Source organism: Lepidochelys kempii, chromosome 2, assembly GCF_965140285.1.
Source record: "Lepidochelys kempii isolate rLepKem1 chromosome 2, rLepKem1.hap1, whole genome shotgun sequence".
NCBI classification, from domain to species: Eukaryota; Metazoa; Chordata; order Testudines; family Cheloniidae; genus Lepidochelys; species Lepidochelys kempii.
In genome coordinates, this window is record NC_136381.1 from 177,632,869 (window position 1) to 177,777,047 (window position 144,179).

Here is a 144,179-nt window from a genome sequence, read left to right on the forward strand (position 1 = left end):
AGGTGCAAAGGATCGAAGGGGGGTTGGGACAGCACTACCTCATATAGCCAGGGGAGGGGCCACAGCCACCCCTCTACAGGTACTGCTAGGCAAAATCTCCATGTCTGGCACACTGGGTGTGCACACATTTAAGTGGAATACACATCTGCATCACATCTTGAAGAACCACACTTGCAGTAATTAACCATTTCATCCAGGTCTCCCAACTGCCAGAACCTTGCTCTAACCATTAGACATTAGACCTCTTCTTTATGGATTGAAAACAGAAAATTATTGCTATAAAAAGTAACAAAAAGTATCCTTTTTCACAGATGGAGGATTCTGGTTATTTGTTAACAAATCTATTTACGTAAATGTGCCGAAGTAATAGTGAGATAGAATTTAAGATAAGCATTCCAGAACATCATAGATGGCGGGTATAATAGGCCAGTGGAGACTAAGCCTCCACAGCGCAGCCACTGCAGACCCAATGCTGGACACCTGGGCCTCTTCCTGTCCCTGCTCCACCCCTTTCCCAAGGTCCCCACCACCGCCTGGCTGAATCCCTCCCCTCCTCCACTCCACCCCGACTCTCCGGAGGTCCCCGCTGATTGCCGCATCTCTCCTCTCCTCCCCTCCCCCACAAGGCCCTCTCTGCCCACCACTTACCTCGTTCCTGTGGGCAGGGCTCACAGGAGAGGGAGGAAGAGAGGAGGGACGTGGTGCGTAGCAGAAGAGGGCCACGCAGGGACAAGGCCTGGGGCGGAGGACTGTGGGCAGAAGAGGTGGGACAGGAAGCTAGCCGCCCCCAGGGGAAGCTTCACCCACTGCCTATGCAGAAGATATTATTTAGGAATGGCATGGGCAGCATGGTGTTTTATGCACTGTATTGCCTTTGTATCAGTAATGATCTGTATAGGGAGTGATCTGTAATTATGCAATTACAACTGTCAAACTCATGTGAACACACAAGGTTTGAATAAACACGATACAATCATTCTCTACACAACAAAAACAGAACACCACTGCATTAAAATAGGTCTGCAGGGTTGAGGTGACATATATACTCCATAGGAAATGGTCCTGGAAATGACACTGCTTTTTCTCCCTGCAAATTGCAATCCAATATCCTAGTCATTTCACATAAGGATTAGTGATAAGTGAACGTCAAAAGGCTTGGAATTCAAGTTTAATCTAGAAAAAACATCCCAAAGATTTGTATACTTATCAGGAGTTAATTTGCACATCCTGATTCCGCAACATTCAGCAAAAATCTCACAGGTATCAGTTCTTTTAGGAGGTTTCTGGCGATTCTGCTTCTAGCTGTGATTGGATATACCTGTCTACATTTTCAAAAGTGACTAGTAATTTTGAGTGCCGAATATGAGACACCTTGGAGGATTTGCAGAGGGTAAAATACTCAGAACTTTCTGAAAATTAGCCCCCTCCAGGATGTTTTGAATTGGGCACCTGAACACTGAACCCCCAGAAATCACAAGTGCCTTTAGAAAATGTAGGCCACTTTCTCATAGTATTTTGGAACTTTAAGGTTTTTGTCTTAGACTAAAAGTGGAATTTAAAAAAAAATACACATACAACACAGCATCTTAAAAAAAAGATTTGGTTCAAGTAATGAATAATGGTTCAGTTGGGGTAGGAAATTTCTTATTTTCTCCAAACTTGGTCACTCATCCCTAATAAAGATGGATTTGGAAGGGCAACAGGAGATAATTTCAAATGTTTAAAAAAAGTTAATATTTTTCATGTTGTGAAACACCAAGTGATGTGCAAACCTAAAAAACAATTAATTTTAAATGGCATTTATTCTGCAAGACAACGAGATAGGAAAGAATAAGATATCTATCTCACAGCTACTAGTAAAAGAGGGAAAGTTCTGAAAAATCCTCATCTATCACAACGAACTGAGGAGCATATTGTAAACTCCTTGCTCACACTGGTGACAAGTTTCTCACCCAGGTTGTCTCATTCAGTCCAATAGGATTAGTCAGATGAGTAACTGCTCACCAGTATAAGTGAGGTATTCACAGACTGGCAATTAATTTTTTTAGGATCAGACCTCCAGTGGGTGTAAAATAGGCATAACTCCATTGACTTCATGGGAACACCAGTTTATAGCAGCTGAGGATCTGGACCAAAGCTGTTCCCCGTATTGTAGGGAGGGTTCATTAGCCATTGCTAGGTGCCAATACAAAAAGTGAATGAATTTTGATTGAATTTTGACACCAGAATAATGTATTTCAATATTACTTTGAGAAAGAAGGCTGGATTTTTCCCCCCACTTGTTACTGAGAAACCACTACAGATACAGTTTTAGGGAAGGAATATTAATCAGGGCGTAGTCAACTGATGTCATGATTATCATGAGAGATGGGGTCTGGTAAAATAGTTAATTGGAGCTCATTGTGGAACTGAGGCAGGATCTGGAGTCTCACTGCAATCATTTCAAGTCCATTTGTGCATATGCACGTGAAACTTCTGATGACTGAGTTTCTTTGGGACGCGTCCCTTTCATCAGTATAAGACACTGTGCAGAAATCAATTAAAGCGCATTGTGTAGGTCACCAGAGATAAAATTCTGGCATATAAACCCCTCTAGGCTCTCTTAAAAAATCTGGGACCAGTACTCCATTTGCCTATTAGGTTCATGTCAGGCTTTCCTTCCGACGTAAACATCCTCTGTGGTGTGCTTACTAAGCCAATAAAAAAAAAATCCAGCTTTCTTGCATGATCATTGGGAGCATTGAGCATGGGGCTGTTGGAAAGGAGGGGGGAAAAAACTGAGGGTATGAAGAGAGTGTGAGGGAGGTGTGGCCAAACAAGAACAACATCAAATTTACCAGATGGTGGCAGAAGCAGAGTGACGAGGGAGGAGAATAGGAAAAAATATTCCCCAAAGCGGCTCTCCTGAAGATCTCATATTGTTGCTAAGAAGAGAACTGCAAAGTTCCAGGAGATGTTTACTCCAGTACTCATGCTGTTCCTGCCAGCAGAACTGTGTGTGTGTTTGTGCACACATACGGTGCACATCTTTTGGTATAGCTGCAGGTGTTATGCAAATAACGATAACCATGTAAGAGATTTTAAAGAAACACTGTTACATCTGCAATACCGTCTTCCCTTCCAAAGAAATGTTAAAATGAGAAAGCAAAAAACATTATCTTACTGACAAGAACACTAAAGATGCTTCTAAAACCAGCAATTTATTTATACTGTATTTTGGTTGTACACAGCAGCTGGGTTGCAGGACTGTCATGTGGCAGTGACTGCTAACTTCAGAATTTTACAATTTTTCTAAAAAAACAAAAATTCAAACTTTTTAATTTAAAATCCAAGGAGAAAGACTTTTTTTTTTATTGGCCCCTGTACAACTTAGCTGCTGCTCACTGTTCTTAAAATCACTGGCTCCATTGTCAGTGATAATAAGGCCGGGGGAGAGACCCCAGGAGGTAAACCACACATTTATTTGGTCTTTAAGCTTTATTAGTCTGTTGGCTGCTATGTGATCTTTGTGAAACTCAGAGATGCAAAGTGTGGTTTGTTTATGAAAGCTACTGCCAGTGGCTGAGATTAGGCTTTTCCCAATGGCACCCCAGGGAATTGGGACACTTCATGTAGTCAAGTGTCTGTCCACTTGTCCTGCAATTCTCTGACTATTTTTATGCTCAGCCTCAAGGCTTGTTTTCTTAATCTGGATTCAATGTAGCACAGCTGTGGTACTGAGCGGGTTGCCAGATATGTTTAAGGCAGCATGTTGAACCCCAGTGCAGAATGGCCACAAGTTGGTCGAACCTCGTTGTACACAGAAGAGTATGCCAGGTAACCACAAGACAAACTTTTGGCTATTGCAGGGATAATCCTCTGAGGAAAAGATGCTTGTTGTGGGACTATCCTGTCCGCTCTATGGTCTTAAGTTAATTACTTACTTGGTTTAGTCAGTGAGACTGCAGAACTTTGAACGGAGTCCTGTTGACATAGTAATGCATCTATAACCTTTCCCTCCTTCCCAGTGTTGCTATCTCGGCCAGACTGCAATGAATGCACTGCTTGTAGCTAAACAGCACAAGAGTGATCAGATGGATTTCAGAGCTGCCAGCATTCACGCTTGGCTTGCAAACATGGACACAGCCTATAGGATGTTGCCTATATCTCGGGGAGAAAAAATTACACATATCAGATACTCCTGGCTGTGCCATAGATATTATGTGTAACCTTGGACAAGTCATTTAATTCCTGAGTGATTGTGGACAAGTCACTCAATTTCTCTGTGCCCCAGTTTCCTCCTCAGTAAAATAGGGATGTTATTACTTACCAACTTCACTGGGATATCGTGAGGCTTAATCCAGTAATGCTGGTAAGATCTGAGATCCTCAAATAGTAGGCCTTAGAGAGAAGGAAAGTCCTGCAGTTAAAGTCACAGAAGTCACCTCTTGCTTTTAGTCACTAATAGCTTTCTGAAACTGTTACCCCTTTTCTACATTTTGTAGGCCTCATCTCTGCCTGAAGGAGATTTTTTTTTAAAGTTTGATCCAGTACAGATAATACATTGTGAAGTACAAGGAAAGTGAGAGGAAAAATTCCACGTGAGAAAATTCTTGCAATGTCTTGTGACAGCCCTAGCTCCAGGAACGCTATAGAAAGAGAGTAGAAATTTGGCATGGAGTGGACACAGCCTTATACAAAAAGTACTGTGGTCAGTGACATTTCATTTTGATTTCACCTAATTATGCAGTGCAATTGGTATGATTTTAAGCCCTTTTCAGCAATATTTTGAGTCCAGGTAATCTGTGATTCATGCACAGGTAACTTAGCAGCACTGTGAAAAATGCAGTCAAGAGACAGGGTAAAGGAGGCAGGAGTTAGGAATTATTTTATGTACCAATATGGTGCCTTGAGAGCATCTCTTTTTCACTAGTCAGCGTCTCAATTCCAACTCCACGCTGCAGAAACGTACCCGCCCCCTGAGAAGAACAACTGTTGAGATGTCAGGTGTGTTTGTTTGGGGCCATCCCTAATTAAAACTGATTTCTTCTAACCTTTGTAAAAATGCAGGAAAGAATGAAACAACAAAAATGGCCAAATAATTGTATATAAAAGTGCTCTCACACGCATGTAATCTGAAAATAGAACAGTCCAACAGATACAGCAAAAATGTGTAAGGTCAGTTTTGAATAAAAAACAAAATTGCGAAGTTGAGACTGCTCAGCGACTGGTATGGTTTCATGATTGCTTCAACATCCGACAGTATTTTATAGTCAATGTATTGTAACGAAAAGTTCAAATATCTATATAGTGCACTTTTAACAAAGGCTAGGCCTGCCAAATTTTGGATAATGATCCACATTCCAAACAATCCATAGTTTAGAAGCTCTGAGACTGAGCCTTTTTTACTTCTTGAGAAAGACAAGAGCCAATCAGAAAACTACAGTAGTTCAAAATCCTGATCTGGATACTGAAAATGCTACAAAGTTATTTGGTACTCACATGTAGTAACTTTTCGGTATGAGAACATACTTATGGATATTACATTAAGGCAAAACAGAAAGCTCTCAATTCCACAGACGTTAATAATCATACAAAATAATAGACTGTCGTGTGTATACTAGTCACATGATACAGTATTTTCCATTGGGACCTCCATCACAGGAAGAACAAGTGCAAATGAAATATTGTAAGAAGGAACACATGGAAACTGAAGAACAATAATTTCTAAAGCCAGAAAGATGAAAGCCAATGATATTAACCAACATTGCTAGTTAGTTATTCCCCTTTTCCCCACATAAAATACTAATTGGTAAACCAATGAAATGTCAATATGGGAAAAACTTATTTGAATCCCATCACCTAAAAGGATATAAGGCTGGATTCAGAAGGAAGCCTAAGATAGCTTAAGTAAGCCTAAAGATTGTTCCAGCTCTTCCACATGTTGAACTTCACCAACCTACATTCCCTTGGAAATTTACTGAGATGTATCTTAAACCCTCCCACACACAATCTCTGAATGTGGCCCATAGTCCCTACATATTGTGATACAGGAGGGCCAGGGAGCAGTGGTACAGTGTTAGAGGGGAAATATATAAGCCCTTGGCTAATTAAGGCGTGGTTTCCTGTAGACTAGGGAGGGTTGCTACAGACTAATTGGAGCACCTGTTGTCAATTAAGGCCCTGTCAGGAACCTAATAAACCCACCTGCTTCAGGCAGTCAGAGGAGGAGGAGAGAGAGGACTGGAACTTGGAGGTGTATTTTGAAAAACCAGAGAACCGAAGTTGGGGAGACCCTGCCCCAGCAGGGGAGGGAGACTCCCTTCCCCAGCGTCTAAGGACCAAAGGTACCCCATCCAAGGGGGAAGAGGGTAAGAACCCACAGGGGTTGAGAGGGGTTGGGGCTCAGAGTGAGGAGCAAACCCAGACCCCTCCCCTGCTTTCCTCCTCTACCACCTTCCTGGGCCACTAGAGGGGCCCTCAATGCCCCAAGAGCAGGGATAAGGGGTGGCATCATAGCCCCTCACCAAGAAAAGCGCAGGACCCACCATACTAATATCAGCCATCTTGTCACACATGGTGTTAGCAGTGGGATTTCTGCACGGTGAACATAATCCAGGGTGGGTCATGACCACCCTGCCCCAAAATGGAGGACATGGTCAAAGCACTGGTGCAAGCCACTGCTGCCCAGCAGGAGGCTACCCAGGTCCAGGCAGCTGCCCAACAGGAGGCCACGTGGCTGCAGCAAGAGACCAATCACCTGCTGATGACCCAGGCCACCCAAGATTGGGCCATGCTGCAGGAACTAGTGAACCAGGCGAAGGCCCTTACAGAGATGAGAAGCGGGTATGGCGGGACGCGGACCATATGGGCCAGCTACTGTTTACAGAAAATGACCTAGGAGGATGATGTGGAAGTGTACCTCCTGGCCTTTGAGAGAACAGCCCTGTGGGAGGCCTGGTCAGGCATCCTCACCCCATTTTTGTGCGGGGGGGGCAGAAGGCCTACTATGATATGACTGCAGAGGAGGTGGCAGATTACCCCCGACTGAAGGCGGAGATCCTGGCCAAGGCAGGGTAATGACGGCCTTGCGAGCCCAGAGGTTCCATGAACGGCAGTCGTATTGCGAACCCAGGAAGTGGGCAGGCACAAGCCCACCCACTTCTAAAGGCCCCTTCCCCCAGCCTAGCGGGAGGGACCACTGGGCCCATGAATAGCAGCATTGCGAGGACAAGACACTGCGGTCACAAATGTTTGACCTAATCCACCTAGCCCAGAAGTGGTTACGCCCAGAGGCTCTCAGCTCAGAGAAAATGATAGAGCTCCTGGTGCTGGACTGCTATACGAGGGGACTACCCTCAGGCCTCTAAGCTTGGGTAGGCCAGAATGACCCCTCCACCTATGATGAACTGGCTGCCAGTTGTCTCTCTACAAGGGTAAATTTCTGTTTGAAATCCCGGGAGGTGAAACACAGCGTTCCAGGAAACCAGCCCTGACCCTGAGACCCTGGATAATCGAGAACTCTGGGAAAGCCATAGCTGGAAGAACAGGCACCAAGGAGAGGCCTGAGGCCCAAAAGGACCTGGAGGTCTGGGGGAGCAGGTCAGAGGACCCAAGACAGAGGGCAACCGCTGGGATAAGATATCGCTGTTATGAGTGTGAGAAGTTGGAGCATATGACAGCCCAGTGCCCCAACAGGGAGGAGCCCATGGGACCAATGTGGCCTAATCAGCCTGGTGGAGGGCGCGACAGCCCCACATGAGTATACCAGGCCAGTGAAGATGAACGGCATCCAGACCATAGCTTTGGTGGAGTCTGGGAGTGCTGTCACATTGGTCTCAGGGAAGTTAGTGGGACAAGACCAGCTGAGCCGGGCCAAGAGCACCAGAGTGACATGTGTTGATGGCACAGTAAATGTTTACCCCACAATTCCAATATGGATAGAGATCCAGGGAAACACTATCAAGATGACTGCAGGGGTGGTCTCCAAGCTCCCCTACCCGGTCTTAATTGGCAGGGACTTTTCTGGGTTCAAGAGCTTACTCCACCCAACCCCCCATCAAGTTAGGGGAGGGAAGTAAACCCAGAGCAGAGTTCGAGGCGCCCATGGATAGCCCTACCACAATTTTTGCTGGGTTTTCTCCAGAGTTATTTTCACCCCCTGGGAAGTCCCGGAAATCTAGATGGGAAAGGAGGGCAGATAAAAAATTAGGAACCAGGATTTTGGTGGAAAACCAGAGAGCTGCCTTGGTTGGGAGGAGGCCCTGTCAGGGAAACTGCAAGGTAATACGGACCAGCAAAGACTCAGAGATGGCTCCCAGCACAGGCAGAAGCACCCCAAGAGAAGGAGGGGAGCCCAATCCAATGGAATCAGGTCAGATTGGTCCCACACGTGAGTGTTTTGGGCAGGACCAAGCCGATGACTCACTATATGCAAACGTGAGGGAGGAGGTAGTAGAGGTAAATGGCATGCCAGTAGAAGGGAAAACCAAAGGCTCAGGGTCATACTATGGAATCAAATAGGAACTTTTGTACCGGGTAATGCCAATATGAGGGGAAGTAGTAGAACAGCTCTTGGTGCCCCGGAAGCACACAAGGGCCATATTAGAGTTAGCTCACAGTCATCTGTTTGGGGGACATTTAGGAGCAGACAAGACCCTGGATAGAGTCCTAAGGAGGTTCTACTGGCTGGGGGTACAGGCAGAAGTCCAGCGCTATTGCACCTCCTGCCCAGAGTTCCAGCTGCATAGCCCCCGACCTCAGTTAAGGGTCCCATTGGTACCCTTGCATATAACTGAAGTTCCTTTTGAAAGGGTAACAATGGATCTAGTGGGCCCATTAGAAAGAATGGCCCAGGGACACTGAAGCATATTCGTCATCCTGGACTACACTACCCAGTACCCCAAAGTCATTCCTTTAAGAAACCCCATGTCCAAGCTGATCGCAAAAGAACTGGTGCAGTTTTTTGCTAGGGTAGGCATCCCTAAGGATCCCTAAGGTCTATCATCCCCAACAGATGGTCTAGTTGAGCGATTTAACCGCACTCTCAAGAGCATGACCCGAAAGGTGGTGGCCCAAGATGGAAAAGACTGGTATACCCTCCTACCATACCTGATGTTTGCAATATGAGAAGTTCCCCAAGCAGCTACTGGATTCTCCCCCTTTGAGCTACTGTATGGATGCCACCCACATGGCATATTAGACATCGAGGAGGAATGGGAGGAACAACCCAACCTGGGGACAAATGTCATTGCACACATGGCCGAGATGAAAGAACGAATAGCCCAAGTGACCCCCATAGTACCAGAGCATTTGGAGAAAGCACAAGAGGCCCAACGAACCTACTATAATTGTTGGGCAAAAACAAGGAAATTTCAACCAGGAGAACGGGTGCTGGTGGTGGTACCAACAACAGACAGCAAGCTCCTGGCCAGTTGGCATGGACCCTATGAGATTGTAGAAGCTGTTGGGGAGGTGAATTATAAGGTGAAGCAGCCAGACCCCCGAAGGCCAGAGCAGATATACTACATCAACTTACTGAAACCCTGGCTCGATCAGGAGATGTGCCTGACTGTCCTGCCAGCTCCATCCCAGCCAGATGGCCCACAAGGGCCGGTAAAGATATCCCCCAAATTAGCCGCAGAACAGTGACCAGAGGTTGTTGAAATGATCCAGTGGAACCAAGACGTGTTCTCCACACAACCAGGCCGTACAATGCTGATCCAACACCACATAATCACCAGTCCCGGAGCAAGGGTGACAATAAAACCATATCACCTACCAGAGGCAAAAAGAGAAGAAATTAGGCAAGAAGTGAGGAAGATGCTGGAACTTGGGGTGATTAAGGAATCACACAGCCAGTGATCCAGCCCTATTGTCTTGGTCCCCAAGCCTGATGGCAGCCTAAGGTTTTGTAATGACTTCTGGAAGTTAAACAAGGTATCCCCATTCGATGCCTACCCTATACCACGTATTGATGAGCTGGTGGATCAGTTAGGCAAGGCCTGATACTTGACCACCTTGGACTTGACAAAAGGCTACTGGCAGATCCCCCTGGCTGAGGATGCCAAGGAAAAAACCACTTTCTCTATACCTGATGGCCTCTTCCAATATACCGTCCTCCCTTTTGGGCTCCATGGGGCCCCCACGACATTCCAATGATTGATGGACAGATTACTTTGACCCCATGCAAAATATGCTGCCGCCTATTTAGATGATGTGGTAATCCATAGCCCGGACTGGGAATCGCACCTGGGGAAAGTGGAAACAGTACTAGATGCTCTTAGACAGGCTGGCCTCACCGCTAACCCATCCAAATGTGCAAAAGGGTTAGCCGAAGCCAGATATCTTGGGTATGTAGTCAGAAGGGGACTGGTGAAGCCCCAGTGGAACAAAGTGAAGGCAATACAGGAATGGCCCCACCTGATCCGCAAGAAGCAAGTCAGAGCATTCTTAGGGATAGTAGGGTACTATCGCCAGTTCATCCCTCACTTCACCACAATGGCAGTACCTCTGACAGACCTGATAAGAGCTCGGGGCCCAGAGATAGTTAAGCGGAGCGAGGCGGCAGAAAAAGCTTTCACAGACCTAAGGATGGCCCTCTGCAGCCATCCAGTGCTCATAGCCCCAGATTTCAAAAAGGACTTGATCCTACAAACAGATGCCTTGGAGGTAGGACTTGGAGCTGTGCTTTCACAGATGGTGGGGATGAGGAGCACCCGATCCTTTACCTTAGCCGAAAGCTCCTGCCCAGGGAGCAATGGTACACCATAGTGGAAAAGGAATGCCTAGCAGTTAAATGGGCCATGGAGATTCTATGGTAGTACCTGCTTGGGCAGCAGTTACACCCTTGTGACAGACCATGCCTACTTCAATGGATGTACACTAACAAGGAGAGGAATGCATGAGTGATTAGATGCTTCCTATCCCAACAACCTTTCCACTTCTGGATACAGCATAGAGCTGGAAGCCAACACGGCAACGCAGACAGCCTGTTACGACAACACTGTCTCTCGTTGCAAGTAGCCCAACCCTATGGTGTTGGGCGGTGGGGGGATATGTAATACAGGAGGGCCAGGAGGTACAGTGTTAGAGGGGAAATATATAAGCCCTAGGCTAATTAAGGCATGGTTTCCTGTAGACTAGGGAGGGTTGCTACAGGTTAATTGGAGCACCTGTTGTCAATTAAGGCCCTGTCAGGAACCGAATAAAACCCCCTGCTTCAGGCAGTCAGAGGAGGAGGAGGAAGAAGGAGAGAGGACTGGAACTTGGAGGTGTGTTTTGAAAAACCAGAGAACCAAAGTTGTGGAGACTCTGCCCCAGCAGGGGAGGGAGACTCCCTTCCTTAGCGTCTAAGGACCGAAGGTACCCCACCCAAGGAGGAAGAGGGTAAGAACCCACAGAGGTTGAGAGGGGTTGGGGCTCAGAGTGAGGAGCAAACCCAGACTCCTCCCCTGCTTCCCTCCTCTACTACCTTCCCGGGCCACTAGCGGGGCCCTCGGTGCCCCAAGAGCAGGGGCAAGGGATGGCATCTTAGCCCCCCGTCAAGAAAAGCGCAGGACCCAACATACTAACATCGACCATCTTGTCACAATATGTGAGGGACCAAATTCTTACCTGGCATCTTTAAATGCATACTTCCATACAGAGGACCAATACATTCCAGAAAGGAGCACATCTCCTGAACTTCAGAGATGTGATCCTACTCAGACGAGGACAACACAATGAATACTCATACTTTTATGTTATCTGCAACTCAGGAGTGCAGGGACAAAAAGAGACATGGAAAATGAGTGTGAAAAAACCCATTGGGAAGCTCCTGCTCACACTTTTACAGCAATGGACTTAGTGCTAATGTCATGACATTAAGATCTACTCACTGCCGTTGGAGCAGCCTGGAGAGGGACAAAAGGAAAAGACAGAATCTCATCTCTCTCTTATGACAGACATAACACAAGCAATAAAAATTAACAGATGATTTTGAGCCTTTTGTTTACATTAGTATTTATGATTCTTTTGGTGATATTTTTCCACCTAATACCATGCATTAACCTTTAGTTCCTCATTGCTCTCTAATGTTCATCAACCTTCATTTAACAAACCAGAGAGATCTAAGTTTCAGCTGTATTTTTTTTTTTTAGGATGGGTTTGCCCTCTTTTTTTTGGATCATTTCTCTTTGAACTGGTTTTAAGTGTGGTTATAATCTGAAAATATCATTCTGTAAAAATGCCAGTGTCGGTTTTCATGTTTATTGTCTCAATGATTTCCAGATCAAATTTGCTCAGTTTACAAGCAAAATTTTGTTGTTGTTGTTGTTTTAATATTTACCAGGGCTATATACTCAGCCTGGGTACTGAAAGCCAAACTGGCTCATATCTCATCCTCATCTCCAATAAAAAGATTCTGCAACTGGAATTTAGTTAACAATTCTGTTTATGATGTGTGAGACAGTATAGAATCCAGCTTGCTTTTCCATAACTGCATTGGCTGTCTAGCGCTAAAAGGAGAAAAAAATGAAAATCTTGTTTTTGTGAGTAAGATACACATATAAAATTGGTCATACACACAGAGAACAGAGATGTTGACTAAGAACATGCCATTTTCACACAGTCACTTTTCTGACCATAACCACACTTTAAACTCTGGGAATGGTTTTATTTTTCTCTCCTGTGGCACACCAGATGTGATACATGTTAATTTTTTTTTAACAGGACCCAACTTAAGGCCACATGACAAAAACCTGACACCATAATCCTTAAATTTATATGCCTGATATTTTGAAAGTCCTGTGTCAGAGTCAAAATCCTAGTAAATCAAACTCCTCACACTAAAAATCTCCGTTCATCTGAGGTTAAATGGGACAAAATGTCTCCATGAAGTACTCTTATGAACAACAGAAGGTTCTAAGATGTAATTGTGAAAAGTCTCTTAGGTCTCCAGCTGTAGTTGCCCACCACAACATACTAGAGATGGCTGATATAGTGATTTGCTTCTATGAACTCTCAGCTGCCTCATTGTTGGGTCTGCATGTGTCACACATTTCACTTCAGTCTTTGGTTCAAAGACTGGTGGCTACCTCCCTTTGAAGGTGCTGTGCAATATGGGATGTCATAGAAGGAGGCAGTGAATTATGTGATACTTCAAAGGGGAGGATACCACCTGCCTATAGCAAAGAATCCAAGAAAGTGGGAGGAAGAAACCAGTAAGCGGGACAAACTGCAGAAGACCTCTGTGTCTGTTACATTAAAAGACAAAGACTCCTTTAAAGACTCCATTTCTTTTTTACCTAGCCAGGAGATGACAGGCAGGCATCACAAGCATCCTTGGTCAATTGCATATGACAGCTCTTATTTTTCAAAGGTAATAATCCAGGAATCAAATTTTATAATACACCTTTGAGGCATGAAATGGAAGTCAAACCATCCAGATTTTGCAATTGTTACTTGGCACGTTGCATATGTGTAATTAAAAATCTTGTAATGGAAATCGCTGCCATAATTTGCAAGCTTTCTTTAATCCAGCTATAGTATATGCAGCACTTGCAGGCACCTGTTCTATTCTCATAATACAACACGTCTGAAGATGATGGGAACTTAGAAAGGAATGCCAGCTTGAAAACTTGGCTGGTGCTTGGCTCTTTTGTTTACGTATCTAGACATCCCCTGACCAAGAAATATCCCATGGACCAATGAGTTTTCTTTTGGAACAGAGTCCTGGCCAAGTGGCACTAAAGTATTTTATCACAAAAATAAATTTAAACAAAAACAATTTAATTATATACATGGCCTTTAGCTACTGAGTATACTGTATATACTGAGTTGCAACAACAGCAATATAATGAAGTAGCATGAGATTTATTAATGAATTAAGAAACCTGCTTTTTGCCAAAGCAAGTGTAAAACTTCCTTAAATATTTTGAAACTGCAGACTTGAAATGATCGATTATTAACAGACAGCTGCAAAGTGTTCTTGTGAAACTCATCCTAAAGGTGTTATGTTTGGACTGAGCTAATTGCTGTTTGTCGGGTTCCAACTGTGAGGACCCAAAATGTTACTTTCTAGTTTTCATGTTCCCAATCACATTCCCTTGGCCCAATTTTTCTTCTCCCTATTACTCAGGCAGCTTCCCTAGAAGAGGAAAGCAGACACTCTCCCTCAAAAGTAATTGTGTTCTTCAACTTTCCAAAGTGGGAGAAATCCACAGAGCAATGTCTCTCTGAACAGGAGAAACCGTTCGTTCCCTGTGCATTGAAAACAGAGACTCTTTAACCCATTCCAGAGGAGAAAGTATATTGCCATGAATCCTGGATTTGCTGTACTGACCATAAAGCATTTGAATAGCTTGTCATTTCATTGGAGGAAAAAAATTACCAGTTGCCTATAGAAAGGAACAAACACATATATGTTCATGTTTTTCATAGTGTTTGTTGATCTTCAACACGTAGTGAAATACTCAGTGAGGGCTAATTCAGAACTAGCTAAAGTCAATGGGAGCCCTTCAATTGACTTCAGTGGGCATTGACTCAGATGCCTAATTACCCTAGTTTTTGGGGTTTTTTTTTACTTTTTGGATAAGGGCAACAACACATATGTTGTACTTTGTAGAGCACCTTTCACTGTAGAATTTCAGATGCTTTACAACTAACTACTGGAGCTGAGTTAACAATTGATTTTGAGGTTTGGTGGCCAAACCAAAAAAATCCCCTCCTCTCCCCACCCATTCTGTTTGTTTTGAACTAAAACCAATTTGTTTTCAGTTTTTATTTCTGGAATGAAAAACCAAAAAAAAAAAAAACTCCATTGGATTCGATTACAATTGACATTTTTCAAATGGAATGTTGATTCAAAATGACATTTAAAAACAAAATAGTTTGTTCAGAAATAAAATGCCAACTTTCAAAAAAAAAAGTTTCCTCATTTTTTATTTGGCCAAACCTATGTGCTGAATTCTACCCCAATTCACTAAAAGTTTTGCTTGCCCTCAAACTGCATTTTTCAGTGAATTTACTATTTGCCACACACACACACACACACACAATCGGCAGATCTATTAACTGCTAATTCTGTTAATCCCCAGGAATGTGTCAAATGTTATTTTTAACTTCATTTTTCAGGTTGGTAAACTGATGCACATGGTAAAGTGATTTGACAATGTTTAAACAACGAAAGGCAGGACCAGAATCGGAACTCTCATGTTAGGCCCCTGTTCAAGAAAAAAAAAAAATCACTTATCTCTGACTGCAGCCCCTTTACTTCTGCAGTGATGCCAGCCTCACTACCTTATTTGGTCCCATCTCCAACTCTTATTTCAGTAGGGTTTTTTCCATGCTGCCTCAGGGATGGAACAATTTCTCAACCTTAGTGTGTTAGGACTGATTTGAATTAGAATATGGTAGGGCCTAAAATTCACTTCTTCAATAAGACTTACAAACAGCTAACCAAGTCATTCAATGACAAGTCAACCTTGTTCACCTCAACATTTTATAGGAGTGGGTAAATGGAAAACTAAGCATACTGTAAAGTTTACACCTTCTTTGAATCTCCTGTTTTTTAGGGGATATCTATCTTTTTTACCACACCATACACATCGCTAGCACTTAAGCAAAACTGGTAACAAACTTGATATTAATAGCTTCAGAGGTTACATACAATCTTTAACCTCCCATTTCAGGAAAGGTAACTTTGAAAGTGGTATTGGTTCAGCTTCTATTTTATACGTATTATCTGGATTTAATTCCTATCATTCTGAGTTAAAATGTGGGTAAAGCATGAAAACAATACTGTTTTCTATGGTTGTCAGTCCCCTCATGGTAATGGTTATGGGTAAAACCATAGAATCATAGAACCGCAGGGTTAGAAGGGACCACAAGGATCGTCTAAGCTAACCCCCTGCCAAGATGCAGGATTTGTTATGTCTAAATCCTCCAAGACAAATGGCTACCTAACTTCTTTTTGAAAACCTCCAGGGAAGGAGCTTCCTTGACTTCCCTAGGCAGTTTGTTCCATTGTTCTACTGTTCTTACAGTGAGGAAGTTTTTCCTGAGATTTAATCTAAATCTGCCATGATGCAGTTTGAACCCATTGATTTGTCCTGCCCTCTGTGGCAGGAGAGAACAACTTTTCTCCATCTTTTTTATGGAAACCTTTCAAGTATTTGAAGATCGCTATTATGTCCTCCATTAATCTCCTCTTTTCCAAACTAATCATATCCAGTACCTTTAGCCTTTGCTCATATGGCTTGCATTCCATCTTCCATGGTCTCTTCACTCAGATTTGGACCTTGCCACTGTCACCCAGAAGTTTGCCCTGCCAGCTATATTGCTTCAGATTTTGGTTATCCTTGAAGGAGCGTCTCAAGGTTTGAGCAGGCTGAGAAAGCAGCAGCTCACCTCCTGAGTGAGTTGGGTGGCTATGAGCACCCCTTATTTTTCTGATCTACTTTTTGACAGTTACGCTTTTGCTTCTATACTCAAGGTTTTGGTTGCAATTTCTGAAACCCTGAATTGTCTGGGATCCTGTTACACGAGAGATTACCTTTCTCCTCATATCTCACTTTGCCAGCTCAGATCTGCTGGGTTGCTCTTGCTGATATTCCCTTGAGTTTCCTCATCTTGGACTCGAACCACAGTATTCTCAGATGAGGACTTGTGCCCTAGTTGCCTGTGAAACTGGCTATATCTGGCTATGCACCAAAGCTCAAATTTGATTAGCACCAGAGCACAAGACAAGGTGTTTATACAGGCCTTTAGGTAAGCAGCATGGAAGTCCAACAGTTAAATAATTAAAATTGATAGCCTCTAATAGAGACTGTTTTATGTTTGTTTTAATTGTTGTAACTGTGCCCAGACCTTACTGCAATGTATACCACATGAAAATAAACTTCTGACTCTCCATTCATCCGCTCAAACTAGGAGACAACGCTCCCACCGCATTTTAAGTGAAGGGTATGATGTGTAGCAGAATGGCTGGCAATTGTTACTCCCTATTGTAGAACATATTGTTTAAATTATGTAAATACTCCCAGCAGGTGTGGCAATGTGAGCCTAATAATGACGGGATAAATAAAACTTTAAAAAATATATACCAAGAAGTCAACTACTACGAATGTTAGAGTTTCCCTAACTGAAAAATGGTTGGGGGAGGAGGGGCTTTCTTTAACCACCAGACTGTCAAAGTTTGAGGGCACTAATGGAAATTGTGTATTAAGTTATCATTGCATGTTTCTTCGACGGTAATTGGTATACCCTGAAGCGAGGTCTGCAATCCTTGCATTCTTCAATTATGATGCTTTACATCTCTTTGTTTGAACTAGGGGCATGTGAATTCATCATGCTTGTTTTTGAAAATGCTCAGACATTGCTTGCTGAAATAAAATATTATTAGTTTCTTGTCCTGATCAGGAGAATGTATAAAAAATAGGATCATGGAGACAGGCCCGAGAGAGAGAAAGGCAAACAGAATGGCAAATGAAGAAGAGTGGGTAGCATGTAAAAGAAATACAGAGAGACTGTAAAATCAGAGCAGAGAAGGAAAGAGGGAACAATTATTTTGTGATATTAAAAGCAAGGAGTCTCTGCTGTTCTCGTTTAAACGAAACATAATGGAACTAATTATTCGTTTCACAATTTATTCATGTAATTACTCTGACAGTAGTGCATGCTGCCCATGTATGTTCTTTTCACAGCCATTATTATGGGCCCTTCTGGCCTTAACTGTGTGAAGCCTCATACTAACACAAGTTTAAAAGAAATTGCTGTACCTGACTGATGTTCATTTCGGGCAAATCTATACTCTCCATCGTATTTACAAAGAACAGGACCTGTGAGCATGTGGCTTTATCCTAAGGGCCACCTCCCTCTCACTCTAACATGGGAGGAGTTGAGCGAATTGTCAGTGGTTTCTCGTGTTTCTTCTTCATGCATCACAGTTAGCATACTGTGACCAAAAAGTTGGGGGCACAGGGTGGTTTGCTTGAGAGATTTGCACACTATGAAAGCTATAGTAGCAGAAGCACTACTCCACTTTGGTGAAAGGGAGAGGTCTGGCTTAGAAGTAGGAGCAAATATCAAGAGGATATAGACAGATGTGAGAGGGCAGCCTTAACATCAGTCCATGGTGCCATCATCATTAGGAACCCCCCCAGGGCAATAATGCTGTTTGCAGGATAGCCCATAGCAGTGCTGTGAACAATTAATGGCAAATATCCCAACAGTAATTTGACTGCGACAGAAAAGTAGTGTGGTTGGGTTCACCTTACCATGGCCATGTTCTAGTACATAAACAGAAGACACCACATAGGTCAAGTCGTGACACCCACAAAACAACAGTAAGGGGCAAGAAGACAACTAGCAAGAAGAGCCTGTATGGTGGATCTTCAGGTCAGGTGGTGCTGAAGCAGCATGGAGGGACCGGATTGATAGATCCAGGGCTGGCTCCAGGCACCAGCTTTCCAAGCAGGTGCTTGGGGCGGCATTCAGAATGGGACAGCAGTCCGTGTCCTGTGGCGGCAGCTCTGCCGCTCTTCCAGGCGTGGCGGCAATTCGGGGTGGCAAAATTGGTAGAGCCGCCCCTGGATAGATTACAAGAATTCAGCTTTAAAGTGAATGTGAAGCAATAGCACAAGGTACGACGATGTAACGGAAGCGTCTCTTGCGATCATGTTATCTGTGATCATCTTCTCCATGCATTTGGAAATTCAGTAGTTAAACAGATTCTAACAACACTGGAAGTGGCCTATATGCTGTCATTTTTATGTGATCCAGCCATAAGGGAAACTGTGACCATAAACTCGTTTCACATATGAATCAGCAAAGATTTAAAAAAAAAACAACTGATGCTTCTAACTAAAAGTTTGAAAGAAAAAGTGAAAAATTGTCCTATTTTCTAGATTGAATACTGACTAAAAAGGTATATTTTATTAAACCTCTGGATTTAGAAGTCCAAGATTTCATCTACTGGGGTTTTTCTTTGTGTTTGTGTGTGTGTTTCATATACAGTATACTGTGTTTTGTTCATTGTTGCAGATTTTACCCATGTGTAATTAGAAAAAAATTCAATACACAGACTATGTACAAAACTCCACAGTCCATGCTCCCTTTCCTCTCCCTATCTCCCCCATCATTTCATCCAACAATTAGTTTTAACTTACAAAGGGCCATTATATGGTTAAGTTTTCATATGAATCAACACAGATGAATGCAATAGAGTACATTGACATAACCATGTAAAAAAGACTGTATGGACCAACATTTGAAATGAAAAAGCAATATTTTCTTGTCCTGGGTAAAGACTAAAATTTGTAACGGACATAAAAGGTGATTTTTTTTTAAAGACTTATTTTCTTTGCCCTGGTCCCAGTTATTACTGCTGTATTTGAGACTCCACAGACACTGCATTTCTTCTACTGGCTGGACATTTCTGAAATAGTACCACTATCAGGTAGATCAGATTGTTGGCAAAAGCTTTGGCACCACAGAGACTCAACAAATAAATTTCATCACACTGACCCTGTACTAAACAGCAACTTTATGTGGATAACCTCATGGGAATGGAAGTTGAGAAAGAGCTATTTCAAGGCCTCCAATAACTTAATCTCTGGCCAGTTCACAATGCAAAGCCATTTCTGCTTCCTTTGCTCTCAGTGCTAGAGTGTTTCTGGAATACTGTAATCCTGAGACGGTGGGGAGGGTGACATGGGGGGGGGTAGGGTTTGAGAGAGGAGGAGGAGATCCCACTCTAATTATGCGCTGCTTTAAAAAAAAAAAAGGCAGGAGCCAACGTTTTTTTCATCTTGGAAATTCTCACAGCCTCAGTTACGTGAGTGCAAAAAGTAACTTTTATTTGAAGAACCAACACTCACTTCTTTGTTAAGAAAACGTAAGGCACCACCCAGCAGACTTGAAGGCTCCTATATTATCAGCTAACTATTTCCTGGGTATATGTTCACCCTTTCCATGCAGCTTGCCTACTTTTTTAATCAAGGAAGAATATAAAATGTGGGGCAAACAAATTCTGTAAAGCAGTTGAAGTATCTGTGATTTGCTACAGTTACTTTTTTTAAGTAATGGAAATTTCAGAAGTGTCCAGCTTTGCAGAAGCAAAACTGGAAAGAGTCCAAGGGGAGCCCTAGTACAACACTATATGTTCTTTCCAAGGTAAAGGGATTCTGCTTAGCATTGCTTGCCATCATTTCAGAATGAGCCAGAAGAGACAGGGACAGTGTGTGTGGTTGAAAGAAACTGCCAGAGTGGGAAAGGGTTTGTATTAGTGAGAGTGTTAATGAATCACTAATGAACTATTTATGCATGGAATATTTAACCAGTTTCTCAAGATTTATTATAACTTCAAATCTATTTTTCCATTACTGGATTTTTTTCACCAGAAATGTCACAGCATACTACTGCACTAGTCTACTACACTGCAGTTTAGAACAGTGTTTTCAACTGTGCTGAACTATTACTGTAGAAAACTGTAGCCATTTGTTTAAGGCTGTCTCTGAATTCCCCATATATAACTCTCAATATGTATGTGTCGTGGAATTCAGGCAATCCAATTTCCAGTCCGCTCCAGAGAAGTAGTTCATGTTGCTATCTCTGATCCCAAAGGGCTTGTTTTCTTGGTCCCAAAAGCGCAGGCACCAGTTTCTTCAAAGCCTACTATGCAATAGAGATGGGATCAAATCAACCCCCAGAACTGAGCCATCCCTGAACTTCTGTGAAATTCAAATCTGGATCAGATTATTGTGGGGGAAGCCAGGGGCCTCCCTGCCAGAAGAGCTTGGTCTGAATGCTCCAGTCTGCTCAACATTTTAGATCCAAATCTGACTTTGGGGGTTGGTTTCGTCTCTGTCCCTAAAACACACAGGGACAGACTGTGCCTGACCTTAGCATGGGGGTGCAAAGTGTTTTTCCCGTCCCTTACTTGTACTCCCTGTGCAATGGCTCGGCCTGAGAGCAGACAGAAACTGCTCTTTATGGAGTCCTGGGAGATGCTAGTCGTTTCAAACAGTGCTGGGAGTTTGGGGCAGGAGGAGATAAGCAGGGCCAGGATTCTGACCACAGAGCTGGTTGACCATACAAGATGAAGCAGGCCGCATGGTCCAAAAGGCTGGTGCAACATGCCTGTTACCTGTGCATCAAGGAGTTATAATGCCTCCTAGAGCATTACCCCCCGCCCCACCCCAGCAAACATGGGTCAATGCCTAAAGAACACAATCTGTCCCATTCTGTATAATGCAACAACTTCAGACACGCTCATATGCATGTGCCTTATTATTCCTAGGCAGGCTAAGAATAAACAGACCATAAATTATCAATGAAACACTGAAATATTCTTCTTTGTTGTCTTCAATTTTCCTTCTGTATGCAGAGAACTCAGGCCTCATCCAGCAACAAGAAGTTTTGCAAAGCTATTGTGGTCTCACAGTTACAGAGCAACATTAATACTAATATAATAAACAGGAGGTGCTTTAGGTTTTTTTCAGTTATGCTGGTTGAGAGTTGTTTTTTTTTAATAAAGGAAAAAGAAAAATGAAGACATCCCCCTTCTCGCCTGCTTCTTTGACCATAAATCTTCAGCACAAACATTTTATTCCTTTTTAAATACAATGCATCTTTTCATGAGGCAGCTCTTGGAAGCTAGCCTTACTGCATGTTACTGTATATATCAAGGTAGAGTAGTTTACAGTGTATGCTAGTTTCAGTGGGATTGGGAGGGGAGATGAAGTAGTCTTATGAGAGGAAGCTTTATTAACTCGAGGTTTAGTCTATGGATTTCACAGATTTTACTGGCTTCAGCTAGCCATGGCAATTCTATTTCATCGTGCCTGAGTTTTAAACACGACTTTGCATTTCATTTCACCTTGTCCTTGAGAAAGACAGGTGTCCATGGATAGTGTATCCGGACACTAAACCAGATACCCAGTCCAAATTCAGGAACGACAAAAGGCTACTGTGATGGAATAAATGCTTCCTTCTCGGGCCAAAATTTACAGTTTCACCTTCTTTGTCTTCCAGTTCATTGCCCTGGTAAGGTGTCTAGCAGCCGACAAACAGAGCCTAAAATTTAAGACGTCTGCAAAGGTCAAGTTAGCTTTACTTGCACGTTTAGTGAAAGGAGAGCCTAGGCATCTTGCCTTGGTTGAGTAAAGTAACACAGCAAAACAAAAGAGAAAGTTTAAGAATTTATCTTCTGGAAGTCTTTTGCATCCTTAACAATGCCTTTGTATTTCAGGGCTTTTCAGCTGGCCTTGTCACACTGGAAAGATCTCTGCACAGTCAAGAAAATCCTCCACACAGTTTGATCTCATAAGACCCTGAGATATGATAAGGTTGCAAATCCAAAGCTTTAAAGAAACAGTGACAATGAAAGGGCAAAAACCAAAACAAGTAAAAGGGCAGGGAGTGGGGTTACAAAAGGAACAACAGGATAAGTTTACAATGTATCGCTTTTTTAATATGAGGATAAACATTCCTTTGCCAGCTTGATTTTCAAGTTTACCTCTTTAGCACTAATACTTTCCCCCACTTCACCAAAGAAACCAAATTCAATTTTCTTTCTGCCTTTGGCTTCCCATGCTTGTGACTTTCCCCCCCAAATTGTTTACTCATTTACTCTATTTTTCAGTAAAATGTCAGCAAACAATTGTCATTTGCTATCTGTAAAAGATAAGTATAGGTGGAAAGGGGAATAGAGAAATCTAACACCTCCCTGCAAATACTACTGTACTATCTGCAACAGAAATTTATCTGTGGGTAACCTGACCTTCTAAATACACCCAACAGTATTCTGAAGAGTGAATGCCAGACCCAACACTTGGGTAGGGTAGCAATGGGTCCCTCTTTTAAAAGACACAGGTAGTCTGGAGAGTCTGACCCGACTTTCTAATGTCATCCAAAGGGACTCTATCCATTGATTTCAATGGGAGCTGGATCACATGCTAGGGAAGTTGTAATGCGTCCTGCTTTTGAATGTCAGGTATGGTTTACTCCTTTCTAACCATGCACTTTTGCATTTTTCAGCTGGCACATCACGCATGCAGTAAAATGGTCAGTTTGGAGGAACTGAATCACACTAGGTCATTCCAAATTTGAAAAAACAATAAAGTATCAACAAAACTGTAGTTAGAAACCCGTAGTTTTGAGATTAATGTGGTATTTAACACCACAAACAAACAGGAAAATAAAGAACAAATCCCACTTATTCAAAATCTGGGGAAAAGAGCCAAAAATACTGGAAAGTCATCAGTGTCATGTGCAAAATACCTAATTGCTGTAATTTTACAATGTGTGCTCACATTGTATGTGACTGTTCTGGCAGATCACCTGATATTGGCTTTTTTCACTTAATGATCAGACATTTTTATGAAAAATTGGGGGAGGGAGTCTTTACAACTAGAGCTGGGCAAAATTTTCTGGAGGAAACATTTTTTCACTGAAAAATGCATCTTCAGATTGATCAAAAAAATCCAAAAACCTCAAAACATTTCAACATTTTCAAAATGAACTGATTCAATTTTTTTTGTTTCAAAATAACTTTTCACTTTGATTTTTGCTTAAAATTTATTTTTTCCAAAAAACTAAAAACCCTAAAAAAATGAAACATTTTGTTTCAGGCAAGAACAAAACATTGATTAGATCCAAAATGAAATGCTGGTCTTTTATGTTTCATCAAAAATTTTAAAAATTTGCATTTGTTTATTTGTTTTGGGTCGACCCAAAACTATTTTTTTCCAAGTGTTTGGTTCAGCCACCAAACTGAAAAACGAGTCATTCATACAGCTCTATTTACAATCCGAGTGCAGAGTCTCCCCACTTTTACTCATGAAGAAAGTCCCAGTGGCACGTTAATTGAATCTTATAAAACCATAGAAATATAGGGTTGGAAGGGACCTTCAGAGGCACTGAGGCAGGACCACATATACCTAGACCATTCCTGGCAGGTATTTGTCTAAGCTGTTCTTTAAGAACTCTAGTAGTGGCGATTCCACAACCTCCCTTCGTAACCTATTCCCTCATGAGGAAGGGTTTCAGGTGGACCCTAACAAAATTCGGTATTATCCAAAAATAACGGATATCTACCCAGGACCACATCTTGCTCACCTTATTCACATGAATAGTCTCTCTGAAGTCAACTATTTGTCTGAGTAAAGCAAGCATGATTTATCCCATGCGAGCTTATTTTTCACTAACATAAACCATTTAAATTTTTAATTAATTCATATAAACAACACCCTCAAACATAAAATACTGTGAAACAGAATTTTACCACGTTTCTCTGTACTTGTAAGCAGTATGCTCGAAAGAACACTCACACATTGCCACACTATCTTCGCTGTCATTCTGTCAACCTCTCACAACTTAACCTTTACTTACATAAGATGACCACCAAGGAACCCCACAACACTACTGTGAGTATTCTTCCTTTGATTGGTTTCAGAGTAACAGCCGTGTTAGTCTGTATTCGCAAAAAGAAAAGGAGTACTTGTGGCACCTTAGAGACTAACCAATTTATTTGAGCATGAGCTTTCGTGAGCTTTTGGGAGGGGGGTGGGGGGGGGGTGAGAGAACCTGGATTTGTGCAGGAAATGGCCCAACTTGATTGTCATGCACATTGTGTGGAGAGTTGTCACTTTGGATGGGCTATCACCAGCAGGAGAGTGAATTTGTGTGGGGGGGTGGAGGGCGAGAAAACCTGGATTTGTGCTGGAAATGGCCCAACTTGATGATCACTTTAGATAAGCTATTACCAGCAGGACAGTGGGGTGGGAGGAGGTATTGTTTCATATTCTCTGTGTGTATATAAAGTCTGCTGCAGTTTCCACGGTATGCATCCGATGAAGTGAGCTGTAGCTCATGAAAGCTCATGCTCAAATAAATTGGTTAGTCTCTAAGGTGCCACAAGTACTCCTTTTCTTCTTCCTTTGATTGTGTCCTAACATATCTTTTGCATGAGATGTACATTTAGGGTCTTAACCTAAACAGTTGTAGATCTTTTTGCAAAAACAATGATGGTGGCCTAATGTCTTGGTTAAATTCCAATTTTGACATTTACATGCTTCCCATGTAAATTCTACACCCTCAGTTGAGTGCAGAACTTTCGTTTTTGTCTGAAATGGTTGGGTGGTGTTGCTATGTATTGTTTAATGGATGCTGTGTTCCACCTCAGATGTGAGTGAATTCAGCGGTTTTGAATGATTACTGTACAATATGTACATTTTGTAAGGTACTGTAGCAACTTTTGGGATGAAAGCTGCTGTACGAATTTAAGTTATTGTTCCAGGGGTTAAATAGAGTGAAGGCATACTAATTTAGACACACAGATTTGAAAAGATTTCCAGTTAATCTTAGGCAATATATAATTTTTAACTTAAGACATGAACGGCCATCATATTAAAGTTGGCATTGCCAACCCAAATGTTCAAAAAATCATGAATCACAACATCCAAATTAATTTCTAAAGACAATGTTTTGCAATATTGAATCGCTCCACCAATTACTCCAGGAACCTTACACTATATACATTTATATGTCTATTTTTTCACCACTACATAGGGTCAGATTGACCTTACTTTAAAGATAATTCCAGACAATACCATGCAGTACATAGGAATGAGCCATACATGTGACAGGAAATTCTGAAAGGTCCCATCTGAAAGGAACTTCCTCTGCAGAGGTTCTCCCCCCTCAGAGAAAACAGAGTTCAACCCACAGATTCTTCAGCTATTCTCCGGACAGTGGCCTGGTAACTCTTCAGTTCCTCGGGGGACCATCTCACCTCCAATGGGGCCAAGCTGCCATGGACTTCCCCCCGATTGTTACAGCAGATACCTCCCTCTGGGGTGGAGGATTCTACATCAAGGAGAGGGAAAATACTAACATTAATACTGTGTTACTGTCTTTGTTGGTTTTAATTTAAGTGGGGAATGACAATGGGATTAATGAAGGGTTGGGGGTGAGAGAAACAATACACAGAAAATGCCTACCCCTCAGATTCTCCTTTTCCACCCCATCTTATTCCCTCTCCACATATGGATCCCCAACACCGAGGAGTAGCTAGTGTAGGGAAAGGGATGGGAATGATGCTGCAAGGTTGCTGCATTCTCTCCCCTTTAACGTTCCCAGAGGGCATCTGCCAAATTTTTAATCCTCTTTTGTCTGAAGAGTAGAAGAGATCATATGGAGCTAAATTGGTGTTCCCGTTTTTTAATATTTTTATTTATGTTCTGTAACTAAAAAATAGCTTGTGGAAATCCCAGTTATGTGTTTCTTTCTTGACAGTTAAAGAAAAAATGTATTCAGAGAATCAGCAAATCCTCTATCAACAAACACTCTACCCAAGCTGCACAAGTCAAAAGAAAAGTAATATGGAACCATGCTTACACAGGGTGACCAGATGCCCTGGATTACTCAAGGCAGTGCTGGAATTAGGCCCACCGTCTGTCCCTATTTAGAAGGAAATATAGAGCCTGCTCCCATTTCCCTCAGGGTGAATGAGAAGTTTTCTATTGATTTCAACGGGAGATTCAGGGTACTCAGCGTTTTTGAAAATCAGGCCTCTTTATTAGGTGCTTTAATATATGGACTTTGAAGCCTAACTTTGGCACCCATTTTTCAAAAAAATCTTGGGCCTGTCTTTGTATGAAAATGTTAAGTTCTGTCCTCTAAGACCTATAATATCTGCAGTGCTACTGTGAACATTCTCTCTCACACACATACACACACACAGACCCGCTGCAGAAATCCTTAAGTGCAGAATTCCTGAAAGTCTACCACTATCAGATAAGCAGCCACATTAGTCTGTATTCGCAAAAAGAAAAGGAGTACTTGTGGCACCTTAGAGACTAACCAATTTATTTGAGCACAAGTTTTCGTGAGCTCGATCCCAGGGACAGAGGGGTCTTGAATAACAACAAGTAGCTACCACATTGCAATCAGGGAGAGATGATGGTTCTATACTGAAAGCCAGAAAGCCGGCCTAGCAAAGCAGCAGCAGTAATTTAGGACTTTGAAATACCAGATGATTTAGGGCTACAGTCAGGTCTAAAAGTACTACCATTATTGCAAGGGACATAAGCAGCTCTTAGTGCCTCCTGCTTCCTTTCAAGCTCTTTTATTCGTCATCTGTGTAACTAGCACTGGACCCAAAAATATAATGGGTTAAATACTTATACTGTTTCCCAACTCCAACATTATTTTAGGAAGTATTCTTTTAAAAAAAGATTATTGCTGTTCATTTGCAAGTTAAAAAACACACAGTATGCTAGGATATTTGTTAATCTGGAACTCTGGCAATATTTCATATTATTGCCAAAATATAAAAATCTGATGTATGTATTTCAATGCTGTGATGAGGGTTCTGATGTAAAATCCATTGCAAACAATAGAAGTAAGTCCTTATTGGTAACAGTGTAAATATTTTATTGCAAGGGCTTGATAAGAGTGATCTCATATAGCAATAGATCCAGCACAGGTTTGAGAGAACAGCGTCAACAACCTAGCAGTAACGTTGTATTGCTATAGAAAGTTGTCACTGAGATATGACAATAATCATTTGTGGATGGAAGTGATGCTGTAATATATCTGTGGTATTTAGTGATTCACTGTATGAGCATTTTCCCAATTCTATTTTAGAAAAATGTGGAGATGGCTCAAAGAATGCCAGATCTCCATTATACCTAACCCCTATTTTTTTTCTTCTGTCCCCCCAGTTCTCTCCTTCTCCCCCTCCCTATTCATGAATGGTTTCTCCTATTTTATTACTGTTACCCCCACCCTAAAAGGTTATGCTTATGGGGTACTGTCTGGTTTTGCAGTTTTGACCAGTTGTGAAATTGCATAATTCCATAATTCTGCTGGAGATCCTGTAAAGCATGAGGTGTCTAGAAACAGATACAAGCTGTAAGTCATTTACCTTTTGTACTTTTAATTGTCTATTTATTTAAGAAAATCAATAAAAATTAAAGGGTAAAAGTCTGTCAATGATGCAATAAGCCACAGTGAAAAAAATGTCATATGAAAAAAATACTATTGTACCTCCATATCGCCCAGCCCTGTGATTTTGCCACATCTTACAAGCTCAAATCTGCTGGCTATTGCAAAGCAAATGTCCTCTAACTATCCATTAATCCACACAGGGTGACACACCATAATACTCCAATGTACCACCTGAAGATGGTGTTATCTCTGCAAATAGAATCTACAGAGTTACCCACCCCTTGCTTATGATGCCATCTAGTATTGCAAAAAGTAAAGACTTATTTGGTGGTACTTCTAGGAATGTCACAACAAATGCTGTTAGACTATGTTTTTTACATAGGTCTTTCCCATAGTTGCAAGACTGATGGGCATGGGGTTGTATTTGTCCTTGGAAGGAGTTAATTTTTTATATCAGTAACACAATACAGTATGATCTTCCTGTGACGTTGCAGCCCATAATGCTTCATGGGAATTTGCTTATGAATGTATATATGACATAACTGGAATATGTTTTATGCTACACATGCCATGTAACATACTTCTGTAAAGGTTATGATCTACTGAATACATTCCTCCTATTTGGAATCATGTATCATTTTTGTATTCAAAGTTATGAATGTTGGTCATGTATTTGTTTAATTTTAAATAGCCTCAGTGAAGCAGTTGGCCAGCTTCCTGAGAAAAGACCATCCTCAATAACTGCCCAATCAAGAAAACCTTAAGCCAACAATGAACTTGGAGATGCCAATCCACATCTGAGCTTTCCCAGGAATGTGGCTTGGCTGGTAAGGAACTCAGTCATGCATGGACATGTGACTTGCCCAGGTGACTCCAAAACTCCATCTTGTAGCTGGGATTCTACACGGTGGGAGGGAGGAGTGTCCACCAACAAGAGAAAGTCTATTTAAATCCCTCGGAGACCCCTCCATTTCGTCTTCAGCTGGCTCAAGAGATAGCCTCTCCACCCCAAAGAATACCTGAAAGAAACTGTGTCATAACCATAAGGGTAGCCTAAAATTCCTCCTTACCTATAAGGGGTTAAGAAGCTCAAATAACCTGGTTGGCACCTGACCAAAGGAACCAATGGGGACAAAAGATACTTTCAAATCTGGGGGCGGGGGAGAGGGTTTGTTTTGGGTTCTTTGTTTCTGTGGCCGTTCTCTCCTGGGACTGAGAGGGTCCAGACAGAAATCCATCTTCTCCCACCCATCCTAATCCAAGTCTCCGATATAGCAACCAGTATAGGTATGCCAGGCAAGGCGGATTAGTTCATCTTTTGTTTTGCTGGTGAATTTCCCCTGTGCTAAGAGGGAGGTTCATTCCTGTTTTCTGTAACTTTAAGGTTTTGCCCAGAGGGGAATCCTCTGTGTTTTGAATCTGAATACCCTGTAAAGTATTTTCCATCCTGATTTTACAGAGATGATTTTTACCTTTCTTTTTTCTTTTTCTTTTTTTTTTAATAAAAATCTTTCTTTTAAGAACCTGACTGATTTTTCCATTGTTCCAATTCCCAGGGGGTTGGGTCTTTAATCATTTTGTAACCAATTGGTTAGGATATTATTCTCAAGCCTCCCAAGGAAAGGGGGTGTAAGGGCTTGGGGGGACTGCTGGGGGAAGAGGAACTCCAAGTGGTCCTTTTCCCTGGTTCTTTGTTAAATCACTTGATGGTGGCAGCATACCTCAGTTCAAGGACAAATAGAGATTTGTGTCTTGGGGAAGTTTTTAACCTAAACTGGTAGAAATAAGCTTGGGGGTCTTTCATGCAGGTCTCCACATCTGTACCCTAAAGTTCAGAGCGGGGAGGGAACCCTGACAAACTGGAACAAAGAATAGTAACCACAGTGATTGCTGGACCCAGGCTAGAAGGTGACTAGTCTGTAAAAGGAAGTTTACTGGAACACCTCTGAGGGTGAGGTTTTTATCTGTATTCAGTTTTATTACTCTATTAGGCATAGACTTGCATGTTCTATTTTATTTTGGTTGGTAATTCACTTTGTTCTGTCTGTTATTACTTGGAACCACTTAAATCCTACTCTTTGTATTTAATAAAATCACTTTTTACTTATTAATTATCCCAGAGTATGTATTAATACCTGGGATGGGGGGGCAAACAGCTGTGCATATCTCTCTATCAGTGGTATAGAAGGGCGAACAATTTATGAGTTTACCCTGCATAAGCTTTATACAGGGTAAAACAGATTTATTTGGTTTGGACCACATTGTGAGTTGTGCATCTGAGTGTTAGAGACAGGAACACTTCTTAAGCTGTTTTCAGTTAAGCCTGCAGCTTTTGGGGGACATGGTTCAGACCTGGGTCTGTGTTTGCAGTGGGCAAGCATGTCTGGCTCAAAGAAGGCAAGTTTCTGGAGTCCCAAGCTAGCAGGGAAAACGGGTTAGAAATAGTCTCAGCACATCAGTTGGCAGTTCCCAAGGGGTTTTCTGTGATCCAACCCGTCACACTTCCATCTCTGAAATCAAGGAGGCTACTTGCAAAGAGTGAAGACTACTTGAATAAGTCAAGGTTGCAAGGTCAAGCCTTTAACTTGTACTCAATGGAACTATTCCAGAACACACTTACTTGTGTGAATATTCCTTACTCCTATGAGTTGTCATAGTATTCAGTGAGATTATTTTCATCAGTAAGAACAACTCATGTGAGCACGGGCTTCAGAATTAGGTCTAATATCTGCATTTCAATTCTGCATATATTCAGAGGCTTGAAATGAAAGCATTTTATAAATAAGTGAATAAATAATACATTAAATAAACATAGCAGTATCAAAAGTGGATAGTTAGTGGTGAAACTAGTCAAATATCTACTCCCGCTTTTGGCAGCCTGATACTTCCCGGCATATCTACCTGTGTTACAAGAGGTATCCTGAATTTCTTGCCAATTTGCTCTAACCATCTCCACTTGTAAAAAGAATTTAAATAGTCCTGGTTGCCCCCTGCCGCTGCTGAAAATATTACATCAGAAAATGTCTACTCTGACTTTTTGTTTACACGGTTCTGCAGACTGAAACATTGGAGAATTCAGTGCAGGGAACAATCCTGTGTTGGCAGAAAAATTGACAAGATGACCTAATAGGTCTTTTCCATCTCTAATTTCCATGATTCTACAATTCCTAGAGGGGAAAATAACTTGTCAGCAAAGTTATTATAGAAGAAAATATAACAGTAAAAATAGCTACAGAAAATAGCCTACCATTTCCTCGCTCTAACATATGAATGCAGTTATTCATGTGACAGTTCCTTGTTCCTAACAAGTGAGAAAAGCATGATCCAAGATTCAATACAGTGGTCAACTGGAAAACCCTCTTGAACTGTCAAAGGCTCAGAAATCCTGAATGGCAGTGGAAAATGAGCAAGGAAGTTAATAAGTAACTCAGAATATATGAAAAATGTAAGTGGAGTCTCTCTATTCATTTATTGAACTTATACAGTAGAGTTTGGGAACCTGTCTAAAAACTGTTAATTTTTTAGAAATATGAATTTAAGAAAAAAGAAATATAAAACCCCCTGTTGCTTTTTCTAGCCAAAACCTTGTTAGAATGATATATCATCAAGTGTTGTCACCAATTCTTGCCTAAGCATAGGTTAGGGACTTCTAGCTGTCAGCACTGGTATCTCAATCACTTCCTCAGGCACCAAATTCACAGGATAGAAAAAAAATATGAATGGTAGGAAGATCCTTCAAAAAATGGCCCAATTCAGGCAAGCATTTAAGCATATGAAGGGCCCCACTGAAGTGTGCTTTAACTACCTTCCAGAATCAGTATCTAAGTTAAATGAGTGAATTTGAAACTTGCATCCCACGAGAATCTCTCACCAAAAGACTGAGAGTTACACTCATCATTTGATCCTGTTCCTTAATTAATCTGGCAACCTACTGTGCGCTTTGTTTGCAAAAATGAAAACAGGGGAGAATCTGTTGATAATTAGTAAATGATCTCACCTAAACTTTAGTTATATTAATAGAGCATTGACAATTCCACAAATTCCTCATCAGATTAATTCCTGTGTAACACTAACAATCAGCACTGTTCTTCTGATCTGACTGGCTCAAGATACTACTTTAACACGTTCCATTCTTGGACAGCCACAGCCCACTTGGCTGAAAAAAGGCCATGTGACCTACAGCAGTTTTGGAACTTGACCCCGTGACCAAAATTAAAGAAGCCTTTAGCCAACCAAACTAAGATCCAGATCTCTCCTGAGGTCTGACCTAAGCAGCTGAGGCCCACACTGAACAACAACAACAACAAAATCCTTGGAATTTAATTTACTGGGGAAATTACAACAATCCTTTGGATTGAAAAGGTGCCTTCAGTAAAATGCATTTTTAGACATTATATCCCATATTCTTAGTCAGTCTTCCAACTTGCAGTGGAGGAGAAGGTGAATATTATCTATTATAAATCTCAGCTTCAGTCAATTAATGTTCTCTAAGCACATACAAAATACCCCAAAAAAAAGTATATGTATCTTTAACTGTGGTGGAATCATGAGATTTTACATTGGTAGGCTTACAAAGGCCTGCCACACAAGTTGTTGTCTGAGGTGAAGTGAATATTCATAGCCATTTCTCAGCATTTAAAAAAACTTCCTTATGGTTTCTAGCATCCTGAATACATGTAAATGATAGAGAAATATGCCATTGTCAGCTAACAACAAGATTCATATTTCATGTGTTTTTATTGGAGGGCTATATTTCATGGCTACAGTAGTCTATCTGTGTATATCCCATTACTGAGGAAATACCAGAAACAGTATATCAAAGATGAAACAACCACGGGTGACTTATAAAAATATAGCCTTTATTGCACAACAAAAATCATAGAGCTGTAATAAATTCCATATATACAACAGGCATGCGTTTTTAGTTAGATATGATTATAATAGCGAGGAGGTAAAATTATATATATTCAGACTAACATATAAATGCTTAGGATCATATCTGGCTTTCCGAACCATCAACACAACTCATATTTACTTCAGTAGAATTGCAAGCATATCCCCAAAGGACATATACTGTGTTATTTGTCCAATATTCTTTAAAGTTTCAGAGGAGTCATTATGGACTGTTGTATAAATTAATATTCTGGTACATATAAAAACATTCATGTGGTTTGGGTATAGAGAAAATATCCTAATGATTGTAGGTATAAAATGTGAATAAAATAATTACTACAAATGTAAGTCTCACTCTGAAAAGTTGATTATCTTGGCTATTCCATTTTAAAACAAAAATATGTTTCCAACACCTAATCACTAATCAGAACAATCACTTCCTGAATCCCATTATTTAAATCAAAGTCATATTTGTTGTATTGCATGCAAGATGCCAAGATTAAAACAAATACAAAACCCCACCAATAATATGATCTGTAACGTCATGGAAAACTAAGTTATTGTTTTTAACTTTAAAATATGTAAATGATTTTTTACAGCTGAATTATAAACACCTGAAAATAGGATTTCGTAATGGATGTGTGTATACAAGTAGGGACCGATGTTCTAGTTCAGAAAAATAAGTACCAAGCCAAACTTCAGCTCAAATGTTGAACTGGATCAAACTTAACCCACTTCCCTGAAGATGGTTCATGGATCAATGGAAACAGATCAACCCCATAAACAGCGATCCCTGTGAGGAGTCTTGATGGGATGAAGAGAGTGGTCCTCCCCTGAAGATCTGGAAGAGGGCTAGCTACACTTTTGAAGACATTGGGATGGGAGTAAAGTTAAAGGCCCTGTTGTGGCCTGAAGAAAGCGTGCAATTAAGAGGAGTGAAAAGCATGCATTCTGGAGGAAAATGGCTTATGGGAAACGTATTTTGCAGAGAAACATGTTCCAAGTGGGAAACAGTTGTACAGTCTATTGGGGAGAAAGGGGTTTGTGTGGAGGGAAGGGAATTTCCTGGACTAGTGGTAACCTAAGTCTTCTCTGATGTATGCCACACTACAGTGAGTTTGTGGTTGATTTAGAAGTCCTAGTTATTAGTAAAAGAGTCAAGGAATGTTTTTAATCTGTGATATTTATCCTGACAGCGTTCCCATAACTTGTTCCTGCTCCCATTGAAGTCAATGGCAAAACTCCAATGGATTTTAATGATGCAGGATCAGCTCCACTAAGCTCCAGCCTCTCATGAAAAATGAGAGAATCATGGCATGAGGCAATGAAGCCCCTTTTCCTTCCTGTAACAATTTTTTTTATAAAAAAACTAGAACCATGGAGTAAAATATTCCATCATAAAACATCGTCTCCCTACACTGCTTTCAATATCTGCCAATTAGGAAACACAAGATCGTATAGAAAAAGGAAAAACATATTTAAATAGGTTTTTAAAGGAAGAAGTGGAGTCCAGTAATTTAGGGAAGCCCCTAGTAAAGTACACTCCAGTTCAGATATGAGTAATGGGACTTTTGTAACTTACATTCACCACATGTGAGTTATAGAATTTAGCTTCACCGAAGGGAATTAAATATTAACCATTGCCCACCAGTGAGCATTCCAGATATATATTTAAAAATATATTCACCTCAGCAGAACCGCATATGGAGTGTTGGTTATTTAGTTAGATCAGTTCATGGAGAGACCACATTTGATCTCCACTGGCCACTGCTGATAAAAGCAAATCATTAAGAATAGTTTTGCCGTTGCACTGGAGCAGGAATATTTTTCTGCTGGCGCAGAGGGTTGCTTTCCAGACAAAAATCAACCTAAATTGATTCCTGAACCTCTGGCCAAAGACCAAGGATTCAAGTACATTGTACGGAGGAATCTCCAGTGCATCTTCTTAAAGTGATACTTGAAGGACTAACAAAATAATGATTCAATATTTCTACACTGACTGAAAACAATGATCCTCTCACCTATTAAAGAAAAATACAACAGGATCTTCCACATAGGTCTCCAGGTCCATGGCATGCCATGGCAACATGTGTGGCCTCACGAGCTAATAGCTAACAAAGAATGCAGAGCCAGAATATTCCTCCTTAGCATGCATGTGGGGTCGAAGGAGGGACTCAATCAGCACCACACCACCGTCTCGCCCACCTTGGTACTCACAGAGGGCTCTCCACATACCTGAGTACCTACACATATGAAGGGAAAGGATGGAGGCAAGTCCAGGGGCACACACGTTGTCCCCCCACAGCCACAAGCAGTAAATCTGCCATAAATTAATCATGCCTGAAACTGCATTTCACTTCAGTGCTGAGACCCCTTTGTGCTAGGGAACTCCAGCCGCAGCAAGGCAGACCCTAGCAACATAGCTATATTATTATTTCTTCAGACAGGTAATATGAAATAGGTGGCCACCCTATGCTCTGGCGATTTCAATATGGGACACCCTACAAAGATGTCAGGGTGCGTGTTTGGTAAATCCATCCCTTTAAAATGAACTCTGCTCCACATTGTCTTCTGGAAACACCCCCTTCTGTCTGCAGCCACACAACATTCCCAAACCACTGGCCTAGTTAGATCAGTGATTTTAATATATTAAAGATGGATTCCTAACAAATGTTCTTATTGTTTCCTAATTATTTGCAGTGGATTTCAAACCAGCAATGGCACAATTAAAAAGAAAATGAAAACTTCTGTAACCCTTAGAGAAAACGACTTCCATTCTATGTATCACATCTCATGTTCATTTGAAACTCCAGCTGCATGAGACGGCTGTATATTTTTCCCTTCTTAGAATAATTTCGTTTAAAAAAGAAAGTTATGTTTGGAGGGGCCAGAATAAGTTATGAAAGAAGGTGTCAAAAAAAGAAAAGCACAGGAAAAAATTTTGTATAAGAACCAGCAGGTAAAGGCCACCTTAATCTGAGGAAGATGACTTATATTAGTATAACAAATGTTAATCACTGCATAATAAGGATTGATTGGTATCAATGCTGGTGAATCAGGGCATCAGCTTATATGGAATGCTGTCCCATCAGCTTATATGGAATGCTGTCCTTTCTAATGTAGTGCAAAGAGCCAGCAGGTCATATGACCTAAACCATGTACAAATTAAACCCATATAGTTTGCAACAATGAAAAAAACTGAGAAAATAGTCCAAATTGGATGGAGGGGGAAAAGGTATTAAGGGAGGGTGAAAGAGGGGGAGAAGGAGGAAGAGAGTCTACCCATTGAGGAGGAGGAGGAGAAGGAATGGCGTCCACCCACTGAGGAGCCAACAGTACATACACAAAATCAAACAACTATGATGCTGCCATTCAAATGGGGCCAGGTTTGCCATTCACCAATGAGAGGGAAGCTTGAGAGAGCCCCTGAGAGTCCCATCTTTAATTCCAGATGTAACTTAAAAAAAATATCATACATGCCTCTTGTTTCTGCTGTGTGAGCTCAACTCCCTGTTGGGTTATTGGATTCACTCGGTCCCTGTTATCACTGCTGCCAACCTAAAACTTCCTTTCATGTCCCCTGCTTCCTGCCCCTAGCATCCTTGATGATTTTCCTGTTCCGTTTCCCTTGCTTTCTCCTCTCAAGTATCCTTCCATCTCCATTTCGGCCTCTCCTCTCCATGCTGCTGGACAGGTTTTCCCTTAGTGCGCCAGTGACTTTTGGGTGCAGAGAAGACTGCTGGCAGACTCTTGGCTATCCCACAGATTGTCCAAAGTGCTGGTGATGGTTTCATTGTTAAAGATGATGGATTTTCTTAATTCACAGGTGGGAGTAATTCCCGTGATCTACAAGCTTTGTTTTGCACTGATTGCAATGTTCCATGTATGACATCTAATACAGAAATAACATGGATAACTAAAAAATAACACGGATGTGTTAAAACTAAAGGTTCAAACTTGAACCCAAAATTTAGCTGAAAGGAAAATGGGGGAGAGGGGGGTTGAGGGGAGGGAAGGCATCTGAGTTCTTGATAGGCCTGTTTTATTTGGAGGGAAATTTTGTTCTACACCAACCAATTGACCTGGGGGCTGCAGATAAAACAGACTGAAGCATGAGCTAAAGTTCCTGGATGTGATTCTTAATTCACTTACAGCAAAATAACACCACTGCAGTTGATATAGGTACTGGGCCCAATAGTCCAATAATGTAAGACTGAGGAACAAATCGCATGTGTGGGATTTTCAAAAAACACTCAGTAGTGGGCTAACTGCTTCTATTTAATTCAATGGAATTCAGTCACAGCAGAGACAGACCAGTGCTGAATGTTTTCAAAATCCCACCCTGTAAGTACAGAATGTTCAGTGTGGATGAGTTAACAACCTGTGCTCCCTAAGGCACTAGTAGAGGGAAACTTACCTTGGTCAATCTTTTCTGTACAGATGTAGCAGCAAAAATGACCTGCAGGTTAGATTAAATGCAAATGTTTGTTTATTGTTGTGGGATTGTACGTAACATGGCTAGGGGAGAGACATGCCTGAAGTAAACCCTGAGAAGTTTTGTGAGCTTCAGAGGATGATTTGAAACAATGTGCCAGACAGAATTAATTTTAAAGTTAAGTGGGTGTCCCACAAAATCTCTAGAGCAATGGTGGGGAACCTGCGGCTGGTGGGCCACATGCAGCCCATCAGGGTAATCCACTGGCAGGCCTCCAGACAGTTTATTTACAATTGTATGGCTGCCCACAGCTCCCAGTGGCCGCGATTCACTGTTCCTGGCCAATGGGAGTTGCGGGAAGTGGCAGACAGCATATCCCTGTGGCCCACACCACTTCGCGCAGCTCCCATTGGCCGGGAACGGCAAACCGTGGCCACTGGGAGCTGTGGGTAGCTGTACAAACGTAAACAAACTGTCTGGCAACTCACCAGCGGATTATCCTGATGGGCTGCATGCAGCCCACAGGCTGGAGGTTGCCCACCACTGCTCTACGGGGAGATGTATGAAAGAACTTTGGTCATGCCAGATCTCAGCCTTTGGAAGCTCTGCCCTGAGAAGGGGTCCTTTATCTGCTGATCACCTATTACATGAAGAAAAGATCAGAGGCTCAAGCCAGATAAAGGACTAAGTCTCAGATTCATGGGTGTGCATGTTCTGAGCCAAGTGGTTAATGACTTGTAATCACAGAAAAACCCCTTTATGGGGTTTGAAGGACTGACTCCTAACAAAGCCCTTGTTGGAGTTGGGCGGTGATCTCTGGTAAGCTTATTAGCATGTGTGTAGGTTCTTTTATTGTTTTAATATGTTTTCTCCATAATGCTTTCCTCTTAAGAATAAATGTGCTTGCTTAGGGAAAGCTGGGTGTTCCCTTATAACTGTGGGAATTACACTGTTCCTAGCCTCTGAGACAAAAAGCAAAGCAAGCCTGCATAGGCAGTTTGAATTGCTGGGGAATTCACAGTGTAGGCAGGGAACCGTGCAGCCTGGAAATACCCCCGTCAGGAGGGAGTCAGACACGTGTCTCCACCCAAGAGAAGTGATGGCTGGGGAACCAGAAACCTGAGAGCAGATGCCCTAGAGAGAGAATATAGGTGCAGTTGCCATGAACTGTGATGGTAGCCATAAAAGTCATTCAATTCAGCTAACTGAGCTCTGAACTTTAAGAAGGTGAGGCTCTTCAAACATTTCAAAGCCTTTGAACCTTGCCAGTTTTGTTCCAGACTTTAAGCCTGTCGAGTTTACAGACTTCAAGACCCGTTTAGAAAGTTATAAACTGCAAGGCAACACAGTTCTTAAGTTTGAACTGATCACAGTAAGTAGCCACCAGAGTTAACCAATAATCAGTGTTAAATCACCAACCTTCCAAAAATACCCAAAGATCTTCAATGAGAATAAATAAAATACACAATGTTTGAAGACACTTTTTAAAAGTAGAAGTTGTCTTCAAACGTTCAAAAATCAGTCTCTCTAAAACACCTTGTCTGATTGACCTTAAACTTTTCATAAACATTTTCCCCTTTCAGGAAATGAAACTTGCAAATTTTCATATGAAATGGATTTTTTTGAGGAAGTTAGGAATGGCAAAAAATAGAGTTTCTGGAGCTGCAAACATTGCTCCACAAAAATATAATGATAGGAACTTAAAAGGAATACAGAACTTATTCATGATAGTGCCAAGTTCTTGTCATGGAAGAAATAAAGTGTAAAGTTATTTTAATTGTCTTCTGTTGCACTTGCACTGAAATGTTTACTTTAGATATGATAGCATAGATAAGAATGCGAGAAACAAGCTGACCACTACTGCAGACTACTGCTCCATCTTTGGGGACTATACTCTTTGGCTTGCTGCTATTTCCTCTTCCCATTTTTATAGGCAGGTCAAGTGCCAGGTTGCATTCAGGAGCAGAAAGACTATGAGAGGCTGAAATTTGAAAACAGGAGCTGGAGCTGGATTCTATGCTGTTTTCAAGCCTGGAAGCAGATTTTTATGAATCCAGGACTGTGAATGTGATAGCTTGTGGCAGGCCTGTTTCAATTCCACAACAGGATCTCTTTTTAACAATAGTATATTTTATTCAATGCTATGCTGTATTAAAATAACTTCTTGAAATGTTTTCTTTTTTTTGCCTTTTCTGATGATTGTTCTGTTACAAACATAATTTAAACCAGCCATAGTCTCCCCAGCAACAGTTCTATCCCCAGATGAGCAGTATTTATACACACTGACTGTAAAGAATAATTTATTTGATCGTTTAGCCTCTTTTTCTGTTAATCAATTGTATTCAAGTGGCTTATGAATCCATTCAAAACTATTCACTAGTGGTGAAATCATTCATATATTTTAGTGAGTCTCAAGTGTTATATTGGCCCACTGGCACAGGAGTGAATTCCATTCTGAATAATTTGATAAGCTGTAGATTGTTTGCAAGCAGTTTGTTGCAGGTGTTTCCTCGTATTCCCTGTCTGTCTGTTGCATCCACCTGTTGTCTCTTGTCTTGGACTTCAAGTTCTTTGGGGGCAGGGACCATCTTTTTCTATGTGTTTGTACCATGCCTAGCACAATACAGTTTTGGTCTAGGATCTCCTAGGCCCCACCTCAAATAAAATAAAATAATTAGTATTCTAAATTTGAGCTGTGTTGGGTAGTTATGACTGAACATATAAGGAACATGGTATTCTGTTTCCCAATTGAACAAAGGTAACTTTTTGAAACAGATTTTTTATTATTAGCAGTTCTGAAATTTGCTCCCTCCCTCCAAATATTCTGTGGGAAAACTCATTTGCTAGAACATATGTAGACAGTGAATTTAAAAGAGGTGAAGGTAGTGACATTTCTGAGTGAATGCTTGCAGAAAATGTATAGATATTTGTCCAACTCTGGCACTGTTGAAACACCCTTTTCCCTCAGCTTCCTAGAGTTCAATGCCATTAATAAACTAGAGCTGAGGTAAACCATTTATCCACTTTAGAGAAAACTTAGCCCCAAGCTTGCTTTGAGACAGGGAGATAAGATAAAAAGGGAGCTTTCATTAAGCACCGAAACAAAGCCTGTTCATTCCCCGCCCGCCACCCCTCATGCATTATGTAGATTAGTGGAGAATGACAGGTAGGGATGTCAGGAATTGAGAGACATGATTTTTACACAACAAATACCTGACAGCACTACGCACAGGCAAATCTTTTGCCATTAATGATTTATTTAACAAGTGTACTCTCATCTGCTGTTAACGTTAACAAAGAAGTTGTGGAAGACACCGCTCTTATAAACACGACAGTTTAGGTTGCATGCTGCAAATCACACAGACGCAGCCCAGAGGGAACAGGGCAAAGATGTTTTAAGCCACCTTTGCACACTCCCAATTCTGGGCAAGTAGGGAGTCAAAGCAACCAAACAGCCAAACTCCCATTGACTCCAGTGAGGCCAGTATTTCAACCAGGAGCCTTATTTTTCCCCATGGAGGATATGAGTCTCTCTCACTGATTTATGCTCTCTATCAAGAAAAAAAAGACCACAGATCTTTTAAAATTCTCCTGTCCCAAAGGAGATTTCCCACCTTACAAGTTTAACTCCTTTGAATAACACTGAGATCCTGTCTTAAAAAAAACAAAAAAAAAAACAAAAAAACTCTGAAGAATTTCATGAACTGATTATATCTGTTCATTGGGATGGTACAAGCAGATGCAGTTCCACTGAAATTAACAAAGCTGCACCTGTTGACACTGGAATTTAATTTGGCTTATGGTATCTGGCTACCATTTGCTGATTACAGCAATCGGCAATGAGGGCATGAATCGCCTCCCATATGCAGCCTTGACAATGGAAAGAAAATATTACATACTGTACAGTGCTGAATGTGAGTGTGATTTCCAGCTGAGAGACACTCAGCACAACTTCTACTGAGTCAGCCAGTAGGAAGTTTCCCTTCAGTCAGCTTGGCTGGGAGTTACAGGGCTTCCTGTTGAAGTTTCTGCTATTGTAACATTCAAGTCACTGTCTCCAAAGGCTATATCAGGGAGAGACTCTGGCCACCTCTCAGCCATTGTGACTTCTTTCCCAGACACAACAATATCACCTCTAGTCCTTACTCACACAAAACAGTTTAATATTCTAAGTAAGGGACCACAAACATTATACCCCTGTGGTACAGTCTTTCTAGTTTGTTTTGGAATGAAAAATTGTTTCCCTAGGTCTGCAGTCTAAACATTCTCCTGTCTGTGAAGCAAATGGGTTCAACACTCTAGTCACAGGGAACAGGTTCTCTGTTGGGTAATACAGCTCAGAGAGAATACCTTTAAATATTATGCATTCTGAGAACATTATAAGTACTTCACATGAAATATAATGAAATGTACAGAAGCCGCTGTTTTATTAAAAAGCCATCAAATGGATTTGCTCGTGCTACTAGAAAGCTTTTTTGCAAGTAAAAATGGATTTGATAGATGGAGCAGAACCTACACCAAAGCACCTGCCCTCAGACAGCATGGCCCGACTTCTGTCTCAGCAGCAGATGTGCATTTTGACACAGTATTACAGAGAAGAATCGTCTCCTTTGGGCTGACCTGCTTCCTCTGGAGGAATGGGGGGAGAGGAGGAGAAAGTTAATTGTATCACTGTCCAGCCATTCCAGTTTGTTCACCTCATCCTTTGTGCACATGCAAGTTTATATGAGAGAGCCCAATGGCTCAGACCAGGTAAGAACACAGGATGATGGTAGCTAATCTCATTGAATACGATTGTTTCTCTCACTTTGCACAACATCCTCTCCTTGTGAGGATGTTAATCATCACTACTTATTGTTTCACCTTTCTTGGGTGCTTCTGAGACATCATATATAGAGCCATGATTAACAAGATTACCAAAAAAAACCCCACTAGGCTTGGGCAATTAAGACTTAGGCCTGGTCTACATTACACAGATAGGTTGATGCAATGCAGGTTATGCTGACCTAAGGCTTGTCTACACTACCAGCCAGATCGACGGGCAGCAATCGATCCAGCGGGGGGTTGATTTATCGTGTCTAGTTTAGACACGATAAATCAACCGCCGATCGCTCTAGCATTGACTCCGATTCTTGCGATTCTACCTCAATGAGAAGCGCAAGAGGAATCGACGGGAGAGTGTCTCATATTAACACAATGCAGTGAAGACACTGCTGTAAGCAGATCTAAGTATGTCGACTTCAGGTACGTTATTCACGTAGCTGAAGTTGTGTAACTTAGATCGATCCCCTCCCCCTGCCCCCCATAGTGTAGACCAGCCCCTAGTTGTGGATGTGTCTAAATTTAAATTTTACTCCCGCTGATGTAACTGCCCTGCCATGCCGAATTAACACCACCAACTCCCTGAGCGGTGTAGAGTCAGGGTCAATATAGTTAGGTCAATGCAGTGTCAGTGTAGACACTGCGTTACTTACATCAACTGTTACTGGTCTCCAAGAGCTGTCCCACAATGCTCCACCCTGACTGCTCTGGTCACCCTTGTGAACTCTGCTGTCCAGTGGACAGGAAGCTGTCCCTCCCCTTTAAAGCACTATGAATTTTTGAAATTCCCTTTCCTGGTTGCCTGGCTTGGCAAGCACACCTAGCAGTTCTCAATTGTTGAGTGCAACTGCCCAGCCTACCATGCCAACTACACGCTGCAGACACCCTCCTGCCTGTAGTTCTTGGGAGATGGTGGAGCTACTGGGTCTGTGGGGAGAAGAGGCTGTGCAGGTACAGGTCTAATCCAGCCATAGAAAGGTGGCCATCTGTGAGCAGATTACTCAGGGCCTGGAGGAGAAGGATTACAGCAGGAACCAGCAGCAGTGCTACGTGAAATTTAAGGAGCTGCAGCAGGCATGCCAGAAGGTAAACAAAGCCAGCAATCAATCTGATGCGGAGCTGCAGACCTGCTACTTTTAAAAGAGCTGCATGCCATTCTCGGAGGAGACACCATCACTCCCAAGAGCCCTGTGGATACCTCAGAGGAGCCTGAGTCACAGGCCTCAGTCATGAGGAGGAGAAGATATATGAGGAAGAGGAGTAGAACTATGGGGGACACAGGACAGGGGGAATCCAGCTGTGCAGTAAGCCAGGACATAGTTCTGATTCTGCTGCAGTCCAGCCAGCCAAGCACGGGCGAGCCTGATGCAGGGAAAGGTGTTGGATCATATTCAAGAAGTTCTGTATTAAAATCACAAATAAGTTTGATTCCCCATAGTTTAAATTCCAGGGTATTACTAATTAAGAGGTCTCTTGGGTTTTGGTACTGTTTCTCTCCCTCTATGTGTGAAACGTGCAAGCTGCTAATTGTGTTAGTACATTCTAAGACAGAGTCTGTTCTCAAAGCAATTCTTTGTAACAACAACTACTCACACAGAGAGAGACTCAAAGCAATACTCTGTAATAACAGAAACAACACCCAGAGACTCCTCGCCCTTTTGTTGTATTCATCTCGCTTTGTTAACAATTGTGATTAAAATAGAGATAGAGGATGTATGTGGATGGATGCTTGGTGTGGATAATAACTGAATGATCAGGGAGGTGCCAGCCTAAGAATCCAGTGTCTATCGGCTGAAGAAGGCATCAAGTGGAAATAACCAGAGGACCCCCAGAGGGCAGACTGGAATCCACCCAACAGCCTCAAGAATGGGAGAACCAAAGAACAAGATAACATCTGGCAGCACGGAGCCATCAGGAATGTGCCATCTGCTCATTGATTCAGCAACAGCATGATGAAGCAATTCCCACAGATTGGCATAGGAATAAATTCCTATAAAAATGGACTCTAGAAAGTGAGAACTTTGGGGTCTGATTCTGCAAACCAACTTCCAGGAGCATCAGATGAGCATCTGACAAGGCGCTGCTCCCTCCTCATGTCCAGGCTACCTGGCCAGTGGCTTGGCATGAGCAACTCTGAGGCTGGTGACTATGATAACAACCTTGCAGAACCTGTGTGTGTGTGTATGAATGGATGCGTGAATAAATATGAAATTGAATAGCATGTTATAGCTATAACTAACTGCTTATTATGATTCTTTCTGTATTCACAATAAATGTGGCATTTTGCCTTTTCCCCTTTAATAAGATCCTGCTGGTTTTTATTTTATTGATATAACATTTTGGTGGAGAATTGCAAAAGGGGAAATATTGGTAAGTTATTGTAAATATTGGTGTGCACACCGCCAGCTCTATTGAGCTAGGCATTTCTATTAGGTTAACCAGACCTGCTGGCCTCCGGGAAGCTAGCAGGGGAAAGCAGGTTAACCAGACCTGCTGGCCTCCGGGAAGGTAGCAGGGGAAAGCATATAGATTAAGCTACGATTACTAAACCTAAGTCCTATTGTTCACGGAGGTATCAGGGCAGCAAGAAGGCCTAAGGGCCAGGCTAAGCTACTCGCTAGAATAAAGAGTAGCAGGTTCAGAGAATCTAGGCTGTGTCACTCGCTGACCTGTGCCAGGTGTGACGAGGAAATTTGATAAGCTATGATTTCAGAATCTAGGCTGTGTCACTTGCTAAGTAATACCAGGAGTGACAAAGAGATTGAAATATCTGTGTTAAGATGTTTAAAAGAAAACAGGGTAAGCCAGTACCAGAGGGAGGAATGGAGTCAGAAGGAACTCCAACCTCACCTTTTGTTAAAAAAATTACACCTTTTAAACAAATCCTTCAAAAATTTGGGCACAATCCTTGGATTAAACAAGCCCTAGCTGATGTCTGCACTATTTCGGACCTAGAGGATAGATTGGCTCAGTATATCCTCAAAAACAAACCTTTTAGTGCTGCCAAAAGAGATGCAGCAGCAATTTGGTTGTTGTGGGAGGCATGTAAGGATTCTTACCTCCACTTGTCTTCATGTAAAGAGGAAAAGGCACAAACAGAAAAGGGAGCAGACAATTGGAAGGTGCTGGCTACAAATACCCAAAGTCAGCTGAAAATAGTGAAAGAGGCACTCCAGGAATGCAAAAAGAGAGAAAGATTCCTGGAAGACCAAGCTAAAGCCTCTGAGAAAACTGAAAGAGAGAATTATGTGCTCCGAGGTATGGTAAAGAAATTAACCTTGAAGCAGAGGCAGAGGGCAGAGCACCTGCAAATCATAGTCATTGTGAATCACTATTTAAGAGTCTGAGACAAAAATTGGGCTTTACCTCTAAACAGGTAGCAGCCATTACAGCAGGTGAAGGGGGAGAAGGTCTATGTAGGGCATCCCCAGACTTAACTACAAAGAGAAAAGAGAGTGAAAAAGTTAACTCTGCAGAGGCTGGAGGGAATTAAGCAGTTAAACATTGTGAAAATGTTAAAAAGGGAAAGTGTTAGAGAAAGAGCATTCTTGGTTTCTTTGCAACCATTCTGAAGGAAAAATGGGCCCTTTTCCAAAGGAATTGTCTGTAAATTAGCCAGGCAAAAATAAACTATCTGATTAAAATCATTTGACTGGACAATTTAGTCAAATTTGCTAAAAGAACATAAGGGTGTTCTATTGGAACTTAACTGCCTCAAATGTATAAAGGGAATGTAAGATGTAAAAAACAGAGCAGTGTGGAAGGGATGTTAAGGAAAAGAAAACGTGTATGTATCTATCTCTGTGTGTGTGTAAATATGTAAAGTTCTATGGACCAATTAGTTTTGGTTTTGTTTTAAATAATGCCACTAAAAATCCATTTGACTCTTTAATTCAAAGTTGCAAAACTGACAGACCTTTTTGCTAGACACAGGTAATTAGAGTTGTTTGGCTTTGGGATTTGGCATTTAACCCTTAAAAGGTAACTCAATACTTTACAAAATTTAAAATGTTTTTAAGTTGTGCTGTAGCAGGGCAGTCAAAATCAGGAGAATAGAAAAAAAATTCTGGATTCTTTTTGTTTGGTTGGTTTTTGTTTGTTTGTTTTTGTAACAAAATAGCAGATGAGAGCTGTAGTAAAAAATAAATAAATGAGAAATTAAAAAAAGACAGTGCCCCTCTGAAGCAACAGGAGGGGTGAGGTGCACAAAACAAAAAGATGCAATGTTAGAAACACTGAGTGTTAAAATGGCTCTGAGTAATCAGACTGTCACTTTGATAAAGGTACATGAAAACTCTGTAAGCAAAAAAAAAAAAAAAGAAATAGTTACACCTTATGTAAAAATGGATATGGATAATGTTATAGAAGTTAAACTATGGAAGGAATGTGCATTTGCCCCAGAACATGTGCAAGCTATATTGTAGAAGGGGCAAAAGAAATGCAAACATACCATGTTACTTAATTAAAATGCTATTAGGGCTCCAAAGGCAGCCACAATAGGTTGGGTTTTCTTTTTAAGATTGCTGTGTGTTTTGGAAGCAGAAGTTTAAAAAGTGATCAAAACTCTGGTGAAAGTTGATTGTGTTCCTTTTAAGATAGAGTCTCTGAGCTGCTGATGGTTTTAAATCCAAAAGCAAGAAGCGTCTGTGAAAATGCAAATGACCTAAATGATAAAGGAAGGAAAGAACTAGCAGCACAAATAAAGGACACACCTGGTCAGCAAACAAATTTGTCTAAATAAAAGGCATGGGACAACAAGAGAATTTTAATAAATTTAATGATAATAAGTACCCCTGTAACAATGTATAGTGTGCATGATTTTTGGAAAAATCCTTTAAGGTTGTATGGTAATGATGCTTCTCAGTTATTACCGGTAAATAAACTTAAAGCTTAACACAGCAGGAAAAACATTATAAACTTGGTCTGCTGTATAAGAAGGAAAACTGAGGTACCCCACCTCATGGATTTAATGACTAAACAGTGGGATAATTTCCCCATAACCCGTAAAAGATAGAAGCCACTGAAAACTGGCCTGCCTATAGAACAAAAACAGGAGTATATGGGGGTAATTCCTCTCTTTTGCCTGCAATCAGCAAGGGTATTTGTAAAAGAAATATTTTAAGCAATAATCTGCCACCCCAAAAAGGGGTATAAACATGTTCTTTTGTCTTTCAGAAAATCAGGAAAAGCTGATGCCAGCTGAAGAGCAACCCAATACCATGAATCTACTGTCACAATAGAAATTGTGTACTTGTGGCACCTTAGAGACTAACCAATTTATTTGAGCATAAGCTTTCGTGAGCTACAGCTCACTTCATCGGATGCATACTGTGGAAAATGTAGAAGATCTTTTTATACACACAAAGCATGAAAAAATACATCCCCCCACCCCACTCTCCTGCTGGTAATAGCTTATCTAAAGGTTTCAGAGTAACAGCCGTGTTAGTCTGTATTCGCAAAAAGAAAAGGAGTACTTGTGGCACCTTAGGGACTAACCAATTTATTTGAGCATAAACTTTCGCGAGCTACAGGTCACTTCATCGGATGCATACTGTGGAAAGTTTAGAAGATCTTATTCTATACACACAAAGCATGAAAAAATACCTCCTCCCACCCCACTCTCCTGCTGGTAATAGCTTATCTAAAGTGATCACTCTCCTTACAATGTGTATGATAATCAAGTTGGGCCATTTCCAGCACAAATCCAGGGTTTAAGAAGAACGTCTGGGGTGGGGGGGGGGGGGGGGGAGGAAAAAACAAGGGGAAATAGGTTACCTTGCATAATGACTTAGCCACTCCCAGTCTCTATTCAAGCCTAAGTTAATTGTATCCAATTTGCAAATGAATTCCAATTCAGCAGTCTCTCGCTGGAGTCTGGATTTGAAGTTTTTTTGTTGTAATATCGCAACTCTCATGTCTGTAATCACGTGACCAGAGAGATTGAAGTGTTCTCCGACTGGTTTATGAATGTTATAATTCTTGACATCTGATTTGTGTCCATTTATTCTTTTACGTAGAGACTGTCCAGTTTGCCCAATGTATATGGCAGAGGGGCATTGCTGGCACATGATGGCATATATCACATTGGTGGATGTGCAGGTGAACAAGTCTCTGATAGTGTGGCTGATGTTATTAGGCCCTGTGATGGTGTCCCCTGAATAGATATGTGGGCACAGTTGGCAACGGGCTTTGTTGCAAGGATAGGATCCTGGGTTAGTGGTTCTGTTGTGTGGTATGTGGTTGCTGGTGAGTATTTGCTTCAGGTTGGGGGGCTGTCTGTAGGCAAGGACTGGCCTGTCTCTCAAGATTTGTGAGAGTGTTGGGTCATCCTTCAGGATAGGTTGTAGATCCCTAATAATGTGTTGGAGGGGTTTTAGTTGGGGGCTGAAGGTGACGGCAAGTAGCGTTCTGTTATTTTCTTTGTTAGGCCTGTCCTGTAGTAGGTGACTTCTGGGAACTCTTCTGGCTCTATCAATCTGTTTCTTCACTTCCACAGGTGGGTATTGTAGTTGTAAGAATGCTTGATAGAGATCTTTGTAGAGATCTACAGACTAGGGACCGAATGGCTAGGCAGCAGTTCTGCGAAAAAGGACCTGGGGTGACAGTGGACGAGAAGCTGGATATGAGTCAGCAGCGTGCCCTTGTTGCCAAGAAGGCCAATGGCATTTTGGGATGTATAAGTAGGGGCATAGCGAGCAGATCGAGGGACGTGATCGTCCCCCTCTATTCGACATTGGTGAGGCCTCATCTGGAGTACTGTGTCCAGTTTTGAGCCCCACACTACAAGAAGGATGTGGATAAATTGGAGAGAGTCCAGCGAAGGGCAACAGAAATGATTAGGGGTCTGGAACACATGACTTATGAGGAGAGGCTGAGGGAACTGGGATTGTTTAGTCTGCAGAAGAGAAGAATGAGGGGGGATTTGATAGCTGTTTTCAGCTACCTGAGAGGTGGTTCCAGAGAGGATGGTTCTAGATTATTCTCAGTGGTAGAAGAGGACAGGACAAGGAGTAATGGTCTCAAGTTGCAGTGGGGGAGGTTTAGGTTGGATATTAGGAAAAACTTTTTCACTAGGAGGGTGGTGAAACACTGGAATGCGTTACCTAGGGAGGTGGTAGAATCTCCTTCCTTAGAAGTTTTTAAGGTCAAGCTTGACAAAGCCCTGGCTGGGATGATTTAATTGGGGATTGGTCCTGCTTTGAGCAGGGGGTTGGACTAGATGACCTCCTGAGGTCCCTTCCAACCCTGATATTCTACGATTCTATGATTCTTGTAGGTGTTTGTCTCTATCTGAGGGGTTGGAGCAAATGCGGTTGTATCGCAGAGCTTGGCTGTAGACAATGGATCGTGTGGTGTGGTCAGGGTGAAAGCTGGAGGCACGTAGGTAGGAATAGCGGTCAGTAGGTTTCCCGTATAGGGTGGTGTTTATGTGACCATCGTTTATTAGCACTGTAGTGTCCAGGAAGTGGATCTCTTGTGTGGACTGGACCAGGCTGAGGTTAATGGTGGGATGGAAATTGTTGAAATCATGGTGGAATTCCTCAAGGGCTTCTTTTCCAGGGGTCCAGATGATGAAGATGTCATCAATATAGCGCAAGTAGAGTAGGGGCGTTAGGGGACGAGAGCTGAGGAAGCGTTGTTCTAAGTCAGCCATAAAAATGTTGGCATACTGTGGGGCCATGCGGGTACCCATAGCAGTGCCGCTGATTTGAAGGTATACATTGTCCCCAAATGTAAAATAATTATGGGTAAGGACAAAGTCACAAAGTTCAGCCACCAGGTTAGCCGTGACATTATCGGGGATAGTGTTCTTGATGGCTTGTAGTCCATCTTTGTGTGGAATGTTGGTGTAGAGGGCTTCTACATCCTTAGTAGCCAGGATGGTGTTATCAGGAAGATCACCGATGGATTGTAGTTTCCTTGGGAAGTCAGTGGTGTCTTGAAGGTAGCTGCGAGTGCTGGTAGCGTAGGGCCTGAGGAGGGAGTCTACATACCACACAGACTATGCTGACAGCTTGTGCCACACGCTCTCAAAGAAACTGCGGAACCACCTGATCAACATCCTCTACAGCAAACAGGGAAAGATAAAGAATGAGCTCTCAAAAATGGATACTCTCATAAAAAAGCAACCTTCCACACAAACTTCCTCGTGGCTGGACTTTACTACAACTAGACAAGCCATTTACAACACACACTTTGCTTCTCTTACGAAAGAAAAAGGACACTAAACTTTCTAAACTACTACATGCCACAAGGGGCCACAGCAATGGTTCCCTCAACCCACCCAGCAATATTGTTAACCTATCCAACTATACTCTTAGGCCAGCAGAAGCAGCTGTCCTATCTCGGGGCCTCTCCTTCTGCCCCTCCACCCCCACGAACATGATACAGTTCTGTGGTGACCTAGAATCCTATTTTCGACGTCTCCGACTCAAGGAATATTTCCAACATACCTCTGAACAACATACTAATCCACAGAGACCTTCCTACCAACACTACAAAAAGAAGGATTCTAGGTTTACTCCTCCTGAAGGTCGAGACAGCAGACTGGACTTCTACATAGAGTGCTTCTGCCGATGTGCCTGGGCTGAAATTGTGGAAAAGCAGCATCACTCGCCCCATAACCTCAGCCGTGCAGAACACAATGCAATTCACAGCCTCAGAAACAACTCTGACATCATAATCAAAAAGGCTGACAAAGGAGGTGCTGTTGTCATCATGAATAGGTCGGAATATGAACAGGAGGCTGCTCGGCAGCTCTCCAACACCACTTTCTACAAGCCATTACTCTCTGATCCCACTGAGAGTTACCAAAAGAAACTACAGCATTTGATCAAGAAACTCCCTAAAAAAGCACAAGATCAAATCCGCACAGACACACCCCTGGAACCCCGACCTGGGATATTCTATCTACTACCCAAGATCCATAAACCTGGAAATCCTGGGCGCCCTATCATCTCAGGCATTGGCACCCTGACAGCAGGATTGTCTGGCTATGTCGACTCCCTCCTCAGGCCCTACGCTACCAGCACTCCCAGCTACCTTCGAGACACCACTGACTTCCCAAGGAAACTACAATCCATCGGTGATCTTCCTGATAACACCATCCTGGCTACTAAGGATGTAGAAGCCCTCTACACCAACATTCCACACAAAGATGGACTACAAGCCATCAAGAACACTATCCCCGATAATGTCACGGCTAACCTGGTGGCTGAACTTTGTGACTTTGTCCTTACCCATAATTATTTTACATTTGGGGACAATGTATACCTTCAAATCAGCGGCACTGCTATGGGTACCCGCATGGCCCCACAGTATGCCAACATTTTTATGGCTGACTTAGAACAACGCTTCCTCAGCTCTCGTCCCCTAACGCCCCTACTCTACTTGCGCTATATTGATGACATCTTCATCATCTGGACCCCTGGAAAAGAAGCCCTTGAGGAATTCCACCATGATTTCAACAATTTCCATCCCACCATCAACCTCAGCCTGGTCCAGTCCACACAAGAGATCCACTTCCTGGACACTACAGTGCTAATAAACGATGGTCACATAAACACCACCCTATACGGGAAACCTACTGACCACTATTCCTACCTACGTGCCTCCAGCTTTCACCCTGACCACACCACACGATCGTTGTCTACAGCCAAGCTCTGCGAAACAACCGCATTTGCTCCAACCCCTCAGACAGAGACAAACAGCTACAAAATCTCTATCAAGCATTCTTACAACTACAATACCCACCTGTGGAAGTGAAGAAACAGATTGATAGAGCCAGAAGAGTTCCCAGAAGTCACCTACTACAGGACAGGCCTAACAAAGAAAATAACAGAACGCCACTAGCCGTCACCTTCAGCCCCCAACTAAAACCCCTCCAACACATTATTAGGGATCTACAACCTATCCTGAAGGATGACCCAACACTCTCACAAATCTTGAGAGACAGGCCAGTCCTTGCCTACAGACAGCCCCCCAACCTGAAGCAAATACTCACCAGCAACCACATACCACACAACAGAACCACTAACCCAGGATCCTATCCTTGCAACAAAGCCCGTTGCCAACTGTGCCCACATATCTATTCAGGGGACACCATCACAGGGCCTAATAACATCAGCCACACTATCAGAGGCTTGTTCACCTGCACATCCACCAATGTGATATATGCCATCATGTGCCAGCAATGCCCCTCTGCCATATACATTGGGCAAACTGGACAGTCTCTACGTAAAAGAATAAATGGACACAAATCAGATGTCAAGAATTATAACATTCATAAACCAGTCGGAGAACACTTCAATCTCTCTGGTCACGCGATTACAGACATGAAAGTTGCGATATTACAACAAAAAAACTTCAAATCCAGACTCCAGCGAGAGACTGCTGAATTGGAATTCATTTGCAAATTGGATACAATTAACTTAGGCTTGAATAGAGACTGGGAGTGGCTAAGTCATTATGCAAGGTAACCTATTTCCCCTTGTTTTTTTCCTACCCCCCCCCCCGTCACCGCCCAGACGTTCTTCTTAAACCCTGGATTTGTGCTGGAATTGGCTCACCTTGATTATTGTACACATTGTAAGGAGAGTGATCACTTTAGATAAGCTATTACCAGCAGGAGAGTGGGGTGGGAGGAGGTATTTTTTCATGCTTTGTGTCTATAAAAAGATCTTCTACACTTTCCACAGTATGCATCCGGTGAAGTGAGCTGTAGCTCACGAAAGCTTATGCTCAAATAAATTGGTTAGTCTCTAAGGTGCCACAAGTACTCCTTTTCTTTTTGCGAATACAGACTAACACGGCTGTTACTCTGAAACCTGACAATAGAAGTTGTGTTTTATGTTCTATGTTTTGTCTTGTCTTGTTGCTAGCACTGTTATGTGTTTAAAAAAAAATTACTGCAGACCTGCAGGTAATTAAAAATAAATTAAGCTCTCTGTCCCAGCTACAGGACAGCCTGATGCAAAAACAAGTACATGCCAATGTAGACTTGGTCCAAATTGGTCTGGGTAACCTAAAAGCCCGATGGAATCTTTGGCAATGGCTTAATACTACCACATGGCTTATGCATAAGAAAAAATTTAGAAATAGGAAACTACTCAGCCATAGCTATGGGATGCACTGAAATGCAGATACTTGCCCTAGCTACTTTGGAACATGAAATATTCTGGGTCATATTGGGAAATATTAAGGGATTGATGCATTTGTTAAAACAAAGAAAGAGATCATTGTTTGACACTTATCAATATGAATGCATGCAATACGTTTCCAGTATTGTAAAACCAGACTTGCTAATGGGAGAAATTTTTGTCAAAATTGCACATCAACAGTCCCTGGAGGCAAAGGTATTGAAGGTTCACCCACTCCCCATATTACACATGGGATCCGTCTGGCTATTCTGGACCTCGAGCCAGTGGGCTGGAGAGGGAGGGAAACTACTGGACACTAGAGGTTGTATCAAATGGACTCCTCAAAAGTGGGTGTGCCTCACCTTGCCTGTTGCCCCAGAACCTTGTAGTAAAGAAACATCACTAGGATCATGTATGTGGGATGAATTGGAATCACAAACTCAAATTGCCTCACAGTACCTTCTCTTGAATAGGCTACATAGATTATAAATCTTAGTGTCAAAAGGGGGATTATGTTGGATCATATTAAAGAAGTTCTGTATTAAAATCACAAATGAGTTTGATTCCCCATAGTTTAAATTCCAGGGTACTACTAATTAAGAGGTCTCTTGGGTTTTGGTACTGTTTCTCTCCCTCTATGTGTGAAACGTGCAAGCTGCTAATTGTGTTAGTACATTCTAAGACAGAGTCTGTTCTCAAAGCAATTCTTTGTAACAACAGCTACTCACACAGAGAGAGACTCAAAGCAATACTCTGTAATAACAGAAACAGCACCCAGAGACTCCTCGCCCTTTTGTTGTATTCATCTCGCTTTGTTAACAATTGTGATTAAAATAGAGATAGAGGATGTATGTGGATGGATGCTTGGTGTGGATAATAACTGAATGATCAGGGAGGTGCCAGCCTAAGAATCCAGTGTCTATCGGCTGAAGAAGGCATCAAGTGGAAATAACCAGAGGACCCCCAGAGGGCAGACTGGAATCCACCCAACAGCCTCAAGAATGGGAGAACCAAAGAACAAGATAACATCTGGCAGCACGGAGCCATCAGGAATGTGCCATCTGCTCATTGATTCAGCAACAGCATGATGAAGCAATTCCCACAGATTGGCATAGGAATAAATTCCTATAAAAATGGACTCTAGAAAGTGAGAACTTTGGGGTCTGATTCTGCAAACCAACTTCCAGGAGCATCAGATGAGCATCTGACAAGGCGCTGCTCCCTCCTCATGTCCAGGCTACCTGGCCAGTGGCTTGGCATGAGCAACTCTGAGGCTGGTGACTATGATAACAACCTTGCAGAACCTGTGTGTGTGTGTGTATGAATGAATGTGTGAATAAATATGAAATTGAATAGCATGTTATAGCTATAACTAACTGCTTATTATGATTCTTTCTGTATTCACAATAAATGTGGCATTTTGCCTTTTCCCCTTTAATAAGATCCTGCTGGTTTTTATTTTATTGGTATAACTAAGGAACCTCTGGTAAGTATGCAGTTTGCTTTGAAATTACAGGGATGGAACCCCCAAAGGGGGTAGAGTTGCTATCTGCTTTACATTCCCCTTTGGAGTTAGGCAGAGGGGACCATGCAGAGCAGATTATGTGCACCAGGATGTCCCACAAATCCTCTGTAGAGATCTCGATGAGACTTCCATAGAGGTACTCTGCAATCCTCTGCTGAAGGTTTCTGGGGATGGCTGTCTTATTTCTTCAGCCGCAGTAGGACACTCTCCCATGCCGTTCAGTGATAACTTCAGCAGTACACATTTCAGTACACAGGCTAGCCACATATGGGCCCTCAGGAGTGACATATCAGCTAAAGTCATCACTGCCTATGGAAGATGTTGCCAGAATTCAGTTTCATTGCCCTGTACAAATATATTCATGCCTGTGAGCTATTCCACCCTCTATTCCCTCCCCATCCCGCTGAGGGCCATACTCATCATGGCTGGTGCTGTGACTGGAACCATACTGTATCAATCCCAAGGAGAAGTGAGATTGTAGTGCTTACAACTTTTGGGGCTTACAGGGCGTGAATTCAGTATCCTAAGCTTTCATTTCTGTTGTGAATACACTGGCAACGATACTGTCTGTCTTGTGTCTGCAGCTGCTGCCATTGTGGCATTCTGGGTCTCCCCCTCCACACCCGCAGAACACCTGAGCCAGATAAGGAGGAGAAAGAAGAGGACTCGGAAGGACATGTTCCAGGATATGCTGCAAACCTGTGCTGCATCAGAGAACAAGACCAGGGCCTGGAAGATAACCTTTGCAGACAGCATGGAGAAGGAAAGAGCGGAGAGGAGAAAGGCCTGGGAGTACAAGCAGGAAAAGGAGAGGGAGATGCACCAAGACACAATGCAGCTTCTCAGGCAGCAAACACAGATGCTGCAGACTCTGGTTGACCTGCAGGTTCAACAATCCCGTGCTTGCCTCCCTCTGCAGCCCATTGAGAACTCAATGTTGGGACCTCTACTCCCCCTCAACATCCCACATGGCAGCTGGGGTCACTGCACTATCCCTACCACCCTGTTGGGGACACTGGGGCATGGCCACTAGGTAACTCGAGGGGATGGAAGACCACGAGTGTCAATGAAGCCCCCTTGCACTAGGCCCAGGTGTCCTTCCCCCCTCCCCCTCCCAGCCTGGAGGCACTCGCAGCAGTTATGTGCACTAGGCCCAAGTGTCCTTGGCCCCACCGCCTGGAGGCCCTCGCAGCAGTTATGCTGAGGATCTGCAACAATATGTTGCAGAGTCAGACTGCCTGAAACTAAACAAGGCCAAACAGGGCAGATATAAAAAAACAATGCTGAATAAAGTAGCTTTATGTATACTTTAACAAATGATACAAAAAACAAGGGAACTAGCTGGTAACTAAATTGGCTGGCTATATGGATACTTTGGGCAGCTTGCTATTAAATAAGTATGCTAAAAAAATGTATAAAAGCCTGTGTAACTTCCTGCTCTGTGCACAGGATTTGAGATTCTAATCTCCCTGTACCTTTTTGAAGCTTCAAATAAACTTTTCTGCTTCTCCACCCCGTTCTGATTATTAAGTAAAGCACACCAGGTAACGAACCCCTGCTGTTGTTTTGCCTCTTGGCACTGGGTACCGGCAACAACCCCACCCCAGAGAACATTAAAGACATCTACAGCTGCACATACTGAGCTGTGAAAGACAGAGTTAGTGTATGCATAGCTAAAATGGAAATGACTATTCTTTTCCCTTCATAAGTTCTGTTCCTTTAACTTATTAAGTTTTATTAAGTTTGAAATGTTTTTTATTTGCCTGGTTCATGTTATAGAACACAATTCTATTGTTTGGAACATAATTCATCTTTATTAGTTCACAACAGATGCTGGCTGGTGATGAGCAGGTCTTACAGAGATCAATTTCCTGTTGCTGCACTCTGTCAGAGAACCCATAACATCATTCACAAACAATATTAATAGATGCATTGAAAATGTTAGATTCCTACATACACAGCATTCACTACAAGAATCATACTGGGCTGCAAAAGATCAAGGCCAGGCACAGCACACAACAGAAACACACCCTACTCTGGCCTTTCAAAGCCCCTCTGAGCCATATAGCTCCATGCTGAGCTCCTCTACTAGCCCTTGTCTCTGACTGTTCAAATTCAGCAGCGAGTTGTTCCACCTCCACCCTCTGTCCTGGCAGAAACTTCCCCCCCCCCTTGCTTCACAGATGTTATGCAGGACACAGCAGGCAGCTATAGCCATTGGGATATTCTTTGCCCTGAGGTCCAATCTCATAAACAAACAATGCCAGTGTCCCTTCACATTGCCAAAAGCACATTCAACTGTCAATCTGCACCCGCTGAGCCTGTTGAAGCGCTCCTCGGTGCTGTCAAGGTGGCAAGTGTACAGCTTCATGAGACCTGGGAGACCCAGCCTACCCCTTGCTCCCACGATCACTACTGGCATTTCAACATTCCCCTCAGAAATTTGCTGGTCTGGAAAGAAGGTCCCTGCTTGCCCCTTTCTGAATAGTCCTGTATTCTTAAAGATGCACACATCACGCATTTTCTCTGACCAGCCTGCACTGATGTCTGTAAAGCGTCCCTGGTGAATCACCAGCACTTGCCTCACCATAGAAAAGTAGCCCTTTCTGTTGATATACTCTGTGCCCAGGTGGTCAGGAGCTAAAATAGGGATATATGTGCCAGCTATTATCCCCCAACAGTTCGGGAAGCCCATTGCTGCAAAACCATCCACTATGTCCTACATATTGCCCAGAGTCACAGTCCTGTGTAGCAGGAGGCGATTAATGGCCCCGCACACTTGCATGACACCCCTCCAGTGGATTTCCCAACTCCAAATTGATTCCCAACTGACTGGGAGCAATGTGACATTGAAAGTTTCCACAGTGCAATCATCACTCACTTCTCAACTGTCAGCGTGACTCTCACTCTGGTGTCCCTACATAGGAGGGCTGGGACGGGTCAGCACACAGATCCAGGAATGTGGCCCTTACATATCCAAAAGTTCCAGTCACTGCTCCTCATCCTAAACCCGCACTATGATGTGACTATGGGAGGGAGAATACTCCCCTGCATGACCTGTTTCAGCCCCAGGAGGCATTGCAAAAACGTCCCAAAACAGCCTGCGCTGGATGGTGGCGAGTAGCACAGTGGGATATCTACTCATGGTGCACTGCACTCTGCATCGATACAAGTGCTCCTGGTGAGGACATGCACCGCTGACGCAAGAAGGGTAGTTAGTGTACACACACACAAGGGATGTAATAACTGTGACAGCTGTATGCCAGCGTAATTTAGGTCCACATAATTTGTAGTGTAAACATGGACTTACACACTTTCCCATCTCCCTGCATGAACAATATGAAGGCACAGACTGAACCCCACAGAACCACTTGAACCCTAATAGTCAAGTGGAAACCATTTTTTATGGGGTAGTTAATTCAAGATCTACCCTTTCTAGTCCCAGACTCCTATGAATTTCAGTCTGCTTAGTTCTCAAACAAACATATAAAAAAACCAAAATACAAGACCTAGAACAATCCCATCACCTAAGTGAAAGTCTTGATAATATACTGGCACATGAAGGGTTACTCTACAAAATGTCTTTTTTGCTTTGAACAAGTAACAGCCAGAAAGTGAAATCAAGATCTTGCACAGTAACTGTAAAATTATACCTAACTTGTTTTGAATGTGGGTAGTAATGTGTTCAGAAAAACTTGCTCTTTATCATATTTTATTGGGAGGTTATCCAGTATTTGCTCCATTGTGAACATATCAGAGCCCTGACATTGCTCAGAAGGACAGTTAAATAAATGACTCTACCAGTCAAGCCACTGAACAATTGTATCCCTGCCAGCTCACTTCTGGATCCCCTGCACCAATGGATTGTGGCGACAGCAGTTATGTCAACAGTAAAATCAAGAAGCTGAGAGTATTTATGCCAGCTCTCAAAATTGCTTATTTGTCCGTCCTATGGCTGTCACTTCTGTTCACTATGATCATTACCACGTTTGCAGAGAGTGAATTCGCAATAACACACACAGATGCTGTGAAAACATGAGAGAAGTTAAACTGTCCCTGAGAGATCATCTTCCTCCTTTGCTTCCAAGTATGTGCTTCTCAAATTGTTCTGGGACTAGATGAGGAGTCTTTTTTCATAGGATCACGCTTAAGCGATAAATAGTGAAAAATGAACCTACAAAACAATCCACCATGTGCAAATGCTTTAATCTCATCTGTAATGCTCTGCTGTCTGACAACAGCATAAAAATAACATAGGTTGATTTGTGCCCTTCATAGGGTGCCTGGGTGTATTCTTTTTCATGAGAATATTTGGATAATAAAAGCCATTTGGTGCATTCTGGTGCTTTTCCAAAGGCAAGGCATTGCTATCCAAACTGACCTTTATTTACCTGGGACAAAAGTAATCCCTGATGGGGATGCTTTTGCAGTATTCTCAAGATAAACTGTACTCGAGGCAAGGAACACCCAACCCACTCTTCATCTTTGAACACTTCAGCACCACAAGATACCACACAAAAGAGCAACCACAATCTAGTTCATGGGCCATATCCTCAACTGATACAAACTGGGAGGGATCCACTGAACTCACTGGAGCTATGATGATTCACACCAGCTGAGGAAGTGGCTCTATGTCTCTATGGTAAGTTTCTTGGGGCAGGGATAATCTTTTGTTCTATGTTTGTATAATGCCTAGCACAATGGGGCTCTTAGTCTAGGATTCCTCCTAAGCACTACAGCAATACAAATTCATAATATTGACTCTGAGGTTTTACAAGTGAATCACCACCTTGCAAGAAGAGAATTAGATCATTTTCATGATTTTATCACTCAGTGGACCCTTTGGAAGTCGAATTTTGTTATGGGTGAATTTCTCTCCCATACTACAATAGCAGCTCAGCCTTCTTGCGATGTATTGAAAACTGTGTGAAAATTACAAGCTATCACTTTAAGTTCTAAGGGGTTTCCTGATCCTGCTTACAGGCTAGGGGGCTCTGAGGGAAGCATGTGATCTGGCTTCTCTTCTCTTCTCAGCAGTCAGTCTGCAAAAGGGCCAGTCTTGAGCAAGATGAGTTGTGCCGCTCTGCCTTTGGTAGCAGTCTGCACAGGGCTGGATTACCCAATAGGCAGACTAAGCAAGTGCTTAGGGCACCAGCAAAGCAGGGGGCACAGAAAAAAATGAGATTTTTTTGTGAAAAAATTGATATTTGATATTTTTTAAAAAAGCATTGAAGTAGTCATCATGGGAAAAATCAGAACTTTCTTAGACTTCCTTAGACTCCACTACACACACTTCTCCCGTTTTTCTGTTCTTGTTGTTACTTATCCCCACCTAAACCAGGGGGATGTCCTACTAATGTAAAATGCAAGGAAATCAGATCCTGTCATGTATTACAATACATTTGTTTTATTATTGATATATTCTTCTGAGTTATACGTACTTGATTCATTTTCTTTCTTATATATATATTATATACACAAAAATAGTGTACATTGTGTAATTTCGCGTAGCTACTTACTATGCTATAATTGATACACTTGAAGCTCATATGAAGAGGAGAGGTGAAGTGTACAAAGAAGTATCAAGTAGATTTTCTTTTCTAAACGATATGGACTTATCTGACGAACAATATTCACAAGGTTCCCAAAAGCTAGATGACTCATACCCTATTGACCTGAACATGAATCTCTGTGGAGAAGTATGGCAATTCCACTGTTATATGCACGCAAAGTTTAATGAAACAGGAAAAATGAAATTCAGTCACATTGATCTTCATGACACAATACAATGACACAAGACGGAATACAATGTGCATTTCCAAATGTAGAGATCGCACTACATATTTTTCTAACATTGATGATTACTAACTGCTCCGCAGAATGCTCTTTTTCTCCGCTGAAAAGAATAAAAAATCCCTCAGAGAACAATAATGTGTCGGGACCGACTTGATTCACTTTCCCTATTGTGTATGGAAGCGGACATGCTTCGTCGAGTCAGCTTCAATTAACTTAACCAGAATTTTGCAATCAGAAAATCTAGAAAGAAGCTATTTTAATTTCAGCATACGTGTAAGTTTTGTGTCATTTCGAAAAATAAAATTTTATTTTACGGTATAGTATTGTTTTTATTTTGAATTACATAATGGGGGGCACCACAATCTTTTCGGTCCTTAGGGCCTCTAAAGGTCTTAATCCAGCCCTGGGTCTGCATGCTATGTCCCTCTGGATTTAGTGGTTGTGCATTAAATTTTTGGAGTCTAAGACACAAAGTAGTGTTATGCTGCAACCTTTCAGGAAGAGTGCTTATGCTTTGTTTCTAACTCTTTGGCTATAGTTATACTGCATGCTTCTTTCAACTGTGTGTACAGCATGTACTCAGGTAGCCCGTGTTGCACTGCTACGTAAAGCCATGCTAACAGGGAGCTACAGTTTAGGCGAGTACAGTACAGTCATGCCCAAAGGGTGTGGGTATGTCCCTGACCACACAGCTCTCTACTTGCACAAGCCATGCCTCCCCATCTACTCTACTATTTTAGCTGGGTAGCCTCTTGCTGCCTCCCAGCTGCTGGAGCCTTTCCCCATGCCAGAGAATGACTCCAGCATTGGGGAGGCAACAGGGAAAGGCTCTGCCAGCTCCCCGCTGCTAGAGCTTTTTCCCGCCAGAGGGAAAGATTCCGGCAGCTCCCTGCTCCGGGAGCCTTTCCCCGCCGCTGGTAAGGTCCCTGGCAGCAGGGAAAAGGTTCCAGCAGCAGGAAAAGACTGAGCCTTTCTCTGCTGCCTCCCCCCTGACAAAGCCTTTCACTCTCCACTCTCCTCTGTGGAGGCAGCCTGCTTTTCACTGTGGCGTTTAGCTACATTCCGCTGAAAGAGGTGTGTAGTGTAGAAGTAGTCTGTGTGTGTATGCTGTGAACACACCATCTTCCTACTGCCACGCCCAACTCACCGCTGACTTCTAAAAGCGTTGGAACGGTGTTACCCTCATTACTGTGTTGCTCCAAAAGGGCTTATCAGGAGATATCATTAAAAAAAAAAATCTACTGTGTTCATGTAACCAATTCATGGAGGAAACTGCTCCACAGCGAGACCCTAAAGGAACTGGGAAAGAAAAGAGGGAGATTCAATACAATGCTGTGATGTCTTTCCAGTTGCACCCCACATTATCATTTGAATAAATACCAGTCAGATCCAGCTTGAAACTACTGTAGCTCTGTTATCAGAGGTGTCATATCAAAATTGAAACATTCTACAGGAAACTGTCAACTCAGATAAATCTTCCAATGGGAACCAAACAAGACAGCTCATTTTGCCTCCTTTACCGCAGTGGCATAATCCTGTAGGTGTTGTCTGTGACACGGGCAGAGGGATTCAGAAAGTTCTTGGGCCACTGGTGCTCTTTCTGCCTGTGGGCTTCCAGTGCTAAAAGGCCAGACCCTGTAAGGTGCTGGGAAGGGGGAGGGGGCTCTTGGAATCTGATATTAGGTCCTTAGAACCCTGCTAACTACTGCTTAGAGATAGTGTCAGGTCCAACTCCTTAACTCCAATCAGAAGTTAAAATGGTTGGAATGTGTCTCTTGGATGCAGAGAGAACTAAGAGTTAGGAAAGAGAAGGTAAGCAGGGAAACCCAAGGAACAGCTTTAGTTACAGAAAATGCTTAGGCTGAAGTTTATTTTATGTTATTTCAGCTACCAATAGAGCTATGAAAAATTTGGCCATGTCCTAGACTTCAGCTGAGCAGCAAAGAGAACAGGTTACAGGGCAGGAGAGTGCAAATGGTGTAAAGCTCACCTCAGTGCACTACTGATCCAGGGCTGCTATGCACAACGCTAGCTCCCAAGCTTAAGGTGGACTAGGCAAGGTAGCTGCTAATAGTCCTGAAGATTGGCACAGGGGTTTCCCAAGACCCATTCCCTTTCCTCTAGCCACACCCTCAGGGAAAGTCACTTTCCATGTTGTCCACAATTCTGGAGGATCCTTGCACTGCAGTGATCCTGCCTGGGCCTGGTATATACACTGGCTTTACAGGTAGAATTTGTTAGCAGTGTGGCACAAAGCAGTCACCTGCCCCACAAAAGGATCAGGTTCCTCTTTTAAAAAAATAAAATTAAAAAGAGCTCCAATTGTGCAGCTGATGAGGCTATTAGAGAAGTTCTAATATAATGTACTGATGTGTATTGGCTCAGCCTGATGTTTGCATACCACCAAAACAATGGTCATGCTTCTTGGAGCACAAGGACTGCTCATTTCAGTTAATTTCATACATTTCTCATGCAGTCTAGGTAGGCTGGAGTGAAATTGAGAAGAGAAGAGTGTCTATGCATGCATCAATGACTGTTAGACAGGAGGACAATCTGTTTTATGTTTGGAGTAAAGCAGAATTGTGTCTAGAACCTAATTAAAAATCTAAGCACCGGGTTTATTAAAAGATTAATTCAAGCTACTCCATCAAGATACAGTGCAACCACTCCGAAACTGAAATATAAATAATTCTGAAGCCCGTTACATTATTCTCATAGAATTGCATAATAAATTGCATCATACTGTATCTATTTTGTTCCCTTACGCTATGCTATGTTGACAGCTGAGCTGCGGTAAATGTTCCAAAGAACCCAGTGGCAGTGGAAAAAAGGAGTGTGTCCAGAAGTCACAGGAAGGATTTTGAAATCTAAAAGTTATTGAAAAGGTAGAAAGGAATGTGAAATTTTTAGGGATCTCAAAGTTTGGGGATGTTTGGATCTGAGGTTTTGGTTCAGCCTCATTAGTAGCTTTGGATAGAAAAACAAAAAACACAAAATTTTCCTGTGAGAAAGTTTGAGCAAAAATCTTTGTTTGAAATGTGTCAATCACACAATTTTGGTTTTCCTGTGGCAAGTTTTGTACTGATTTCAAACAAAAACCTTTTGTTCTTAATTGACATTTCAACTTAAAATGTAATTTGATTTCAGTTTCTTTAAACCAAAAAAACTAAACAAAATGAAAAATGTTATTATGAAATTTCCTGCAGAAAACACACAATATATTGTCTAAATATACATTTGCTTTAAAAAAATGTTGGTGTTAATGAAACCATATTTCTGGTGGGACAACTTTCTGCACAAATAATTTTGACCAGCTCTATCAATTACAGAGATTGGGGTAAGGCAGAGTTCTGATCTTGGTCCCAATTTTCCCCAAATACATGCTTGCTGGACTTCAGGGCTTTGATGCAGACACATTGCTATTGGCTATTTTTAGATATCTGTAGTTTGGCAAATCTTACTTAAATGCTAATAGAGTCTAAAGTTTAATTAAAGATGGGGGGGAAAAAGAACCCTGCCTATATCTAAATTGCTGTAGAAAAAACACCTTCAGATCTTGAAGGTCTAAAAGAATTTTCTCAGAATATCATCAAAATGACTCAAAGGAGTTCTATATCAATGCGTATGGTCCTAGGCCTAGGGATTAGGTGTTGCACTGATCAGTGTTGCAAAACCTATGATTTAGACAGCTAAATCCCATTTTCAAAAGTGATGTGGACACTCAGGGCCTGGATCCATTGAAATCCATAGGAGTTAGACTCCTAAGACTAGATCCTCAAAGGTATTTAGGCATCTAAATCCTACTGACTTTCAAAGAATCTTAGGTGCCTAGCTGCCTAAGACAAAGAGACTTAAGTGCCTAAGTCTCTTTGAAAGTCAATAGGATTTAGACTCCTAAGGCTAGATCCTCAAAGACCCTTAGGCACCTAAGTCACTTCTGAAAATGTGTCTTAGACCATCCAATGCTGAGGAGCAATGCCTAAATACCTTTAAAATCTGGGCCTTAGAGTTTTCCACCCTGCTATAATCAGATATTTCTAAGGTACCTATCATCATGATGCCTAAGTACCAGTAAATTTATTAGACCAAATTCATCCCTGTTTTAACTCTGTTAAAGTCTATGGAGTTCTGCTAGAGATAAACTTTGGACACTGTGTAACAGATACATATAAACTATATAATCAGGAGAGAAAACTGAATGAACAGGATTTATAAAGTCATTTGGATTATGTCAGTGATCTGACTGGCTGACGGGGATTCTACCCAGAGTAATTATCTCCTAATGAATGCACACTCAGGGACTATATGTACTATGAGACAGAGGGAATGTGTTTTTCCCCAAAAGATCTTTGTTCCCAAACAAGAAATCCCTTAAGTATTCCCCAAAAGAGGACTTGAGGAATTATATGTGACCCACACGCTTTGGAGGTGAAAGGCAACACACACCACTGTGTCACCTGGAATCCTGACACTCTTGCCATTTGCACTTAATCAGCATCGGTCCTGATAAATTATTTACCCTGGAGGAATGCAACAGGACGCCAGTTTGTCTGTGCATACTCTCTTATATTCTACTAGACTAAATAAGCAGTGCTGAGGGTTGAGAAAAGAGCCCTGATTACTGTCAATGGTACCCTTTTTACACTCAATTGGCTCTGCTGTATGCACTGCACCCTGCCTACTGTGACACAATACATGTTTCGATGCACCCTTGACATGAGTTTCCTTAAAAGAGAAGTTCAGTGTAGTGTTCTGCATCAGAGTACATTAGACACAATAGGGCTTAGAAACAATAAACTATTGTGTAGGAGGTTGATAGAGAAATTATATCTTAGGCGTAAGATACTATTATTTATGCTATTTAGCATCAAGAGGAAAACAAGATCAGAGATACCATAGCTAATATCAACTTTGTTAACCATATTTTAAGGGCCTGGTTTAAAGCCACAAAAGCCAGTGTTCATGGTAAAATTCCACAATATTATATAATACATTATCCTTAAATCACTGTTGTGTCTAAACTAGCTACTGTGCTAAAAAGGTCTGAGAACAGTGCACAAGGTTCCATATCCTTCAGTACTTGCTAGGTAAAAGAGTGGGGAATCAGTGCTGGAGTCTCTGTATGGAGCCTCAACCTAACTTTGAATTGCTTGCTTTTGTAGATAAGTGGGTGGGTCACACCTTTAAAAATATGATTTCATTTCTGGAGACCTTCCAACCTGGAGGTACCTTGGAGTGTATCTGATTTGAATAGATTTGACAGGAGATCAGATACCACAGTAATGGAAATGGAAAAAATGAAAAAGTAAAGTACACTTAGATAGTGTCACTCACTGAGCCATAAGGAAAGGGAGTGAGCAAATTCTAGGTTTTGTGATTCAAGGTTTCCTTTGTTTGTTTAAGATTTTCATTGGCTTTACACAAGCCCCAGAGAGCCATTTATAGGACAGAATAATCTTTCCTTCTTATGGCACTAGTGTTCCAGAAAGGTGGAAATACCATGAAAAGACCACATCTGACCCTGGTCATTGTTGCTAGAAGTGAAAATACTCACGAAAGCTACCCACAACTAAAAACACTGGTTATTTTGGTTTCCCTGGAATTCCAATGTTCAGCCTTTACCTCAGGCCTGTTAGGAGCAGAAGCCTACCAAAGATCTAATAGAGTGCAGGCTAGTTAAAGAAATGGAAATATCAATGATATGCTGGAGAGGGGTCTTTGAGGGTACAAGAATCTTAAAATTTTGCAACCAAACTAAAGGGAGCATTAGAGTGCTCTGGTGAATTCAAGCCCACAACCAAGATACTGCTAACTAATCCATGGGGCTAATAAAAGCAGCATTTTTTTTTTGCCTTTAAAATATACCAGATTACAAAAAATGGATCGCAAATGCATTTAACACAGGATTGTTTCCCTGGTACTTGGTTATCAGAGCACTTTTTTCTTTAAATGGACAAAGAAATCCAAAGGTTCCTTACTCCTCTTCACTGTGAGCCAGCATACAGGCTTATCACAGGCTAACACCTGGTTTACACTTAAAATTTAGGTTGACATGGCTACAGTGCTCAAGGGTGTGAAAAATCCACCCTCTGAGGTTAGCTATGCCAACCTAACCCCTGGTGCAGACACAGCTGGGGTGTCTGAAGAGTGCTTCCATCATCTTAGCTATGATGCTATAGCACCAATAAAATAGACATGGCATGAAAGGACAATTTTTGTGGAAGCCCCTTTTTAAAATATTGGTAGCACATCACTGGAGTGGTTAAGGACTGGGATAGGGAGAGAAGATCTGATTGCACTGTGGAAAGGAAATGAGATGAATGGGAGAACAAACAGAGATGAGGTCAGCTAAGTCTCTGTCTTTCCCAGGGCTCTGAATTTAGCAGGCTGGATCCCCTTGTTTAGCTGGGCTGGGCTCAGCGTAAGACTCGAGTGGGGAAGAAAAGATAGCTCTAAGTCACCTCTCTGTTCCCCCAATTCTGGAACAGACTCGAGGCTGAACTGTGCCCAGCCTGTTCAGACATCCCTCCTACACTTGGGTGAAGGAAGCATAGAGTATGTATCTGGCTATACTGGATTTATGACATCTAGGGATCCCCTAACACTAGCAGAATTCCTGGCTGCCCTTGTAGTTCCCCAGAGTAATGCAAAGAAGGCAGAACAAGGGACCAGAATCTCTCCCCATATTTTTGAGCAGGCTTATGAAGCAATTTTGCTCTCCTCACTCTGCCTCGTGTGTACACAGACTCCTGTACACTGCTCTCACCACAATACACAAGGACATCCTCAGCATTAGGGTAGAATTGGTGAGCTGATTGTCTGGGACATTCCTCAAATTCATTACACTCATTTTATACAAATAATATGGAAGGGTGGTGACCAGGACCCCACCAGCCTCCTGCTGGAGAAATGGAGTTACTTGTGCAGGGGTCTGTGTAGAGTTACCAATATCTAAAAGAGTTTTGCAAAGGACACTTATCCAAATAAATTGAGGGTGTACAGGCTACTAGGCCCCTAAGCCACAGCAGGATTTTGTATGTGTTCTGGTGTATTTTTGCCTACATACCATGTTTTACAAATAACTAGCTATCACAACATGCCTCTGAACGAGGCCTGTAGTATTATCCCCCATTTACAGATAGGTTAAAAAAGAGAGTAGGATTAAGTGACGCTAAAACCACATAGGGAGCCTGTGTCAGAGACAGGATTAAACTGTGGAAGTCTCCTGGTTCCAAATCAATGCTTAGTCCACTACACCATGATGCCTCTCACATCTAACTCCTCTTCTTGTGATCAAAGACCGTGCTGGCTGTCCAGCAGAGGAGCCTGCTCAGGTGCAGGCAGTTATCTGGGAAGGAGTTAATGAAGGCTTTCATCCCATCAGGCTCAATTTAGAGGATACTGCTCCCCACAACCACATACTGGTTTCAGGCCTTTTCCAAAATGGAGGAACTTGTGTCTTGAACCCAAATTAGCAATGAACATTCAGCTCTAGCGAGCAGTTGATTTTTAGGGCTACTTTCTACAAAGAAAACTAACTTTTGCAATAAAGGAGGAAGCTGAAACTAGCCCTGATTTTACTAGGACCCCAAAACTTGGGGCAGCTTGTGACAGTGACCTTCACAGGCCTCCAAGGCTACCTCTGCCATGGTTTATCTGAAATGAATCCCTGAGCATATAAAGAAATGTTCACTAATCAAAGCCCTTTCATGCTCTAATCAACTCCACTAGCTCCCATTTGTCCATCACATCAAATTTAATCTTCTTGTCTCTACATTCCAAGCCCTACATAACTCTCTCCTTTCCTATTTTCTTAACTTGCGTCTTGTCTGTACTTGAATTACCCCTGCTTCAGTCTCTGATGCCACTGTTCTTGTGCCAACCTATCCTACTGTGGATAAGGAAAGCTGTGATTTGCCTTGGTGGAGCTTACCTCAATTTCAAGCTGGGGAAAGTTTTACCAGTGCAAATCATGACTTCCCTTGTCTATATTAGGGGACTGCACCTGGGAACCTACCCTGACAGGTGAAATTAGCACTAAATCCAAATGCAGACAAGGTCCTTGTTTCTTACGTTGTTCCAGCATAATTCGATTCTGCCAAGGATGCCAGACTTGCAGCCCCTTTTTCCATTTCTTTCACAAATGTGTCTATATTTATCAGCTTATTGCCCCTCTGCAAGGAGAGCCCTCATACCTCTGACTGACAAACCACTATCTTCTCCTCATTAAAATCACTCCTACAATCTCCCTTCCAGAGTGCCCAATATAAATGAGTCAAGAATATTAACCAACTTTATCTTCTTTATTTTTAAAACATGTTTTTATAATAACTCATAAATTGAAACACTATGATGTGCATATGCCAAACTGAGTATCCAAATGAATATATTGCTGTAACCTCCTATCCTCGCACAATATTCATCGTGTCAAATCTAAAATTTGAATGATAAATTCTTTAGGGCAGGGACCATTTCTCTCTTTGTCTTCTGTGAAACACCTTGCAAACCACTGGGTGCTCAAAAATTATAATATATAAGTGGAAGTTTATATGTATAGCTTAGTTACCTGTGTATTATAGTTTTCATATATATATATATATATACACACACACACATACCTTTTAAAACAAAGGATGCTGATGTATAGCTTAGTGCTGGGATGTGTGTGAATATATGCAACCTTTGTTTGTAGTACCATAACTACTAACAAAGAGGTTCCTGGAATGCATTTGAGGCCCACATTTGTCACAATTTACCATGTACAAGTTCCTGTTGAAACTTCAGATATATTCCAAAACCAAAAACTTTGTTTCAAAACTAGTTACAGTTGCTAAGTGACAACAACATACTTACCTATTGCGTTATTATTTACAAAATACAAACACATAAAAGTAAGGAAACCAAAAGCTAAGGATTTCATAAATCTTACACTTCCTCCAGGATAATCATAAATACACTGTCCTCATCAAGATGACACAGATTTAATCACAAGACAAAAAACATTAACTCTGATTTTTATGGATTACTTTTTCTATCTTGATTTTAGTACCTAAATATTTTCTTTTAAGGGATATTGCTTGGAATGATCAGTTAGTATCAATTGACAGTGAAATATTTTGGTAAAGTATTTATAATTGTGGTTTCTTGATAATAACTGTCTATATTCAGTTTAAATGGGTTAATTCTGAGGCACGCAAAGACAGATTCAAAGAAAGACGTTTAAAACAGAGTGAATGTACACACACACACAATCTAAAGTTTTTAAATCATATGATCTTAATAAGCCAAATAGATACAGTATATTTTATAAATGCAGACTAGTAGGTTGAAAAGTAGGAATAGCATTCCATCAGAATATCAAGTATAAAACTGGTTAAAAATAACAAAGATTTTTCATGAAAATTTTTAGTTTCACAAGGTTATCTGAAATTTTTCAGGAATGATTTTTTAAAGGTTTTCATAGTTTTATTGCACCTACTCCCCCACTGTCCCTTACTTTTAATCATTTCCCACCCCTTTCCTGCATTTTATTTTTCTTATTTTCATTTTGCCACTTGGGGGGAAAAAAGGAGGAAGAGTAAAACACAACAAAATTTTGGTTTTTAGTCAAACAGAAAATATTTAAAAGAAAACATTTTCATAAACATTTTTGTTCTTAAAAAAGCTATTTTGACAAAAAATTAATTCCATAAACTTCTGACAGTTTTAATCAAGTTGAAAAAGCATTTAACTCAAGGTAAAATAATAATAATAATTGGTGGCTAGTCTCCTACTAAAAGCACAGTTTTTAGTGGCCATTACGTTAAGACTACCATGCCGTTGACCCATAGGGGAATCTCCTAGGAACCACAGATTTTGGGGGAAGAACCCTTTTCTTCATAGGAGTGAACCGTCCCCAGCTCCCCAATGGAACGGAAACTCTGGAGTTTCCACTCCATTATGCAGATTATTTGTGCAAAGAGCGAGAACGGTGCACCAAAGTTGAAGTGATATTTTTACTTCCTTTCATATTGTGGATTCTCTCGCTCTCTTTTTAGAGATAGCAGAGAACACTAATATATAGTGTGGTGATGCACATCTCACTCACTCCCGACTGGGGTATTTCCAGGTTGCACAGTTCCCTGCCTACAGTGTGCATTCACCAGTAAGTAAGACTGCCTACGCAGATCTGCTTTACTTTATTCCTCAGAGGCTATCCCTAAGCAAGCAGATTTATTCTTAAGGTGAAAGCATTATAGAAAAAAAACATTAAAAGAACCTCCATGCATGCTAATAAGCTTACCAGAGATCACCCCCAATTTCAACAAGGGCTAAGATAGGAGTTAGTCCTTCACACCCAAAGAAGAGGTTTTTCTGTGGTTACAAGTTCTTAACTGCCTTGGCTCAGAACAAGCACACCCCTGAACCTGAGTGTCAGTCCTTTATCCTGCTTGGGCCTCTCATCTTGTCCTCACATAACAGGTGATCAATGGACAAAGGTCCCATCTTTGGGATGGAACTTCAAAAGGCTGAGTTCTTGCATAACTAGAGGGAATTATTTGCATATACCTCCCCCTAAAGATTTTGTGGGAAACCCACTTAACTTTAAAGTTCATTCTGTCTGGTATATTTTTTCATATATCCCTTTGAAGCTCATAACACTGGTCATGTCTCTCCCCTAGAGATGTTACATATAATCCCACAATAACACAAACATTTTCATTTTTAATACAATGAACTCTTAAAATATGTAAAGTTAATTCAATAAGGTTTATACAGGGTACTGCAAGAAAATGCTATATCTATCTCAGCCAGAACATAGGTTTTTGTGTTATGTCATCTGTATTTCTTTGTACTTGTTAAGAAAAGTGTATTTTGTAAACCACAAAACTTTCATCTTCCCGCACTTCTTCTTTACATTAAAAATATACTAAATTAAAACATCAGAATAAAGGTTTTTGTGTTACAGTGTAAGATCAGTTATGTGCTTAATTGTTGATTACCTTACTTTTAGGTGTTTGACCCTTGTAAATAATTATATGAAAGGTGAGTATATATACAGGTATCAGAGCAACCCTGTGTGTTGTTTTGAAACTAAGGCTGTTTTTTCCTTTTGGAATATATTCAAATTTACACAGGAACCTGTTACCTATGAAGATGTGACAGCTTTTAGGGCCTCTAATCTGACCCCATGATATCCTTGGTAAGATACTGTGTCACTTAAAAGTAAGGCTGCATGTTGGTCCACAAAGAACTTACCACTGGTCTGCAGGCTGGTCACATGGCGCTGGCTCTCCTTGTTTCCAGCTATGAGAAATAGAACAGATGGGAGATAGAGAAACTGAAATGAAGAATAAAAAAACTATTGGACTAAAGACAGCTGTAAAACCCATTAAAATACTCTCCTAATGTGACTTTTCCATGTAAACAATTTCTGTAGTTGTCATAGGGATGTTATGTGATTGTGAATGGGTGGGGTGGGCCGCATGATCTCAAACAGGAAGGAAGCTGGTCCATGACAAAATATCTCTATTAGAAACCCTTGATCTGAAGTCTGGGATGTTATAAGTCTGCACCAAAATAGAAACACTAAAGTGATACAGAGACGGACAGACTACAGGCCACCAGATAGGAAAAAATACGATATCTTAATGTGAGGCCCCACATGCAGGAAAGAAGATCTGGACAATGTAACAAAGAGAGAGAGGAGAGAGAGACTAGAAATATATACACAATGTTATGACCAAAAGCAATATTACCAACCAGAATGTTGTTGTGTAAATTTACCTTTGTACCAAAGATAAACCCAGAAGAATGTTAATTACCTGCAGCATACCACATATCTACCCATGTACCTGTCTATGTGCTTACACATATCAGTATAATGTTCTGTGAACCTGCTCCAAAGTTCCACTGCCCGGAGTGGGTTTCACACAGCATTACAGAATCAGATCCTCTCTCTTTTAACTGTTCCAATTACCTACCTGTCTACAAACTATATTAATAAAAACAGACTGTGTAAGAATGCATTCCCTATTCTTTAGTCCGTTTTTTGCACACCATCCTGTACTCTTTGTTAATATCTTTTTTAAAAATTGCTATTAAATTAAATAACCTCATCATTTAACTTATTAGTAACTGGACTGTACCATAAAATCTATTGTTGTTGATAGAAAATAATGTTTTTCTGCTGTTGCTACTAAAATTTCATGGTCAATATATAACAGAAGGTGCTAATGTCATACTTCATCTGATTGTACATTGGCAGCCTCCCAAACGCGTACCATATCTAGGTGCTTGCACATTCCTAATCACCATAATATTTGTGGGTGCCTCCCAAAATTCAAGCAGCATTAATAGGTGCCTCTCCACCATCTCTGCAGGAGGGTATGCTGTTTAGAGTAGCTTCTCCTCTCATCCCCAGCCCCATTCCTCCAAACCTAGTGTATTTCACTCCCCACAGAGTTGCAAAGGAGGTCCATGGATGGGAAAGAATGATATTATGATGATATTTCTCCTCCTCTGTGCCTTCCCAGCGAGACTGGGTCACCTTCAGTTACAGAAATAGAGGGCCAAATTTAAATATTCATATGAGGGGAAAAGGCCAGATTCTGATATCTCACTGGTGTAAAGTCCCTTGAAGTCAATGAAGTTATATCAGTGTATGTCCAGTAAGAGACTGTAACCTGGCCCAGTGTCTCAGTTGGATCTATCCTGTTTAGCACTGCACACCCTTTGTGAGAAAATGTTTGGTCTCTGAGAAGTTTAGTAAAATTTACAACTTTCACCATGAGAGACAAGGTGGGTGAGGTAACATCTTTTTATTGGACCAACTTTTGTTGGTGAGAGACAAGCTTTCCAGCTTACACAGAGCTCTTCTTCAGAAGCGGTGTGAAAGCTCGTGTCTCTTACCAACAGAAATTGGTCCTGGGACCAACACAAATACAACAAACACTGCACACAGTTTTCACCAAGACATGCAAACCATGAGTGAATCTTTGAACTGATATTTTGCTCATATTCTGGCAGCTGCCATCCATAATTGCTAATAGAATTTCATTAGCAACATTTCACAATGCCACCCTCATGAACAAATAAAGATAATCCAGATGCTCTGGATTTATTTTGCCTTAGAGATGGAGATTCTCAAAATTACACACAAAGATGGACTACAAGCCGTCAAGAACACTATCCCCGATAATGTCACAGCTCACCTGGTGGCTGAACTTTGTGACTTTGTCCTTACCCATAACTATTTTACATTTGGGGAAAATGTATACTTTCAAATCAGCGGCACTGCTATGGGTACCCGCATGGCCCCACAGTATGCCAACATTTTTATGGCTGACTTAGAACTACGCTTCCTCAGCTCTCGTCCCCTAATACCACTACTCTACTTGCGCTCTATTGATGACATCTTCATCATCTGGACCCATGGAAAAGAAGCCCTTGAGGAATTCCACAATGATTTCAACAATTTCCATCCCACCATCAACCTCAGCCTGGTCCAGTCCACACAAGAGATCCACTTCCTGGACACTACAGTGCTAATAAAACGATGGTCACATAAACACCACCCTATACCGGAAACCTACTGACCGCTATTCCTACCTACATGCCTCCAGCTTTCACCCTGACCACACCACACGATCCATTGTCTACAGCCAAGCTCTGCGATACAACCGCACTTGCTCCAACCCCTCAGACAGAGACAAATACCTACAAGGTCTCTATCAAGCATTCTTAAAACTACAATACCCACCCGCGGAAGTGAAGAAACTGATTGATAGAGACAGAAGAGTTCCCAGAAGTCATCTACTACAGGACAGGCCTAACAAAGAAAATAACAGAACGCCACTAGCCGTCACCTTCAGCCCCCAACTAAAACCCCTCCAATGCATTATTAAGGATCTGCAACCTATCCTGAAGGATGATCCAACACTCTCACAAATCTTGAGAGACAGGCCAGTCCTTGCCTACAGACAGCCCCCCAACCTGAAGCAAATACTCACCAGCAACCACATACCACACAACAGAACCACTAACCCAGGATCCTATCCTTGCAACAAAGCCCGTTGCCAACTGTGCCCACATATCTATTCAGGGGACACCATCACAGGGCCTAATAACATCAGCCACACTATCAGAGGCTCGTTCACCTGCACATCCACCAATGTGATATATGCCATCATGTGCCAGCAATGCCCCTCTGCCATGTACATTGGGCAAACTGGACAGTCTCTACGTAAAAGGATAAATGGACACAAATCAGATGTCAAGAATTGTAACATTCATAAACCAGTCGGAGAACACTTCAGTCTCTCTGGTCACACGATTACAGACATGAAAGTTGCAATATTACAACAAAAAAACTTCAAATCCAGACTCCAGCGAGAGACTGCTGAATTGGAATTCATTTGCAAATTGGATACAATTAACTTAGGCTTGAATAGAGACTGGGAGTGGCTAAGTCATTATGCAAGGTAACCTATTTCCCCTTGTTTTTTTCCTACCCCCCCTCCCCCGATGTTCTTGTTAAACCCTGGATTTGTGCTGGAAATGGCCCACCTTGATTATCATACGCATTGTAAGTAGAGTGATCACTTTAGATAAGCTATTACCAGCAGGAGAGTGGGGTGGGGGGAGGTATTTTTTCATGCTTTGTGTGTATAAAAAGATCTTCTACACTTTCCACAGTATGCATCCAATGAAGTGAGCTGTAGCTCACGAAAGTTTATGCTCAGATAAATTGGTTAGTCTCTAAGGTGCCACTAGTACTCCTTTTCTTTTATTGTAAGGAGAGTGATCACTTTACATAAGCTATTACCAACAGGAGAGTGGGGTGGAAAGAGAGAAAACCTTTTGTAGTGATAATCACCCATTTTTTCATGGTTTGTGTGTATAAAAACGTCTTCTGTACTTTTCACATTATGCATCCGACGAAGTGAGCTGTAGCTCACGAAAGCTTATGCTCAAATAAATTGGTTAGTCTCTAAGGTGCCACAAGTACTCCTTTTCTTTATTCAAATTTGTTCAACATATTTGCAATTTTTTTAACTCTGTGAATGAAGTGATAACCATTTTCTGCCATAGTTGATAACTATAATGTGAACAGTGTTTGTTAGTTGTGACTAGTTAAATTCATTACATTGTTGTCAGTTTGCTACCAGGAGGAATGCAAAGACATTTTCATCACTGGTACTCTCGCATGCTTCTTCAGATATTCATGACAGATAAACATGATCTTCCTAAAAATGGCAAGAAGCAAACTCAAAGGATGGCCAAATAAAATTAATGAAAGCATTCAACCAAAAATTCACTGATTTTTTTCTCTAATATTCACACAACTCAATTGATTAGCGAATGCTTGTATACTGCTTAGAAGATGAAAAATACTACACTAAGGTAGAGATGGACATAAACCAAAGCCTGGAAAAGAACAACCTAAAACTCTAGAAAGCCTAAATTTTTCTGCCTAGGCCCATCTCTGATATAAACAACACATTTTACCCACACAAACAGTTTCATGAACACAAGAGAGAATTCAGAATTTGGACCATAAAGTCCTGTTTTTCATGTAATGGACAACTGTAATTTGAGAATTTGCATTATTGGATAAGTAAAAGCAGAAAGAAGGATGCTTCCAATCTTCTGAAATGTGCTTTTATGATTTTTTTTAAACAATATAGGTTTTTGTTGTCTTCATATCCATAAATCTTAAGCAAAACAAACCAATAATACACATTTCCAAGATACTTTCAGCTTGTGAATTAATCTTGGATGGCTAGTTTTATTTTGAAGACAACTTTTACTTTTAGATAATGTTCATGTTTTACTTCGCCCACTGGCAATACATTTTATGCAAGCCTCAGAGGTGAACAACAGGCCACATTGAGAGGTGAGTCTAAAACAGTCTAAAAAAGTTTAGAGAGCTGAAATTGGTTTAAGTTACACTTTCATCCTGTCCTCTCAAACACATATGTTATGCCAAATGGCTTGCCTTAATGAGACACTCAGACTCACAAGGCCAAATGCAAAGATAATTTGCAAATCAGATCCCCTTACACTAGTTTTGACTCCTTTAAGGAAAGACTCCCATTGACTTGTGTCTCCTTGGCACACAAGCTACACCAACATGCTCTACCTTAAATGCTGGGAAACTAATGAAAGTAACCCTAAGGGAATCTGAGTATAAAACCAATCTACTTTTCACAGGACCATCCATGGGCGAAGCAGACCACTCAGACGCTACATGTTTCAGGATTGGAGCCACTGATATTATGGAAGTGGTTCTAATATAAAAGGTAAATACCATTTTTAGGCTGCCTAGAAAGAAGTATTATTTTCTATATTATATCCCTTGCCAAGAGATATTCAGTTTATTACATATATGCACTATTTGGTATTTGTGTTTTATTTAGAATGTGGAGGTTTTTCTTCCCTTTATTTCTCCATTTGATGTTTCAGTGGGTGAAGGAATTTTTTTATATCTTAGGTTTTTTTAGTTTTTCCACTTCCTGTTTAGTTTTAGAGCTTAGTTGATTTATGGTTATGTTTTTATTGTTTGTCTGTGTAGTTTGGTTGAGGTGAAGATGTCTTTTTTTTATTGGTTCATTTAATTGGTTGTTCCTATAGTAACCTTTCCCCCGCTCTCAGGTCTGAAGGATGCTTTGGGGCTTTTCTCTGGTGGTCTGCTAATCTTCATCAGACTGCAACAATTCTTTATGCCTTTCTCCCCTCCCCAGGTTTGCATGTCTTAGCTTCTTAACCCTTTGCTGCTCACATGGACTTAGCTGGACTTCTGCACTGTCATTCTTCAATGGACATTCAGGGGAAAGAAATAGAACATCAGGATGTATAACGTGCATATGGAAAACAGACACGCAGAGGATGCTCTTAGTACAGACATGTTTATTATTTAGCATATAGTTATATAGCATAACAATTACAAACTGACATTCACTTGAACACGTTCTGACATTTTCTGCTGTACAGGAGGGCAATAGTACACATGTACATACTGTTGCCAACATTAAATTCTGTAAAATGAATTAAGTAAATGATTATTTAGCCTCAGCTAAGCTTTGAAGGGCAAACACTCTTTTCTTAATTATGCATGATGGATCTACTTCCTATATTCAGTTCTCGTTACATGTTAGAACTCCAGTTTATGAGTTTGCTGATCTCTCTGGGAGTTTTACCCACTTTGAAAGAGGAGAAAATTGGAGTTGAGATCGATAGATGTAGGAGGGAAGAAAATGTATAGTAAGTTTTAAGAGTCTTTTAGATACCTGCTGATCAGTGGACCAAGTACAAGCTTCATATGGCACAAAGACTCGAGTGTGCTTTGTCTCAGAAAGATATGTATCATATAAGTGAATTTTTTGTATGTGTACAGTTTGTATTTAATAATATTTTTTCTGGAAATCTGAAAATTTAGCTCCACATCAACAATGGACAACCAACAATGTTGTGTGAGTGGCATAAGCCTATTTTCTTAACAAGTAACCTTTAACCCAAAGTGCAGCTCTAACTCCTCCTAGCACAGTTGTAATAATATTTACAAAGACACAGTAAAATGTCAGGAGCTTGGTTGCTGGGTTTTGAGTTTTTGTTGGTTTTTTTGTTTTTTTTTTTAGGAGGAGGAGAAGATGGCAAGGGTTGTGGACTAGGGAAGCGATGATTAGGGTGAACATAAGTAGTTAATAAACTTGGACTTACTACTCTAATAACAATTTGCTTCCTGATAGACAGAGAGGCTTTTGTTTGCCAACATGATCTGCATCTGTATGGGACCATGGCTATCTGAATGTTCAGAAGAGAAAATAAGTGAAAATCTTTCATTTTTGGCACAAAAAAATACATTATGTATCTAATCCTGAAGTAAAAATCCCTGCAACAGATGGTCTTTTTATTCAATATCCAATATAACTTGCAATACCTCATCAGAGTTCAAAGGAAGATGGCATTATTCAGTTCCCTCCCGCCCCCCACCTTTTGGCACATCTATCTTGTTTTAATCTCACAATTATATTTGTCCCATCACAAAATTAACATCCTCCCCTTACTTTAGCTATGTGTATTTACCTAGTGATGGGGAAAGAGGTCTTCTTCATGGTTGAGGAAGACTGCACAAAAAGCACAAATTCTGCTGACTTGTAGGAACTCTAATATATTACGTAGAATTGCAAGCTGACATCGTGGAAAAGACAAAAGATGAAATACAGGGGCACTGAAGGGAAAACAAAGAAGGAAATGTAGTATATGTTCTGGGCAGTGCACTAAAAAGAGCCAAATTAAGTTCATCCACTTTCACTTTTAGAGCTCATTTTCGAATAATGTCCTTATTATGCTAGTCTACTCATGAATTATAAATTTCATAACAGGAAGAATCAAAGATGTACTAACAAGAATCTGGAGCTTCCCCATCTGCTGGTGGAAGAGAAGTAAAGAAGCAAGTGTGTCAGTCAGTATGCATCTACTAAGGTCCAAGGTCACAGAGATCAAATTATCTCATTGCTCAGTGTCTCCTGTAGAGTCCTTCCTGCACTGCCTGATTGGTGGACTGTATGCAGAGAGGGTGGGGAGTGACTTTCTTTTCTAGAACAAAACAAGCCATTCACCCCACCCCAACTTTCCACTCATCCAAAGCAAACTGGGTTAACAACCTAACTTGTTAGCTCCTATAGAAACAATTTATGTGCATAAGATGGTATATGCAATGACGGAAATACCGTATGGTGATGGGAACTTGTAAGTAAGGAGTTCTGCTAAGTCTATGTAGTGGATACCTCACACACACAGAAGAATGACACTTTTGTGTCATTTATTTCAATAAGAAAAATTCGGACTTACATCAGAACATCTGACTTGTTATGTAGGTTCTTGGTTAGCATTCTCTCATGCATAACATTACCATGAGCTGAATATATTGGTTCAATTTTGCCTTCCAGGTACACCTGTGCAGCCCCATTGACTTCATAAGAGAAAGCAAGCCAAGGGAGAATGACTGTATGTTTGTATGTGCATGCATGTACTATGCTTAAACTAGGCAAATTGAGATGCCAAAATGTAAAGCTCTGGCTGACAATAGTAGAGCACGATACAGAATGCAGCCAAATAGCTTTTCTCCTGACTACAGGATATGTCCCAGCGTGCAGGTAAAGAAGTTAAAAAAACCAGGAATAATTAGAATGAGTGGGGAAAACACGACGGCTGTGCTCACAGAGAATGAAATTATCCCTTGCCATATTCAACACCATTCCAGAGGTATCCAAAATTCCAAAGGTACCCCTTCAGTGTCACCTTCATTTGCTCTCAAAAGTAAAATTGCCTGTTAATGGGTCAAATACTGCCAAAAATTGTACCAAGATAACTTCACAGGCAACTTTGAGCCTTTTGCCAAGGAAAATCTATCAGAGTTGAGAGGAGGATAGCATTCTGATATTTTAGAAGGCTTCTGGAATTGACAATTATTTTTCTTTGCATAATAATCACAGTGACACTCTTCCCATCCAATCTTATTTTTCCTACAGAGCTCTAAGATGGGGCCAGTTCTTTAGTCAAGAGAGGCTACAAGATTAATCCTACAAATACTACCACTCATTTCCCCATAGTCAAAAAAGGGTACTGTTACATCTTGTATCTAACTGATCGTTGGACTAGAACTGGATATTTAGACATTTCAGAAAGAATTTAGTACACTTCAGTTAAAGTATAACACACTGACCACACACACACATGCAATTTCCTTCCCACTCCCTTACATTTCTTTCTAGCTCTCATAGGAAACAAACTAAAATACATACCACACAGACACAAGATAAACAAAAGTCAAGTCCACAAGACTAAGCCACCAGGACACTGGTTAAAATATTTTCCCATGCAACAAAAGGAAAGCAGGCATTTGTCTATATATCTGCTTTCATCCCCCAAAGCTTTAAAAGTTAATTCATAGTTTCATAACTACAACAAAGTAACTATGTAGAGATTAAAATCGGGGCCTCTTTTTATTTGGATATCAACAGCATGAATCCCACCCAGTCTTTCTAAAAATGGCTTTGGCTGACTCTCTGAAATGCTTCCTCAAGTTCCTCTCCAGCCAAATAAGCAGCGGTCTGGAAAGGATTCATCCATTTAGCAGACACAGAAGAGCCTCATCTTGGATCTATAAAACGAGTCTTTAAATTCCACTGTAATGACTCCACAGATATAAATAGAACAGATACTATTTGTGGCATCCCAGCTGGCTTTTTAGACAAGGTGCACCCATCTTCAAACAGTGGTTTCATGTAGTGAGTAGGAACAATGGCAGGTGCCTGGATAGGATAATATGTGGAGTCCAAAAAGGAGCATTTCAGAATGTTTTTAGTATGTGAATATACCTACAAAGAACTTTCCTATATAGAGTACTTGTTGTTCAGAAACTGCCTTTGTATCTTGAAAGGTGCTATGTTTCCAATGAATACTTTCAATGAAGATGGACTTGGTGCTAAGTAAAGCTCTGATGTACAGTAAAACTCATTGAAGTTCTTGAATAAACAAAAAATAATAATAGCTCTGCATCTTTAAATTGAACTCTTCACTACTAACTTTTTTTTAAAGTGTTATGCCTTCTCCTGATGAAGACTACCTTGAAAACATATGTTGTTTGCTAGGGAGGAACACTGCTTATTTTTTTACTTAAAATTACAAATGTTTGTGGTCTCTCCTACATCAAGGGCTGAGCATTGAGGATGCATTCTGTAAGTAAAATGGCCATAATTTTGCAGGTGGGTTCAGCAGTTCCATGCAGGGTGCAACAACTTATTGCATGAGGCCTGCCACAGGTTCTCTTCTATCTAACCTGCCTGCCTGCGAGTTGCCTCTTCTGCGGAACAGCCAAAGATCTCTGGCCACCAGGAAGAGCATGAGAGGCAGCGAGGGCTAGCGGACTACGGGTAGGATGGATATCAAAGGGCTCCTTCAGCATAACCTGACTCTCTTGGCCAGATTTGCAAAGATATTTAGACTCCTAGCAGGATTTTCAAAATAATCTAGGCACCTAACAACATTTTGATGTGAGACTGTGATGATTAATTGGGAGAGACTGTGATATCTCTACTCATGAATTGTAGAAAACTCCATGTGAGGTCCTACTGAAATCAGTGGAACTCTCTGTGGAAAGAGGTACTACCAAACGTAGTAAAGGTGCCACAATGCGGCATTAATCTTTGCCTGGTATTATGTAGACAGTACGAAAACCCACAGAACCCTTCAGTTGCTTTTGGACAATTGTATCTAGCAAAACATTTTGCTATGTTGCCAACTATACACAAATCAAGGCACAAGCAGGTGAGCTGGGGAGAGAAGTGACTAATGACACACACAGAATGAGTCCCCATAGTTTGGGTTGTACACCAAGCAATCATCCTCACTAGCCCTCCCTAGTCTCTCCTGACTCACTGGCCTATGGTGTGAAGATAGACAAGAGACACTTACATTTTGGGGATGAGTGGAGGGGTATGGCAAAAAACTGGCTCTCAGGCCTGTGCATAAAAATGCTAAGGGCTCTCTGGGAGGAAAATACAGCTGGTTTTACAATGCACAGGCATCTTTCAGCAACCTACAAAACTGGCAATCCTCGGATGTGATCAAGAAATTTAATGAGGTTTCAGAATGTCATATTAATAGGGCTAAATCAGAGATTCCAATATCTGTCAGTGACGTTATCTTACTAATTTCTCACCCTTGAAATATAAATGGGTTCTGAAGAACATGACTTATCTGAGCATTAAGCTGAACAGGGGTTTAAATAATGTAATTAAGGATAATATGGATCCAGTTGTGTTAAATATGCTGGAAAACTTCAGACACGGGAACACATTCAGTGTTAATCTCTGGGGAAGGGAGTAGCATGATAAAGATGACAACAGAGCCGCAATTTAACTTTGTCCATGCAGATGCTCCCTGCAGACACTGCAGAGGAATATTTTTCTGAAGTAGCAAGTCCCAATTCGTTTGGAAGCATGTAACTCCAAATCTAATTAAAATTAAAATTATATCCAGCTTTGTGAAAATAGAGGGATAAACCTGCTAAATGTAAAATGGTGTCAAATTGCATTCAGTCTCACACAAGTTAATAAGTTATGGATTCCTGACACCAATCCTAATGCCCTGGGTGCCAATGGACAGCCAATGCACTGACTCAGTCAATCACAAATCATATCTACTATAATGCCCTCAATAACAGACAGATGAATATAACCTGTTGAAAAACTGACAACGAACAATGGGGTAACATGACATTTTTGTTACGCTGGTAAGCAAAATCTTACGTATTAAGAATGTCTCAAAACTCACTTAGGAGAAGTAGACTGAGGATATTAAAGGTTTCAGGACATATTAAGGTTTGAAGATATAGTCAAAGCAGATAGTGTTTCCTTAATGGATCTGAAAAAAATGAGACTTGTCTGTCAAATGCTTGGTAACACTTGCTATTAAGAGAAATCTTGCAAGAATTGTTGGGCCTTACCATGAGAAAAATTACCTGCTGGAGAACCAGCAAGATTTTTAGAGAAAATCAAATACAACCACCAGCAAGCATACTCACCTTAAATCAGTTTTATCACAAATTGATGGGTCTTTTCCTACTTCCACAAGGGATAGTAAGAAAATAGGGCCCCGAAACAGACAACTCCTACAGATTGCCAAAAGCAGTTCAAGGTGAAGGACGCTGGGGAAAATATACTGATAAGCAATAGACAAACTCTGGAAAGGGAATTATATAAATATGAAAGAGGAACAGGCTAAAATTACAAAATAATTCCAACCACCAGAATGCTTAACCCTTTAGTTACATAATTTGAGGATAACAGATTCTAATTTACACAAAAAACTGAGTTGAAGTGTAACACGTATGTTTTTAAGTCATGATAATGTGACTTTGAGGAGAAAACAATCAAAGCTATAAAATAGTGCCCTCGATTCAGGTATATAGATAGATAGATATAGCCTCACTTCAGTCCCTGGAAAAATCACGGAGCAGGTCCTCAAGGAATCAATTCTGAAGCACTTAGAGGAAAGGAAAGTGATCAGGAACAGTCAGCATGGATTCACCAAGGGCAAGTCATGCCTGACTAATCTAATTGCCTTCTATGACAAGATAACTGGTTCTGTGGATGAAGGGAAAGCAGTGGACTTGTTGTTCCTTGACTTTAGCAAAGCTTTTGACACGATCTCCCACAGTATTCTTGCCAGCAAGTTAAAGAATTATGGGCTGGATGAATGGACTATCAGGTGGATAGAAAGTTGGCTAGATTGTCGGGCTCAACGGGTAGTGATCAATGGCTCCATGTCTAGTTGGCAGCCGGTATCAAGTGGAGCGCCCCAAGGGTCGGTCCTGGGGCCGGTTTTGTTCAATATCTTCATAAATGATCTGGAGGATGGTGTGGATTGCACCCTCAGCAAGTTTGTAGATGACACTAAACTGGGAGGAGAGGTAGATACGCTGGAGGGTAGGGATAGGATACAGAGGGACCTAGACAAATTGGAGGATTGGGACAAAAGAAATCTGATGAGGTTCAACAAGGACAAGTGCAGAGTCCTGCACTTAGAACGGAAGAATCCAATGCACCGCTACAGACTAGGGACTGAATGGCTCGGCAGCAGTTCTGCAGAAAAGGACCTAGGGGTGACAATGGACGATATGAGCTGGATATGAGTCAACAGTGTGCCCTTGTTGCCAAGAAGGCCAATGGCATTTTGGGATGTATAAGTAGGGGCATTGCCAGCAGATCGAGGGACGTGATCGTTCCCCTCTATTCGACATTGGTGAGGCCTCATCTGGAGTACTGTGTCCAGTTTTGGGCCCCACACTACAAGAAGGATGTGGAAAAATGGGAAAGAGTCCAGCGGAGGGCAACAAAAATGATTAGGGGAGTGGAACACATGACTTATGAGGAGAGGCTGAGGGAACTGGGGATGTTTAGTCTAGGGAAGAGAAGAATGAGGGGGGATTTGATAGCTGCTTTCAACTACCTGAAAGGGGGTTCCAAAGAGGATGGATCTAGACTGTTCTCAGTGGTAGCAGATGACAGAACAAGGAGTAATGGTCTCAAGTTGCAGTGGGGGAGATTTAGGTTGGATATTAGGAAAAACTTTTTCACTAGGAGGGTGGTGAAACACTGGAATGCGTTACCTAGGGAGGTGGTAGAATCTCCTTCCTTAGAAGTTTTTAAGGTCAGGCTTGACAAAGCCCTGGCTGGGATGATTTAATTGGGGATTGGTCCTGCTTTGAGCAGGGGGTTGGACTAGATGACCTCCTGAGGTACCTTCAAACCCTGATATTCTATGATTCTATTCTATACCATGGGTCTGATCCTGCACCATTGAAGCCTATGGGAGCAGAATCAAAATGGGCATAAAAAATACCATGATTGAATGAGGGATTTGCATGTTTGTTCATTTCTAATTACACACAGTACTTAACTGTTTTTGCTGAAAGACTAAAAAAGCCCCAAATAACCATAAAATCTCTGGTCAAAGACCAAGACTGAAAGTTTCATTCCAAATAGAATTTGTTTGTGAAAATTATGAGTAATTCAACCTTAATTTTAAACTATGGAACCACTGCCACCATACTATTGTAGTTGTACTGTGCTAAGCTAGAGTAATTGGTTTATATGTAGAGCTGGGTGGGTAACTCATTTTTCAGTTTGCTGGTTGCTCTGAAAAAAATTTGAAAAGATTCAGCTTGTGTTCAACCAAATCCAAAAATTGCAAAACCTTTTGGCAAAACAATCCATTTCAGGTCAAACAAAACAGGACTTGTTTGACCCAATGTGGATTTTTTTCTGGCACTGCTGGATTCCCTTATAACCGTTAGGCCAGTGGTTAGAACACTCACCCAGGATGTGGCACACCAGTTCCCCTTTCTACCTGATGTGGAAAAGGGATTTGAACTTGGTCTCCAACATTTCAGGGACTGCCATAGCCACGGGGATGTTCTAGGGCAGGTCTCACTCAATTTCTCCTTTTGAAACTGTTCACACTCTGTAAAAATAATTCAACAGTCATTGGAGTGGAGAGCATGGACGTTCCCTGTGAGAGGAGTAGGTGTGGGCTGAGGGATATAACGGGGAGCACTGGGGAGCTATTGAGACTCAGGGTTTGAGGAGGGCAGCTGGATAGGGTAATCCCAATAATTTCTACTGCCATTCCAATGGCAGCTGGTGCCTGGGGCCCTGTGCTTCCACTCCCTCCACCTTGGCAGCTCGCACCCTATATGCCCCCTTCCAGGTGCCAGAGTCCTGTCCTGTCTCCAATCCCAGTATCTGAGGCACATGCTTTTGCCCATCCCCTGGGCTGGGTGTCTCTGCCACGACTTGCAGTGGCTGGAAGGCAGGACTGGGCTGGGCTAGGGATCTGCTCCCCAGCACCACTCCAATCTCCAGTCCCTCCTCGAGGTCCCACTCTCAGCTCCAAAGTATATGGTGAGGGCAGAAAACATTGGGAGGGAAGAAACACAGATCCTGCTCCCAGATATTTCACTGAGCTCCCCCCTGCTGGTTCCGCCACCCCTGTCTGGAGCAAAGACAGGGACTAGGTGAGTGCCCTAACCGTCAGGCTACAGAGTCACTCATTCTTTCCCTGACCCAATGACTATTCATTGTCATTCAAAGTACCAACTCATAGTCAAGTCCTTCAAAAAAATTGGCTGAAACTATTTGGTGAATTCTTGTCAAATTCATAAAAAATTTTGGGTGGATTGAAACTGCATTTTTCGTCACACAAAAATAATCCCAGCTCTATTTATATGTACTGTGATAAATCAGAAAATGAAAGATCTCCATCTCACTAAATTATGCTAGATAAACATAGCTAGGTCAAAAGACATTATGGGGGGGGAAGTGAGGGGAGGGAAATAACCAGACTAGTTTTGATAACACTAGAGTTAAAAAAAATAAAATGAAAATATACCATTCCCTAAAAGAACTATTTAAATATAATTTACAAGGCCTTTGCATAATTTCCAGAAAATCTTTCACAACAAATATGTGGTTTTACATTGTAAAGGGCCCTTTGTTTTATGAAATAAAAGTTATTGATAGAAATCAGCTACACCATTAGTACAATTTACCTAGGATTATAATGTAGCTAACTAACACAGACATTATTCTTCGCTATTAATGAGAGAGTAGCAGGTTTCCTTTCATCTGGTATTTAAACTATAGTGTATATGCTGTACAGCATATCACAGTGCTAGGAAAGAAAAACATTCCCTAGCAATTTTTCTAGAGAACAATAGGAGATTGTAAAATTAATGTTGGTGTTGGGATTATTGGAAATTCTATCTTCCCCTTACTTCTGAGATGGAGTGGGAAAGTTTCAGTGTCGTCATGAGGTTACCAGAAATGGGTGCAATGAACTTGGTTGAACTTGTCTTCAGCGGGTGACTGCTGCCTTGTGGTCATTACTTGGGAATGGCTCTGGATTACTTTCTTATTTTTATTGGCTCTAATGTAACAGACACCTTCTTCAGTTGGTTGAAAATAATGCTGCTTCTTTAGTTCTAACAGCAGCAGCCTAGGGCTGGAATGTTCTAAAGAAACCCAAGCTTTTGTAAAATGATGTCATATGCCAACTGTGCCAGGCAAATGTGTAGTAATAGCTAAAGCATTCTATAATTAAAACAAGTCCTTGTTAAAAGAGACTGACAGTGATCAAAGCTCTTTTGTCTGTTGGTAGATGTGAAAGAGTTTTGCTTACATTGAAGGTGTTGTGGTTTCTCTCTGTCTCCATCTTAAGTGACAACAGAGTATATCCTCAAGAATCCCAATCTGCAAAGAAAGCAATAAAAAAGTGCAGCAAAACAAATACTGCAAAATGGCTTTTAATTGGAAGGAAGTGATATACTCAAATTCAGCCTAGTGCAATGGTTTCACCCACCTTTGTAATGCATGTAGCTCAGTATCTAATTATCTGTTGAATGTTTGGAAGTCATACTTCGCAGTGGTTTTGTCAAATCATGCTAAGGGAAACAGCTTGGTCCTGGTCACTTAACTTATAATATGTGATCTTTAACTGTCCAGTTGTGTTCATTCAAAATATTGTTTTATCAGTAAGCCTGCACTTCTGAAACATTTCATACAGTAGCTGTGAACAAATCTTTGTCAGCAAAGTCTTTTATTCATTGAAATACTGGTAACATACAGCAGTGGTTCTCAACCAGGGGTATGCATACCTCTGAGGGTATGCAAAGGTCTTGCAGGGGGTACATCAACTCATCTAGATATTTGCCTAGTTTTACAACAGGCTACATAAAAAGCACTAGCAAAGTCAGTACAAACTAAATTTCCGATAGACAACTTGTTTATACTGCTCTATACACTATACAGTGAAATGTAAGTACAATATTTATATTCCAATTGATGTATTTTATAATTGTATGGTAAAAATACAATGAGAAAGTAAGCAATTTTTCAGTAATAGTGTACTGTGACACTTGTACTTTTACGTCTGATTTTATAAGCAAGTAGTTTTTAAGTGAGGTGAAACTTGGGGTACACAAGACAAATCAGACTCCCAAAAAGGGTACAGTAGTCTGGAAAGGTTGAGAGCCACTGACTTATAGCACGCTTTGGGCCTGGAGATGATCATCTGCCCTGTGTACAGAATTGCCCTGGAGTGCCATGGCACAGATACAGAATTAGACCATGTCTAGTGGCTTCCTATGTAATTATGCAAAATTACCCTTCTCACCTGTCCTTACCTTTCTTGATTTCATCCTGTAAAAGCATTTAATTTTGTAGAAAGACAAAAATACCATAAGTCTGTTCTAACAATATTTCTAGCCCAATCTGAAAGAGAAAGTATTTTAGATCTTGAAAGAAAGCCTGCTCTCATGAGTTTTCCATTCTAACACGTAGGCCAAAGAGATGAGTTAATAATACAGGTGCTTCTCTGAGCCTAAATATTTAACTGAACTGAATCTCCAAACCTTAGGGGCACTGATTTCAAGCTTCTTGAAATTCGTGCATTCTTGAGTCAAAGTGTCACAACAGTAACTGCAACTGGATGGTAGGGAGGCAGCTGATGCAGAGACAATGGCATATGATCGTTGAAAAACTACAGTAGAGGCCAAATACAGCTCAGCATAACAGCCAAATAAAAAGAGAACCACAGGCTGAAAATTCGGTGTTCAGGCCTAAACCAAATACTTGTCACCCTTGAAATGTGGTGCTCCAACAGAGAGACTTACATGACTAGAAGCCTATTTCTTAAATGGGGTTTATTGGTACTTCAAAAATACATATGTACTAAAATAGGCTTGAGCATGTAAGGGCACACATATGTGAGTAGTTCCATTAACTTCAGTACTGATGAATAAACTACAGAAATAAAGTTAACCGTAATACACAACACAATGCTGTTTCAGATCCAGGCTCCATAGGTTGGGCTCCATCTCTAATACTTGTCTTTGATTTTACACTACACTTAACACTATTATATCTGAGCCTCTTACAAGCTTTCATTTAATTTTTTAAAACAATATTACATATTGAGTTTTATTCCCTCTCCCTCCCATAGCATTTTTGTTTGTTTGGTTTGGTTTGGGTTTTGCAGGAAAGCTAAATAAAATATTTACAACGTTTTCCACCATCATTTCAAATGATGTCCCCTCAAATTTCAATCCTGTCTCCTCAAGGGCGAGCAAAAAAAAAAAAAAAAAAAAAAGAGATTCATGTAATGAGAACAAGAATTTCCCTGTTGGGAACCTCTGATATTGAATTACTTGTGTGTCATCTGCAGACTGTAAATCATTCAAGTTAAAAACCCCAAGACAGATTTTTAGGCTTCTCTCATTTTCCTCTTCCCTGACCTTTCTGCACTGTATATCCTTTCACACTACACTTGGCCCATGATCACTTAACCAATTCCTTCTCCATTCTAGATGATGTCTTCTTTTGATGGGCATGCTAATCTGACACATAAACCTAAGCTAAAAGTATTGTGTCAATAACTCTGAAATGCAATCATGAGAGATTATGTTTATCCTTCACTCCTCTGGTCTGTGTGTTACTTTGAAAAACAAAAACCAACCCAATTAATAGAGACAAGATTTAGCCCTCATGAAAGAGGCTGTTTAAGTTTTTATTAGCACATAACATATTACTCCAGATGTTTCATGGTCTCTAATTTGATTTATACCAGGAATGAATTTGACCCAGTGTCTATAAGTAATTTCACCATAAATTTAGACTTAGTGGTCTCTAGCTTCCTGGCTCTTTTCTACATAGGTTTTCATAGTATGTCTACTCTCTGGGTATGTCTACACTACGGAATAAGGTCGAATTTATAGAAGTCGGTTTTTTAGAAATCGGTTTTATATATTCGAGTGTGTGTGTCCCCACAGAAAATGCTCTAAGTGCATTAACTCGGCGGAGTGCTTCCACAGTACCGAGGCTAAAGAGTCGACTTCCGGAGCATTGCACTGTGGGTAGCGATCCCACAGTTCCCGCAGTCGCCACTGCCCATTGGAATTCTGGGTTGAGATCCCAATGCCTGGTGGGGCTAAAACATTGTTGCGGGTGGTTCTGGGTACATATCGTCAGGCCCCCGTTCCCTCCCTCCCTCCCTCCCTCCGTGAAAGCAAGGGCAGACAATCGTTTCGCGCCTTTTTTCCTGAGTTACCTGTGCAGACGCCATACCACGGCAAGCATGGAGCCCGCTCAGGTAACCGTCACCGTATGTCTCCTGGGTGCTGGCAGATGCAGCACGGTACAATACGACTGGTAGCCGTCATCGTCATGTCCGAGGTGCTCCTGGCCACGTCGGCTGGGAGCTCCTGGGCAGACATGGGCGCAGGGACTAAATTTGGAGTGACTTGACCAGGTCATTCTCTTTAGTCCTGCAGTCAAGTCCTATTGAACCGTCTTATGGTGAGCAGGCAGGCAATACAGATTGCTAGCAGTCGTACTGTACCATCTTCTGCCGGGCAGGCAAGAGATGACGATGGCTAGCAGTCGTATTGTACCATCTTCTGCCGGGCAGGCAAGAGATGTGGATGGCATGCAGTCCTTCTGCACTGTCTGCTGCCAGCCAAAGATGTAAAAGATAGATGGAGTGGATCAAAACAAGAAATAGACCAGATTTGTTTTGTACTCATTTGCCTCCTCCCCCATCTAGGGGACTCATTCCTCTAGGTCACACTGCAGTCACTCACAGAGAAGGTGAAGTGAGGTAAATCTAGCCATGTATCAATAAGAGGCCAGGCTAACCTCCTTGTTCCAATAAGAACAATAACTTAGGTGCACCATTTCTTATTGGAACCCTCCGTGAAGTCCTGCCTGAAATACTCCTTGATGTAAAGCCACCCCCTTTGTTGATTTTAGCTCCCTGAAGCCAACCCTGTAAGCCGTGCCGTCAGTCGCCCCTCCCTCCGTCAGAGCAACGGCAAACAATCATTCCGCGCCTTTTTTCTGTGCGGGTTCCATGGCGGGACGCCATACCAAGGCAAGCATGGAGGCCGCTCAGCTCACTTTGGCAATTAGGAGCACATTAAACACCACACACATTATCCAGCAGTATATGCAGCACCAGAACCTGGCAAAGCGATACCAGGCGAGGAGGAGACGTCAGCGCGGTCACGTGAGTGATCAGGACATGGACACAGATTTCTCTGAAAGCATGGGCCCTGCCAATGCATGCATCATGGTGCTAATGGGGCAGGTTCATGCTGTGGAACGCCGATTCTGGGCTCGGGAAACAAGCACAGACTGGTAGGACCGCATAGTGTTGCAGGTCTGGGACGATTCCCAGTGGCTGCGAAACTTTCGCATGCATAAGGGCACTTTCATGGAACTTTGTGACTTGCTTTCCCCTGCCCTGAAGTGCATGAATACCAAGATGAGAGCAGCCCTCACAGTCGAGAAGCGAGTGGCGATATCCCTGTGGAAGCTTGCAACACCAGACAGCTACCGGTCAGTTGGGAATCAATTTGGAGTGGGCAAATCTACTGTTGGGGCTGCTGTGATGCAAGTAGCCCATGCAATCAAAGATCGGCTGATATCAAAGGTAGTGAACCTGGGAAATGTGCAGGTCATAGTGGATGGCTTTGCTGCAATGGGATTCCCTAACTGTGGTGGGGCCATAGACGGAACCCATATCCCTATCTTGGCACCGGAGCACCAAGCCGCCGAGTACATAAACCGCAAGGGGTACTTTTCAATAGTGCTGCAAGCTCTGGTGAATCACAAGGGACGTTTCACCAACATCAACGTGGGATGGCCGGGAAAGGTACATGACGCTCGCATCTTCAGGAACTCTGGTCTGTTTCAAAAGCTGCAGGAAGGGACTTTATTCCCAGACCAGAAAATAACTGTTGGGGATGTTGAAATGCCTATATGTATCCTTGGGGACCCAGCCTACCCCTTAATGCCATGGCTCATGAAGCCGTACACAGGCAGCCTGAACAGTAGTCAGGAGCTATTCAACTACAGGCTGAGCAAGTACAGAATGGTGGTAGAATGTGCATTTGGACGTTTAAAGGCGCGCTGGCGCAGTTTACTGACTCGCTTAGACCTCAGCGAAACCAATATTCCCACTGTTATTACTGCTTGCTGTGTGCTCCACAATATCTGTGAGAGTAAGGGGGAGACGTTTATGGTGGGGTGGGAGGTTGAGGCAAATTGCCTGGCTGCTGGTTACGCGCAGCCAGACACCAAGGCGGTTAGAAGAGCACAGGAGGGCGTGGTACGCATCAGAGAAGCCTTGAAAACCAGTTTCATGACTGGCCAGGCTATGGTGTGAAAGTTATGTTTGTTTCTCCTTGATGAAACCCCCTGCCCCTTGGTTCACTCTACTTCCCTGTAAGCTAACCACCCTGCCCTCCTCCCTTCGATCACCGCTTGCAGAGGCAATAAAGTCATTGTTGCTTCACATTCATGCATTCATCACACAAATAGGGGGATGACTACCAACGTAGCCCAGGACGGGTGGTGGAGGAGGGAAAGAAAATGCCACACAGCATTTTAAAAGTTTACAACTTTAAAATTTATTGAATGCCAGCCTTCTTTTTTTTGGGCAATCCTCTGTGGCGGAGTGGCTGGCTGGCCGGTGGCCCCCCCACCGCATTCTTGGGCGTCTGGGTGTGAAGGCTATGGAACTTGGGGAGGAGAGCGGTTGGTTACACAGGGGATGTAGTGGCAGTCTGTGCTTCAGCTGCCTTTGCTGCAGCTCAACCATACACTGGAGCATACTGGTTTGGTTCTCCAGCAGCCTCAGCATTGAATCCTGCCTCCTCTCATCACGCTGCCGCCACATTTGAGCTTCAGCCCTCTCTTCAGCCTGCCACTTATTCTCTTCAGCCCGCCACCTCTCCTCCCAGTCATTTTGTGCTTTCCTCTGACATTATTTGCCTCCAAGCATTCGTCTGTGCTCTGTCAGTGTGGGAGGACAGCATGAGCTCGGAGAACATTTCATCTCGAGTGCGTTTTTTTTTCTTTCTAATCTTCACTAGCCTCTGGGAAGGAGAAGATCCTGTGATCATTGAAACACATGCAGCTGGTGGAGAAAAAAAAGGGACAGCAGTATTTAAAAAGACACATTTTATAAAACAGTGGCTACACTCTTTCAGGGTAAACCTTGCTGTTAACATTACATACATAGCACATGTGCTTTTGTTACAAGGTCTCACTTTGCCTCCCCCCACCGCGTGGCTACCCCCTCAACCCTCCCCCCTCCCTGTGGTTAACAGCGGGGAACATTTCTGTTTAGCCACAGGCAAACAGCCCAGCAGGAATGGGCTCCTCTGAGTGTCCCCTGAAGAAAAGCACTCTATTTCAACCAGGTGACCATGAATTATATCTCACTCTCCTGAGGATAACACAGAGAGATAAAGAACGGATGTTGTTTGAATGCCAGCAAACATACACTGCAATGCTTTGTTGTACAATGATTCCCGAGTACGTGTTACTGGCCTGGAGTGGTAAAGTGTCCTACCATGAAGGACGCAATAAGGCTGCCCTACCCAGAAACCTTTTGCAAAGGCTTTGGGAGTATATCCAGGAGAGCCGCGAATGCCAGGGCAAAGCAATCCTTTCACATGCTTGCTTTTAAACCATGTATAGTATTTTAAAAGGTACACTCACCGGAGGTCCCTTCTCCGCCTGCCGGGTCCAGGAGGCAGCCTTGGGTGGGTTCGGGGGGTACTGGCTCCAGGTCTAGGGTGAGAAACAGTTCCTGGCTGTCGGGAAAACCGGTTTCTCCGCTTGCTTGCTGTGAGCTATCTACAACCTCATCATCATCATCATCATCATCATCTTCTTCGTCCCCAAAACCTGCTTCTGTATTGCCTCCATCTCCATTGAAGGAGTCAAACAACACAGCTGGGGTAGTGGTGGCTGAACCCCCTAAAATGGCATGCAGCTCATCATAGAAGCGGCATGTTTGGGGCTCTGACCCAGAGCGGCTGTTCGCCTCTCTGGTTTTCTGGTAGGCTTGCCTCAGCTCCTTCAGTTTCATGCGGCACTGCTTCGGGTCCCTGTTATGGCCTCTCTCCTTCATGCCCTGGGAGATTTTGACAAAGGTTTTGGCATTTCGAAAACTGGAACGGAGTTCTGATAGCACAGATTCCTCTCCCCATACAGTGATCAGATCCCGTATCTCCCGTTCGGTCCATGCTGGAGCTCTTTTGCGATTCTGGGACTCCATCATGGTCACCTCTGCTGATGAGCTCTGCATGGTCACCTGCAGCTTGCCACGCTGGCCAAACAGGAAATGAGATTCAAAAGTTCGCGGTTCTTTTCCTGTCTACCTGGCCAGTGCATCTGAGTTGAGAGTGCTGTCCAGAGCGGTCAAAATGGAGCACTCTCCAGAGCACAAAATGGAGCTCCCGGAGGCCAATACCGTCGAATTGTGTCCACAGTACCCCAAATTTGAGCCGGCAAGGCCGACTTAAGCGCTAATCCACTTGTCAGGGGTGGAGTAAGGAAATCGATTTTAAGAGCCCTTTAAGTTGAAATAAAGGGCTTCATCGTGTGGACGGGTGCAGGTTTACATCGATTTAATGCTGCTAAATTCGACCTAAAGTCCTAGTGTAGACCAGGGCTCTGTATCTATCTTAAAATGGGGTTTATGTTTTTTTTCTGAATAGCCCTTCAGAATTGCATGTCTATCCAAGAAATGTTTAACATTATCCAACTCATGCCTTCTCTTTGGGATTCAATAATGTAATTTATTCAGGTTTGGATTTTTGTTGGCCAACCGTATTTATATGCAACTTATTTTGAGTGTCTCAATCATTGCCTTACACCAACCCTTCCAATATGGGACCTTTCCCTTCCCTTTTATAAAGTTGGGAATGGAACAAAACCAGAATTAAATCAGAATATACTGGATGTGGGCACTTTAGTAATGTACAAGTCATGTCCCACAGCATATGTAATGGAGGTTGCAGAGTCTACCAATTAGCCCAGGTACACGACTTCTATTGACACTCCAGCATTTTTGCCACCCTGCTGACCAAAACTGCTATGATGGTACAATGGCAAGTTGATGTAATAAAATATTTTTAAAATGTTTCTGGGAAATGACTTCCATACTTATGAATATACTCCATAAATAAGAGTTAACCTCATTAGCCAACACAATGAATTCCCAGCAAAGTTGCATTTGGTGCCTGACTAGAAAAACAATCCAAGTTTAAGCGGCAGAATAGTCCCACTATTGTGGGGAACTTTCCTGGCTTCTGCACCACCCCGGTGAAGTGGGCTAGCGAAAGGATCTGAGTCCTCGCTCCTACTTCCTTTACCCAGTGGCCTCCCTGCCCTTGAGGACTCCCCTTCCACTCTCCTGTCTGGCAGAGTCCTTGTAACCCCAACAAGGCTGGGCCCAGGATTCCTGGGGGCTTGAAACACAACCCAGCTGTGTTACCATTACATACAAGTTAAAGCAAATGCAAGTTATTTAATCAACAATTAATTTTAAAAAGAGTAAGGAAAAATGGGAAAGGTTAAAGGAAACACATCACCCTGCTCTGTGGCAGGGAACATCACAAACAGTGTCTCTGGAAGGTCAGGGCAGTTCACAGTCTGTTCCTTGTAAGTCCCAGGCCTCCTTCTCAGGCCCTGGCTGTGCTGCAGGGATGCTGTGGGTTGGACACTTGCTCTGGTGGTGACCACACGCTCTCAGGCTCTAAGTGGTAGGACCCTTCCTCCCAGTGTCGCCCCCGCCCTGTCGGGGTTACGATCCAAGCCTGGCCTGCAGAGCCTCCTGGCTGAGGCGTCTCCCTGGGCTGGGCCCACTGCCCAGGGTCCCCCCTCGCTCTCCCCAGCTGCTCACCGCACCCAGCTCCGGACTGCTCCAGCCCCAGCTCCACCACTCTGTCTCTGCACTGCTGCTGCTCTGCCTCCAGCTCCCTGGGCTAATTCTCTGGCCCCTCTGGCTCTGGTTGCTGCAGCTCTGCTCCCAGGACAGGTCTGCTCTGCAGGCTGCTTCTGTGACTCTGCTCCCAGCACTGACCTGCTTCCTGGGTTGCTTTTCTGGTCCCTCTGGATCTGGCCCAGCTCTGCTCCCCAGCTCAGCTTGGACCCCTACTTTCTCCTTAGCTCGGCCCCAGTCTGTCTGATCCAAGCAATTCCAGCTCACATGGAGGACGGGACCTCCATGGCCTCCTGACTCCCTGATTAGCCTGCTCACCCTGTCATTCAGGCTGACCTGGAGCATTGGCCTCTCCCCATTGTTCCTGGGGGCTGTCAGTCTCAGGCTCCTGATTCCTCATCGACCCTTCCCCCTTTTTAGTACTGGGAGCTAGCAACTAAAACACCCCCGCTGAATGTTAGTAAGGGGCAAGAGTCCTCTTACACAAGCATTATCAAGAATGAATGTAATTCACTATAGATTAAAAACACTTTAGGCTGATGTTTTAAACGTTAACAACTTTGGGAAGCCATTCGTGTTTGTTAAATGTTAAGTTTTGGGTCAAATTAGTACCTTAAAACTCTAGTCAATTATTTGCATTATAATTACTAAGGTTTTGTCTACACACAGTTTTTAAACTGAAATAACTATTTTGCTAAGACGTGCATGGTTTTAAAAAAAAGCAACGCAATAGTTATACCAGTACAATACACTTTATGAGCATAGAGTCATAGATTTCAAAGCCAGAAGGGACCATTATGATCATATAGCCTGATCTGCTATATAACACAGGCCATAGACCAGTGGTGGGCAACCTGCAGCCCGCACGCAGCCTGTCAGGGTAATCCACTGGCAGGCCCCAAGACAGTTTGTTTAAATTGTCCGTCCGCAGGCATGGCCGCCCGCAGCTCCGAGTGGCCGCGGTTCACCATTCTTGGCCACTGGGAGCTGCGGGAAGCGGCACGGGCCACAGGGATGTGCTGGCCACTGCTTCCCACCGCTCCCATTGTTCGGGAACGGCAAACCACAGCCACTGGGAGCTGCGGGTGGCCATGCCTGCGGATGGTCAATGTAAACAAACTGTCTTGGGGCCTGCCAGTGGATTACCCTGATGGGCCACATGAGGTTGTCCACCACTGCCACAGAGCTTGCTCAAATAATTACTTTTGAACTAAAGCATTTCTTTTTTTAAAAGAAATCCTTCTTGATTTAAAGATTGCCAATTATGGAGAATTTACCACAACCTTTGGCAAATTGTTCCAATGGTTAATTACCCTCACTGCTAAAAATTTACACCTTATTTTCAGTCTGAATTTGTCTAGCTTCAACTTCCAGCCACTGGACCTTGCTATAGCTTTTTCTGCTAGATTGAAGAGACAGTCATCACATATTTGCTCCCCATGTAAGTACTAATGGACTGTGGTCAAGTCACCCCTTAACCTTCTCTTTGTTTAGTTAAATAGATTGAGCTACTTGAGTCTATCACTATAAGGCATGTTCTCCAATCCCTTAATCATTCTCATAGCTCTTCTCTGATCCTTTGCAATTTATCAAAATCCTCCTTTTATCAGTATCCCACCAGTGGTCAGACCAGGGCTATATACCGAGGAAAAATAACCTCACTACTCCTACTTGAGATTCCCCTGTTTATGCATCCAGTGATTACAATAGCCCTTTTGCCACAGGGTCACACAGGATCTCATGTTCAGCTGATTCCTTAATTGCCTTATACTGGTATAACCTATTCCCCTTCCTGGATGGGAAAAAGCTATGTTGGTTATTGCACTGTTATAGTAGTAACAGTAGGACCCAGCAGTGGCAAGCATCAGGAAGTGACCTGAATGAAGTTGACTGTCGTGCAAGCAGTGTGATCTTGCTGGGGAAGCTGCTACAAAGATCTGTTTATTTGATCATCCTGGGAGATGTGTCTGTGGCAGTTGCTTCTCTGTTCAGTGCTAAATCAGGGAACATTATATTTATGTACCTAATTCTCATGTAGACTGGCCACCGGTATTTTAACCACTGTGTTGTCTAATCCTGCTCAGAGCAGATCAGACAATAGGCAGGGACCATCTTTTTGTTCTGTGTTTGTACGTAACAATGGCACCCTGTTCCATAATGAGGGCTACTAGGTGCTGTTGCAGAAGAAATAATAAATAGTAAAAAAATAATAGGTTGACTGAAGCACTCGCAGCCATTAGTGCTTCGCAGACTTAGCACACTTAGGGCTTGTCTACACTACCCGGTGGATTGACGGGCAGCGATCGATCCAGTGGGGGTCGATTTATCACATCTAGACTAGGTGTGATAAACCGACATCCGAGCGCGCTCCCGTCGACCCCAGGACTCCACCAGGGCGAGAGGCGCAGGTGGAGTCGACGGGAGAGCGTCAGCCGTCGACTTGCCGCAGTGAAGACACCGCGGTAAGTAGATCTAAGTACGTTGACTTCAGCTACATTATTCACGTAGCTGAAGCTGCGTAACTGAGATCGATCCCCCTCTGCCCCCTCAGTGTAGACCAGGCCTTACATGTACTACCACCAGTGGAAAGGAATTTGTGGCAGCAAATGTTGGACATTTTAGGAAACTAAATATAATGTAGACATGCTGATAAAGCCTGCCACCCTACTATACTGTCTTCCTTTTAAAGAATGGCTTTGTCAGGTTCCATTTTTATTGTCCATCAATGGCCTCCAGATCATTTCTTCAGTTCACAAATAGATAGATGAAGAACAAGGAGGAGTTTGGAAGAGATTATATGTGAAAAGTCATGAAGAACTGGAAAAATACCAGAGGATTTAAAAACACAACTTGGTATCACATTTTGAAATGGGAAAGCAGAGCAATCCTGACAAGAACTATTAATTTATGATAACATATGTCATGTATTGAAAACTGTTAAAATTGCAATGACTACTTTAAATTCTCAGGGGGTTTCCTGGTCCTAGTTGCAGGCTAGGGGGCTCTGTAGGGAAGCATGTGAGCTGGGTCTTCAGCAGGCAATCTGTAGAATGTCACCCTAGAACAATGTCTTGTGCCATTCTGCCTTCGGGAGCAGCCTGTTTTCTCTTTGGTCTGTGTGTGTTATTCTTAATTTTAAGGAATAAAGTAGTGTTACATTGCAATCTTCCAGACATTTGTATCGGGCTTCGCTGTGTGTATGCTGTGAACATATAGAATCATAGAATATCAGGGTTGGAAGGGACCCCAGAAGGTCATCTAGTCCAACCCCCTGCTCGAAGCAGGACCAATTCCCAGTTAAATCATCCCAGCCAGGGCTTTGTCAAGCCTGACCTTAAAAACCTCTAAGGAAGGAGATTCTACCACCTCCCTAGGTAACGCATTCCAGTGTTTCACCACCCTCATAGTGAAAAAGTTTTTCCAAATATCCAATCTAAACCTCCCCCACTGCAACTTGAGACCATTACTCCTCATTCTGTCATCTGCTACCATTGAGAACAGTCTAGAGCCATCCTCTTTGGAACCTCCTTTCAGGTAGTTGAAAGCAGCTATCAAATCCCCCCTCATTCTTCTCTTCTGCAGACTAAACAATCCCAGCTCCCTCAGCCTCTCCTCATAAGTCATGTGTTCTAGACCCCTAATCATTTTTGTTGCCCTTCACTGGACTCTCTCCAATTTTTCCACATCCTTCTTGTAGTGTGGGGCCCAAAACTGGACACAGTACTCCAGATGAGGCCTCACCAATGTCGAATAGAGGGGAACGATCACGTCCCTCGATCTGCTCGCTATGCCCCTACTTATACATCCCAAAATGCCATTGGCCTTCTTGGCAACAAGGGCACACTGCTGACTTATATCCAGTTTCTCATCCACTGTCACCCCTAGGTCCTTTTTCCTAGAACTGCTGCCTAGTCATTGGCCCAATCCTCCAATTTGTCTAGGTCCTTCTGTATCCTATCCCTGCCCTCCAGCGTATCTACCACTCCTCCCAGTTTAGTATCATCCGCAAATTTGCTGAGAGTGCAATCTACACCATCCTCCAGATCATTTATGAAGATATTGAACAAAACCGGCCCCAGGACCGACCCCTGGGGCACTCCACTGGACACCGGCTGCCAACTAGACATGGAGCCATTGATCACTACCCGTTGAGCCCGACAATCTAGCCAGCTTTCTACCCACCTTATAGTGCATTCATCCAGCCCATACTTCCTTAACTTGCTGACAAGAATACTGTGGGAGACCGTGTCAAAAGCTTTGCTAAAGTCAAGGAACAACAAGTCCACTGCTTTCCCTTCATCCACAGAACCAGTAATCTCACCATAAAAGGCGATTAGATTAGTCAGGCATGACCTTCCCTTGGTGAATCCATGCTGGCTGTTCCTGATCACTTTCCTCTCATGCAAGTGCTTCAGGATTGATTCTTTGAGGACCTGCTCCATGATTTTTCCAGAGACTGAGGTGAGGCTGACTGGCCTGTAGTTCCCAGGATCCTCCTTCTTCCCTTTTTTAAAGATTGGCACTACATTAGCCTTTTTCCAGTCATCCGGGACTTCCCCCGTTCGCCACGAGTTTTCAAAGATAATGGCCAATGGCTCTGCAATCACAGCTGCCAATTCCTTCAGCACTCTCGGATGCAACTCGTCCGGCCCCATGGACTTGTGCACGTCCAGTTTTTCTAAATAGTCCCTAACCACCTCTATCTCCACAGAGGGCTGGCCATCTCTTCCCCATTTTGTGATGCCCAGCGCAGTAGTCTGGGAGCTGACCTTGTTCGTGAAGACAGAGGCAAAAAAAGCATTGAGTACATTAGATTTTTCCACATCCTCTGTCACTAGGTTGCCTCCCTCATTCAGTAAGGGGCCCACACTTTCCTTGGCTTTCTTCTTGTTGCCAACATACCTGAAGAAACCCTTCTTGTTACTCTTGACATCTCTTGCTAGCTGCAGCTCCAGGTGCGATATCATCCACATCTAAACATTTTGTGGGGAAAATAATCCAAAACGTTATGGCAACTCCCATTGTCTACTAAAAACAGTACTCAACCGTTCAAGAAAAACAAAAATGATTTGCTTTGTAGCTGTAGGACCAAAATTCTATCATTATGGAACTGATGGAATGTTCATAGCTCAGAGATTTTAACTACAGGTTGAACAAAATTATGTTAGAAACTACAGGAGGGTGCTTGAGTATTTGCTTTGGACAAGGTATTGTCTATCGGGGTCGTCCTCAGTGCAGGCTTTGCTGTCCCTTCGAACATTCACAGCCAAAGCTTTAAAAAAAGTGAGAAAACATAGTTAGCTCACCAGAGTCCCTATCCAAAACAAAGCTTTAATTGAAAAGGAAGGGTAATTGTGTCTTGTCAATTTTACTGGACTAGATTATATGTTTTCATGTAAATTAACTTGCTCTTTTAGCTGACACTTGCTCAAAAAATTAAGGTAATAAACTATGCAACATTCATTCTGCATGCAACTCATCCAGAATTCATGACTTGGAACAATGAATGCAGAATGAGGAACTTGGAACGCAAAAATATAGAATGTACAACATGGTATTACTCATAACCTGGCAAAGAGGTCTCACAGAAAGCAAATACAGTTGGCATTCTTCGTAATTACAAGTGACACAACATTCTCACACAGCTCCACATTTTGGAAATGCACATAAATCAATATGGAATGTTTTTGTTCGTGATCTATAACTAGAATCCCTGACAGTTTTCCAAGTGCCGTGATATGTACTGAATATGCTGTAGGCTGGTGGCAAGTTGTGCTGAGAGATACACAAATACACCTGGCATCCCATTAAAAAATTATTAAAGGCCCTTTACATATTACCGCCCAGTCACTGTTGCATGAGGAACTGACATATTAATGAGGTATCAAACACATTTTACCTTAATTATTTTAGTGCAAGTATCATCATAGTACTTTCAAATGGGGTCTGTGGAGTAACATCATTATAAAACTAGAACAACAGTCAGAAAAAAATCAGGCCCATATTTTTTTCCATTGGGCCCCAATTCTATATTGCCTTTCACCTTTTGTACCCATTTACATCAGTGCAAATTAAGAGCAACATGGAGCACTATCAAATCAGAATGCTGGCTCATTCCCCTCTTCCCACAGCATTGTGTGTGGAATTATGCATGTTCTATGAAATTGGGCCCCATAAGCAAGACAGGTGGGTCAACATCTACTTTTAGCTGGTTTGAGGATCCTACTGGGGCTTAGACACGAGATAGGTGTCCAGATGCCTGCGTGAGGCAGCAGTGTGCATGTCCAGAGGCAGAAACTTAGGCACCTAGAGAACTTCAATGGTGGAAATGTAGGCATCAAGGGGATTTTAGGTGTCTACAAGGTTGGGGAAGAGGAGGCAATGGCAGCCTCCCTTATAACTTTGGGGTAGTGGTTAGGGATGTGGGGGAGCCTGGATCTGTTTCCTCCCACTGTCTGATGAGTAGAAGGGATTTGAACAGGGGTTTCACACCTCTCAGGGCATGTCTACACTTGCCTCCGGAGCAATCGATCCAGCGGGGGTCAATTTATCGCGTCTAGTGAAGATGTGATAAATCGACCACTGCGTGCTCTCCTGTTGACTCCAGTACTCCACCGGAGTGAGAAGCACAGGCGGAGTTGACAGGGGAGCATCAGCAGTCAACCTACTGCAGTTAATACACCACGGTAAGTAGATCTAAGTACATCAAATTCAGCTACGTTATTCACGTAGCGGACGTTGCGTAACTTAGATCGATCTCTCCCCCGCCCCCAGTGTAGACCAGGCCTCAGTGAGTGCCACAACCACTGAATTATAGGCTATTCTGATGCAAGGCTCTCTCTGTCTCTCCTGTTGAAGTTGTTCTACTTGGATTCAATACGTAGTGGACCAGAGTGTGAGTGACTCTATAGTCCAGTAGTTAGAGCACTTATCTGAGAGGTGGCAAATCCACGTTTAATTCCCTTTTCCACATCAGGCAAAGGGAGGAACTCCCACATATAACCCAAAGGTTATAAGGGAATCTTCTCTTACCACGTCCCCCTAGCCATTGTGTGTGGAGTTAAGTGTGCACTACCACTGTTCTTGCACGAAACAGCTTAGGCACCTGACCCCAAGAAAGGGCTCTCTGCTGTGGATTGCAAGGATCAATAGGCACTGAAACTCCCTGGGAGGCTTAGCACATCATCTGACTTTGCTATTGGCTAGCTTAGGCAGCTCCCTGCCTAGTGTTCTGTCTTTTGTGTGGCCCATTCTCAGATGCCTCTGTCCCCATGCATTGTATAGGGAGCCTAGGCACCTAACCAAGGGTTTGGGGATTCCCGCTGGTGGCTAGGACCTAAAAGTTAGGCACTGCAACACCTAGCAATGCAACGCCTAAGCCCCTTTGGGGATCTGGCCCTAGGGTAAATAAGGAAATATACTTCTTTACTCTAAGTTTTTCCATTAAGCGAAACCCAGATCCTTCTAAATCAAGCAACCATAACTCTGTGTGTGCATGCACGGTGGGAGCAGGGCATGGGGAGAAGAGAGAGGCCCGGGAAGGGCTTTCTTTTTCCAATTTAACTGAACAGCATCCCTCTGTAACCAGAAAATGACACATAAGTCTCAAGTTATTCAGCGGGTAAGTCCACTTTCACAGGAAGGCCTCAAAGTACAACCAAAGGCTCTACAGTCAATGGAACTAATGTGCTTAAAAGTTAAGTATGTGCTTAAGTACTTTGCTGGATAGGGGCCAGAATCAGGACCACAGATAGTCCTGTAAATGTCACTGGATTAATGGACAAAAGTAACAATAAGACAGAAGACTATATGAGGTTCACAAATATAGACAGAGTGTAACAAACTTAAAACAGAAAAAGTATAAATTAAAAGACTATCATACATTTTCAGATAAATAAGACATTTTCCAACTGTGTAAGGAACATAATGTGACTGGGGACAAGAGGACCTCTGACAGAGAGACGAAGGTAATTTATTGACTGAAAAGACAGAGATTGCTAAAAAAGATAAATTAATTCTTTGTCTTATTGTTTCAAAAAAAAGGGATAAGATGACAGAACCAGGCAGACATTTCCCAGGAGAGGAAGGAGAAGACACACAAAGAAATTATGATTACCCTAAAACAGGTGATCAAGAAATTAGAGCATCTGAACTTGTTACTGACAAGACTCTAGGGCCTAAGAGAGAATGATCCCTGCTCTCAGCATTCTGAAGGCAAATGGCAAGAGAGACCTTTACCGGATATATTCATTTAAAACTTCCTCCAAAGCACTGGGAATATCGATGACCTTGAGTAAAGTAAATGGAACTCCTAGAGTATTTATTTAGGATGTAAGGAAGATGTAAAACTCCACAGACCTATCAGCAGTAAGCAAGCTACTAGAAACACTTTCTCACTATGCTCAGGGGCACAACAGGGGAGTACAGTGTTTCTTGTAGACAAGGTAATTACTGGAAAACAAGAAGGCAAGAATGATTGGATTTAGGAAACAGCTGTACCTGATTTACATGGGGCCTGTCAAGGCTTTGTTTTGAATGCATACTAAAGTTCTACGGGAGGTACAGTGAATTATCAATAAAAAGGTTTCTTGAAAAAAGAAAACAGGCAGGAGTGAGAAGGCAGCTTATGAAAAATATAGAAGTTTGTTAACAGATGTTCTCAAACCAGAAGCTTAATTTATGTAATGAGGATTTCTTTATTTACAGTATCATTCCCCAGTCCACACCTTCTTCCAGAACTCCCCAAGCCATATTTCTTTCAGCTTTCTCTGCTTGCTCCTCAGAAACATAGGAATTTCCAAACTGGATGAGACTAATAGTCCATATAGCCCAGTATCCTGTCTCCAGGCAGCTAGTGGGCAGTCCTAGCTGATCCACAGGCAGCTAAAACAAAACCTATAGTAAGTGGTAATGAGATAACCTGCTACCAAGGAAAATTTCCTCCTGCCCCCAAATAATTAGAGGTTGGCTTGTGCCCCAAGCAGAAGGGTTTATATCCCTTCCAGAGATCTTATACATGTATTTATTTGCTATTTACCATACCTCTGGATATTCTTGTTATCCCAGTGGTCCCTGAACTGTGGTGCATGGAGGAATGTTCAGGAGGACGCATGGCAGGGCCTAGGCCAGCCCATTCGGAAGGTTGGGGAGGGAATGCCACCCAATGCAGCTCTGACCCTGCCGGCTGGCCCCAGCTCCACTCCGCCCCCTGCTCCATCCCAGCTCTGCCTCTAGACCTAGCTTCTTCACTGTCGCCACTTAAGCCCCCAACTCCACCTTCAGCCCAAGCTCCTCTGCTGTGCCGTAATAGAGGGATGTGTGGACAGATTCCATTGTTGGTAAAGGAGGGGGTGTGACAGGGAAAGTTTAGGCACCACTATGTTCTCCATCTAAATGTCCACTATTTTTTTTTAATCTTACTAAACTCTTGGCCTCGATGACATCTTGTAACAATGAATTGCACAGGATGCTTGTACATTGTATGAAAAAAAATATTTCCATTTGTTGGTTTTAAATTTGCCCACTTTAAATTTACTTTGTTTGTCACTGTGTTTTTGTGTTATGACACAGGGAAAATAGAAGTTGCTGATCTTCTTTCTCTATTACAGCAGTGCAAATAACAGATTTTTTGGTTTGGCGGCCATTCTAGAAATTCTGAAATGTTTTGATTTCAGTTGATCCAAAACAATATTTTTTCTAGTTTTTTGGCAAATTGAAAAGTCAGGAAAAAATTGGTTTGAGGTTGAACAAAACATTATTATTTCAGACATCTTTAACTGTTTTTGTAAGTAAAAGCAAAGGAAATTTGGAAGTGAAGGGCTAAATTCACAAGGGGACTTAGGTCCCCCTCATAATAACCAAGGAGGTGATTCAGGTGTTAATAGCCCAGTGGTTACAGAGCTCATCTGAGAGCTATGAGATGTGTGTTCAAGTCCCTGCCCCTGAACCTGAGTCTCGCACATCCCTGGTGAGTGGGGTATTAAGTATAGGGGAGGGTCAGAAACACCACCACTGCCATTTTCTGAATGGTGGCCGGGGCCCAAACCATTTGACAAAATAGACATAATTTCACAAAATATTTCAGTCAACCCAGATCTGTATTTTTCAGCAAAAAAGAAATCCCGCTCTTAATGTGCCTAGTTCTGGTCTCTATATCACCCATTATTCTGTATGCTTTTAACATATTGCCTCATTCATCTCCTCTCTAAGGCAGTCAGTAGAGCTGGCTGGAAAACAAGAAATTAATGAAAAATGTACAGAGTTCAGAATTTAAAATTTGCCAGTTACACCCACGAATAGCCAATAGTTTAGTGTACACAATTAAATATTCATGGGGGGGGGGGAGGGAAGAGAGACAGACTATAGCCCAGTAGTGAGGCACTCACATGGGATGTGGGAGAGTTAGGTGCACGCCTGATTTGGAGCAGGGACTGTAACCTGAGTTGTTCACACTCCAAGTGATTGGGCTATTTCTGAGGTCTCCCCCAACACACAGCAAAATTCCATTTTGGACCCGAGACGCCTTCCTGATTAAAATTTAGTCAAAAATTATATGATTCCAGACCAAAAAAAGTATTTGTTTTAATGAATCAGAGTTTTCCAACTAAAAACGTTTTCTTGAAAAGTTCCGGACTATAGTAGTTGGTCCAAATCTTGTCACACTCTCCGCACATGAATCTTTCCCCATGTTCTTAGTCATTCTTGTTGCTTGTTTTTCAGTCCCCATTATTTCTGCTAATTTCTTTTTTGAAATGGGTAGACTGAACACAGTATATACACATGAAGGTGTAACACTTATTTATATAATGTCATTATAACTTCTGTAATTTTGTGCAACCCATAATTTATACATCATAATGTATTGTTGCTTTTTTACTGATGCTACACATTGAGCTGAGGTCTTCTTTGATTACCCTCAATGATGCTCATGTCATTTTCCTGAGTCAATAAAATTAAATTAGAACCTAGTAAGGTGTATGAGTAGTTCAAACTATTACCTCCAGTGTTCATTACTTTTCATTTGTTGACACTGAACTTTATCTGCCATAGTGTTGTCCATTCACCTAACATGATTAAATCCCTCTGAAGAGCCTCACAATCTTCTCCAGTCTTGAATAATGCACATAATTTAGTGTCAACTGCAAATTCTGCTATCCCACCGCTCCCCCCATCTCCATTAATATATATTAGGGGTATCACACGATTAAAAAAATTAATCACAATTAATCACACTATTAAACAATAATAGAATACCATTTATTTAAATATTTTGGATGTTTTCTACATTTTCAAATATATTGATTTTAATTACAACACAGAACATAAAGTGTACAGTGCTCACTTTATATTTATTTTTATTACAAGTATTTGCACTGTAAAAAATCAAATACACCTAATACAAGTACTGTAGTAAAATTTCTTTATCATGAAAGTCGAACTTACAAATGTAGAATTATGTACAAAAAACCCTGCATTCAAAAATAAAACAATGTAAAATGTTAGAGCCAGCAAGTCCACTCAGTCATACTTCTTGTTCAGCCAATCGCTCAGACAAACATTTTCAGGAGATAAATGCTGCCCGCTTCTTGTTTACAACGTCACCTGAAAGTGAGAACAGTCATTCTCATGGCCCTGTTGTACCCGACATAGCAAGATATTTACATGCCAGATGAGCTAAAGATTCATATGTCCCTTCATGCTTCAACCGCCATTCCAGGGGACATGCGTCCATGCTGATGATGGGTTCTGCTCAATAACAGTCCAAAGCAGAGTGAACCGACACATGTTCATTTTCATTATCTGAGTCAGATGCCACCAGCAGAAGGTTGATTTTCTTTTCTGGTGCTTTGGGTTCTGTAGTTTCCACATCAGAGTGTTGCCCTTTTAAGACTTCTGAAAGCATGTTCCACACCTCGTCCTTCTCAGATTTTGGAAGGCACTTCAGATTCTTAAACCTTGGGTCGATTGCTGTAGCTATCTTTAGAAATCTCACATTGGTACCTTCTTTGTGTTTTGTCAAATCTGCAGTAAAAGTGTTCTTAAAATGAACATGTGCTGAGTCATCATCCGAGACTGCTATAACATGAAATATATGGCAGAATGCAGGTAAAACAGACCAGGGGACATACAATTCTCTCCCAAGGAGTTCAATCACAAATGTAACTAACACTATTTTTTTAACGAGTGTCATCAGCATGGAAGCATGCCCTCTGGAATAGTGGCCGAAGCATGAAGGGGCATACAAACATTTAGCATATTTGGCACGTAAATACCTTGCAATGCCAGCTACAAAAGTGCCATGCAAATGCCTGTTCTCACTTTCTGGTGGCACTGTAAATAAGAAGAGGGCAGCATTATCTCCTGTAAATGTAAACAAACCTGTTTGTCTTAGCAATTGGCTGAACACGAAGTAGGACTGAGTGGACTTGTAGGCTCAGTTATGTAACCAAAACAACTACATTTGTAAGTTGCACTTTCACGACAAAGAGATTACATTACAGTAGTTGTATGAGGTGAATTGAAAAATACTATTTCTTTTGTTTATCATTTTTCTGTGCAAACATTATAATCAAAAATATACACTGATTTCAATTACAACACAGAATACAATATATATATATATGAAAATGTAGAAAAACATCCAAAATATTTAACAAATTTCAATTGGTATTCTATTGTTTAACAGTGCGATTAAAACTGTGATTAATCACTACTAATTTTTTTGAGTTAATCGAATGAGTTAACTGCGATTAATCGACAGCCCTAATATAGATAATCTCACCGGTCCTTAAGGCACCCCACCCTGGATGATATTTTGTTTCTCACATCATAACTACTTAGTTTCTTCAGTAACTTCTTGTTAGTGATTTGTCAAAGGCCTTATGAAACCCCATATGCTCTTACTGTAGTAGGTGTCCTAAAGGGACAAATACTGCAAATCCTTATTCAGGCAATCCTGCAATTGATTTCAGTGGGCTTGATCCAATGTCCATTAAAATCAATGGGAGTCTTTCCATTGACTTCACGAGGCACTGGGTCAGGCCTTTAGTAAGGGCTGCATGATTCATTCCAAATGCCTTACTATGGGAGGTCAGCATTGTACACACAGGCCACATAGCCACCCTCACATAACTCTAACTTTTTGATAAACCTAATTAGAAAAAAATAGATATGACTGATTTGCTTTACTGAAATATGCCTTACCTATCTGTAAAATGAGATACTACTGCCCTGCCTACTTCACAAGGATGTTTTGACACTTACTAAATTAATATTTACATAACTCTTTGGCACTCCCTCAAATGCCCACATAAAAATGTTATTCCCATGTCACAGTTCAGGAAGCAGTAACACACTTCAATCTACAAACAGTAAATTCTTGAGACTGAGGTGTTGGCAGTGGCGTGCTCCTACTAGGAATGGGTGAACCACTTCAGATAAAAGATCTTACTAAAACCACATTGCATCTGAAGATTTATTTTGCTAATCCATAAAGTGGCTAGCTTTCTCTCTCAATTATAAAAAAGCCATATATTTCTACAGCCTGGAAATAACTTTAAATTCAAAAGTTTAACTGGGTTAGTTTTGGGGGTGAAATGGTGATACTTTCCGTTTTATGCCAGCAGACTGGAAAGGCAATAGGACGGCTTGATTTCTCTGTCACACAGTAGAATGTAAAATCTACATAGAAGCTAAAGTGTCAGTTAATTTAGAATCTTAACCTGAAGCATGCAAGGCCAGAATGAGAAAGCCAGACAACCCATGCAACACTAAGATTCCTTTAGACCAGCATTTAAAAAAGCAAAGTGTATGCTCAATGAGTGTCTGAAAGAGTTCCAGACCATGAAGGTTCAGGGGACACAGACTAAAAAGGATATTGCTGTCCAAGAAACTAGCACATTTGAGATTACTTCTCCTGCGTACTGTATACATGCCAATAAGAAAGCTATTTCTGCAGCAGAAAACCCACATTACCAACAAAAAAAAGTGTAAGAAAGATTTTAAACATGACAAAGCTAAAACACCCTATTAATTCAACCATTTCAGGAAAATAATTCCAGGTCCGAACAGGAAACAGCAATCCCCTACCCAGGCCCTAAAGTAATGGCATAATATGTATGGGAAACTGTAAAATACTTAGCCAGACACTCTAGAAATTACCTGGAGGAAGGAGAAACCCTTCAGCCAGAAGTAATCAGGTTAAAAAAATACAGAAGACTGAGAGAAATGGTACTGGATGAACATACGGAAACATATCCACGATAGACTGGAAGACTCAGACCACCAAATCCGATGGCTGAGGAGAATAGGCCATTCGCACATCTCAGTAAAACCTAGCTGTTAACTTAAACCTCAAATTAATTATAAAAAGAAAGAAAATTACTTACCACCCTTATAATGAAATCCACAAAACTTTAGTGCAGTCACCTGAAAAAGAGAAAGCGGTAAATAATCTTTAGCTAGCTGTAAAAGTCTACATCTGAAGAGTAGATTGCAAGCTTCATTCTTGATGCAAAATAAAGTAATCCTTATTTGATTAGCCATGGCCTTGAATCCTTTAGTGTTCCTGTTTCTAGCACCAATAATATAAAATAGCACACAGGCAGGCTTATTTTTAAAAGTATGTTGGAGATTTTACGTTAGAATCTTTGGACAATCTGCTACTCAGCTCTATTAAGTCTGAAATGTGAAACTCCGGTCAGCTGGCAAAACTTAGCTGTTTTGTGTGACATGGTGATGGCTAGGAATACCACAAGTAAATGGTACAGAGTTTGACTTCCTTATGTATTGGGCTATTTTGAGTATGTGCTCTAGTGACTGACCCTAGAGCGCTCCTGCACTATGTCACAAACCTTCAACTCCACTCATGTCCCATAGATATTGGAGGCCAGAGGTACGACCACGCATGAGCTGCTTACCATCTCACAGGACCCTCACTCATTCACTGAGGGACTGATTTGGTAAACGCGGTGTACCCTCAATTCCAAATGAAGTCTGGGGTTTGAAAGCACTGGGCACATCATAGAATTAAGCCCATAAAGCCTACAGTTCAAATCCATGCAGGTTTTGACATTCACTTCACTGGGAACAGCACAGATCCCTTCAGCACCGCTTAACCCTGTCTAATATTGGTCGTCATTGAAGTATCCTGGCCATGCCAAAACCAAGTAGCCCTGGAAATCACAGAATATTAGAAATTCTACCTTTTTAAAGTTTATCCTAACCTTTGAGATGTTTTACTGAACATCTGGAAGGGCCTAATTCAAAGACCATTCAAGTAAATGGCACTACTCCCATTTACTTCCATGAGGTTCAGACAAGGCCCTTACGAAGGCAGAAAATCAAGAGGTACTCTACCTACCAAGGTCCAGTTTAGCTTTGGTTAACTTGGACCTGTTCCTTCTTCCATTTAATTAATGTCAGAACTTCCATCAACTTGAATGGGACTAGGATCAGACCCCTGATTTGCATGGCCCTTTCTGAAGCTTTACAGGCAATGTAATTCGATACAGTCCTCAATATTTTATTACAATTCTGCTTTTCAAGTTTGATCTACAGTATATTGTGCTAATAATTTCCAACTCTTATTTACCTTTCAAGACGAAAACCAATCAAAATTAAAAATATATTTTTCCAAACTGCTTTTGTTGTTATATCAAGTGCAATAATTCAAATGGGTTCAAACTGTTGGAGATGGATGAAAGTAAGCATTTGCCCAGGGACAGTAAACTTATGATGAATTCAACACACTCCCTCTTATTCCTGTTTCAGATTAGTGCAAAGATGACCTGTGGAATTAAATTTTCTTTTCTTTTAATCAGACACTTTTTTTAAAGAAGGAAAAGTTACTACATAATTAAGTCCATGGTTGTGTCCTTCTGACTTCTCTATTTAGCTGCCAGCTAGTGGGATTTACATATTCTTGAATAAAGGCCAAAAAAAAAAAAAAAGTGATTGAGTAAAACCACTTATATGCAGATCTGCTAAAGTGCCCTGTGAAAAGCTTTTATTAAGCAAGATTAAAATTGCTCATTATCCTAAAATAACTTCAGCCCATGTGATGTTGTTTAAAAAAATACTGTAGTCGATATGACATTTTTGGAATTTCAAAAGGTAATTAGACACTCATTCTTGCAATAAAAAAACAAAAGCCCTGCTATTGTGAATATTATCGAGGAACTATAGAATGATCTCCCCTTCAATCTGAGATCAACTAGAAAACTAAGTTCATGTAACAACATGTAGGGAGATGTTGTTTTAATAGGCCAGTTGGAGAGCTACATAAAGTAATTCCTTATCATAACCCACATGGGAGGATGAATGAAGAATCAGAAAAAAGTAAGGGATTTTGTTCAGTTTGTGAAATAGTCAAATTATAAATTTTAACTTCAAAAGAAAAGACTGGCTTTCCCCAGCACTCACCAGAGGGATATGAAAAGAATACATTTGGAGAGTAGATTGGGATTTCATTCCCAGGCCTACGAGTAAAAAGAAAAGGAGTACTTGTGGCACCTTAGAGACTAACCAATTTATTTGAGCATGAGCTTTCGTGAGCTACAGCTCACTTCATCGGATGCATACCGTGGAAACTGCAGCAGACTTTATATATACACAGAGAATATGAAACAATACCTCCTCCCACCCGGTATTGGAGGTATTGTTTCATATTCTCTGTGTATATATAAAGTCTGCTGCAGTTTCCACGGTATGCATCCGATGAAGTGAGCTGTAGCTCACGAAAGCTCATGCTCAAATAAATTGGTTAGTCTCTAAGGTGCCACAAGTACTCCTTTTCTTTTTGCGAATACAGACTAACACGGCTGTTACTCTGAGGCCTAAGAGTGACATTGTCCAAACAGCAGATGAATCTTACACTATGCCACCTAAAAAGATCTAATAGCAGCATTAAAAAGTAAAGGTACAACAGTGCTGAACTGATAGGACTGCATCTGCTATTCTGATATCCTGTTCCTGCCTCCCCCTCTTGCCTTACTCACCCAAGTAGTTCTCCTGAGTTCAGTAGTTTTTCCCCTGTGTCTCAGTATACAATAATGAACTTCAGAAAAGACCAAAGAAAAAAGCCCAACACTGAAAACCTTAACTCTTTTCCACAACCAGGTCAAACTACATTGGAAGTTTTGAAGTGTATTTTTAACAGTTTTCCCTTTTTAAAAAAAAAAATTCTGCCCTTTCGACTTCCAGCCTACCCAAAAATCACCAAGAAGCCTATTTGTAAAATTATCAGACAAATTCTGCACACAAAAATCCAGGAAGTTTGGATACATATTTGAACTTCTGGATATTTGGGCCTTAATGCTTGCAAAGACTTTGTAGGTGCTTAATTTAATGCACTGTAAATAGTCCAATCGACTTCAAAGAAACTATTCACAATGGTAGAGATAAACATCTGCATAAATCCTTGCAAGAGTGGGACCTTAGATTCTAAATTCTTTGGGACAGGGACTACACATCACCCATGTGAGCAAGTGTTTAAAGATTCATTGACAGATCCACAGGGCTGGCCATTCGGTGGGCAAAGTGGCTTGAGCAGGGAGGGTGCCACAAAGGTTGCTCCCTGAACCTGAGGATTGTTCTAAATTGCACCAGCTGCAACAGTCTCAGAGAGTCAATTCCAGTAGCCAAGTGCTGAGCACTCCGGATAAGTCCCATTTTCCCCTATTCCGTGGGCCGTAAGTGTGACGAGGGCTTGTAGCCAGTATAGCCAGCTCCGCACCACTGGAGGATTCCTCTGGAACAGCCAGGGGAATTCTCAGCTAGCCACTTCAGCTGGCCCTGAATCACAATCAAAGCAGCACAAAATAAATTGATGGGGTTAAGCCAGTAATCTTTTAACCCAACCTGATTATCTGATCTCAAAGATCTAAACAGCACACTACCTGCCCTGAAAGAGCTGAGTCGGGGTTATGACGACAGCACATGTAGAAAGGATGAATCAATAGTTAAGCAAATTTTAAGCAAAAATGTAGCAAACAAGGCCAAGTGTGCCTATTAAAAACTACTCGGAAGAGCAATGGACTTTGTGTGCTATGCTGGAGGACATTAAATAGATTTTTTTTAAGTTTATATTGGAAGACAGAGCATGTAGCAATAAGGTCAAGGCAGATGTACACCAGGTAGCCCTTGGCTAGGGCTGTATGCAGTGCATACACTATGAACAGACACAAGTATCTCCGTTGCCAAGTAAAACTCCACATCTGTGCCTTTTTCTTAGCGTGTTTGTTTTACTTCAGCCTTGGTACAGTTTGCACAAGAACATCTAGGCAAACTTATATGATATTTCCATTGCTATCACTTGTACATTATTAAAACTCTTCTCTGCTCCAGGGAATAAATCCTCATAAATATCATTCTTTTCAATAGGTTTGCTCTGCCAAGACAGAGGAAGCAACATTATAACATATAGCATTATAATTTGCAATTCTTCAAAACACAACTAGCCAAGAACTTTGTCAGACCTCCTTCAACGCATTTTTTAGGCCAGATCTTCAGCTGGAGTAAAATTACATCACTTCAGTGAAGTCAGTGGAGCTGCACCAATTTATACCAGTTGAGGATCTAGCCCAGTATATACAATAGTTGTGTATACTGAAATTCTCTTCCAAGTTTAAACAACCAGTCAATTGTTAGAGACCAACATGAAGGCAGAGCAACGACTGTCCAGAGAAACATAAATACCAGAGGCCAAGGGGGGGGAAAGGTTCATATTACAACAGACAGGAAGTGACATAATGTTCTTTAACTTCTGAAAGACTAAAAATATCCTACACTAAATGATGTGGTATGCTGGGGTAGGCATCTCCTAAAAAACACACATGTAAAAAAACACTCAATATTTCCAAGCATTTCAAGGTGGGAGGCATAGAAAGCCAATCATTGTTTGGAAAACAGTGTAGCATTTGTGATACCTAAACTAACTTTGTTTTCATGCAGCTAGGGCAGCAATCCAAATCTACTGAACTGTGACCACAAACCTATGATTACAACACATCTAAGAGATTATGTCAGAACACAAGTCTATTTTTGCATAAAGTATGTCCAGTATCTAAGGGAACATAATTATCCTTTGTATTTAGTAAGCTAGTATCATTTTATGGGTTACTAGACGCCTACAGGTATCTCAGACAAGAATGCAATGGTCCCATTCACGTCAGACAATCTACTGCACCTTCACAACAATCACATTTTCTGACTGAGTTCATACCAGGAACAAACTGAGTAAGATAATGGATTCTTTCAGACTCTCCAATCCTTACATCATTCCCAAAGCAAGGCCTTTCTGATGTACAATGTTCTAAACTTCTGACTTTCAAACCTGGTTTTTGTTTTCCCCTTTAACATTGAAGTTCCCAACTTTCTAACATTTTAGTCTAGTAATGTTATTTTAAACTAAGACTGAGTTTTTTAATAAGTGGTAGCTTACAATTAGTTAGCTGCCTACATCTGAATTCAGGGGCCTAAGACACCTGATTTTGAAAAGTGTTAAGCACCCAACAGCTCCCACTGACTTCAGACTCAGAACTTTTGAAAATCTGGCCTTTTAAGACAACTAAGTATGAGTTTGGGATCCTAATGTTTTGGGAGCTCCCACTTTACAAAATCTTGATCTAGTTAAAATCCTTAACTATCTTGTGATGTTTTTTCTTTGGGGATTTTCTTAGTATCCAAAGAGAGCTTTTCCCCCCACATCTCTACATAAACACTGATGTGAGAGCACCAAACAGAGATGAACACTCTATAGTGTGTTTCAGGGAGTGCAAGCCGGGAGTGCAACACCAGCAGTTTATAAATGGCACAGATTCCCTACAGAGTTTGTAATAGTGCATTAGGCCATGGCTCAAAACATACAGAAACCCTGGAAAGTCTCCCATTGAATTCAATGGACTTTGGATCAGGCCCCAAATGAACATTCTACATTGGAGCTCTATCTTACAGATCACTTGTCCTATGCCAGATCCGCCCTCTCTTTCCTGTTCTTCAAAGCTCTTTTTAAACCCAACCTACCCACCCCATATGCCAGTCACATGTGACCCTCTTATATATGTCAGGTCTCAATAAGGTTTGAATGTCATGGGAGCTGTAACATCAGAACCCCAGAGGACTGAGTGAATGGAGCAAAGCCAGTAGACTCAAGTTCCCAGCTATGGGATAATACAGCTCAAGAGCAGATGCGGCCATGGGACAATGTAAGAGCGTGTTGGGATGCTTTAATGAGCCTACACACATTGGGCATGGTTTGTCAAAATGCAGGACATTTGATAGTTATGAACTTCAGCACAGAGCACTTTGTCCTTTCAAATGGAAACCACCTCCACCCTTTCTGCTTGCAGACAGAGATCATAAACACAGGTTTGGCACTGGCTGGAAGAGCATGTAAACTTGATATGATGGGACAGAACAATGTAAAACTGTATGGAAGCCAGAGATCCTATATCCTAGTACCATACTGATCACAATGGAAATAATGCAATTAAAGCTGTGTCTCAAAAATGTATTACTCCCTCACTAATCCAGCAAGCTGACTTTCCACTTGCCCTCTCCAAGTTATAATGAGTTGCCACCCTCTTGTTACTAGAATTCATGGAGCAATAAAGCTGGACAAGAAATACATTACAAAGGCATGCACTCTGTGCTCCCGCCAAATATTTACAGGCTGCTTAACACTGCAAACCAAAACTTAGTGAAAACATGCAAAAAATAAGAGGGAAGAAGAGATGTGATTACAGGGGAAAGAAAGAGGAATGGAAGGTGAATGGAGAAATGAAAGGATGAAGAGGATTTCAAACAGCAAGGAGATGTGGGAAAAGAAGCAATGGTGGAAGTGAACTGAGAAGCAGGGAAAATAGAAGCTAGAAAAGGAAAAAAAAAAAAGAAGGCAGGGAAAGGGAAGGAATGCTTTTTCTAGTCTCATTGTCCTCTAAAGATGGATACATATTGAAGGGGACCAACCTAATGCTGCACCATCTCCAGAGCTTCTTGCAAGATCCCAGGCTACCAAGAAGTTGGAACCTTTCCAACCCACAGGCCTCTAAAGAAAGAGCAGTGTATTTCATGTGTCTAAATCTGACTTTTATGGAGAAAAGGGACAGTCTTACAAGTTAATACCTCTTGAGTCTAACTTTTCCCATATAAACATTTGATAAATGCACCAGACTCAAAGATTACTGTTGATGCAGGCTGTGTGATAAGATGTGCAGAGGATACCCAGATTCTTGATACGATGGGTAAAATCTTGACTTCACTGCCAAGTCAATGGGAGTTTTCACCCTATGTCTCAACTAGTCTTCTACCCTCATTCAAAGCTAGAGTATTACTCTCATTTGCTATTAATTATTTTACCACTGAATATCTGACCTTTTCTTACATAGTTGATAATGGGCTCAAAATTGTAATGATGTCCGTTTCCTTAGTACCTGTGGCTAGTTTGTATTATTCCCCAAATTCCTTGCTATTCACTGAGTAGGCACATTTGTCACTAGTAACATGATGCTATTTTATAACCTGGAGGAATAGAAAAAGACAAAAGAAACTAAACCCAGAAAACAAGACTTATATGGGTTGTGGTAAGTGTTCTATTGCATTGTCCACTGGATGCCTTGCTAATATTGTCCTCCATGCTTGAGATCTGATCCAAAGCCCAATTAATTCAATGGAATGACTTCCATTAACTGTGCTCTTCCTACCACCTTTATGCCTACCTGCTGACTGCCTGGCAATTCTTTCCTGTTACCATGTTGAATTAACTGTATTGTGTAAATTAAATTATGTCACATGCAGACTCATAATGGATGAGAAACTTGGCACCCTGGAAAGCATGCTTCTCTCTCCTGCAGTTCTGGAGGATGCCTACCTGTGCCATAAAGGCAGGATTTGCAATTCAATTATCTGTTTATATGACTGGGATTTTAAAATTTACATGTGGAAATTAAACTAAGGACTCTTCCAATACATACTTGATGTATAGCTCATTTTCTTGCCAAAATTAAGGTACATTAGACACAGGAATTAGAGATCAAAACTGATGACTAGTCACAAATTCAAAAGAAGATAAAGTACTATTCCTAAGTCTTTATGTAAAATGTAAATAATGACAATTTTCTAATTGTTTCATGAATCCAGCCTGGTGATTCTAGGAATTGTAAGTCTTTCAAAAAGAAGGACTTGTGCAACAAATTCAACACCACTCCTGGCTGCTCAGCTAGGATCATATGGTTGGAATAGTTAGAAGTGAATTTATTTGATTATCTAGTCTGTCTCCCTGCCAGAGCAGGATATAACCCTCGATGAAGGTCATATTAGATATTCTGTTGATGATACACCCAGTCTTAGCCAAAAGACCTAGAACATTGGCGTCTTCCTACATCCTGTGAAGGTCCCAGTTCATGCCTTGGCTATAGTTATGTGTTTGACACACCAGCAAGTTCAACCACTGGATGATGGACTCCACTAATTGTTTAACTCCATACTAATATGTGGCCACTGGTCGGCAGACAAAAAGGAGGAGGATGTGATGGAATCCCATGGGCAGCATTCTAAACTGAGTGAGATAGTGAGAGTTACATCAGTTATGCCAGTATTCTCTTGAGCTTTGTTTCAGAAGTGATTTTTGTAGTGGTTGTAAAGAACACAGATACGAACTGACTGGCTTTAGGCTAACCACAGCCTATAGCCCTTATGGCTCTTGCTGCTGATCTCACTCTAGAGTATGCAGAGTACACTGCTCTGGAAATGCTGCAGGCAGGGGTTCCCCCACTCCCTCTTTACAATAAGGAAATACAGCTGATAAAAGTTAGCTCAGTTTTGGCTAGGTAATACATATTAATCCCATGGCTTGCAAGTAGTGATCTCACTAGAAAACACAACAATAATTTATCCCTGAGCGTGCAGCCAAAACTGCACATGTTCTTACTAAATGTTCTTTGGAACAAGAAGAAAAATGTAAAAGATAAAATGATTATGGCCTTTCATTGTCATAAAGTAAAAAAATACATTTGAGTTTTTTTAAAGAAACAATGGTATTTTAAAAGGCTTGTGCTGTCATTGCTGAACCGGAAGGTCAAAAGTTTGCTTCTTCTCTGAGCATTTTCTCAGACTCCTATCGAACTGAGAGACTCAGACAGCAAGTGTTGCTGGGTTGCATGAGACATCAATTAAATGTTTAACCAAGACAAAGCTCTTCTTTTGGACCCAATGGCTCTTTTGCAAGATGTGTAAGAGTGTGAACAAGGAGGATGAAATCCTGGTGCCATTGATTTCACCAGAGATAGGATTTCATCCCAAGCATCCTTAGCAAATCCCTCCCCTTCCCCCAGTATAAATAATAACTTCTTCCTCCCTCTGTCTTGGACCAGCTCCCCAAAGACTGTGGTTCAAAATGCACCAGAGAAAACTGAACTAGCCAGTGAGAACCAACTCTGCCATGCTTACTCAGGTGGAATAATTACTTACTGGGATGCTCGCAGTGTAAGATAAGGGTCTACTCAAGAAGTAAGGTGCCACTGAGAGGTGCGGGGCAGAACCTAGCCATAAATAATTAATACTTATTATTTGTACCACAATAACACTGTACCATAATAAGTTGCAAGTCTGATCAGGGTCTCATTGTGCAGGCACTGTACATACATGTAGTAAGAAATAGTTCCTGCCCTAGAGAAGGTATAGTCAAAACAAACAAGACAAAGGGTGCGAGCAAGTGTTATTATCCCCATGTTACAAGTTGGAAACTCAGGCAGAGAGAGTTTAAGGCCTGAATGCACAGGAATTAGTAACTTGTAGGCACCTAGAAAAGCACCATGAGCCACAAAGCCTAGTTAGGCACCTAAGCTCCTATACAATGAATGGGGGAAAAGAGGCAACTCACAAAAGCCAGCATGCAAGGCAAAGAGCTACCTAAGCTATCCAATGGGAGATGCCAATGAGAGGAGTGTGCACTAAACCCAGTCTGTCCCAGAGATAGTCCCGTAAGTCTGGGCTGGGGGGAGGCACCTATTGCTACGTGGGATTCTCAACTGCAAACCTCCTATTGACAGTAGGCGCCTACAGGGTTAGCGAGGACAAGGAGAACTTCCATCACAACTTTTAGCCCAGTGGCTAAGGTACTCACCTGGGATGTGGGAGGGATTTGAACAGTGATCTGCTACCCCCTAAATGAGCACTCTAGCCATTGAACTAGGTGATATTCTGATGTGGGCCTCCCTCAGTCTGTCCTGTTGAAGCAGCTGCACTCTGGATAAATAAATAGGCACTGGAGCAGGAGGAGCCATTGGACACAATCTTTGGTCACCCACCTCCCTAAGTGCTCTAACCACCAGCCCACAGAGTTATTCTCGTGCTTGTGCTCTCACACACTGTTTGACGTTTGTGACCGAGCAAGTGCACGCACAGAAGCATGAGGATGTCTGGATCAGGCCCCGCACATGACTGAGGCGGACAAACACCCTTCTTCCGAATTGCTGGGGCTTAAATCAAAGATAGGTACCAGGACACCCAGAGGGAGATAGTAGTGTGCATTCCTAGAGACAGAAATGTAAGTGTTGAGGGAACTTTTACTGCCAAAACTCAGGTAAGTTTAGGCACCTAGACAGCTTAGCTGGAGTTGTGTATGTTGCAGTGGTCTCAAAACTGGGACCTTGGCACCTGAAACAGGGCACCTAACTCCTTTTATGCATTTAGGCCTATGTGACACACAGTAAGTCTGTGGCAGAAATGGGAATTTGAACTTTGTTCCAAGTCCAGTGCAGTAACCACAAGACCATCCTTCCTCAAATATACCCATCTATCAATCTAAGTCTTTCTAAGCATTCCAACTTCTTTTCAATTAACTAGTCATTCCTAACAACATTCATATCTGGAATTTTGATCTGTGTCTCTTACATTCTGAATCAATTCACTTAAGAGCATACAGTGCCCAACATCCTTCTCATGGGCAAATTTGTTCAAATTAATAGTGAAATACTTCAAAAGAGTCATGTCCTAAGATTTATTTATTTTTTTTACCATGAGCATGGAATACATTCTCTCAATTCTTACAATGGCCCCTTTTCCTTTCAGTCTGTTTACTGGGGTACATGTATATTTAAAATAGTGTCTTTATGTGTTTTTGATTTAAAGAAACAGTATGTACAGTAAGACAACACAATCACATTAACTGATCAGTTGGGTCCGAGGTATATTTTTCATTCTGTAGACAAATGAGAATGCTGTTAAAAAGAATGAGCATTCAGGTTTACCTAGCAAAAACGAAAGATTCCCTCCCCTCCGTGTATCACAAGGTATCCATTAAGCCCTTACCTGAGGTGATGTGCAAGGATGAAAGAGAATGTAGTTGGGAGTTCTGCCTGATACAGGGTGAAGGGTGCACACAGCAGCATGGTGCACAACACTGCATTGATAGTATATCTCCTTCCTTGCTCACTTGAAGCCTGGCCATCCCTTCAATTTGTGGTGGGTATAGATAGGCTTGAAGTGAGCGAGGATATAGACTGTTAGCAGTAACAAGTACTGTCCTGCAGAAGCTCAGCTGTACAAAGTATGCCTGCTCAGATGGGCAACAACATACATGTGCTAAAGTGTCTCACCGAGAGCAAGCCGGGTTTTTCACACCAGTTTGTCTCTTATGCTGGGTATGTAGTTGGCAAAGCATTGATACCCTTATAATACCAGCTGTTTCCAATCAGGGCAGGACTGAACCATAAACTTCTTGCAGAAGAACAGACAGAAGTTAGACTTCACTGTATCTGATTTACTATGACTTAAATAGTATTTATGCTAGTCAGCGTTAAGCACTGGAATAGAAGTAGGAGTCAGGGGAATGTTGCCAGAATATCCATGCATGAAGAAGATGTGTTAAATTAACAATGATGGAATTGTCTTTTTACCAATAATACTATTTATTCACTGAGGTCTGCTCTTACAGTACCAAATGGCAATTCTTAAAGTCAGAAAAGAGATTTTATACCCCCCCAACCACTGAGTTACATTTAAACCCCCACCCTTCCCACACACCTACCTTAAAAAAAAAGCTAAAACTCAATCATATGTTCAAAGAAGAAACTGAAGATTGCATGTATTAAAATACACAATCATACAAGTAAATACAAAATTTAAATACAGAACCTGACAATTATTTACAAATACTGTAAGCAAAAGAATTACAATAAAACAGTTCCAAAGATATTTTAAAATCCACTATAATTTTTTCCTAATCAATTATTCTTCAATTTTATTGATGTAAATCCTCTGCATAATTAATTTCATTTACCAAGCTGCGTGAAATTCAGACACAGTTTCAAACTCCCAAAGATCTGTGTGGGCCTGGATCCACGCTTTGGGCAATCACAATACATTAACAATAATAAGCTTAATTTCTACAGCAACTTCCACCTGAAGATCTCAAAGGGCTACACAGACAGTAATTAAGCCCCACAATATCCCTATTAGAGAAGCATTATCAACCTCATTTTTCAGATGGGAAACTAAGGAAGGTTGATTAACCTATCCAAGGTCATACAGGAAGTCTGTTGAAGATCCAAGAAACAAAATGCAGACAATCCAACTCCTAGGCCAGAGCTTCGACCACAAAACTGTCTCTCCTTTCTCTATTAAAGTTTTATATAGGGCTAAACTTCACCACACAGAAATGAAGGCAGATGTCAGAAGCAGATAATATTTTACAGGTTCAATACTGAAAAAGCTATGAAATGTGGTGCTTGCTATCAGAATTGTCTTGTGGTTTCTGTACTGGTACTCAGGAGAAACAGGTTAAATTCCCAGCTTGGCAACAGATTTCCTGAGAGACCCCAGGCAACTCACAATCTTTCTATGCCTCAGTATCTCATCTGTAAATTGGACACAGTAAGAATACCCTATCACACCTAATGATGTATTTTCAAACTGTGAATAAATAAAAAACAAATCTTTCAGGACTGTTGAGAGGAAAATATCATGAATGATTGTGAGGAATTGACATATTACAGAGATGGGTCTATATAAGCAGCACATATGTAGATTCACCCACTGACATCAATGGGTCTGTTTACAGTAGTAAGCAACTGAACACAATAGCGTGTGCAGGATGAGGTCCTAAGTTATCTCTGGAGTTCTTTTTGTTAGTGTGGACTAAATTCCTCCAATCATATATCAAGCTTTTCGTCCTCTAACAGAGTTCAGCTATTGGCAATGCCTCAAGTTCTTTAATCAGTTATACTTCATAAACACTAGAACTTAAAGCCAACTCAGATGCTCACTGCAATTTGAAAAATGTTTGCATTGTCATCAGTGTTCTTGTGCCCATCTATGTCAGATATGAATCAGTAATTAGGGCATTAATGAATGTTTATGTTATAATGCAACTGTTACATATTTTCAGTTAACAATAAATTAATCTGAATTCACCAGACATTGCAATTTCCCCACCACACTCCCACTATAAAGGAAAAACTGGACTCACTAAAATATTGATAACCATGCAAGAATGTGCAAAGCAGAGCTACTGTATCCTAGTAGCTGCTATAAAGCCTTGGATAAAACTATGGCAAAGTCCATGGAACTCCTGTCTTATATATCAAGTTACGTATCATTTCCTGATTGCATTAAATCACACAGAGTACTAGATCTCACAGATTTATTACTGGTATTAAAAATGGTATATGCTGTTCACTATATATGGCTTGATCTCAAACTCTGCGGCCTGCCGTTTTGATTCTTCTATTAAACTTTCCATTGGGCAAGGAATGTTCCCTAGAAATTTGCTCAAATTTGTACATTTGAAATCTTCAGAAGGACTTCAAGATTTTGAGAACAAAGCCAAAATTTTCAGATTTATGTCTAAAGCTAAGCTCCTAATTCCATACTTAGGTGCTTGAATAGGGTTGCCAACCCTCCTGGTTTCACCAGCAGTCTCCTGGAATCAGGCCCTATCCCCCAGAGGGTATTAAAGCCAATCCGGGAGATTTTAGGCAGGTAGAAGTCCAGCGGCACAGCAGAGCTAAGGCAGGGTCCCTGCCTGTCCTGGTCCCGTGCTGATTCCAGAAGCAACCGGCGCATACCTACGGCCCCTGGCGGGGGAGGGCAGAGGGTCTCCACATGCTACCTCTGCCCCGAGCGGGGATTCCACAGCTCCCATTGACTGGGAGCTGCGGACAATGGGAGCTGCAGGGGCGGTGCCTGTGGGCAGGGGCAGTGCGCAGAGACCCCTGGCCCCCCCATGTAGGAACCGCTGCTAGAGGGATGTGTCAATCACTTTCCGGAGCCGCCCAAGGTAAGCACCATCCCCCTAATGCCCTCCTGCACCCAAACTCCCTCCATGAGCTAGCACCCCGTCCTGCACCCTAACCCCTGCCCCAGGCCCAGCCCAGAGCCCCCTCCCACACTCCAAACCCCTCAGCCCCACCCGCCAGGCTAGAGCCCCCTCCCACACGCTAACCCCCTGCCCCAGACCAGAGCCTGGACCCAAACTCCCTCCCAGATCCTGACCCCTCACCCCCTCCTGCACCCAAACTCCCTCTCAGAGGCCTCCCTCCCAAGCCAGACTCCCTCCCAGAGCTCGCACCACCTCCTACACCCCAACCCCCGCCCCAGGCTCAGCCCAGAGCCCTCTCCCACACTCCAAACCCCTCAGCCCCACCCCCCAATTGCAGCGCCTGCACCCCCTTCCGCACCCCAGTGAAAGTGAGTGAGGGTGGGGGAGAGCGAGTGAATGAGGGAGGGAGTGGGGCTGGAGTGAGCAGGGGTTGGACCTTGGAGAAGGGGCAGGGTAGGGGCATGGCCTGGGGAAAGGGTCGGGGCAATGGTATTTGGGTTTTTGTGATTAGACAGTTGGCAACACTATGCTTGAGGCTGAGATTCTCAAAGGATTCTAATGGAGTTAAGGTACCAAAATCCCATTGGAATTCATTGAGAGTTGGACCTAACTTTTAGGCTCCTTTCAATGGTGGGGGATGAACAACTGCATATCCTCCTAGAAGAGAGAGTACTATAGGGACAGAAACTGCTGCTATCGGGCAACTTGCATGAGGCTATTAATATCATTGAAATACCCATAAACAGAACCCGCCAGAAAATCCAAATATAGATCCTGACTAACTAGATATTCTAGTGTAGACCTTGGCACCCTTTCAAAGTACCACTGATGCCAATGAGATTCTGCAGCAGCACAGGCATCTGCACTAGTGCGTCCATTTGCATGACCATAGCCTATTTTTCATTTTTTTTCTATTATAAGGGATCGCTATAAACAGGTGTGCTACTGTTCTGTTAATCTAGTCATATAAGGTAACTCAGGTCAAACAGCAGCAGAAAGGCATGAACTACCCTGTCATGCCCCATGCCATTAACACCTCTCTTACTTTTCAAAAATATTTTATGCCATGGAAAAGGACATTCATAGCTAACCTGTCATTTCTTGAGGAGAAATTTGTTTAAACTTTCTTCATAGAAGAAAATTGTTCCCCTTCTCCCCCCCCCCCCCAAAGATCTAGGTTAGTCTGTATTCCAGGAATTAAACAGAGAACATTCTGGGAAATAAGGCAGATTCTTATGTACTTCAGGACAGTAGTTATTCGAGGCCACATAAATTCCAGACTTGGAAAAAGATGGATGGCAAAAACTGGGAGAGTGGCAATACACCTTGTTTCTGCCAAATAATGTTTTATTCCTCTATTAAGGAATATGAATTGACCACAGAGAACAGGAATGGCAAACGAGGTAAAAGGAGTTAATGACTGATGGAGGAGGAAGGATTTTGAAGAACAAGCAATAGTTGTTGCCTGTCCCACAGTTAAGAGTATCTGCCCTCCAATTGTTGTGACCGCAGGATGCATAGTCTTAGAATCTTACTTGACCCAGTTCTGTTCCTGGATGCCCAGATGGCACAGTCACTGGAAATGCTTTTGCTCCCCCTTCCCCCATTTTCAGCTAGTACGGGCAGCATGCCCTTTCCTCTAAAATGTGAATTTAGCTACAGTAATTTCATACTCTCATCAGCTCCAGGCTAGACTAATGCCACACACTGTTACCTGGGTGTGTCTGGGAAAAACAACTGGAAACAAAAGTGTTAAAAAACAGCTACCTACTTTCTGGCTAGGGCAGACTAATGACAGCACATTGTTCCTATGCTCTGCAATCAATGCTAATTGTTATTCTAATTCCAAATTGATTTTGAGGTCCTGAAATTTACCTATGAAAATCCACCACATGTTTAACTCGAGCTATTTCAAATACCACCCACCTCTCTCTCTTCTCCCCACGTCAACTGAATTTGGTGGGGCAGTTTTATCAAATAGATCAGTTTTGAACTCACAGGGTCTGGATGTACTCAAGACAGACTCCTCACCTTTGGAATCTACGCCCATTGAACATCAGGCTGAGCCACTTTTAAGACATGAAACGAGAGACACTTCTTTGAGCAGGCCTGCTCCCTCCTAATATCTAAATGATAGAGTCACTATAGCTCGTTCTCCAAAAAGCCCAACAGGAATTTAATGCCTCTTAGGAACACAGCTGTCAAAGTGGAAAGGAAGGAAATTTCTATCCTTTTTAATTAAGAAATACAACCCTTTTCCATTATGCAGTAAACCACCAATATATCAGAGTGATGGGTGCCTTCTTAATAATCTGTGATACATAATAGCCAGAGAACATATAACAACAGATTATAGAATATTATCTTGCAACGTCAGTCCTAGAACAGTCCTAGCTGAGAGCAAATCTTAGCAGCTAATGGCTCAATAAGAATAAAGGAAAGAGGGAATCCTACTTTAGTATGCTGGCCCAACGGAATGTATTCTGAGTGTACACCATTTGCCAGCATGTACTAATATACAATGGGTTGGGTTTCAGCATTACTTCTCTGAATTTTCCTTCCTTGTTAAGGATTTCAGTCAAATCCAGATGCTACTTACAAACTAGTTCTTCAGGATTTAATTCTTATTTGAGTTAGTCATTTAAATGAGGCTTGGAGACCAGTGCAGTTTGTAGTTCCAATTTACGGGCACATTATGGAGATTTAGGAGCCATTCGAACTAATGGCAAAATTTTTTTTTCTTAAATTTAAAATTATAGCAGAATCTTGGAAAATCTGTTTTCTTGTTAAAGGGAAAAGAGAAAGGGAAAAACTGGTTTACAAGGCAATGAAATAAAAAACCAAACAGGGTGAAAGAAGAGAAAATTCTATTTTCCAAGATTGCTAGAAGTCTGTTTTAAAGCTAAGTTGTAACAGGAAGGAAGCTTTGATTTCAAACAGTGCTTTAAATGTAAAGATCCATTCCAAATGCTATTACCGAGCAGATCCTATTGTGATGATAATGATATGTTGCGTGGGAAGTAGTGGTTTTACTTGGACCCAAAGTGAAAGAACTATTCCATGATTGATGTACCATATGAGGGTCAAACCGCAAAATCACTAACTCATTCACTGTCCAACTTAGTGGAATTGGGTTACTTAAGTATTTAAGATTTCCAAGCTTTTTTGGAGGGAAAAGGGGGCTTAATGGTGAGAATATTTCACAAATTAAATACATTTTCTCCGGAGGGACTTCCACTAGCATTTGATTTACTTTCTTCTGGTGGCTAACAGTTCCACTAATCCTTCTTAAAGGCCACCACACCACAGTAGAGTTATGGGTGAAGATGACCACCCAAGACACAGTGGTTCAGAATATTCTCAAGATACTGCACAGCAAAGGAATGTAGAAGACAGCCAATAAGTAAATTCAGAATGATCAGTCACTGATCCTTGTGTTTCACAATTTAGGAATGAGGAGAAATGGTTAGTAATTATTGGCCTAAGCTCTGGTTTTAAAAAGTTTCTGGGAGTATTAATTATCAACTGATTTTTCCTCTAGTTATGTATTCTCTTTTCTCGTTTATTCTTTCCCAGATAAGGACATTAAAGGCAGATGAACTCAAGCCCTTAATTGATTGTGTTAATCTATGGTATTAGAATTTGAGCATTCACTGCTAGAGTTAATGGGAGCTCTGCCAGTGATTTCAACTGATGCAGGATCAGGCCTTTAGGCCCCAATTCAACAGTCCATCCCTATTCAGTAAATCACTTAAGCACAAGCAATAAAATCAATGGGACTTAAATACTTCAATATTTTGCTGAATAGGAATAGATAAAGTTAATATTTAAATTCCTTGTTCAGCTGGGGCCTAGTGCACAAAAGACTGTCCCAAAAGACATGCATCATTTATATATACAAATAGCATCCAGAGTACATTGCTTCACTAATGGGATGCCCTTATAAATTTCTGATAAACCGTCAATAACATCCTTTCCTCTACCCCACTAATCATAGGTGAAAATGTAGAACGTGAGAAAGAATGGTGCCACCCACCCCACACCATTTCTATACGGATGTCATCTTTACCAAACAACTGCAGAGTCACAGTATAAAGGAAATACTCAAAGTGGGAAACCTAGAGCAAAGGTAAAACACTTTGAAAGAAAACTCAGCTACTCATCATAAGGAGGAATGCTTGCTGAGTGAATTAAGTGTTGCCTGCTCAATAGACTTGAAGTTAGCTCTTAAGTAAAGTGACATTTTCTTTCTCCATAGTTCTGAGAAGTCCCCAAGAATAACATCCTCTGCTATTCAGGTCTGCATCTGTTTTGAACTTTACCATTAATTCCAGTTTTAAACAAAACAAAGCAGTTCAAACTCATAACAAATCTACATGAAAATAAAAGAGCAAAAATTATTTGAAAAACTAAAAGGTATCTTCTCTTTGATTTTATTTCTTTATGTGAATAGAACAAACTTTATAGTAGTGTGATTGTTATTTTGAATATAAGGAAAGAAAACTACCTGATCGAGGGTTGCTGTTTTTTCTTTAAATCCATCAGCAATTTGTTTTGAATTTGACAAGTCTGAAAAATGATTAATAGCTTAGATGTGTTTCAACTGGTCTATTTCATTTCACTTCTCCCATGCCACTACCTATTTAAAATGAAACATGCTATATTAATCAATGACAGGTTTGGTTATTACTGTTAACATTTTGAGGGTTTTTTTTCCTTGTGTAATTCAATTCACATTTGGTAGAAAATTTCTCTCACAGTTAGATCATATGGTGTTTAAAATCCATTCAATTTTTACAGCTGTTAATGTTTTTCCACAATCAGCATGCTACGTATATGCCAATCTGAGGGAAATATACAGAGATGATCTACAGAGATCCTTAAAAGTGAGCATACAAGATTTTAAACCCTGTATTTTAAAATAATTACCATTTCTAATTTCTCCTACGAAAGTCATTTGGTAACAGCTTTCTTGGTTTGCCTCGTCAATGATCGAATGAACCCTGACCAAATTCATGCAAGTGTGTTTGCCAAACACCACAAAATCAGGCCCCGTCCCTCCTCAAATAATAATCACACAAGGGGTTTTTTTCCGTGGGACTAAATGGTTCATTGGTCTCTAACACTTGGTTCTCTGCCACTGTGGAATTGAATTAAATCTGCCCCAGGTCACAAATAATTGAGTTAGACAGTGTCCTCTCTTGTAGATTGTTAATGGATAGTAGACCACAGAAGAAAACTTCTGCACTACTCACTACCAACAGCCTTTGTTCACAGGAAACCTTAAGTTGGCCACACAATGGAGAAAGAAGGTTCATAGTCATTGGAATTTGATTCTACTTTGGTGGAGATGTGACAGCAACATAATACATCTCATGCAACCACCACGTGTGCTGTTAAATACTACTACTGTATTTCAGTTTGCAGACAACATTTAGATACTTTTATTTTTTTTAAGATTCCTCCTAAAAAATAAGTTAGCATTAATTTCATCAGTACCCCAGAGTTCTGGCTAAGTGGTAGAAAAGACGTAGGGATATTTGGAATTCAACTTCACATAGAAAATCCTAAATTATAACCCAACATGCCAAACTCGCGGGGAAAAAATGCAGAAATTGGGCTTGTTTTTGGCTTGTAGCTTTTTTTTTTATTGGCTCCTGACAAGCAGGGATGGGGGGAGAAAGTCAGGGGTGCACAGTGGGCCCACCACAGTCCCAGACTGCACGTTGGGGGGATCTAGTCACATAGAGTGCTGGTGTTCTTAGGGATTGGCTTGTTTTGGCCTTGTTTTGAAATGGGATTAGATTGATTTTTGGCTTATTGTGAAAGTTGGGGTGCTTATTTACTGCGTGAAAGTTGGCAACTGTGGTTATAACAATAATATTTATCACCCACACTTTCAAAGCATCAAATGGTATCATGTTAATAAAACCTGCTCTCTGCTTTGAAATTTAAACCCTATAACCCATTTAATTTAAGTCAATGGCAGTTTTGTCTGGAAAATGAGACAGATCTTATGGGTATGTCTTAAAATCAGGAAATCCAGATTTAAGGCTAAATTTCTTTTCTTAAACTGACCCCCGTGATGGCTATATAGTCATTGAGGTTTTGAGTGGTGAATAATCTTATATCTCATTTGTAGGACCCTACCAAATTTTGGTCAATTTTACAGTCCTAGGATTTAAAAAATAGTAAATTTCATTATTTCAGCTATTTCAATTTGGATTTTCACAGTGTTGTAATTGTAGGGGTCCTGATCCAAAAAAGAGCTGGGGGCGGGGGGGAGGGTAACAAGGTTATTGTAGAGGGGGTTGTAGTATTGCTACCCTTCTTCTGTGCTGCTGCTGACGGCGGCGCTGCCTTCAGAGCTGGGCAGCTGGAGAGTGGCAGCTGCTGGCCGGGAGTCCAGCTCTGAAGGCAGAGCCATCACCAGCAGCAGTGCAGAAGGAAGGCTGGCAGGGTATGGTGTGGCCACCCTTACTTCTGTGTTGCTGCCTGCAGAGCTGGGCCCTCAGTCAGCAGCCGCCATTCTCTGGCCACCCAGCTCCACAGGCATCAGTGCAGAAGTAAGGATGGCCATACCACAACTCCCCTAAAATAACCTTGCAACTCTCCTGCAACTCCCTTTTGGGTCAGGACCCCCAATTTGAGAAATGTTGGTCTCCCCCATGTATAGCATAGGGTAAAATCACACAAAAGACCAAATTTCACAAGGAGAGACCAGATTTCATGATCTGTGACATGTTTTTCATGGCCGTGAATTTGTTAGGGCCCTATTCATTTGGTCTCTGACAGGCAAGCTTTGATTCAGATGATTACCCAAAAGTTTGGATGTGTAGCTGAATCTTATCCAGATCCTTTAAATCTTTTGGGTTTACAAAAATGGGTCTTTTATGAAAAAGAATTTTTGTCACGTTTCCACTATTTCTAGCATCCTATTAGATTGGACATGCCATGAAAACAGCCATTGTGAGGAGTGTTTAATAACTTGCAGTTCAGAGCAGGAATTGCGAAGTAATGAGAAAATGAAAAATGCTCAACCCCTAGAAAACTTTGGTTCAAATTTTGGATCAGAGCGTGGTGTTTTTCTTTCCTATTTGTTTTATCTCAGCCAGATGATCACCTTTTTCTGTCGGCAGGATCTGGACAAAGAAGGGTTGATAAAGGCTTCATTTCACCCTTTCTCCTGATTTCTATAACTCTGACAACTTTAAGCCCAACACTTAGGGTAAAATCCTGGCCCCACCCTGGCAATATTTCCATTGACTTCAGTAGTGCTTACATTTTGTACTTGGATTTTACCAGTGAGTTTCTACTTCTTTAAAAAAAAAAAGGAGTAATTTTGTGATGTGAGATGATCTATTAGCACAAAGTCCATTGGAAATTGGGTGTTACAGATGGTCAGTAAGGATTAAACCCTTTAAATCTCATTAGCCTAGACAATTCGGACTTCCTTGAACAAGATTAGAGTTAGGAGGTTCATGAGAGAATGAGTTCACATCTCTAGCAACATGAGGGATGGTCACAGCCAAGACAAGCAAGAAAGAACAAACAAGCTCCCACATTTCCTAGCCCATAAGAAGCCTTCATCGCAGTATCACCTGACATATTGAAAATGTAGACAGGGACTGCTTGCCTCCCACAGTGAGCAAATTGCTCAAATGGGGCCGGTCCATAGCCCTGAACTCCTCCATTCTCCTACCCTATACATTTTTACACACACACACACCCAAAGCCAGTTTCACTGTGGGAAGAAATCTGCTCCATGCTAAAGGATGGAGAAAAAGGCAAATGTGTGGAGCAAAGTCTTCATGTGCATGCTGAGCAGCAGCAGGATAGATGCTGCTCTGTTCCTTTTATGCCACATAAAAAGGCCTTGAAAGCTTCATTTCAGGCTGGGATCAAATTCCCCCAGTGGCACCTTCTAGAACCTATTCAAAAGCCCTGGTGTAGGGGCTGTGCCAGGGTGGAAGGAGTGGTAGGAGCAGGTCCACAGCACACACCACTGTGGATATTCTGGGTAGCACTGCAGCCCATGTGGCAGACTCACCAGACTGCCCTAAGCTTAGATAGGCACCCAGGCCTGCCTCAGTTACAGTAGTGGCTACTCCATCCCCTGGGACAGCCCAGGATTAGGAGGGTGCAAAGGTGACTTATAGCCTACTTAGCTGCACTGTCTCAGTCCTATTTAGATGCCATGGATCTATCAATAAGCATTCCCTGGTTAGAAAAGGAGACTACCACCAACACATCAACAAGGGATGGCTATTCTGTTTATCCTAAAATTATACTTAGCAAACCTACTGAGGTCCTTGGTAGCCCTCAATTTTAATTTCCCCATGGCTAATCTCTATGACAGGATTCCAGGCCTCAAGATAATTCAGAAAACACTAACTTGACTAAGAGTTAAACAATGAGATCTACTCTCCTCCATCCTTTTCAGCATTGTACTGTTCTGCAAAGAAAGGGCAGGTGTTGGGATTGAGGATATTTATTTCAGCTTTTGCTGATATAACCTTCCTGAGTGATTCATGTATGTAGTGGTAGGGGAAAATGTCCTCTTCATTTCCCCATGTGGATGGCTTAGAAGTTACACTTCTTCTTTTCATTAAGGGCAATAGATGGAGTGATACCTCATGCCCTTTCCAAAGATATGGGCTCTGCAACCACATGCCTCATCTCATCAACATCTGTGGAAGTTGTCTCTTTCCAAACTAGATACAAATGCCCAACCAAAATGTTTTACAATATATGTATCTCTAGTTTGTAACACTCCCACTGCCACAAAGTGCTAGATATTTAATATAGAAAGTGAGCTGTAGCTCACGAAAGCTTATGCTCAAATAAATTGGTTAGTCTCTAAGGTGCCACAAGTACTCCTTTTCTTTTTGCAAATACAGACTAACATGGCTGCTACTCTGAAACCTGTCAATATAAAAACTCTGAGCCTTAGTCTTTCTTCACACAAATTTTACACAAGTGCAATCTCATGTATATCTAGGGCCCTACCAAATTCATGGTCCATTTTGGTCAATTTTATGGCCAGAGTGTTTTTTAATTGGTCAATTTCACAATTTCTGATATTTACATCTGAAATTTCACAGTGTTGTAACCGTTAGGGGTCCCTACCTAAAAGGGGATCGGGGGGAGGGGAGGGGCGGATGTCACAAAGCTGTTGTAGGTAGGGGACTAGGATTGCCATCATTACTTCTGTGCTGCCTTCATAGTCCCTGATTCAACCTGGCCAAGTGAGGAGACTGGGAACATTTCAAAGTGCCCAACCATCTGCTTTCACTTGTTTGCCATATTTGGGATAACAGAGGCTGGGCTGTAGGTGACTGAGAAAGTTCCCCAAGACATCCCCCTCCCAGAAAGCAGTAAAAGTTGTGACAATATTTCCAAAGAGGAACTTGAAAGATCGTTAATAGGATGGCTGTGCCAGGTCAGGTTCTGCACATACAGGAAGGGATCCCAGGGACTGGGCCCGTGGTGTGGAGGCAGCCACACAGCCCTCCACTCAGTCCCCTTCTCCTCTCATTCGGCTTGAAAGTTGCGGCCAGCAAGGGGGTGGGAAGGAGTCCTCTAGTGTGGCTAGGCAAACTTACCATGCATCTAGTTGATTTGATTATTCTAAGACAATAAACCACATTAAGACGGAGTTAAGTTTGAGAGTACATATCAGTAATTTAAAGGTAAAAACATTACAGCGATGTTGTACTTAGAATCATAGAATCATAGAATATCAGGGTTGGAAGGGACCCCAGAAGGTCATCTAGTCCAACCCCCTGCTTGAAGCAGGACCAATTCCCAGTTAAATCATCCCAGCCAGGGCTTTGTCAAGCCTGACCTTAAAAACCTCTAAGGAAGGAGATTCTACCACCTCCCTAGGTAACGCATTCCAGTGTTTCACCACCCTCTTAGTGAAAAAGTTTTTCCTAATATCCAATCTAAACCTCCCCCACTGCAACTTGAGACCATTACTCCTCGTTCTGTCATCTGCTACCATTGAGAACAGTCTAGAGCCATCCTCTTTGGAACCCCCTTTCAGGTAGTTGAAAGCAGCTATCAAATCCCCCCTCATTCTTCTTTTCTGCAGGCTAAACAATCCCAGCTCCCTCAGCCTCTCCTCATAAGTCATGTGTTCCAGACCCCTAATCATTTTTGTTGCCCTTCGCTGGATTCTCTCCAATTTATCCACATCCTTCTTGTAGTGTGGGGCCCAAAACTGGACACAGTACTCCAGATATGGCCTCACCAATGTCGAATAGAGGGGGACGATCACGCCCCTCGATCTGCTCGCTATGCCCCTACTTATACATCCCAAAATGCCATTGGCCTTCTTGGCAACAAGGGCACACTGCTGACTCATATCCAGCTTCTCGTCCACTGTCACCCCTAGGTCCTTTTCCGCAGAACTGCTGCCTAGCCATTCGGTCCCTAGTCTGTAGCTGTTCATTGGGTTCTTCCGTCCTAAGTGCAGGACCCTGCACTTATCCTTATTGAACCTCATCAGATTTCTTTTGGCCCAATCCTCCAATTTGTCTAGGTCCTTCTGTATCCTATCCCTCCCCTCCAGCGTATCTACCACTCCTCCCAGTTTAGTATCATCCGCAAATTTGCTGAGAGTGCAATCCACACCATCCTCCAGATCATTTATGAAGATATTGAACAAAACCGGCCCCAGGACCGACCCTTGGGGCACTCCACTTGATACCGGCTGCCAACTAGACATGGAGCCATTGATCACTACCAGTTGAGCCTGACAATCTAGCCAGCTTTCTACCCACCTTATAGTGCATTCATCCAGCCCATACTTCCTTAACTTGCTGACAAGAATACTGTGGGAGACCGTGTCAAAAGCTTTGCTAAAGACAAGAAACAATACATCCACTGCTTTCCCTTCATCCACAGAACCAGTAATCTCATCATAAAAGGCGATTAGATTAGTCAGGCATGACCTTCCCTTGGTGAATCCATGCTGGCTGTTCCTGATCACTTTCCTCTCATGCAAGTGTTTCAGGATTGATTCTTTGAGGACCTGCTCCATGATTTTTCCAGGGACTGAGGTGAGGCTGACTGGCCTGTAGTTCCCAGGATCCTCCTTCTTCCCTTTTTTAAAGATTGGCACTACATTAGCCTTTTTCCAGTCATCCGGGACTTCCCCGGTTCGCCACGAGTTTTTAAAGATAATGGCCAATGGCTCTGCAATCACAGCCGCCAATTCCTTCAGCACTCTCGGATGCAACTCGTCCGGCCCCATGGACTTGTGCACATCCAGCTTTTCTAAATAGTCCCTAACCACCTCTATCTCCACAGAGGGCTGGCCATCTCTTCCCCATTTTGTGATGCCCAGCGCAGCAGTCTGGGAGCTGACCTTGTTAGTGAAAACAGAGGCAAAAAAAGCATTGAGTACATTAGCTTTTTCCACATCCTCTGTCACTAGGTTGCCTCCCTCATTCAGTAGTACTTCTGATGATTGATTTGGGATAAACCCAGGAAACTGGGAGATAGGTTTAGATTTAAATCCAAAACACTGTCTTTCATTGCAACTGCAGATCCCTTTAAGCCCATTAGATCCACGACAATAGAAGAGTTTAGATCAGACCCCCAGTTCTTAGAAACTTCAGCACATCAGCTCACTCAGAGCTCAGGATCCCCCTTATGTGAAAAATGTAAACCCAAAATGGTACCTCCATCCCGTATTTCTGATGATAGAACATTCATTAAATATCACTGGATAGTATCAGATGTGATCAATACAAGCTGTGAGTTCTGGGTAGTAGAATTTGCACCAAAATACAGAAAAATAATGGGTCCTTAATCCCTGGTAAGTAAAAATATACTACTATTGGATTTTAATAACTATGTTTATATGTGGCAAATAGAGACAACTCAGACATGCAAACACACACACTTATTTTTAAGCCTGGATCACATGTACCTAAATCCTCTCTCTGTCTAGCGAAATATAAGCTACTACTTTCTTCCTCCTCTAGCAGAAAGAAGATTACCTCAATCTACAAGAACCCAAATTTTAACTAGGTGCAGAATTGCTTTTAAGAATTTAATTTGGACTTTTTCCTCCAAAGGTCAGTTTTCCCTGGGGTTTCCAGATTCCTGGGAAGTGTGTGTTTACCTGTTTTAATATGATACAGGTATGGAAGAAAAGTATCTTGCTTATCTAGTTTTAGGGATGCTCACATACCTTTTTAATATAATTTCTAGATTTCTCTAGTTGGAGATAATACAAAACAAAATAAAAACCTCACATACTTCTTGTGGGCTTTCCAATCTTTCAGAAATGAAGGGTATAAAAAAAAAAGTCAGCCCATGGTGGAAATGTAAATCCTGTTACCCTACCCGCCACAGGATTTTCAGAGATCCATGACCTGATATAAATCTCAAAAAATACCAGAAAGGTCAAATAAAAATGGGTTGACACTCCTCTCATTCGCTCTAGTGTAAATCACAAGGGACTCTTGTGAAGTCAGAGTTACCCTGGTATAAAACTAGTATGAGAGGAGAACCAGGACTGAATGGACCAGACGCTCTGCACTGAACAGGGGAGGGGGCATCAGGGAGCAGGCTGTGGCTCCCTGATTTAGAGGATCAGCCCCAGCACAATGCCACTTAGAGCTGCTGCCAGGCAGCACTAAATGATGCCAGTGGTTTAGGGTCCTTTGGATTTGTGGAGCAGAGCTCAGATCCTCCCTGTCTTTAATGCACACATTATAACCTTCTCTATGCTGATGGAGAAGAAAGGAAGGAAGCAGGTGCAGAGCTCAGAGCCAGTATGTTCGCGCCAGCAGGGAGTTCTATGACAGAGGAACTCTCTGCTGGACCTTTGCAGCCACTTTCCAACTCCTTTGGTCCTCCCTGAGTACTGCAAAGGGGTCAGACCTCAATAAAGAGCCCAACTTGACTTTATTCTCTCAAAACAAACAGCACTATATACTCTTAAAAATCAAAAGAATTCTGCTTCTAACTTCTATGGACTTGATTCTGAGCCAAGGAATAAATGGAAAATGTTCCCATTGACTTCAATGGGCTTTGGATCAGGCTCCATGCTGAATAATTCTGTAGAAATTTGTATTGTGAAGCTTACAACCCTAAAACTGTTTGTTCGTTTTACCAACGTGTTTACAACTCATAAAAGTCAGTACTTTAAAAAAGTAAGTGCTTAGCCAATTAACCTCAAATAACCTGAGTAAGAGTCAGAAAAAACAGCAGAGTCACTGCAGTAAATAGCCTGAACTAGTTATAGAGTACACAACAGAATGTAAAATGAATGGCCTTTGGCATCTGACTTCCAAAGTCACTTCACGTTGAAAAAAAGAAAAAGGAAACAAGAACTGCTGGGCTCAGCTGGGCCTGAGTCAGTGTTTCTCTGCTACCTTGCCTGGGCATCTTTCCGTACTCCATGGAGACCTAGCAACCGCTCTGAATCATCCTAGTACCCCCCAGAGACTATTAGATGAAGAAATAATTAACCCTTAAACTCCTGTTAGCCAGATGAGTGGTAATCTTGCAATAATTTTTATCCTTTCGCATACATCCAGCACCTTCTAGAACAGTGATGGGCTGGCTACCTGCTTCCTGCGGGCCACACACGGCCTGTCAGAGTACTCTGCTGGCGGACTGCAAGACAATTTGTTTACATTGACCATCTGCGGGCACGGCCGCCCGCAGCTCCCAGTGGCTGCGATTCACCATTCCCAGCCAATGGGAGCTGCGGGAAGCAACGCAGGCTGCGGGGACATGCTAGCCGCCACTTCCCACAGCTCCCATTGGCTGGAATGGCAAACCACAGCCACTGGGAGCTGTGGGCGGCTGTGCCTGCGGATAGTCAATGTAAACAAACAGTCTCGCGGCCCGCAAGCAGATTATTCTGATGGGCCACAGGTTGCCTACCACTGTTCTAGAACTATGAAAAAAACTTGTGTACACCCAGACAACTAGGATCATTGTTAGGGTTCAAGCAACCTAAGCTACCCACATCAACATCCACAAAGTGCCAGAAATGACACTCCCTTTCTATAACATAAATACAAATAAATAATACCACCTAGCTCTTAGATACCTATTTTCATCAGTAATATTTTACAAAGAAGGTCAGTAGCATCCCTGTTTTACAGATGAGGAAACTGAGGCTCTGAGCAACGAAGCAACTTGCACCAGGTCACCCAGCAGACTAGTGACCAAACTGGGAATAAAATCCAGGGCAGAACTTCCACTGACATTTGAAATGAAAATCCCCTCTGCATGATTGCAATATCAGGAACAGAGTAACTGGCAGAGGAGTGACATTGATCATTCTAGCAGTTAAGCCTCTGAGTCTGCTCAGAGGGAACTAGATGTTTCCAGAAGCCTGAGATGCCTCAGACTGAGCTGCGCCAGTTAATAAAAGTGCTGAGACTTCTCCCTGACAAACCTGACTCCTGAGCACTTCGCTCAGCATTACAGAGCAGAACTTCTATGTGTCAAAAATCCCACAGATATAGGTGCCCCATGAAGATCCTGCCAAGTGGAGCCCAGATCCAGAAACCCTCTCACAGCACAGAGTGGATGCTGCTTTTAAATGCAGCACAGGGAACTGGTTATCATTACAATAACCCTGGAGACTGAGGTCTGCTTAGAACAGGTATATTTCTCCTACATTACACAGGAAACTGCACTTGGGTCTCAGTCTACAGTGTAACTTTGGTTTCTCTATCTCTATCCCAAAGTATAGGAGAGTTTTTCAGATAGGATTTTCAGGGATGTACGAGCCAATGTTTACACAGTGCTCCACTGATCACAGCTTGAGTCTTCTGTTTTGGAACATTGATTTTTACATTTCCCAGACTCATATGATCAGGTGTCCACGACTGCAGTTAGCTCACCTAAATTGCACCCGACTCCTCTTTGTGGAGCAGGCAACTGTGGTTTGCTGACTAAGCTGTTCACTGTTTTTAAATCTGCTTTTGTGAAGGAAAGTGCAGTTCCATAGTTTAGCCTTAAATTGTCATGGATGTCAAGGAAAGGCTCTTTGTTAAAGATCCTCCTTGAATGCAAACTAAACCACCAAACTGCAGCCCTTTCACCAAAAAAAAAACATGATAGAAATAGAATTGAGTTCAGGGAACTACAGTGCTTCACACAGCACTCTCAAGCTAGCTATTTTGCTTTTGCTGTTTACGTATTTATTTATTCATATTGGATTCAGTGCTTATTTATAAATGGAGTAACGAGACTGGAGGCAGCTGCCCTCTGCTTAACCCATGTGCACTGCAGACATGAGCAATGCAGGCTTCCCACACGGCTTTGTTGCTGCATCTCAAGCGTTGAAAGATACAAAGCCTGTGGTATGAAACCAAGCTTCCTTTCAACTTCAGTACCAATCCATTTCTGTTCTGAGATTCCCCAGGGGTATCAGCCTGAGTTCAGGGTGATGATGCCATTCATGCCCACTTAGTGCCTTCTCTTAATAAATAATGTGACATCATTTCTGAGAATTACAGTCTCAGAGAGATGGTGCCTTCAGAATGCTTTGACAAGGTGACAGTAAGGGTGATTAAAAAACCTAAGAGGCAAGATTTTCAAAAAGGGGTGTCTATGGGTTCCTATATGCTGTCTGAATCTGAAATCTTCTCACATCAAACATTGCTTTGGGCATGAACAAGGCTCCAACATGGCTATTTATCCTTTGTGTGTCCTCCACACTAAGTCAAATAAGATCTCTCTCTCTCTAAGTACAGATCAACTGAAGGATTCTTTTGGTCTCTCCCTCTTGCATGGTCCTCCAGCTGCCCAATGGCACACCTTCCATGGTGCACAAACTGACTTCATTCTTAACATAAGTTCCAGACAGTTTCCATCTGACAAGGAACTTATTGAACTTTGACAAATTTTGGCATTTGCTACAAATTCATTCCGTTTAATACCTAGTATTTTTCTAAGGCATTTCAGATTTGGAAGTTTTTGTTCCTCCATGTATATACAGGCACCTAAATAAGCGACCTGATTCAGTGGTAGCTAAGGTTTGCTTAGTATTTTTGAAAGTTGTTCCACTTATTTTATGGTGCTTTAAGAACTTAACTTTAGACACTTAAGTTTGAAATGTTTGACCAAAACATTTAGGGAGAGATTTTCAACAAACACAAAGAGCAATTAGGCACCCAACTCCCGTTGAAAGATGATAGCCAGTAATTGAGCCAAGAAGAGAAACAATGAGTCCTGACCCCTAGTCCCATATCTAACCACTACATGACACTTCCTCCCATCCAATAACCACCCCAAACATACAAATAAATCTATTAACAGTCAGGCACTCAGATAGCACAGAATACACTCTGAGGAGAAAGTCCAGGGTACACACCTTAACATGCTTAAAACTGCCTTCACTAAACAAGGACACTCCACCAAGGAAGTAGATCACATCATAGAATGGGTAACCCAAATACTCCCCGAGAGAACATGCTTCACTATGGGGGGGGGGGAAAAACACTCTGACCACACTCCAGTAATTGTCACCTCCACCCAACACTGGAATCCATACAGTGTATTAAACAATTACAAGTCAAATTCAATTGGGACCACATTCTGAAAGAAAGCTTCCCAAACCCTGTCTTTGGGCTTCAAACAACCCTCAGCCTCACCAAGCTCATCATCAGAAGCAAGCTCCCCACAAAGCAGGACATAGGCACTGACTTCCCCTCTGCCTGGTGGGTGCTCGACCCCCAGCACCATCCCTGGCCATCTTACAACATATGTGTTAACTACTTATGCTAAACAATCTATTCCACTTTCTGTTTAGTTGGGCCACTCTGATTACCTTTCCCAGACCTGAAGAGCTCTGTGTAGCTCAAAAACATGTGTCTCTCACCAACAGAAGTTGGTCCAATAAAAAATTACCTTACCCACCTTGTCTTCTTTACATCTAATAGTTTAAAGCAGTAGTGAGCAAAGAAAATCAATGCTCAATTTAGGCCCTTAAATGCATGGGGAAGTGGGTGTAGCTACCATCTAACCAGCATCTCGTCTCTAAAGCTTAGATTTATGCTTTTTTCCTCCTCCCGCTTCCTTACCATTGAAGCCAATGGACCTGTTCATGTGGTTGAAATTACTTGAGGGCTTATGTGCTTTTCTGGATCAGGGTCTAATTCGTGATGCCACAAGAATGGTCAATGACATGAGTATAGCTTCTGATTAGTTAACAAGTCTATCCACATTCCTGTCCTCACCTTTTCAAAACATACCCCCCTACAGTCTAATAAACAAGAGCACCAAAATTGTTTGGCTGCTTTCAATATATAAAAGGAAAGATTGGACCTTATTGGTAAGGTGTCAAAACATGGGAATTTATTTAAAAACTTGACTTACATTATGCTACTTTTGGAAGTGTCTAGCTAGTATTTCAGTGTATTAATATAATAATAGCACTTACCACTTACTGAACATTTGTGCTGTTTTTGCTTTGTATTAGCACTGTATTTAAATAATCCACTAGAATACCAGCTTGAAAGACCAGCTACATTGCTTGTAAAACAAACATAAATTACAAAATCAAATTCAAATCAATCAAACCTACACATACCATTGTTGTAGGTGTTTATAGAGCAAGTTTGGTCATCACCATTTTGGAAAAAACAAAACCAAACCACACCTTCAGATACAAATCCTAGTATAGATAAATCCTGGGAGGGTAAGTATTAGCTCACAAATTTTAACTAACATCTTTGAAAACCCTAGTGTAGGCCAGACAAGTTGAACCCTATAGTTCCCTCTCAGGTGCACCTTGACCAGCCAAAGCTGTTAAAATACAACTTGACTGGTCTATACCATGGTGTTAAAGCATTTTAATACATTTTAAAATTACTACTTTTCATCCTAGTCTACACAAGATTACATGGGGTTATATGGCACAAGACAGGTTGTAACTATAGCACACAGTCAAACTTACATAAAAGCCCATATATTGGAAGGCTAATGTGACAAGCACAAATCTATATACCTTCCCTGTAAACTATCTTGAATGTATTTGGGATTTTGTAACTAACTGCTGCTAGAATTCGGTGTCTCTATGAATGTGAGATTCATCTCTTTTGTTTTAATCCCAAAAATGGACACTATATTCTAGTATAAAGCATATTAAGGAGCTTGGCAGGTTCTTTGAACTTAAAATTATTGTATTTTTCTTTATGCAGGATTTTAAACTTGATCTGGAAGAGTGGTAGCCATTTTGCTACTTTCTTCCGACATCTCCTACTCCCCAATACTGAATGCATGGTCGCGACTGTGTGTTTGGAACAATTTGTAACTTCTGGCTACATTAGCCTTTGTGTTCCGTAGGAAAAAGGTGTATTCTTTAATACAAGTTAAACATATTATTCCTAGTGAAGACAAGGCCCTACAGATTTTAGCTTGAGGTTAACACTTTTCTTTTAAGACTAGTCTGAAGAGTCCTTCAAACATTTGTGCTTTACTCCAGGACTTTGAATGGAAAAGTATAAAGCATGAACATTTGTAGCCTAGAACTGACATGTCCAGAGTAGCTTTTATGAATGTGTTAACTGCCTCAAGTTAACTGGCAGTCAATGAACTGAAAGTAAAAAAAAGTAATGTAGACAATCCCTGGTTGTCCAGACTAATAATGAAACTACTTGGAATGACTACTGATTTTTTGTTGTGTTTTGCTGTGTTATAGGCATGTTGGTCCCAGGATATGAAAGAGACAAGGTAGATGAGATAATATTTTTTATTGGACCAACTTCTGTTGGCGGAAGAGACCACAGTGGAACTCAAAAGCTTGTCTTTTTCACCAACAGAAGTTGGTCCAATAAGAGATTGTTATTGGGTTACCTTGCATTTTGGTTTCGTTGACTGTGAAGGACAGATCTGTGGATGGGTAAATTCATGAGAGGGATAACTTGGCTGGGAACCAAAGGACTGAAAGTGAGAAATTTGACACACATTTAATTTGGAAACAGCTCCCAAAGTGAGATTCAAAGGAGAAAGGAAAGAGATGAGAAATAAATGAATTCTTAGACAAAGCTCTTTTAGCGTACAGTTAAAGCTGTAGAGAGAGATCAGTATATCAAGAAAAATGAAAATTACTTGAACCTAGTAGTTATTAAAAGTACAACTGTTTAAAAGCCAGGAAATACTAGTTTAAGGGTAAAGCTTTCATAAAGTAAACAATGGAAAGTCTGGAAATTCAGACTGTCATAACTGGCAAGCACAGTGAGTGACTACATGGGGGATGAAGCTAACTCATTATTACTGGTAAGGACACTTGGGAAGAAAAGAGACTTGGCTAACAAGTGTCACATCTTTGGCAGTCAGCTAGTTGAGCGTGGTGAAATTTTCCGGTTAAACCCTTCCACAAGGTTGCAAAAACGGTGCCCATGAGGACATTACCAGGGAGAAGTGTAAGAGGGAGATGTAAAGAAGGTCTTTCATTCTGATTTGGACTGAGCTTCGGAGTGATTCTTTAAATGAAACTATGAACAATAAGCCACTTTGCTTGTTTCTTAACTACTACTTTAAAAAAGGAAAACCATGAAGTATCAGGAAGATTTGAAGGTAAAGCAGATCAGTTATACTGACCCAGCACTATAAACCATTAATTCAAGATTACCATCAGAATATGGAACTGTTTTCTGAAATGTCATCAGTCAATAAGTTAATGGCATTGATCTATTCATTACTACTGGAAACTCTCTCTACTCCGTCAGTGGAAAGTTACATAATAGTTAATCTGTATTTGGCTAGGACAGATTTTTTAAAAAAATCTTGACCTCTGAGTTATGACAGAATATGAGTGGAAACTGAGTGAACACTACACAGAATCAATGAACTGAATGACAAAATAGTCTAAATGAGCAAAGGAGACTTTTTTTGGACACAAAACCAAAATAGAGGTGGTCAAGGTATTGGTCCCAATTTAACCAGATCATCAAAACTTCAAAGGGAATTATTTGGAAGAGAGGACTTTTTTCCCCTCATTGTTATCTTAGGCAA